The 110,920-nt window shown below is 43.9% G+C and overlaps 2 protein-coding genes across 2 annotated transcripts; both read left to right on the forward strand.

Annotated features, from left to right (window-relative positions):
* The first annotated feature begins 14,071 nt into the window (after positions 1-14,071).
* On the forward strand, positions 14,072-45,066 carry LOC143962330 (extracellular calcium-sensing receptor-like). The gene is made up of 6 exons (XM_077471630.1): positions 14,072-14,151; positions 17,588-17,879; positions 18,739-19,569; positions 21,158-21,385; positions 25,840-25,958; positions 44,145-45,066. Exons 1-6 carry the CDS (start codon positions 14,072-14,074, stop codon positions 45,064-45,066), a joined length of 2,472 nt encoding a protein of 823 aa, XP_077327756.1.
* A 31,423-nt stretch (positions 45,067-76,489) lies between these two features.
* On the forward strand, positions 76,490-108,472 carry LOC143962332 (extracellular calcium-sensing receptor-like). The gene is made up of 6 exons (XM_077471631.1): positions 76,490-76,499; positions 78,759-79,051; positions 81,649-82,473; positions 83,676-83,903; positions 85,549-85,672; positions 107,529-108,472. Exons 1-6 carry the CDS (start codon positions 76,490-76,492, stop codon positions 108,470-108,472), a joined length of 2,424 nt encoding a protein of 807 aa, XP_077327757.1.
* Positions 108,473-110,920: the final 2,448 nt, after the last annotated feature.

A 110,920-nucleotide genomic window follows, 5' to 3' on the forward strand; every position in this document is an offset into this window, starting at 1 on the left:
TTTTATCCCCCCTTCCCGCCATGCTCCGGTACCCTCCGCCACTTACCGGAGACGCCTGGTAGTGGTCAAGACAATCGGATTCTCTTCCTTGCTTGGAATGGAGATGAGTGAGGAGAAGATGGCCCCCACCCATCTCCATACCATTGCAGGGCAGGAGAGACGTCAAAATGTCACTTCTGCCCATAGCTCTTTTTTTGTATTTTTTTTTTAAATTACAAAAATATATATATATTTGTTATTGCATTTTAGTGTAAATATGAGATCCGAGGTCATTTTGACCCCCAGATCTCCTATTTAAGAGGTCCAGTCATGCTTTTTTTCTATTACAAGGAATGTTTACATTCCTTGTAATAGGAATAAAAGTGACACTTTTTTTTTTTTAACCACTTCAATACCGGGCACTTAAACACCTTCCTGCCCAGACCAATTTTGAGCCTTCAGCGCTGTCGCACTTTGAATGACAATTGCGCGGTCATGCTACACTGTACCCAAATGAAATTTTTATCATTTTTTTCCCACAAATAGAGCTTTCTTTTGGTGGTATTTGATCACCTCTACGGTTTTTATTTTTTGCGCTACAAATAAAAAAATACCGAAAATTTTGAAAAAAAAAATGTTTTTTTTTGTTTCAGTTTCAAAACTTTGTAAATAAGTACGTTTTCTCCTTCACTGATGGGCACTGATGGGGCTACACTGATGGGCACTGATAAGGTGGCACTGATGGGCACCAATGTGGCACCAATGAAGTGGCACTGATAGGCGGCACTGATGAGCGACACGGATGAGCGACACGGATGGGCGACACGGATGGGCGACACGGACGGACACTGATAGGTGGCACAAATTGGCACTGATAGCTGGCACGGATGGGCGGCACGGATGGGCATGGATAGGCGGCACAGGTGGGCATGGATAGGCGGCACAGGTGGGCATAGATAGGCGGCACAGGTGGGCATAGATAGGCGGCACAGGTGGGCATGGATAGGCGGCACAGGTGGGCACTCATAGGCGGCACAGGTGGGCACTCATAGGCGGCACAGGTGGGCACTCAGGCGGCACAGGTGGGCACTCATAGGCGGCACAGGTGGGCACTCATAGGCGGCATCGGTGTTATAGTAATGGATGCCAATCAGTGCCAAACAATAATGCATGCCAATCAGTGATGCCCATTGTGGCCACTGATTGGCATCCATTATGGGCACTGATTGGCACCCATTGTGCTGACTGGCACCCTGGTGGTCTAGGGAGGATTATGGATTTTTATTACCTTTTCCCTGGTGGTCTAGTGGTGTCCCTGGTGGTCCAGTGTGGGCATCCTCGGGGGGGGCTGTGCTGATAATCGATCAGCACAGACCCCCCCCTGTCAGAGGAGCAGCCGATCGGCTCTCCTCTACTCGCGTCTGACAGACGCGAGTGAGGGAAAGCCGATCACCGGCTCTTCCCATTTACACTGTGATCAGCCGTGATTGGACACGGCTGATCACATGGTAAAGAGTCTCCGTCGGAGACTCTTTACCGAGATCGTAGTTGCCGGGTGTCAGACTGACACCCCGCAACAACGATCGCCGCGATGCGCGCCCCCGGGGGCGCGCAGCGGCTCATTATCCTAATCACGTCATATGACGTCAGGTTAGGATAATGAAACCACTTTGCCGCCGTCAATTTGTAATAGGGCGGGCGGCAAGTGGTTAAGAACAGTGTAAAAATAAAAAATAAAAGGTAAAATAAATAAGAAAAAAAAAATATTTTTAAACGCACCCAATCCCACTGAGCTCACATGCAGAAGCGAAAGCATACGTGAGCAGCGCCTGCAAAATGAAAAAGGGTTTCAAAAGGCACGTGAGGTATCTCCGTTATCACGTGGTAGAGCACGGTCAATAATTCTAGCCCTAGAACTCCCCTGTAACTCAAAACATGCAACCTATTGAATTTTTTAAACGTCACCTATGGAGATTTTTAGGGGTAAAAGTTTGTTGCCATTCCATGAGCGGGTGCAATTTTGAAGCGTTATCAATTTACTTGGCGTAACATTATCTTTCACAAAAAAAAAAAAAATTGGGCTAATTTTACTGTTGTCTTATTTTTTTATTAAAAAAAGTGTATTTTTTCCCCAAAAAAGTGTGCTTGTATGACAACTGCGCAAATATGGTGTAACAGAGATTTTTGCAATGACTGTCATTTTATTCTCTAGGGTGTTAGAAAAAAAATTATAATGTTTGGGGGTTCTAAGTAAATTTCTAGCAAAAAAAAACTGTTTTTAACTTGTAAACAACAAATCTCAAAAAGATACTCGGTCCCTAAGTGGTTAAGTGATAGCATATAAATATACAAACGCAATCATAATAAATGTCCAAAACTCTTATAGTGATAAAGTCCACTTCAAGGACACAAAAACACACGATGCAATGAGCAGAGTGTGATATCCAATTGTGGAGAAACAACTATGTGGTAAACGGCATCACCAGACACCTTTTGAGTGCAATGCCTGCTCACCTTAGTGTTTGACCAATTACATGTCATGCTGCGCCTTTTAAGATATTCTGCTGTTGGTCTGGTGAACCTCGGATCTAATTATAGTCCTCTCATGATATGCTTTTATGACTTTGCAAGCTCCACTAGAAAACTAGTGCTCAGGGTATAAAGAAATAATATAGCATAATATTCCTCCCAAAATATTATCTTTTTTAATGAAATTAAGAACACTTACTTAAACACTACTTGGTAAAACCGTGTAAAACAATCTGCAAATGGCAAATCGCCTTCTCACGATCCTCCTCAGGGTGAGTGATAATGGGATATGGGAATGTTTGACCATTCTTCCAGAAGCGCATTTGTGAGGTCAGGCACTGATGTTGGACGAGGAGGCCTGGCTGGCAGTCTCCACTCTAATTCATCCCAAAGGTGTTCTATCCAGTTGAGGTCAGGACTCACTCATCCATATCTTTAAGGACCTTGCTTTGTGCACTGGTCCAAATCATTTGGTGGAGGGGGGGGGGGGGATTATGGTATGGGGGTTGTTATTCAATGGTTGGGCTTGGCCCCTTAGTGAAGGGAACTCTTAAGGTGTCAGCATACCAAGACATTTTGGACAATTTCATGCTTCCAAATTTGTGGGAACAGTTTGGGGATGGTCCCTTCCAGTTCCAACATGACTGCACACCAGTGCACAACGAAAGGTCCATAAAGACATAGATGAGCGAGTTTTGGGTGGAGGAACTTGACTGGCCTGCATATATTTGTATGACAATTTTAAACAGTTTATTGATATTAATCATTTTTACTCTTTAAACTTTATTTTGAACATGTGACCAGCAGCAGAGGACTAGAAACTCCTCCTGCTCATGTTTCCCTCAGACAGGCTGGGAGAGAGCTGGGCCATTTGACATTTGTATATCAGTTAGGAAAAAGATACTTAGATTTTTTTTTTTTTTTTTTTTTTGTTTACAAACTTTTTTATGCAGAGAAAAATGGTGGTGTTAAATGTTTTTTTTTTTTTTTATTCTAATTTTATTTCAAGTTATTGTAAAGCATTACACATACTTAAACAATTTCAAACATATGCATTACTTACATATATAGTGAATACAATATCTTAAATACTTTAACACAGAAAATAAAAAGAAGAAGGAAAAGAAAAAAAAAAAGAGAAGAAAAAAAAAGAGAGAAGAAGAGAGAAAAAAAAGAGGGGGGCCCCACCCCCCCTTCCCCTCCCCTCTCTTTCTCCCCTCTATCCCTTCCCCTTTTCTCTCCTCCAGCATAGTCTTTCCTACCATTAATTTCCCCCTTCTACCTTCAGCTTTTTACCAATTTCCTATACTGCCTCCATGGGTTCCAAACCAGGAGGCACCTTTCGTACAATTTTTTTATTTTTTTATTTTAATAATTACAGTGCCATTATCCCCATACAGAAATAGAAGGGACAATGTAAATTAAACAGTGTGTGTTTGGTATCACTATAATAGATGCAATTATTATTTGTAATATTTTATTCTTTAAGACCTTATAAAGGTTGCAGGTAACGCCTAGAAAGGATGAATACCAGTGTATCAAAAGGGGAATTCCAACCAAGATTATAAACATTTATTTCTAAGTAATAAAACTTTCTTTTATTGGCCTTGAAATGTAATAATAATTTATTCTACTTGCAGAAAATAATCAATCATATCTTGTACATAAGTTTATTTGTTACGGCAGTAGGAAATCCCAGAGCAGTCTAATTGACTTAATTCTCTTCCCCGGGAGAAAAGCAGCTACATCTTGTTTTCTATAGAGAATTTATTTGATCATTTAATTGCACAGAGAAAATGACTCGCAGTGACAAGAAGCAGACTCTGAGGGGTTAATAAAGTCACAGGTTACAGAGTGATTTTGATATAAAAAAGGGAAGTAAACAAATTTCCGAGGAGGTGGGGGGACAACGTGCTAAAACAGTAAGTATGATGGACCCAAGCTGTTATATACAACCCGCACTGAGAACACATCTGCAATAAAATCACTATTGTTAATATTATACTAATCATATCATAAGTCACTATTATGCTAATAGATATTTAACTGAATATCGATATTGAAAAACACAGATGAAAACAGTTCTGTAATCATCAATAAATTGTTAAATCTATTTTTTAAGCAATGTCATTATCAGAATATAACCAGATATCAGTCCTTTGCAGTCCTTGTAAAGCAGGGCTGGAGTGTCAGAAGAAGTAGGACAAGGAGCCAATTGTATGCTGGGCAAAGAGACAGAGAGATGAGCTCAATACTGTGCTTTTTATCCTTTCAAGGGCAATGCTGTTGGTTCTTTTATTTTATATTTTATTGGGCTATTCATTTTTATCTTGAGCTCTTATCTTAATTTCTGTATTTTGTGCATGCACGGAGTAGCAACTAAAAAATACAGGATTGGAGCAAGAAGGTAAAAAAAAAAAAAATGCTGGTCTGTTTATTAGAGTGGACCTTTAAAATGCTGCATGAACATATTCCTGTCATTTTTGTTTTCTTTGGCTGCCAATTCTTTTGCACCTAGGTAAGCTAGGACTCTGAGCCTCTCCACCATTCTATGGCAGTGACACTGCTCAGTTGCTCCTGATGTATTGCAGGTGGTAAACTCAACTGGGATAAATTGTCTCCAGATGGTTACACTCACATATATTCTTCATACAAGAGATGTCCAGTGCTCAAATGTCTTTTCAAAATGTTATTGTAGAACATGAGGTGTGAGAAGGTAAAAAAGTAGAGAACATGAGGTGAGAAGAAGGAACGCTCAAGGTTGAGAGTCTTTAGATAGAGCTTAGACTTTGCCATGCACAGAGCAGGCTGAATTAGCTTTCCTATAGGACAGAGGTTCTTATACATTATATTGTCAAAAGTATTTGGACACCTGCCTTTACATGAACTTTAATGGCATCCCAGTCTTAGTCCGTAGGGTTCAATATTGAGTTGGCCCTCCCTTTGCAGCTATAACAGCTTCAACTCTTCTGAGGAGACTGTTCACAAGGCGTGTGTCTATTGGTATGTTTGACCATTCTTCCAGAATCCCATTTGTGAGGTCAGGCACTGATATTGGACGAGAAGGCCTGGCTCATAGTCTACACTCTAATTCAACCCAAATGTGTTCTATCGGGTTGAGGTCAGGAACCCAAACTCTCTCATCCATGTCTTTATGGACCTTGCTTTGTGCACTGGTCCAAATCATTTGGTGGAGGGGGGTTTATGGTGTGAGGTTGTTTTTCAGGGGTTGGGCTTGGCCCCTTAGTTTCAGTGAAGAGAACTCCTAAGGCATCAGCATACCAAGATATTTTGGATAATTTCATGCTACCTATGTTGTGGGAACAGTTTGGGGATGACCCCTTTCTGTTCCATCATGACTGCACACCTGTGCACAAAGCAAGGTCCATAGAGACATGGATGAGCAAGCTTGGGGTGGAGGAACGTGACTGCATAGAGTCCTGACCTTGCAAATGTGCTTCTGGAAGAATGGTCAAACATTCACATAGACACACTCCTAAACCTTGTGGACAGCCTTCCCAGAAGAGTTGAAGCTACAAATGAAAAGCTGAAAGCTATAAAATTTTTAAAAAATGGCAACAATTTTTAATATTACATAATTTTGAAGTGCAGTTACATAGCAACTTTGGTGGAGCGTCTAGACTTCTTTTGTAGTCCTTCCTTCCAATCTTACATTCAGCTATCCCAGATCCAGTGAGATTTAGCAGATGAGATTACACATCAGCATGTCAACAATTTTTGAGCCGAAGCCGTGCATGTACTGTGTACTTCAACTTCTTTGGGGAGCTTCCAAGTATAGGCTAATAATCCAGATTAACTCATCAATGAGATGATTAGGAGTGCAAAGGGCATGTGTGGGCACAGCTAAGAAGATTCTGACATGCCTTTGTGTGGCCAAGACTGGTGAAAGGGCTTGGAGGAAGATGGATCTTTGGTCTAGTTACACTTTAAAGTTACATAGTTGGTAAGGTTGAATAAAGACACCACCCCACCCAGTTCCACCTGTGGGAATGTGTGTGTGTGTGTGTGTTTGTCAATACCATTTCCTATATCCCTGTATATTGCATTTGCTAAGATGCCCATCTAAGAGTTTTTTTTTAATTGTCAACATTACCTGCTGACAGCACCAACTGTGGAAGGGAGTTTTACATCTTTAGCGCTCTGACAGGAAAAAACCCTTACACAGCTTAAGGTTTAACTGCTTCTCGTCCAATTTCGATGAGTGGCCTTGTGTCCTCCTAAGTGACCTAAGACTGAATAGTTTCCTCCATATGCTAGAATCACCATTGAGATATTTGTAAAATGCAATCATATCCACTCTTCAGTTCTCCATGGAGAACGAGTTTAAATGGTTGTCATCATATGTCATATTTTGGATGTCATCCAAAAGCTTCTCAGAGACTTTTGTGGTTGGGACTACTTTAAAGCAGCAGGATGAGATTGTTCCACATACCAATATTAATTGAAATCTGTAAATATGCACATTGTCTTCTCAGGATATTCTATCTCAGCATGTTGGTCCAAATCTACACTGTAACATATCACGTCCTTCTCTTCCATCTCCTTCTACTCCACCACTGCTGTGGACATCAGTGCAGACTGGACATCTCAGAGCTTCAGGAGGTCAAACAGCCAGGAGATATATTGGTGGGAATTGTATTACCCCTTCACCTTGGTGCTTCTGTCTATGTCAATACCTTCACCGAGAGACCACCCGGGGTCACTTGCTCTGTGTACGTGGAACTTTATTTATAAATATTTTGTTTACTAATTTTACAATAATATTAATTAACATTTATTTTACAAATACTGTATAAATATACTGTATGTATATACTTTTTTTTACAATTCCTTTTATACATTATCCATCTATACACTTTTAATTAGACATTTTATAGCTTTTTTTTACAATTCACATCAAGTCTATATTTTGCAGATAACCAATTACAGCAGGGGAGATGTCAGACCTCTTCTCTCTAACTGAACCTCCATGCTGTTGCTTTGAGCACAGATGACAGGTGGGAGAGAATAACCAGTTCAGTTTGGAACTTGAGCTATTGAGCTCTCTAAACAACAAATGTTTTCAGAAAATACAGCTGACGCTATTCTATAAACATGTGAAAGAGCTACCACATTATGTTATTATAGTGTTTTTCTTACCTGTTTTACTCTCTTAACTTTTAAAGGCTTCTCTGGGGCCTAGAGGTACATTTTTATTGCCATTATTTTATATTATATTTTCATAAAAAATAAATACAGATACAAACTTAGGCCCCAAGGGGGAATGAATAATGTTTTATAGTACTGTGGAAATCATAGCATGTTGTAATGGACAATGAGTATCTTAAACAGTAACAATAAAACATAAGTAAAATTAAATAAAAAGTAAAAGCAGGCTGAAAAAAACATAGAAGTCACAGTCAGGTTCACTAGGAAATGTCGCCTTTAGATAATATCAGGTAATGATGTTTATAATTTGAATTATAGTCTCAGAATGCATTTAAGCCCGAAGGTTTATTATATGTTTAGGTCTTCCAAGGCCCTCAGGCTTTAGATGCCTTCTGTAATGTACCGTTTGGTGTAGCAAACATTAGCTTGTATGTATCATGGTTTTGCATTGTTTGGATGACCTCATTCATCATTGGAAGATTAGGGTCTTTCCAGTGTCTAACTATCGCTATACGTACTGCTAATAGTATATGAATTAGTAGATTTCTCAAGTGGGAGGGGAATATTTCGCTACCCAGAGAGCACAGAGCCAGGTCAGAGGAACTATGGATAGTCATCGCCAATACATGTGATAAGAGTTTAAATATATTTAACCAGTAAATGGTCAAAAAAGGAACAAGACCATAGTACATGGAATAGGGTTCCCGTTTGATCACATTTGCGCCACCACAGAGAAGACCTGGGGGATGAAAATACGTTGAGGTGTTAAATACTATTGTAATATTATTTTCTGAGTTAACTCCCATAAGTTTGCACATTTTGTTATGTGGCGAAAAGAGCTTTTTGCCAAGACTGATAGTTGTAAACCTTACCCAAATCTCGATCCCATTCTTGGAAGGGTGTTGATTTTATGAAGGTATCTTTTTTGCTTGAGTGTAATAACCAAAAAGAAAGATCCCTTTAAATCTTGCAGGGAATGTTTTATAGAATTGCGCTATATGCTAAGGTAATGTATTTGGGTTACTATGAAGAAAATGTGACACGCGTATATATTTATAGCAGTCTTTGGTTGAGACTAAATATTCTATCTGAAGCAATCAAAAGGTTTTAAGGGCTGGTCCCACTATCAAGTCATCTACTGTGAGTATACCTTTATAGATTGTTTATCCCATCCTTCTTCCACACAAAAGGGAAAGATAGGGAAAGATTATTTTTTATATTATAATGGGAAGACCCAAGTCTAGAATATAATATTTGGATTTGTTCCCCTTGTAATAAGACACTTTATTAAAGAGGTCAAGAGCTGCATGCAAAGAAGCTAGAGGGTTTTCCACGCATCAATATAATGTCATCCATGAACAAACTGATGGTATGCATTCTGTTTTGTACCCAAAAACGTGATATGTTGAGGTGCGTGCGTATATATGTCGCTAATGGTTCCATTAACAACTTAGAGATAAGAGGGGAGAGGGGGCATCCCTGTCGTGTATCATTTGTTATGGAAAATGGGGTGGACATTGCACCTGAGGTATGCAGTTGAGCTGACGGGGTGGTGTAGAGTGCCATAATGGTAGAAAAAACTAGTCCCACAAAGATAAAAGAGGATAGGGTTTGTGCCAAGTATTCACAGTGTATCCTATCAAAGCCTTCTCTGCATCCAAAGTGAGGAGCAGAGAAGGTATGTGTTTTTGATTGGCCAGATGGATAACATTTATCAGTCTACAGGTAGCATCCTTTGTTAGGTGTCTCTTTGTGAACCCTGACCAATCGGGGTGTATAAGTAGAGGCAGACTATCTACCAGTCTAAGGGCAAAAAGGTTGGCGTACATTTTCACATCATTATTGAAAAGTGATATAGGGCAAAAGTTAAAGGGGGGGCGGGATCTTTTCCTGGCATGTGTAATGTTACGATTAATTAAGCGTTTCTGAGGGGAAGGCAGAAAAGGTGGCAGCAGCAGCAGCATTGTACACTGGCTCTAAGTTAGATATCAACACATGCTTGAATGTTTTATAATATTCCCATATGAACCTGACCCAGGAGATTTATTATTAGGGACAGATTCTATTACCTAGTGATTTCAGGTATTGTGAATGAGGAATGAAGTTGATCCAGATGTTCTGTGGATAATTGGGGTAGTTTCTAATGGATGAGAAAGTTACTGATATGCTAAGAGGTGAGTTGATGCATATTAGGGTTGGATTTTAGGTTGTGGAGCGTACCCTAAAAATTACTAAAGGCATCTGCAATATCTTCAAGGTGAAATAATTTTATGCTAGTCTTCGGGTGTAGGATATATGTAATTTTATTTTTTAGCCTGACATCTTTCAGTTGTTGGGCTGCAAGTTTGCCTGCTCTATTAGCATTATAGCTCATCTTCAATCGTCTATTTGCTTTTTCAAACCTGTCCAGTAATTGGTTACGTAAATCGTAACAAAGTTGTGATAATGTCTGTGATATTGATGGTGTGGGGTTGTTTTTTTTTTTTCTGGATGTCTAGTGTTTGTATCTCTTTGGTGAGCTCAGTAAAACTTTTGTGCCGCTGCCTTTTTGCTCTTGCCCCCAATTTTATAAATATTCATCTCATGAATGCCTCGTGGGAGTTCCAAAGCACAAAGGGATCCTCTAACGGGGACACATTATCCTGAAAAAAATCAGATATGCTTTTTTCTATTCTTTTTCCTGTTCTGTAATCCTGCTGTTGGGGTAAATTAGGGTTGGTTCTCCAAACAAAAGACGGGGTGGAAGAGAGTGCGTCTTCCAATGTTAGTACAATTGAGGCATGGTCTGACCATGTGATAGTATTAATGTATAATGATAAAGCTTTCATTAGTAGCTTCTGGTCCAAAAGGAGCAAGTCAGTTCTTGTATAGGAGCAATGTGATGTGGAAATAAAATGTAGTCTCTTCCGCTGGCATTTAGTCATCTCCAAGCCTCAAAGAGATCTTATGATTGGATTAGAGGTTGGAGAGATGGGGAGTGTTTTTTTTTTTGGAGAGGTGGTGGCATCCATAATAGGATTGGGAGTTATGTTGAAATCTCTGCAAAGCAGCAAAGCTCCTTCCTGCACTCTGTACTATGCGTAGCAGTTTATTGAAAATGTGTCGTAAACAAGGAACAAAAGGAGCATGCGTGAGTGACGTCACTGAAACAGATATCTGCAATATCTCCTAAACAGCAGTTTGTGACATTTTTAAAGCCAGCTACAAGTAAGTGATCGCAAATAGCTTTACATGCAGTAAAGTTGAGCAGGGGGGTTTACAACCACTTTAAGGTATGAACTGGCGCAGCGCATTCATCTTTGTAAATTACCCCTACTAACTATCCGCAAATTGTCGCTCAACAAACACGAACATAGTGACATACTATGAGAGTATAAAGAAGAAGTTAATTTCTCAAGCGTCACCCTTTGGGCCCCTTCTGCTAATTTCGTGTTAGTAAAAGTTTGGTGAGCGTTGATTCACGATTTTCAGATCGTACATAACAAATGCATTTTAAAATACATTTGGCATAACTACATCAGTATCATCTAAAATTAACATTCATGACATGGCAATTGATGAAATGCTGAAATTCTCATCTTCTTTAATGGGATAATAATTAAGCTGCTTTGCTGGTGATACTGATGGAGTTATGGCAAACGTATGTTAAAAGGCGTTTTTTTTTTGTTTGTTTTTTGTGTAAGTTACCACAACACCATTATCCCCTTTTTAAAATCAAAGATACAACTATGTTGGTGCCCCTTGTTAATTTTACATTATATTTTTTTAAATGTAACTGCCTAATCCCAAATTGTCATTTGAAGTAAAACACATAGCCAGGTATTATTCTACACAATTTTTTTATTGTTCAGAAAAAAAAATAAAACAAATTAAATTAGACATGCTATCTGCCATCCAAATACAAATAACTTAACCAAAAAGTGCATTCTATGCATATAAAAATATAGAAACTATAACAAATATAACAAACTATAACAAATAAAATCATTATAAAAAAAAAGAAATTAAGTAAGTGGGGAAAGAGTTAAAATCTCCAGTCCAGCAGCCTTTTTTCTGAAGGCTGGTATTGCCACTGACTGCCATGCTGCTATGGTGGGTGCGGTGGCTGTGGAGGTGGGGCCACAAAATCCAAAATGTGGGTGCTTTCAGAAATTTGGCCCCTCACCCCCTTGTTGAGTAGCTTCAGGATGAGTTCCTCACACCTGCACCTTTGCTGACCAGCCATCTGTCTTAATTTATTGGCAGTCACACACCCAAATGCCTCAGCCTTATCTGGGTCTGTACGGAGTACAGTAGTGGCCTTGGCTGAGGAAGGAAGCTGTGGCCTACTCCAGATTCCTGCTCTTCCTAGCCCTTTTAGCAGCAGGACGTAGTGGAGGGATCTGCGCCTGGCTACTGGCCACTGGCTCCTCCAGACTGACACATTCCTCTGTTTAAAAATGGGACATAATTAGATTCTTTTCTAGAGTTTGGTCATCAATCATACACAATTTTGATCTCCTCACTGGTGCAAATTGAATGTGGAGAAATAGAAAAGACTATCATTCTGACCCCAGCATTTTTAATTCTTGTTCTAATCATTTTTGGTCACTACTGTCTATTGATATGGAAACCAATCTGTTAAGGCAGAAATCTTTTCACAATAATGTCTAGTTATCATCATTGTATTTTGAATACAAATATGTTCAACAATGCTATACCTGGGTCAAGCTGGGCTCCTCTGGTCGATAGAACAGCATAGAGCACAAGCAGATCATCCTTAAATAGCCCGTCTGGCGTGCGCACATCTTCATGTGCGTATGTACATTCCTTTTGGCCGTTCTGTGAACATTCATTCTGACATGCACATGTCTATTAGCCAAACGTCTTCTGACATGCACATTTCTATTTGCCAAACGTCTTCTTACATGCACATTTCTATTAGCCAAACGGCTGGTTGGTATAATCTGACGGGCATAATGTTTTTTTAACTTCATGCAGACATGTGCACACTGAAATATTTCATTTTGGAATTTTGTTTTCGTCCAAAAAATAAATTAATTTTGTTACTCCCGAAATTCGTTTTTATTTAGTTTAGTTAAAAAATGCATTTGTCCGAAAATCCTAAATAATTAAGGTCGAATCTGTCATTGAAGGCTTATGGTGTCTGTCGAATGGTCTAAGAAGATTTGACGGAGCAGCTAAACTGTACAATTTCCGGTCAATTGTTCCACCTGCAAGCTATAGTAGTATTTATTAATTATTATTACTAGTCAACCAACATTAGAATTCTTCTATAGCCTATGGGTGGAGCATTTGACCATAAATGTCCGCTCGCAGCGACTGCTTCGTCGAATCTTCATGTCAATTATTTTCTCTCTATGTCGAATAATTTTGGACTAATAGAGTTAGGTTAGGCACATTCGACCTTTTTTGCTATTGTCTCTATAATGTCAAATCTTTTCCAGGTCTATGTCGAATCTTTTCTCTCTATGTAGGATAATCTTGGATTAATAGAGTTAAGGTTAGGCACATTCGACCACAGGTTTGATGGACACAGATCGCTATTGTTAGCATCATGGCGACTATCCTATCTATATCAAATTGTTGTCCCAACGAAAACAAAAATAAAGCATTTGTTTATGTCGGATCTTTCGGTTTTTGGATCCTGTGCATTCGTTATCGTTTGTTAAAATGATAATTCAAATACCCGAAATTTGGCCAAAAATGCATTCGGACGAAAACGAATGCACAGGTCTAACATCATGCATTAGATCCATTAAGAACAAAAACATTGTGTGTGTGTGTCATACCCACAGCACAAAATAATAGTTAAGTGAAAAAGATATTGTCACCTCATGTAGCAATTAAGGTACATTTGCACTATTGGAGCAAGTGGCCAAGATAAAGCCCATTTTGGAACATATTAGACATATAAGAAATACAGACAACAGTAGTTCAAATTAAATATGAGTTTATGATCTTCTAAAAAAAATATACATTATCAGATACAATTTGCTGCCAACCACTGCCCCTCTACCCACAAAATATTCCAGGTATTTCTGCCTTAAACCACTGGCAATTTGTGAGGGCAATCCAGCACAAGCTTTTTCAATAGCCATCAGCATGCCCACAGATGGACGAGCTGCAGCCTCTTCAGCTGAGCCTGCCACTGCAGGGTCCACGTCACTTGGAATTGAGGCTAGGTAGCTGGTAGCAGTCCTCCTTAAAAAATGATGGAGAATACAGCAGAAAGGGATCACATGGTTTATCTTGTAGAGTGCCGGGTTGATTGGAGTCAAAAACAGCCTGAAATGACTCGATAGGATGCCAAAGGTGCTTTTGACCACCCTTCTGGCACGAGAGAGCCTGTAATTGAATTTTCTCTGCTCTGTTGTGAGCTTCCTCATAGGAAATGGCTTCATCAGATGTTCCCCCAGAGCAAAGGCTTCATCTGCCAAGAAAACAGGCCTTGAACATTCTCCTCAGCAAGTGGTAAGTTTAAGGTGCCATTCTGGAGCCGCTTGTAGAACTCTGTCTGCATAATCACTCCTCCATCAGAGTCGCGGCTGTTCTTCCCAACATCCAAATACAAGAACTCGTAGTCGGCAGACACTACAGCTAGCATGACTATGCTGAAAAAACCCTTATAATTAATAGGAGCCAGAGTTGGGTGGTGGTACAATGCGGACATGCTTGCCATAAATGCTTGCCATCAATAGAACCACCACAGTTGGGAAAATCCCACTAATGATGGAACTGGGCTGCAACCTGCCATTGCTCTGGGTTGGAAAGAAACTGTGGACTAAAGAAAGAAAAAAGAAATGACTACTTCTGCACATAATATTGCAAGCAGATTTGACACAATCATGCTTAGCCAACATAAAGACACACTTAAATAAGTATTTTAAGACAAAAGTGGAAGGTTTTGGCGGCACAGTGGCGTAGTGATTAGCACTCTCACCTAGCAGTAAAAAGGGTTGCTGGTTCAAATCCCAACCACGACACTCCCTGCCTGGTATTTGCATGTTCTCCCTGTGCCTGTGTGGGTTTCCTCTGGGTACTACAGTTTCCTCCCACACTCAAAAGACATGCTGGTAGGTTAATTGTCTTCTGTCAAAATGTGACCCTAGTATATGGTTGGGGACCTTGGATTGTGGGCTCCTTGAGGGTAGGGACCAATGTGAGTGTGCGATGTACAATATAAAGGGATAGGGACAATTCTAGACATTCACTCAGAATGGATTGTTAAGTTACTGGCCTAGGTGTGTATGGGCCCAGGATAGCATGCTGGGGAGGTTAGTGAAGGAAAATATGCATGTAGGCCAAAAAAGGAGCAGGAAAAGCAAAGACAAAGAGGACATTCACAGCATAGTAAAATATTGATAATTATGCAATCAACAAATTTATACAATACATTAGCAAACATAAATACATATAATGTGATCATAAAGGTAAAAACTTACCCGAATATAGTCCTTCTGCAGGACTTAAATGATGGCTGAGCAGGTCTCTGGAATAATGTCTCCCAGAGCCTGGGGGGAGATCCCAGTTGTAAACTTGAGGTCCTGGAGACTCCTCCCCGTCACCAAGTACCACAAGGTGGCTATGAGCATTTGCTCTGGAGTGATGGAAAGCCTTATACATGTGTCCTGCTTCTTAATATAGGGGGACACTAATGCCAAGAGTTGGGGAAAGCAGGGGTCTGTCATCCGGAGATAATTCAGAAAATCCCCCAGATTATTCTCCTGCTCTTCCTGTTCCTGAACTGGACTTGGGTCAAAGCAATAACTCCTAGTCCAATAATCACACATTCTCTACTCAGATTACGCAACATAGCTGGTTGACGAACGGACATTCAGAAACAAACTGAAAAACGTGAATCAACACTCACCAAACTTTTACTAACGCAAAAGAAGCCCAAAGGGTGGCGCTTGAGAAATGAACTTCCTCTTTATCGTCTCGTAGTACGTCTAGTACGTCACTACATTCGTGTTGTTGACCGAGAATTTGTGTACCGCCAGCATGCCAGACAAGATACTGGCACATGCCCTTTTGATGAAAAAAGAAACGCTCGGTTGTACGTGTGTACGAGGCTTAAGAGTTATTTCCCCACAGCCACCAATCCTATAAATGTTGGAATGTGAGATAAACTAACTTTAGTCCTTGGGTCAAGATCCCACTATGGATCTTGTCACCGGCAGCAACTTGCAATAAACAGGGTCTCTAGGAGTGCCAAAAATATATATTATTCTGTTTCTACAGTTTCACTCTTTTACTGACTGGACTAGTGAGCTTTTGATCCATCATTGCTACTGTACGGTTCTCTAATGCCACGTACACATGGTCGGAGAATCCGTCGGAATGCATCTTATCGGACCGTGTCATCAGATAATCCGACTGTGTGTGGTATGCATCGGATTGATTCCGTCCGAATCTCAGTCGGACCCAATTTTCCAACATGTTGGAAATATTTCCCGACCAACTGGGCCGGTCGGACGTAATCCGATCATGTGTAGAGAATTTTGATCGGACCAAGTGCCACGCATGCTCAGATCAAATTCCTACATCAAAGCTATTGGCTACTAGCCTGAATGTAGTCCCATCGTAACGAAATTACGTCATCATGTTTTGAAAGATCGGATTTTTCGACAACTTAGTCCGACCGTGTGTATGCAACAGTTTCGGACACAATCCGTCTGACTATATCTGACGGACAAAATCCGATGGATTTGGTTGGCAGAATCTCCGACCGCGTGTACAGGGGCTTAGACTCCATTTGAGACTAGCTGACAATATTGTGTCCAATAATCTGATCATGTGTACATGAGGCTTTAGTGGTGAGGGTGATTGGGTAACTTTTTGTCTAGCAAGGAAGCATCAATGTATGGCCAGGTGAATGTTCTTTATAGCAAACTTGTTACTAGCAAATTGCAACCAGTGATAGGATTACCATATTAATTTCTAGTCCAACATTACCCTGTATGGCTCATTTTTGAAAATGTAGATTGCCTGGTTATTTCTGGCTTCAATACTTCCATGTCACCACCCTGAAACAAGTATATTGGGAAAAGACAGGATTCCTAATCTCTGTATACTTGTGCCAAATCAGCAATTTAGAAAGTATTGAATCTAATATATTAGCAGACAGCCATTTAAAGAGACTAAAGCCCCGTACACACGAGCGGACTTTTCAACATCCAAAGTCCGACGGAATGATTCCGTCAGACTATTCGATCGTGTGTGGGCTGCAACGGACTTTTGATTCGCAAAAGTCTGACAGACTTTAGAAAATGGAACATGCTTCAAATTTTTCCGCCGGAACTCCGCCGGACCCAGTTCCTACCGAAAAATTCGCTCGTGTGTATGCTATTCCGACGGACTAAAACCGACGCTAGGGCAGCTATTGGCTACTGGCTATGAACTTCCTTATTCGAGTCCAGTCGTACGTCATCACGTTCGAATCCGTCGGAGTTTGGTGTGATTGTGTGTGGCCAAGTCCGCTCATTCGAAAAGTCAGTCAGAACTCTGTCGGAACTCCGTCGGAACTCCGGCAGAACTCCGTCGGAAGTCTGTCAGACTTAATCCCTCGAAAAGTCCGCTCGTGTGTACGCGGCATAACATTGCCTCCTATATATTTCTCACATGGATTGGTTTCTTTAATACAATGCTGCCTATTCAAAATATAGATATTTTCAACCAGTACTGGGGTCTTTCTTAAGTTGAATTCATTGGATCTTAAATCACATGAAAAAAAAGACAGTCACAATGGCACAGATAAATTAATTCTAAGATGGCTACAATGTCTTCTTAAAAGGAACCTTATTTCCTATGCATACAAATAGAGTTTTTTGGAGTTCTTAAACAAGTGACACTTCTCTGTGTAACTTTTCTATGTAAAGATTATCATCGTATTGTGTTAACACATCAGGTTCCACTTTGAGAGCTTCCAACAGTCCCAAGCCATGATGTTTGCTATGGAAGAGATCAACCAGGACCCCAATATTCTTCCCAATGTGACACTAGGCTTCCAAGCTTTAGATTCCTGTGACACTCTCCGTCTGGATCTCGGAAGCTCTTTACAAGTCCTAAGTGGGTCCAAAATGGCCACCCCCAACTACAGGTGTCTTCCCGGCATTCCTTTAGCAGCCATTATTGGACCAGCAATCTCCACGCACTCGATTTTATTAGCCCATATTCTAGGACTCTACAAATACAATCAGGTACTTTGTTTTGCAGATGTGTTTCCTTATTATAATCAGAGTTTTTATTTGATCCTTCAAAGCATGTTTGCACTTTATGACAAGTGTTCAAAGTTGCACGGGGATAGCAGTGACATCCCTTCCCAAATATGGGCAATGGCCATACAGTATTTGGGTAATGACTTTGACCAAATATGGTCATGGCCATAATTTTTCAATGATGTTACTACTATCTCTTCCCCCTCCCTTTAATAGCTCAGGGAGCTGTCATTCAGCTAGGAGTACTGTCAGGATCTGCAGTGTGTGCAGGGTCTGAATAAGTAGGGGTGCTATGTACTTCTTACTCATTCACACGGGGGAAGGTATCTGGATGCCTGCCTGTTTTTTTTTAAAGGGGGCTTCCAGATTCCTATAATATCCCATCCACGAACTCCCAAAACTACTGATCCAATCATTCCTTTGTGTTGAGGTATGTTTTAGGTGGAGGCCAAAGGGGAAATATAATTTTCTACCAATTTAAATTTTTTTTTATTTTATTATTATTATTATTTTTTTATTTAAGTGCTTCCACTGCTCATGCTTTTTTTTAATTTTGCAATTGTACATTTTTTTCTAGGGCAGTGCCCTTTTGACTACTCTTGCCTATTATCCCAGAAAATAGAATTTTTGATTTGGCAGGGCAGTTCGGCTCTAGATCTCTAGTTTTAACCATTCCTCACTCTGTACAATATGATACATGTTAAGACAGAGGTGAAGACCACACCAATAACGTTATTCATTATTTAAAATAGTCTTGACTAGGATAGATTATTTTGCCTTAGAACTCAAAACAAAGATATTGCACATCTTATATACAGCTATCATTTTTTATTCATAACAGATTAGCCATTTTTCTACAAGCTATCTACTTGGTGATCGCAGAAAATTCCCATCTTTCTTCAGGACAGTTCCAAGCGATGCCTTCCAATCTGTTGGACTAGCAAAATTGGTGTTGTATTTTGGTTGGACCTGGGTCGGTTTGCTGGCTTCAGATAGTGATTATGGTCAGCAAGGAATCCAATTGGTCAAACAAGAATTACAAAAGAGTGGAGCATGCGTGGCCTTCACTGAGAACATAATTATGAATAATCAAGAACGCAATGCGCAACATATTGTCAAGATCATGCGAGCATCAACAGTTAAGGTTGTTGTTGTGTTCTCCACTGACATTGAACTTTTTGCTATCCTAGATGAGATGCTGAGGCAGAATGTTACGGACAAGACATTTGTGGCCAGTGAAGCTTGGTCCACAACAAGTATACATTCCATTGAAAAATACTCAAAACTCTTGACCGGCACCATCGGCCTTGCATTCTACAGTGGAAGCATTCCAGGACTTAAGAAGTTTCTCAATGCTATCCATCCCTCCATGTCTTTGGGTAGTGAATGGATAAAAATGTTTTGGGAAGAAGCCTTTGACTGCAAATTCAATACAGATAGAAATGTCACAGATGTTTTGGACTCTCCATTTAGAGAGTGCACAGGAGAGGAGAGTTTAGAAAATATTCAAAACAGTTTTACTGATGTCTCCAATTTAAGGACCACATACAATGTCTACACAGCAGTATATGCAGTGGCCCAAGCGCTGGATGATCTAAAAAACTGTGTTTTGCAGGAAGGGACATTGTCATCAAGTCATTGCGCAGACATCTACCATTTCAAGCCTTGGCAGGTAATGTAATGCACAAATCTTCTTAGAAGGGAATTGAACAATATTGCCAAATGTTTGCAGACCCTAGACCATTACACCTTTGTGTACTTGTTGGGCAATATATTTCATAACTATGGCCATTTAGCTATACCAGCCTCCCCTGTTCTAAAAAGGGTTTCCACAAAATTTTGGCGTATATCTGGAAATTTGGGTCCATTTATCCAAAAGAGGATTTGTGAGCTTGGGTACTGATATAATAGATGAGAAAACCTAGTTCAAAATCAGTGTTCCAATTAATTCCAAAAGTATATAGTAGGGTTGAAGTATAGGCAACTTAAAGTGCATCTCCACCCAAAAAGGGAAGCTCCGCTTGTTCGCAATCCAACCCCTCCCCCTCCCGCTGCCACGGTTGGCTCTTTTTGGGGGGAGGGGGAAGTAGATACCTATCAAAACCTGGTCCCCGCTCCCATTTCCGGGTAAGATCATCGCACGATAATCGCATCAATCTATGAAATTTCCAGGCCCCTCCTCCTTCCCCACCTGTTGCCTTCTGGGAGACACAGAGGTCCCAGAAGACAGCTGGACCATTCAGAAAGCGCAGCGCAACTCACGCATCCACAGTAGGAAACAGGCTGTGAAGCTGGAAGGCTTCACTTCCTGTTTCCCTTAGTGAAGATGGACGAATCGGCTAGGGGTGCCGACATCATAGAATACCTGACAGGTAAGTGTGCTTATATTAAAAGTCAGCAGCTACAGTATTTGTAGCTGCTAACTTTTAATTTATTTTTATTTTTTTGCAGGCTGGGCCTCTGCTTTAAGTTCCTCCACACCAAGGCCATCAAACTATGTCTCTATGAAGCTAATTTAGTGCTACTCAGTGACTTGGAGGGTATCCACCTATTTTTGGCCATTTAATGTATGTTTCGAATCAATGTTTATTTTATGATTAATGATATATTATATAAAGCTTTATAAAAAAAAAAAACGAGTTGATTGATTTAAAAATATTGAAATTTCACCCTATAAGGGTCTGGATCAGGTCAATTAAAAAAGTCTTCAATAATTAAATAAACAAGCACATGAGTTTTTTTTATGTTATGGAAATAGCATAACAGCTACTTTAATATTAGTTTGTGCACTAACATGTGTGCAAATAGCCTCCTATCCACAAATACATACTACCCTCCTATACTCCACTTGCCAGTGCACCCCCCCCCCCCCCTCCAACTGTTTCTTCTTCTGCCTTAACCTGCAGTAAAATACTCAATGTTGGCTGGTTTTGGGCACTAGGGGGAGTGGTGACATCACTACTAAGTGGGTGTGCCGGCCAGTGCTTGGGCCAGGTGATTGGCTGGTAGACCTCGGCACTGTCATATAAGATGAGTTCACATGATCTCCCATACCTAGAAGTCCGATGGGGCATACACACGATCGGAATATCGATGAAAAGCTCCCGCCTGACTTTTTCTGTCGGACATTCCACTCGTGTGTACACGGCATTAGAGTATATTTCTTTATTAAAATACTAATGGACAGATGCCTTACTTTGTAGGGAATTAACATACTCTGATACACATTTATTCATGTAAGATACCCTTCTCTTTCCCAGCTCCTGTATTACATGAAGAAAGTTCATGTGAGCCTGAGTAATGGACATGAATTTTATTTTGATGAGAATGGAGAACCACCTGCAGTCTATGACATTGTAAACTGGCAGCTTAGCCCAGAGGGTGGCATATGTCAAATGAAGGTTGGCAGTTATGATAGTGCGGCAGCTCCTGGACAAGTACTCACCATCAACACAAGCCTATTGTTTTGGCCTTCTAAAGATAATCAAGTAAGACTATTCTAATTATATACTAAATTAACAATAAAACAAGTATAAGTTCACCAGTGGGGCTCGTCCACTTTTGCTTAAACAACAGTGCATTTTGGCAGGCAACAGGTGCTTATACACATTTGGTGCTTAATTGGTGGGATCTGATGACTAGAGCTCTTGTCTGTTCTTTCAAGGGCAGCCAACTGTGAATTTTGTGGATTTTTATTATTTCTCCAACCCCAAGGCTGTTTGTATAGCACCGTTCCTATGAATCAAACATTTATTTAACCTTAGCATATACCAGAATGCCTTGGCCTGGTTACTTTACCTTTTTTGGATAACATCTTTGTGCATATAGAGTGCTGAACATTAATGGTACCATTTTGAAAAAATATTTGCTTCCACTAGAGTCCTGTACTAGTAGCTGCTGAGACAGGGTTCAATACAGAAGACTAAATATCCCTCCCCCATCATTTAAATCCCCCAACCCTTATTTTAACTCCAATCCTAATGCCCTGTACACACGACCAGACTTTCCACCAGACTAGGTCCGATGGACTTCCCGCCAAAATTCCGGCAGAGTTCCAACGAACTTTCCGAACTAACGCACTTGCTCACACATGACCGGACTTTCCGGCAGACTAGGTCCGCTGGTCTTCCCGACGGAGTTCCGACGGAGTTCCAGCGGACTTCCAAATGAACGGATTTGCCCACACACTAATGGTACCATTTTGTAAAATATTTGCTTCAACTAGAGTCCTGTACTAGTAGCTGCTGAAACAAGGTTCAATACAGAAGATGAAATATCCCTCCCCCACCACTTAAATCCCCCAACCCATATTTTACCTCCAATCCTAATGTCCTGTACATACGACCGGACTTTCCAGCAGACTAGGTCCGACGGACTTCCCACCGGAATTCCGGCGGAGTTCCGACAGACTTTCCGAACGAACAGACTTGCCCACACATGACCGGACTTTCCGGCAGACTAGGTCTGCTGGTCTTCCCGATGAAGTTCCGATGGCGTTCCGGTGGACTTCCAAATGAATGGACTTGCCCACACATTTTGAACGTGATGAGTTACGATGGGACTAGAAAAAGAAGTCAATCTCGTCGCTTTTATCGGCAAGATTGACACCTTGCGAGCTCCGTCGCCCTGGGACTGTGACGTCATAAGGTGCGGGGTCACCGGGTGACATCACCCAGTGACCACGCCCCATGCTTTTATAAGTTTCGGACCTTGCACATGGCATTACAGCAAGAGAGAGCTTTGTGTCAACATCGGAAGAACAGAAGAGGGATCAAGACGACGGAGAAGACCGAGCCACCGCTAGCAAAAGAGTGGCAAATGAGCAGAAGATAGTGGAGGAGCCCGACAGAAGAACCGGAGACCGGGAGAAAAACCGGAGACCTGAAGAAGAGGCTGGAGAGCAGGAGAAGAACCAGAGACTGGGAGAGAAGAGGCCAGAGAGAGCGGAAGAGACCCCCGGAGCTGCCTAATAAACTGCTTTAAAAACCTGTCTAGTGTGTTTTTTTATTGACTTTCTTTCCCCCAGGTGAATGGGTAGGGGTACAATGTAACCCATACTTATTCGCATAGGGTGGGGGGCCAGGATCTGGGGGCCCTGTTCTTAAAGGGGGCTTCTGGATTCTGGGAAGGGGACACCCCCTTTCCCAAAGCACCCACTCCCCCCATGTTGAGGGCATGCGGCCTGGTACGGTTCTGGAGGGGGGCGCTCCCCACCCCCCTTCCTGACCAGCCCGGCTGCGTGCTTGGATAAGGGTCTGGTATGGATTTTGGGGAAACCCCCACGCTGTTTTATTGGCGTAGGGAGTTCCCCTTAAAATCCATACCAGACCTAAGGGCCTGGTATGCTCTTAGAGGGGAATTCCCTCTAGCACTCTCTGCAATAGGAAAATGTGTTTTTGCTATTGCAGCCAGCGCGAGATGTACAGTACCCTGTCGCCGAGAACCAGCGTGATAGGATAGTGCCGGAAACATTCTTGTGGGCAGGTACTGTAGCTGCCCTTGCGATGTATTTGGTCCAGCATACAGACAACCGGGTTTCCTGCAAGGAACTGGGTCCGGCGGAGTTCCGGCGGGAACATTTTAAACATGTTCTATTTCTAAAGTCCATTGGATTTTTGCAAGCAAATGTCCGATAGAGCCCACACACAATCAAATTGTCTGACGGATTTGTTCCGTCGGACCTTTGCTGTCAAAAACTCCTATCGTGTGTACGTGGCATAAGACAACCCTTCCTTGGGACTCAATGAACCCCTTATTGAAGATATTCACCTTCTGTGCTTTGATATTCTGTGGCAAAATCTAAAAGTTTCCAGTCTAAGGCCGCGTACACACGAGCGGACTTTTCGACATCCAAAGTCCGACGGACTGAGTCCGTCAGACTATCCGATCGTGTGTGGGCTGCAACGGACTTTAGCTTAGCTAAAGTCTGACGGACTTTAGAAATGAAGCATGCTTCAAATTTTCCCGACGGAACTCCGCCGGACCCGGTCCCCTTCGAAAAATCCGCTCGTGTGTATACTACTCCGACGGACTAAAACCGACGCTAGGGCAGCTATTGGCTACTGGCTATGAACTTCCTTATTCGAATCCAGTCGTACGTCATCACGTTCGACTCCGTCGGAGTTTGGTGTGATGGTGTGTGTCCAAGTCCGTTCGGTCGAAAAGTCCGCCAGAACTCCGTCGGAACTCCGGCGGAACTCCTTTGGAGGTCTGTCGGAATTAAGTCCTCTCGTGTGTACGGGGCATTAGAGTCTGCCGACCAGGAGCAATTGTTTGTTCCAAAAAAAAAAAATCCTATATTACCAATAAACAGGTAATTTTAGATCAGAAATTACATACTAAATACGTTCCTCTCTCAATATGCAGCAAAAGTTGTCCTCCGGGGTTCTGGAAAGCGGCTAGACGAGGAGAACCTATCTGTTGTTTTGAGTGTGTACCTTGTCCTCTCGGGGAGATCGCCAATAAAACCAGTAAGTTAACTGTCTAGATACATGCTCCTTCTAGATAGCAAAGGAGGCTAAGGCAAAGTATGGAAAAACAAATCTTCTATCTAATGCTCTAGAGCATGGGTCTCAAACTGGCGGCCCTCCAGCTGTTGCAGAACTACAAATCCCATCATTCCTCTGGCTATAGGAGTCATGCTTGTAACTGTCAGCCGTGCAATGCCTCATGGGAAATGTAGTTCTGCAACAGCTGGAGGGCCCCCTTACTTTGGAGAGACTTTCTCTATCCATTCCCTCTGCTGTCCACAAGGTTTAGGGTTGTGTCTATGAGAATGTTTGACCATTCTTCCAGAAGCTCATTTGTGAATTCAGGGACTGATGCTGGACAAGAAGGCCTGGCTTGCAGTCTCTGCTCTAATTCTATTGGGTGGAGGTCAGGACTCTGTGTAGGCCAGTCAAGTCCCTCCACCCCACACTCGCTCAATTATGTCTTTATGGACCTTGCTTTGTGCACTGGTGCACAGTCATGGTGGAACAGGAAAGGGCCATCCCCAAACTTTTCCCATAAAATTGGGAGCATGAAATTGTACAAAATGTCCTGGTATGCTGACGCCTTAAGAGTTCCCCTCACTGGAATTAAAGGACCAAGCCCAGCCCCCGAAAAAAATCCCCACACCATAATCCCCCACTCCACCAAATGATTTGGAGGGGCCAAGCAGAATACTTTTGGAAATATAGTGTGGATAAGAAAGTTTTCGGTGGAAGAACTTGATTGTCCTGATCTCAACCCAATAAAACACCTTTGGGGTGAATTAGAGGAAAAGACTGCAACCTAGGCCTTCTCGTCCAACATCAGTGCCTGACCTCACAAATGCTCTTCTGGAAGAATGGTCAAACACTCCCATAGACACACTCCTAAATCTTGGGGGCAGCCTTCCCAGAAGAGTTAAAGCTGTTATAGCTGCAAAGGGTAGGTCAACTCAATATTGAACCCTATGGACTAAGACTGGGATGGCATTAAAGTTCATTTGCATATAAAGGCATGTGTCCTAATACTTTTGACAATATAGTGTATAATGTACATTTACATCAGTCCCTGCCCTCAAGGAGCTTACAATCGAAGGTCCCCAACTCACATTCCTTGTTCAATATTTTTATTGAATTTCAAGCACTTACCAATACCAATACCAATATGACTATTTACCCTAACTCATGCTAGAACCCAGTGGCATACCTATGGGGGGGGTGGGGGGCGGGCCGCCCCGGGTGCCACACACTGGGGGGTGTCAGGCCAGCTATTAGGGACAGGGCAAGGCAGGGTGGGTGCTCTGTAGCTGCGCTGACTCTCTATATCCGTACAAGTCAGCAGCAGCTGCGCTGTGTTATTCAGCTCACAGTCGGGCTCCTAACTGCCACGTCTGGCTGCTTCCTGCATGTGCACCATTCGTGTGTACTGCCAGTATTATATTTTGGATTGCAGTTCCTCTTGTGTCTCACAGGAACATGTAGGAAAAGGACCTGGGACTAGGAAGACCACCATACAAGTGGGGGCTCTGAGTATAAGTGAAGGGAGGAGGAGGCTGTCTGTGTACATGGAGAGGCAACTGAGTGTGTACAGGTGTGTTTGTGTATGTGTGTGGGGAGGGGGGCAGCTGAGTGTGTAGGGGGGCAGCTGAGTGTGTACAGGTGTGTGTGTGGGGAGGGGGCAGCTGAGCGTGTATAGGTGAGTGGGGGGGAGGGGGCAGCTGAGTGTGTAGGGGGCAGTTGAGTGTGTACAGGTGTGTGTGGGGGGGGAGCTAAGTGTCTATAGGTGTGTGTGTGTGGGGGGCAGCAGAGTGTGTACAGGTGTGCTGAAGAAGCTGAGTGCATGCAGACATGATCACTGAAGGGGTGCAAGATATAGGATCTGTCCCGGGTGCCAAATCCTCTAGGCACGCCCCTGCTAGGACCAATTTAGAGAGGAGCCAAAAAACCTGTTATGCAAACTCCAGGTAGGTATTACCGTGGTTGGTATTTGAACAGACAATCCTGGGGCTGCCAGGTGGGAGTGCTAGAAAAAAATTGTTTTTTTGTGCATTGCGCTGCTGGATTATATATGTCCTGGATGGGGGGAGTGAGGAAGGAAAAAGAGGGGGTTTTTTATGGGGGAGGGGAAAAAGGTTTGGGGGGAAAAAAAAACGCTGAAGTTGATAAATTGGTGTGGCGGATTTAGGGATGTCAAGTCTGCTTATCACAGAGTTTTGCAATCCTTGCTGTGTATGTCAGTAAATGCAGCAGAAGTAATGGATAGCTGGCAGGATCACAAATTATAGTCCACAGTTACTGGTTGTGGAAAATAGTCATAGAAAGGGGATGATTTCTTTAGCACAGGCAGGTAGGCAGCATGTTCAAGGATAGAAGGTACCTTGTAAAAGACATATAAACAGAAGAAAAAACAGCGCCAATCTAAGTGCAATATTGTTGAATCAAAGACATTTAATTTGTGAAGTTATGCACTCACACTCTACCAGAAGGTTTCAGGCACATCATGTATCTAGAGGGCATCGCAGGGCTCTCGAGGAGAAGCGGTAACTCGTTCGGCTGTATCTCTCATCCGGTGGCGCCGGTGGTTCCCAGCGTCGCACGGCTTGGTGTAACAGCGTCAGGGAGGTCCGTTCGTCCGTTCGTTGTTATGTTGAGGGCCACACTTCGTTGTGGTTTACGTTGCACGCGTTCGGAGCATGCGTGCTCCTTCATCAGGCATCTGGGTTACTATGTTTGGAGTGGTTTAAATAGGGAAAGGGGGCAGTTCTAATTAGTCGTTTAGGTTCCACCTTATGGGGCGGAGCTGTTCCGACCAAAGCATGGTGTTGATTGCTCATGTGTTGCAGGCTGGTTGTATGTGATTATTGTGTGATTATTGTGTGTGTGTCCATCAATGTATCTGGATACAAGTTGGATAGTGTGGACAAGATGTGGGAAAAAGTGATAAGAGTTGGAACTTTTTTATTTATTTAATTGTTTTAAAAATTGTTTTAAAAAATTATGAAAATACTTGTTAAAGGTATAAAATAGAAGTGGATTTTGCAAGAATTAAAAGAAGGTTGTTAAAAATTGAAAAAATACATAGAAAATACATATAAAGAATATATATATATATATATATATATATATATATATATATATATATATATATATATATATATAAAAAATAAATTTTTTATATATAAAAAAATATATATAAAAAATATATAAAGAATCAATAAAAATAGAGGTAAAAATAAGGATAAAATTACAATAGGAATAAAAATAACAATAAAAAAACAATAAAAATAAAAATAAAAATAAAGATAAAAATAAAAATAAAAATAAAAATAAAAATAGAACTAGGAATAAAAATAAAATTAAAATGAAAAAGGGGCAAAAAATTGTTAATTAAATTGCTGAAGGTATATTTCTATGGTGGGTATTATGACATAACATGGTGAGAGACATGTATATTGATAGTATTTGATATTGTGAGAATTTGGTACTGTAAAATACAATAAAATGGTGTTAAAATGAGACGTGGATGTTAGAGCAGAACATACATATACATATATATATATATATATACATATACACATACACACACATACACACATACATATATACAGTGGTGTGAAAAAGTGTTTGTCTAATTTTTACCCATCACACTTTTTCCATGAGATTTTTTAATGAGACTTAAAATTGCTTAGCCGCCCCCGCCCCCCCCCCCTCCCCCCTCCCCTTCCCCCCCCCGCCCTCACCTCCACAAATCAGTATCCACGCGCCTTTTTCTGATCCCACTATAAGTGGGTTCACACACGTACGAGTGCGTGTGCATGCGTATGTATGTATGTATGTGTATGTATATATATATATATATATATATATATATATATATATATATATATATATATATATATATATATACAGTGGTGTGAAAAAGTGTTTGCCCCCTTCCTCATTTCCTGTTCCTTTGCATGTTTGTCACACTTAAGTGTTTCGGAACATCAAACCAATTTAAACAATAGTCAAGGACAACACAAGTAAACACAAAATGCAATTTGTAAATGAAGGTGTTTATTATTAAAGGTGAAAAAAAATCCAAACCATCATGGCCCTGTGTGAAAAAGTGATTGCCCCCCTTGTTAAAACATACTATAACTGTGGTTGTCCACACCTGAGTTCAATTTCTCTAGCCACACCCAGGCCTGATTATTGCCACACCTGTTCACAATCAAGGCATCACTTAAATAGGAGCTGCTTGACACAGTAAGGTCCAACAGAAGATACTTAAAAGCTACACATCATGCCAAGACCCAAAGAAATTCAGGAACAATTGAGAAAGAAAGTAATTGAGATCTATCAGTCTGGAAAGGGTTATAAAGCCATTTCCAAAGCTTTGGGAATCCAGCGAACCACAGTGAGAGCCATTATCCACAAATGGCGAAGACATGGAACAGTGGTGAACCTTCCCAGGAGTGGCCGGCCGCCCAAAATTACCCCAAGAGCGCAGCGACGACTCATCCAAGAGGTCACAAAAGACCCCACAACAACGTCCAAGGAACTGCAGGCCTCACTTGCCTCAGTTAAGGTCAGCGTTCATGCCTCCACCATCAGGAAAAGACTGGGCAAAAATGGCCTGCATGGCAGAGTTCCAAGGAGAAAACCACTGCTGAGCAAAAAGAACATCAAAGCTCGTCTCAATTTCTCCACAACACATCTTGATGATCCCCAAGACTTTTGGGACAACATTCTGTGGACCGATGAGACAAAAGTGGAACTCTTTGGAAGGTGTGTGTCCAAGTATATCTGGCGTAGAAGGAACACTGCATTTTATAAAAAGAACATTATACCAACAGTAAAATATGGTGGTGGTAGTGTGATGGTCTGGGGCTGTTTTGCTGCTTCAGGACCTGGAAGACTTGCCGTGATAAAAGGAACTATGAATTCTGCTGTCTACCAAGAGATCCCGAAGGAGAATGTCCGACCATCTGTTCGTGTACTCAAGCTGAAATGAACTTGGGTTCTGCAGCAGGACAATGATCCTAAACACACCAGCAAGTCCACCACCGAATGGCTGAAGAAAAACAAAATGAAGACTTTGGAGTGGCCTAGCCAAAGTCCTGACCTGAATCCTATTGAGATGTTGTGGTATGACCTTAAAAAGGCCGTTCATGCTCGAAAACCCTCTAATGTCACTGAATTAGAACAATTCTGCAAAGATGAGTGGGCCAAAATTCCTCCAGGACGCTGTAAAAGCCTCATTGCACGTTATCACAAACGCTTGGTTGCAGTTGTTGCTGCTAAGGGTGGCCCAACCAGTTATTAGGTTTAGGGGGCAATCACTTTTTCACACAGGGCCATGATGGTTTGGATTTTTTTTCACCTTTAATAATAAACACCTTCATTTACAAATTGCATTTTGTGTTTACTTGTGTTGTCCTTGACTATTGTTTAAATTGGTTTGATGTTCCGAAACACTTAAGTGTGACAAACATGCAAAGGAAGAGGAAATGAGGAAGGGGGCAAACACTTTTTCACACCACTGTATATATATATATATATATATATATATATATATATATATATATATATATATATATATATATATATATATATACATACACATACATACATACATACGCATGCACACGCACTCGTACGTGTGTGAACCCACTTATAGTGGGATCAGAAAAAGGCGCGTGGATACTGATTTGTGGAGGTGAGGGCGGGGGGGGGGGAAGGGGAGGGGGGAGGGGGGGCGGGGGCGGCTAAGCAATTTTAAGTCTCATTAAAAAATCTCATGGAAAAAGTGTGATGGGTAAAAATTAGACAACTGAGTTGATTTCTATGTCCTCGTTGAGGCCTCCAGGCGTGAGGGTGTCTAACGTATATATCCAAAAGGTGGGAGTGCTGACCTCTTAGCCACTGTGCTAGAGACTCACTTCTTGCATTATCTGGCAGAAATAAACAAAGCTGTGTGTGAATGAGGTATTGGGGCTCATTCATATGGGCGTTGTGGTCTGTACATTGTGTATCAGCATTTTTTTTTTAAAGTAAAAAACAGAGAGGAGATAAGGGCGTCTGGTGGAGGTGGATAACTGGTCGGAGGGATGATAGTGATGAGGTAGCACGTCAGGCAGCACTTTGGTTAGAGGAGAAGCAACTCAGAAGATATAAAAAGAAAAGAAAGGCGCCTCTAATTGCAAAATTTAATAAAATGCACAAAGGGTTAAAAGCACTTAAAAGATCGTTGAGTGTTAAAAGAATGGCAACGCGTTTCAGAGCATGTACAGCTCCTTCGTCAGACTAGGGAGCCGCAAGGGTCTGACGAAGAAGCCGCACATGCTCTGAAACACGTTACCGCCCCCTTCTCTCCACTGACACCATCAGCCTTGCATGTCCCGCAGTGAATACAGGCTTCCCTGCTGCTTCCTCTCTCCAACATGTATGACAACGCTTGACAACTGCTGGACGGCTCTACATTGCACTGTACCACCATGCTGAGGATGGACATACCCCACAGATGAGGACTCCTGATTTTATCATGTCTTTTAACACTCAACGATCTTATAAGTGCTTTTATCCCTTTGTACTGCACTTTCTTTTCCCTTTTTTCCATTTTTTTTTTTTAAAGTGGCTGGAGCTGTGTGCAGGCAGCCTAGGTTATACTATGGGGACCTAGTAGCTGTACAAACACAGCCGCAGGTCCTAATTTGACAGGCATCTGGGTGCAGGTGTGTGGCCCTGAACACAGACAGTTTGCATTTGGGGACCCTCACCCACACCTACATACATGTCAAATTAGGACCTGCAGCTGTGATTGTACTGCCACTGCATCCCTACACAGTAATAGGAGGTTTTAGCTGCATGAACAAACCTCTCATTCATACTGTATAGATCAGAGAACTTGTGTGAATGAGCACCTTCGTTTAGGAATTACCTGTATTTATCGGAGTATAAAAAGGCACAGGCGTATAACACGCACCTTCATTTTAAAAGGGAAGTTTCAGGAAAAAACAGACATTTTAAATAACGAACATTGAAGCAAAATTTGGGTCACAGATCATCAATGCACCCTGCTCAGTGCCCATCGGCAGCCATTACATTGCCCAACAATGCAGTAGACATGTGCAATTCGTTTAGTAGTACCAAATTAGTTTTTTAACAAATTTTGACAAATTCGTTAATTCCGAATTTCCAAATTTTTCAATTTGCGAATTTCAAAACTTCCGAATTTTCGAATTTCCGAACTTCGGATTTTCGGATTTCCGAACTTCGAGTTTTCGGATTTCAGAATTTCAGAATTCCGAATTTTCGTAAATTCAAAAATCAGTAAAAAAGAAAGAAAATCTGTTTAATTCTAAATAATAACTATTAACCACTTCAATACCGGGCACTTAAACACCTTCCTGCCCAGACCAATTTTGAGCTTTCAGCGCTGTCGCACTTTGAATGACAATTGCGCAGTCATGCTACACTGTACCCAAAATACATTTTTATAATTTTTTTCCCACAAATAGAGCTTTCTTTTGGTGGTATTTGATCACCTCTACGGTTTTTATTTTTTGCTAAACAAATAAAAAAATACAGAAAATTTTGAAAAAAAATATGTTTTTTTTGTTTCAGTTTTAAAACTTTGTAAATAAGTACGTTTTCTCCTTCACTGATGGGCACTGATGGGGCTACACTGATGGGCACTGATAAGGTGGCACTGATGGGCACCAATGAGGTGGCACCAATGAAGTGGCACTGATGAGGTGGCATTGATGGACACTGATATGTGGCACTGATAGGCGGCACTGATGGGCACTGATAGGCAGCACTGATGGGTGGCACTGATGGGCGACATGGATGGGCACTGATAGGTGGCACAAATTGGCACTGATAGCTGGCATGGATTGGCATGGATGGGGTGGTACAGATGGGCATGGATAGGTGGTACAGATGGGCATGGATAGGTGGCACAGATGGGCATTGATAGGTGGCACAGATGGGCATGGATGGGCACTGATAGGAGGCACAGATGGGCACTGATAGGCGGCACAGGTGGGCACTGATAGGCGGCATTGTATTATATTACACTGTACTAATGGATGCCAATCAGTGCCAAACAATAATGCATGCCAATCAGTGATGCCCATTGTGGGCACTCATTGGCATCCATTATGGGCACTGATTGGCATCAAATGTGGGCACTGTCTGGCATCCCTGGTGGTCTAGAGAGGATTACCTTGTGCTGGGCATCCCTGGTGGTCTGGTGGCATCCCTGGCGGTCCAGTGTGGGTATCCTCGGGGGGCTGCACTGATAATCGATCAGCACAGACCCCCCCATCAGAGGAGCAGCTGATCAGCTCTCCTCTACTCGTGTCTGACAGATGCGAGTGAGGAAAAGCCGATCACCGGCTTTTCCTATTTACACTGTTATCAGCCGTGATTGGACACAGCTGATCATGTGGTAAAGTGTCTCCGTCATAGACTCTTTACCGAGATCGTAGTTGCCGGGTGTCAGACTGACACCCCGCAACAACGATCGCCGTGATGCGTGCCCCCAGGGGCGCGCAGCGGCTCAAAATCCTGATCACGTCATATGACGTCCGGCCAGGATTTTGAAACCACTATGCCACCGTGTATCTGCTATAGGGCAGACGGCAAGTGGTTAAATTATAGGTATTGGAATTCCCTTTCAAATTTGTCTGTTAGTAAACGTAACGAATACAAATTTATCTGAAGTTACGAATTAAATTATCTGAAATAATGAATGCCACATCTAACCAAATGGAACGTAACGATCTAATAATAATAATAATAAAACCTTTTTATTATTATTAGTTATTTATTATTCATTTTTTATTATAAATTTGTTCCATTCCATTTGTTTAGATGCGGCATTTGTTATATCAAATAATTTGTAACTTCGGATAAATTTGTACTCCTTAATTTATTAGTTATTAATTAAACTGATTTTCTTTCTTTTTTTCATATTTTCTAATTTTTGGACTTTCAAATCTTTGAATTCCCAAATTCAGAAAATCCAAAAATTCGGAAATTCGGAGTTCCGAAAATCTGAAAATTTGGATTTCAGAAAATCCGAAATTCGAAAATTCGTAATTTTGGAAATCGAAAATTCGTAAATCCGAAAATTCAAAATTCAGAAATTCGCAAACTGAAAATTCGTAAATCCGAAAATTGGAAATTCGGAAAATCTGAAAATCAAAAATTCGGAAATTCAGAAAATCAGAAATTTGTAAAGCTGAAAATTCAAAATTTGGAAATTTGGAAACTCGGAAATCCAAAAATTCAGAAATTCTGAGATTCTGAAATCCGAAAATTCGGAAATTTGGAAATCCGAAAATTCAAAATGTGAAAATTCCTGAAATTTCCGAATTTTCAATTTTCCGAAATTTCCAGAAAAATCTAAATAACTATTGAAACAAATGAAAATGAACTAATTTTTTGTCAGTGCACATGTCTACAATGCAGCCTGTGCAGTGCCCATCTGCAGCCTCACCTTTCCTATCATTGCAGCCTCGCCAGTGTTGGATTATCCCTGCTGTCTCCGAGGGAAGAGAAGGATCGAGCGCCGCTGAATTACACAGAGCCACGATCTTCTGTGTTCCCGGTGCTCCATCACTCACAGCCACGTCTCCTGGCCGTGCTCATATGATAGACAGAACAGTGGCCCAATGTGTGACAGGAGGCGTGGCTGTGCGTGACGGAGCACCGGGTACACAGGAGATCGTGGCTCTGTGTAATTCAGCGGCGCTCGTTCCTTATCCCTCTGAGAAAGCAGGGATTGGTGTATAACACGCACACACGATTTCCCCCTTATTTTCAGGGGGAAAAGGAAAATACACAGATAAATACAGTATTCTTTAACCCTTTGAGGACCATACGATTACCGTCATCACTATAAAAATAATTATATATTTTTTTTCCCTTTAAGAATGTATTTGAACAATAAATAAAACCATTTCCACACGTGTGTCCTTTTTGGTGGAGGAATTATGACAACTATTTGTTGATAAGAACTAATATTTTGACTCAAACCAAAAAAGAAAGTATTTTAAATTCATAATCAGATGATACAGGCAATTAAAAACATGGGACAAATACCTTCCTTGGACCTCAAAGGTTTAACCACTTCAGCTCAGGAAGGTTTCCCTCCTTCATGAGCAGGCTATTTTCTATTGCGTCGATTTAACTGACAATTGCGCGGTCGTGCGATGCTGTACTCAATAAAAATGTATGACCTTTTTTCCCACAAATAGAGCTTTCTTTTGGTGGTATTTGATCACCTCTGCGGTTTTTATTTTTTGCGCTATAAATTTAAAAAAAGACAATATTTTTTTACTTTCTGATATAAAACATATCCATATTAAAAAAATAAAATAATTTAAATCGAATTTCTTCATCGTGAAACAAAATGTATACCAAGACTCCATCACAGGATGGTACTGCGGGGGTCTTAAAGATAAAGCAGTGCCACGTCCTATAGAACAATTTTAGATCAAAAAGCACAAAAATAACATAATCGTTTATTAAACACAAAGTAGACATGTGCGATTCGTTTCGTACGAATTTCCCTAAATTTGTACGTTCGGGAGGATCCGAAATACGAATTGCCATGCGTCCGAATTCTGTACGAAATACAAACTTTTGTTTACGAATCCGAAGGAGGAAGTCAGCACAGCACTGGGATGGTGGGAGCCCCTCATCTAACGAAAATTCGTATTTCGGATAGGAAATTCTTCAACGGAATTTCATATTTCGGATAAAAACCAAACTTCCATCAGCATCGACTGTCATATTGAGGTATATTTTTGCCGTTAAATTCACCGTAACGAACGTTCGTACAAGTTAACGAACCTGACAATTTCGTACGAATTGAAATTGAATTTTGGACACGAAATACGAAGTACGAATTAATTTTAATACGAACCGTAACGGAACAGAACGAAACAAATTTATTGACGGCGCCCATGTCTAATACAAAGGGGCATTTTCATTAAAACTTTATTTTGCAGAGTCAATACATGCAAAACTGTGTTGTTGCTTTTACTCTCTAAAACAGCAGAAAAAATTATACCAAACATCATATTAGTCCTGCAACAGTGTATGGTATGTGGTAATACGCTTGCTCTACATGTTTCGCATATCAAAGCTTCATCGGGAGCTTAATAGCTGTTCTACAAAAGAGAAGGGGAGAGACATATAAGCATATACAAATACAAAAAACAATACATAAACTAACAAAGTACATTGGTAGAGTGTTCCACATTTTTTAGCAGAATTCATCCAAAAGGTAAATATGCAGCAGATACCCATAAGTGACATGCAACCGCCGATTTGAGGTTGAACATGGGGGTTTGCCAGTTAGAAAACGGAGAAAATAGGAAAAAGTAATAAATATTTGTAAAAAACAGCAAGGGTATGTATCCCCATATCAAAGCGTCCATTATTTGAGAAAAGATAGTAAAGATAGCAGATTAAAAAAAAAAAAAAAAAAAGAATTTCTTCATCGATTTAGGCCAATATGTATCTTGCTACATGTTTTTGGTTAATAAAAAATCCCATAAGCATGTTCTGATTGGTTTGCTCCAAAGTGAGAGCTTCTACAAACTATGGGATTATTTTTTATTTTTTTTCTCTACTAGTAATGGCAGACAGTTGGGCACTAACTGACACTTTTGACATTTTTTTGGGGACCAGTGAAACTAATACAGGGATCAGTGCTAAAAATTTGCACTGTAAGGCCGCGTACACACGGGCGGACTGTTCGCCCAACTTTGTCCGCTGAACAGTGTTTCAGCGGACAGTCCGCTCGTGTGTGGGCTTCAGCGGACAGTTTCAGCGGACAGTCTGACGAACAAAGTTTTTCGGAATTTCCGTTAGACAGTCCGCTGAAACTTGGTTTGAGCGGACAGTCCGCTCGTGTGTAGGCTTGTTCGACAAACTAAGTTTCGCGCATGCTCAGAAAGGATTTACACGGCGAAGGTTGCATTGCAGTGTATTGGACGTCGAATTTCTCGTCCCGTCGTACGTGCCGTTCACGTCATCGCGCAAGTTTTCAGCGGACTGTTCGTTCGTCGCGTGTGGTCAAGTCCGTTCATGCAAATTTTGAACGGACAGTCTCTCAGACTGTCTGACGAACAAAGTTGGGCGAACAGTCCGCCCGTGTGTACGCGGCCTTACTGTACTAATGACACTGGCTGGGAAGGGATTAACATCAGGGGCAATCAAAGGGTTAATTGTGTGCCTGACCAGTGCTTTACTACTGTGGGGAAGGTACTTGCACTAGGAGAAGGCATGAATCTGTGTCTCTGCTTACCAGAGATACAGGATTCATGTCTTCTATAGTGACAAAATGGTGATCTGCACTGCCATTTTGCCTGTGCACCGAAGCATTGGCGTGTGCGGACATCGAGACCACCGTACCCGCCAATCAGCTCCTGCTATGTTTAATCACAGAAGAGGGGGCCGCCGGCAGTGCGTGTACGCCCAGACCCAAAAGTGCATGATCACGCTGTAGATACAGTATATGGTCGGCAAGGGGTTCATTATTTTTTTTTTCACAATACTGTTGAGTTGGCTTGCGTGAAATATCAGGGGTCCAAACATAAACCTGATGTCTCACTTTTGAGACAGAGAAAGGTATTGAGGACACAGATCTCCAGTAGTTTCTCTGCAGCTTCAGCTGGACTACAGAAGAATGAACAGGAAGGGTTTCTATATAGAGCATGGATCTGCAATTACCGGACCTCCAGCTGTTGCAAAACTACAAGTCCCATCATGCCTCTGCCTTTGGGTGTCATGCTTGTGGCTGTCAGAGTCTTGCTATGCCTCATGGGATTTGTAGTTTTACAACAGCTGGAGGTCCGCTAATTGCATATCCCTGATATAGAGGTTCCCTGTTCAAAGCACAGTTTACTATGCTTCAGTTATGAATGAACATGGTGAGATATCTGTACCAATCACTCACTGTGTTCATTCAGAAAAGGAAGGGACCGGTAAATATGATATACGTAAAGCTGCCCCCCCTCCGCATTCCATCTTGAAATGATCCCACTATGTGTCCACAGCAACCAGCGGGAGGGAGAGGAGACAAGCCGGGAGTGCTGCAGGGGACAGGGGCATATGGCGGGCCCAGGCAGCAGATGTAATAGAATCATGAATAGAAGGGGTGATCGGTGAGGTGGGGGCACAATAGCTGGAACCGATCCCCTGCATGGCTCTCCCTGCAGCAGCTGAAACCTGACAGGAGGGAAACCTGACAGGAGGGAAAGGAGTAGAAGCCATACTGGGTTAGTTCCAGTAATTATCCCCCCTGCACCAATCACCCCCCTCCTGTCCACAAACTGATTCCGACTATTCTCTCTTATTGGCAGCTCTGCTCTGATGCACTGAAATCCCAAGCAGTGTTGTCAGCAGTGTTGTTCTATTCTACTCTTGTACTTCAGAAGACCCCATTATGTTACGGAGATAGTGTGCGGGCAGGGTCTACTGCACCCACACACATGGGGTAACACCTCGCCCATAGGTGTGTCCACCAATGTCAGGGACCAAGCAACAGTCATGTGAAGAATTGAACATTAAGGCAGTCCTCAGAGAACTCAGAGATAAGCCATTTGTGTGCAGCAAAAATGTAAAATTGGGTGGTTGAGGTTGTTGGACTTTAATGGTACTGTAATGATTAAGATACACAATTATGTATGTAGCGCCCACCCCATTTAGGTGGGTGCTTAATAGGGTTTTTGAGAATAGTGATAGGCAAATTTAGCCAGGGCCTTGCACTTTTCTAGGCCTGGTTGTTTATTTGGGAGAGGGGAGTGCTAGAATAGAGGGAGGTGTGGCCACCTACACTCTGGCTCAAGGAAGTCCCCTCAGGCTTTCAGTGGAAATGTTCTGGAAGGGAGGGAGGATTTGGGACTGGAGTGGCAGGCACTGGCAGCTTATGTGGAAAGCTCTGGACCAATCATTAAATTGTATTGGCAGGGGCAGGATTACAGGGAGCTGTGATCAGTGTCACTAGGCAGATCCTCGTTCTTCCTCTCCGTGAGACGATCGCGGGTATCCCCGCGGACATCGAGTCCATGGGACCTGCGTTCGTGCTCACAGAGCTACCGGCGGCCGCACGTGCCCATAAGCTGCCTCTTAAAGGGCAACGTACAGGTATGTTAATCTGCCTGTATGCGCCCTTCTGCCGCAGTATATCTGCGTGAGGCAGTCGGGAAGCAGTTAAGTACTACATTTCTTAGCCTTTTAAGTGAACCTCTTATAATGGTGTAACACATACCCCATAGTGCTTTGACAGACGCAGGTTCTTTAGGAATACACCAAACCCAACATGCACCCCTTGAATAACGTCAGACCAGGCTCAAAGCAGTTGAAACAACTTTTACTGAAAATTTAGCAGAACATGTATAACATGTATAACATGATAAACGTCCTTCTCCTAACTACCCCTAACTGTGCCTGCCCTAGCGTACCTGCAAAGGTGATGTCCTTGTGGGAAAAGGTTGACTCAAACCTCTTATCTTTTTTTATTACATGGGAGGGAGGCTGGACCCCACAAAAAGCCCTTTAACACAATCAAGGGAGTCGGCAAGAAACACTAATGCCAATGTACACGATCAAACAATCGGGTGGAAAAGTCCGGCAAACTCAAGTCCGCCGGACAATCCCCCCGTGTGTAGCCTCCGGCGGACTTTTTTTACCCGAAAGTACAGCGGACTTAGAAAGTATTTTTGCACTCCAATCTTCCCACCGGACTCGCATTTCGGCGAACAATCCGGCCGTGCGTGTGCCAGTCCGCCGTACTTTTGAAATGAACGGACTTTTCCCGCCCGGAGAAAAGTCCTCTTATTTTGAGCGCATCTCCAGGTAGGCGGGCCAGCGAAGGAGGCATCGCTGGCCCCGTCACCTGGTATGGACTTAAAGGGGAACCCCAATGCCAAGAAAATCGGCGTGAGGGTCCCCCCCAGGTCCACATCAGACCCTTGTCCGAGCACACTACCCGGCAAGGGGGGGACGAGCAAGAGGGACCCCCCTCCTGAGCCATTGAGCCGTACCAGGCCGCGTGCCCTCAACATGGGGGGGTGCCTTGAGGAAGGGGGGCCGCGTGGCCCCCCACTCCTAAGCACCTTGTCCCCATGTTGACAAGGACAAGGGCCTCTTCCCGACAACCCTGGCCGTTGGTTGTCAGGGTCTGCGGGCGGGGGGCTTATCGGAATCTGGGAGCCCCCTTTAATAAGGGGGCCCCCGGATCCCGGACCCCCACCCTATGTGAATGAGTACGGGGTACAATGTACCCCTACCCATTCACCTGTAAAAAAAAGTAAAAAAAAACACAACACACAAGGGTTAAAATAGTTTATTGCACAGCTCCGGGGGTCTTCCGTCTTCGGGGGTCTTCTCGCCGGACTCCTCTGCTATCTTTTGCTAGCTCTTTTGCTAGTGGAGGAGCCCGGCTTTCTTCTTCGCCACCGCCCTCTTCTTCTGACTTCGGGGGTCTTGTCTTCGGTTCTTCTTGCAGGGCCACTGCACCTTCTTCTAGCTCTTTTACAGGCGGTGGCCCAGTCTTCTGTCGCTGATGTCACCGCCTTCTGTTCTTCTGTTCTTCTCTTCTTCTCTTCAGATGTTGCCTCGTTGCTCTCTCTGCTCACAATGACGGGGACAAGGCGTGCGGCGACTTATATAGGAACATCACCGGATGATGTCCCCGCCCAGTATGATGTCACAGTCCCAGAGGATGCTGAGACTGTGACATCATAATTGGCGGGGACATCATCCAATGATGTCCCTATATAAGTCGCCACGTGCCTTGTCCCCATTATTGTGAGCAGAGAGAGCGACGAGGCAACATCTGAAGAGAAGAAGAGAAGAAAAGAAGAACAGAAGGCGACGACAGCGGCAACGGCGGCGACAGTGGCGACAGAGGCGACAGAAGACCGGGCCACCACCTGTAAAAGGGCTAGAAGAAGGTGGCCCGGGTGCGCGGTGGCCCGGCAAGAAGAACCGAAGAGGGGGACAAGACCCCCGAAGTCGGAAGAAGAGGGCGGCGGCGAAGAAGAAAGCCGGGCTCCTCCGCTAGCAAAAGAGCTAGCAGAAGTCTGGCGAGAAGACCCCCGAAGACGAAAGACCCCCGGAGCTGTGCAATAAACTATTTTAACCCTTTTGTGTTGTGTTTTTTACAGGTGAATGGGTACGGGTACATTGTACCCCATACTCATTCACATAGGGTGGGGGGCCGGGATCCGGGGGCCCCCTTATTAATTATTCTGGATTCCGATAAGCCCCCCGCCCGCAGGCCCCGACAACCATAGGCCAGGGTTGTCGGGAAGAGGCCCTTGTCCTCATCAACATGGGGACAAGGTGCTTTGGGGTGGGGGGCCACGCGGCCCCCCTTCCTCAAGGCACCCCCCATGTTGAGGGCAGGCGGCCTGGTACGGCTCAGGAGGGGGGGCGCTCGCTCGTCCCCCCCTTTCCTGGCCGGCTGGGTAGCGTGCTTGAACAAGGGTCTGATGTGGACCAGGGGGGACCCCCACGCCGATTTTTTCGACGTTGGTGTTCCCCTTTAAGTCCATACCAGGTGGCGGGGCCAGCAACGTCTCCTTCGCAGGCCCCACCTACCTGGAGACGTGCTCAAAATGAGCGGACTTTCCTCCACGTGTGTGGGAGAGTCCGTTCATTACAAAAGTACGGCGGATAGTCCGGCGGACTTAGTACGCCGTATTAGTCTGCTGAAAAAGTGCCGTGTGTGGGCAAGTAGCCCGTTCGGAAAGTCCGGCGGACAGTCCTGCGGGAAGTCCGCCGGACTAAGGCAGCGTACACACGGGCGGACTGTTCGCCCAACTTTGTCCGCTGAACAGTGTTTCAGCGGACAGTCCGCTCGTGTGTGGGCTTCAGCGGACAGTTTCAGCGGACAGTCTGACGAACAAAGTTTTTCGGAATTCCCGTTAGACAGTCCGCTGAAACTTGGTTTGAGCGGACAGTCCGCTCGTGTGTAGGCTTGTTCGTCAAACTAAGTTTCGCGCATGCTCAGAAAGGATTTACACGGCGAAGGTTGCATTGCAGTGTATTGGACGTCGAATTTCTCGTCCCGTCGTACGTGCCGTTCACGTCATCGCGCAAGTTTTCAGCGGACTGTTCGTTCGTCGTGTGTGGTCAAACAGTCCGTTCAAAATTTGCATGAACGGACTGTTTGTCAAACAGTCTGACAAACTTAGTTGGGCGAACAGTCCGCCCGTGTGTACGCGGCCTAAGTCCGCCGGATAGTCCGTTACGTGTGTACGCGGCATAACTCCTTCACTCTGACCTGGGCAGCCAAGTAGCCATCTAAACACACAATACAGTAGACATGTGCATTCGTTTTCGTCCGAATGCATTTTCGTCCGAATTTCAGCTATTTTCGTTTTCGTTTTGACAAACGATAACGAAAGCACAAAATCCGAAAAACGAAAGATCCGACATAAATAAATGCTTTATTTTCGTTTTCATTGTTACAACAGTTCGATATAGAATAGGAGATTCGACATGACTCTGTCAACAATCTGTGTCTATAGAACCTGTGGTCGAATGTGCTTAACCTTACCTCTATTAGTCCAAGATTATATAGAGAAAATATTCGACAGAGAAAAAAGATTTGACAGAGAGAAAAGATTCTGCAAGTTACTGTCTTTACTGTTTGGGGACCCAGGTCCTGCCCCAGGGGACATGTATCAATGCAAAAAAAAGTTTTAAAAACGGCCGTTTTTTCGGGAGCAGTGATTTTAATAATGATTAAAGTGAAACAATAAAAGTGTAATATTCCTTTAAATTTCGTAGGGGGGGTTGTCTATAGTATGCCTGTGAAGGGGCGCATGTTTCCCGTGCTTAGAATTGTCCCTGCACAAAGTGTCATTTATGCAGGAAAAAAAGTCCTTTAAAATCACTCGCAGCTATTATGAATTGTCGGCTCCGTAATACAGAGAACACTCATTGAAAGTCATTGATAAAAAAATAAAAAAATAAATAAATAAAAAAGCGTGGGGGTCCCCCAAATTCAATTACCAGGCCCTTCAGGTCTGGTATGGATATTAAGGGGAACCCCGCCTCAAATTTAAGAAAAAATTTGACGTGGGGTTCCCCCTAAATATCCATAACCAGACCCTTCAGGTCTGGTATGGATATTAAGGGGAACCCCGCATCAAATTTTAAAAAAAATTGACGTGGGGTTCCCCCTAAAAATCCATACCAGACCCTTTATCCAAGCACGCAACCTGGCAGGCCGTAGGAAAAGAGGGGGGGACGAGAGAGCGGCCCCCCCTCCCACCTGAACCGTACCAGGCCACATGCCCTCAACATTGGGAGGAGGCTTTGGGGGTCTGTGACCCCTCAAAGCACCTTGTCCCCATGTTGATGAGGACAAGGGCCTCATCCCCACAACCCTGGCCGGTGGTTGTGGAGGTCTGCGGGTGGGGGGCTTATCAGAATCTGGAAGCCCCCTTTAACAAGGGGACCCCCAGATCCCGGCCCCCCCCCCTGTTTGAAATGGTAAGGGGGTACAAAAGTACCCCTACCATTTCACAAAGAAAGTGTAAAAAATGGTTAAATAAAACAAACACACTTTTGAAAAAATTTTAGGACAGTAACTTGCAAATTAGCCTTTAAAATTAGCACTTTAGATTTTGAACGTTGGAGTCCCATAGACTTTAATAGGGTTCTAAAGTATGCTATATAGTTAGCTACGTCGAATCTTCTTTATACATTCGACAGACACCATAAGCCTTCCAAGACAGATTCGACCGTAATTCATGTGGATTTTCGGACGAATGCAATTTTTGAACGAAAAACGAAATGAATAAAAACGAATTTCGGGAGTAACTAAATAAATTAAGTTTTCGGACGAAAACGAAATTCCGAAACGAAATATTTTACTCTGCACATGTCTACAATACAGTAGGCAACCTGCCTACAAGTGAATGGGGGGAGGAACTTTCTAATCCAGCAGGTGAGGACTATGTCTGGTTGGATTGGATAACTGATAAACGGCAAGTCTTACCATAAATTCTATCAATTAGAGTTAGGTCTTAGCTTCCTATGGGCCATTAGTTCCAAACCATTGCAGTGGCTGTCTGTTAGGATCATTGCCCTGCTGGAAGGTGAATGCCTTCCTCTTAGGTGTCTTGGAGACTGAAACAGGTTTTCATTCTCAATTCCCATATATTTTGTGACAGATGGTTGGTCTGTCATTGTATGAAGATGTAGATAGTGCTTGTTTTAGCAGTAAAAGGGTCTTTGGCCAGGTATGACAACTCTGCTTGGGATTTCAGTATAGCACAGATAGCTCAAACAGGAAGTTGGGTGTATTGCAGATAAACACAAGACAAAACATGTCAAATGAGGTCATATTGTGGAGATGTACTGCATACAGTATTTTTTTTTATTTTTTTATTTTTTATTTGTCCAGATATATACTTTCAAAAATGTTTGATTTCCAAAAATGGTTATAAAAAATGTTTGAAACTTTTTTTATAAAAAAAATAATAGTCTATGAGAGATAACTGTTGCTTCATCTATAGAGTAATATCCTGTTTCACTGAGCTATTGTATTTTGTTTTGTATTAAGATATAGAATGTCAGAATTCTATTTATTGCATTAGTAAGTGTATGTAAACTCCAATAATCTCTATTAATTTTCTTTCTTTCTTTCTTTCCTTCCTTCCTTCCTTCCTTCCTTCTTTCCTTCTTTCCTTTCGTCCTTCCTTCCTTTCTTCCTTCCTTCCTTCCTCTCTCTAGATTCTGTTGATTGCATCAGATGTCCATGGGACCAGTGGCCAAACAGCCAGAAATCTGAGTGTCTGCTGAAATCTTTAGAATACCTCTCATATGATGACCCACTGGGAACAAGTCTGATGGTTATCGGTGCCTTATCCTCTTTAGTCCCAAATATTATTATAAAGCTTTTCATTAAGCATAAAGCCAGCCCAGTAGTAAAAGCCAACAATTATAACCTAAGTATTCTTCTTCTGGTTTCCCTTTCCTTCTGTTTTCTCACCTCCTTGGTATTCATTGGTTATCCCCAACCTGAAAAATGTCTCCTTCGTCAGGTTACCTTTGGCCTGGTTTTTGCCCTCTGCATCTCTTGTATTTTGGCTAAAACTATGATGGTGGTCCTTCTTTTTATGGCCACCAAACCAGGCAGCAGTTTGAAGAAATGGACCACTCCACGTGTATCCTACATGATCATCTTGATAGGATTTTTGTTACAATTCATCTTGTGCACAGCCTGGTTATGCTTGGAACCTCCATTTCCACAATATAGCACACAGATTCAATCCATAGTTATCATTGTTGAGTGCAACGAAGGCTCTTCCATTGCTTTATGGATCATGTTAGGTTACCTCTTTGTCCTGGCCACCATTAGTTTTATTGCAGCCTTTTTGGCTCGGAGGCTTCCTGACAGTTTCAACGAGGCTCAGTATATTACCTTCAGCATGCTGGCCTTTCTTTGTGTCTGGACCTCTTATATCCCAGCGTCCCTCAGCGCTCAGGGCAAATATACTGTGACAATGGAGATCTTTGCTATCTTGACTTCCAGTTGGGCTGTGCTGATCTGTATGTTTTTGCCAAAATGCTTTATCATAATATTTAGACCTAATCTAAACTCTAAAGAGTATATAATGAGGAAAAACAGACTGACACGAGAACAAGAAAATGTAAACTTAAGAAAAAAATGAAATGGAATGAACCAAGAATACAGTTTATTCCATATACAGAATCAGTGATGCATCAACGGACTGTATTTTCCTGTTTCCTTTTCTCTATTCCCCAGTTTCCTTATGATGGACTCATGGTATTATTTTTTTTCACCATCAATGTCTGTATTACAATGCATGGATGTGCTTATTTACATTATGGTGATTTAGCATATTAAATAAAGTGAGAAAATTAGGTCCTACATACAGTGCCTTGAAAAAGTATTCACACCCCTTAAAATTTTCCACATTTTGTCATGTTACAACCAAAAACATAAATGTATTTTATTGGGATTGTATGTGATAAGCCAACTAAAAGCGGCACATAATTGTGAAGTGGAAGGAAAATTATTAATGGTTTTTACAATTTAAAAAAAAAAATGTGAAAAGTGTAGCATGCATTTGTATTCAGCCCCCCTGAGTCAATACTTTGTAGAACCACCTTTCACTGCAATTACAGATTCAAGTCTTTTTGAGGATGTCTCTACCAGCTTTGCACATCTAGAAAGTGAAATTTGTGCTCATTCTTCTTTGCAAAATAGCTCAAGCTCTGTCAGATGGGATGGAGAGCGTCTGTGAACGACAATTTTCAATTTTCAAGTCTTCCAACAGATTCTCAATTGGATTTAGGTCTGGACTTTGACAGGGCCATTGAATGTGATCTGATCTAAACCATTCCAATGTAGAACTGGCTGTATGTTTAGGGCCATTGTCCTGCTAGAAGGTGAACATTCGCCCCAGTCTCAAGTCTTTTGCAAACTCTAACAGGTTGTATTCTAAGATTGCCCTGTATTTGGCTCCATCCATCTTCTCATCAAACCTGACCAGTTTTCCACCACACATAGCATTTTGCTTTTAGGCCAAAAGTACAATTTTGGTCTCACCTGACCAGAGCACCTTTTTCCACATGTTTGCTGTGTCCCCTACATGGCTTCTCACAAATTGCAAATGGGACTTCTTATGGCTTTCTTTCAACAATGGATTTCTTCTTGTCACTCTTCCATAAAGGCCAGATTTGTGGAGAGCACGACTAATAGTTGTCCTGTGGACAGATTCTCCCACCTGAGCTGTGGATCTCTGCAGCTCCTCCAGAGTTACCCTGAGCCTTTTGGTTGCTTCTCTGATGAATGCTCTCCTTGCTCGGCCTGTCAGTTAAGTTGGACAGCCATGTCTTGGAAGGTTTGCGGTTGTGCCATACTCTTTCCATTTTGGATGATGGATTGAACAGTGCAAAGTGAGATGTTCAAAGCTTGGGATATTTTTTTATAACCTAACCCTGCTTTAAACTTTTCCACAACTTTATATTTGACCTGTCTGTTGTGGAGTTACCCAATTCCCAAGGCAACACTGTTATCCTTATGGTGGTTGACCGGTTCTCGAAGATGTGTCATTATATTCCACTTAAGAAGCTACCCACTTCTAAGGAACTGGCTTCCATTTTTGTTTGGGAGATCTTTCGCTTATGTGGGCTACACAAGGTGATTGTCTTGGACAGGGGTAGTCAGTTTGTCTCCGGGTTCTGGTGAGCCTTTTGTGCACAGTTGGAAATTCAGCTTGCTTTCTCCACTGTGTATCACCCGCAGTCTAAAGGGGCCGGAGAACAAGCCAATCAGTCCTTGGAGCAATTCCAACGTTGCTATATTTCTGACCATCAGAACAACTGGTCAGACCTATTACCATTTGCTCACAACAGTGCCTTGAATTCTGCTTCTCGATTGTCTCCATTTATGGTGAATTATGGTTTCCAACCTTCCATGTTGCCTGACTCGATTGTTCCGCAGAGTATTCCTGCACTAGAGGAGCATCTCCATGGTCTTCATTCCACTTGGGCACAAGTCCAGGAGGCTTTGTGTCGTGCTAATGATAGGTACAGACTCCATGCTGACCGCAGGCGCCTGCCTGCTCCTTCCTACCAGGTTGGGGACAGGGTCTGGCTGTCATCTCGCAACCTCCAACTTTATGCTCCCTCACTGAAGTTTGCACCTCGGTTTATTGGGCCTTTCTGTATCCTTTGCAGGATTAACCCAGTGATTTATGCGTTGGACCTTCCTCCTAGTATGTGCATCTCAAATGTGTTTCACATCTTCTTATTGAAACCGTTGGTCTGTAACCACTTTACCACCTCGGTGCCATGTCCTCACCCTATACAGGTTGAGAACCATGAGGAGTATGAGGTACAATCTATTGTTGACGCCCGTAAGTTCCGTGAGCGAATACAGTACCTGATGCATTGGAAGTGGTACAGTCCAGAGCGGCCTTTCTCAACCTTTTCAACACAGAGGAACCGTTGAAATAGTTCTCCGGTCTCGAGGAACCCCTGCTAAAAATTGTATTTGTATTGTATTGTATGATACAATAGTGTGATGGTCAGTGGGATGAATGGTCCTTACACTTGTGGTCATTGGGAAGAATGACCTCCTTACAGATAGCTAAAAAGATCACTTGAGTCAGTGGGAACTTATCTGAGAGGCAGAAATTGACCAACACTGAAGGAAGCCCTAGCAACCTTGGGAGGAACCCTAGGGTTCCACAGAACCCTGGTTGAGAACCACTGGTCCAGAGGAACGCTCCTTGGTTTCATCCTCGGACGTACATGCTCCTGCCCTCCTCCATGATTTCCATAGATGTTTTTCCCTCAAGCCCGGTGGTCCTCCAAGGGTGAGGGGTCATTGAGGAGGGGGGTACTGTCAGGGCTGGTCAGGGCTTTCCTTCTCTGAGCTGGGCGCTCAGCTGTCAGCTAATTGTCAGCTCTCATCTCTCTCCACTGTTTACCGGATGTTGTGGATCTGCTCGTCAGTCCCACCTACTTAAATATTTACAGCTCACTTCATTACTGCCTTTGCCTTGGTCACATCACAAGAAACCACCTCCTGTGTTCCTGTTTAAAGACTGGCTTTGCTTACATCCCTTCTGGTTCCTTATCCTGCTTGCTGTTCTTATACTCGGATTCCTGACATCTGGCCTGGCTGATTACCCTATCTGGTTACTGGACTCTGGCTTTGCTGATTACCTTATCTGGTTACTGAACTCTGGCTTGGGTGACTACCCGATCCGGTTACTGGACTCTGGCTATGCTTTGACTATGCTTACTCTATTTACCTTTTTATTTTTATTAATAAACAAGTGTGATTTTACTGTACTTCTGTCTCAGTCTGGTTCATGGTTTCTGACAGACAGGCTGTGTAAAAGTCTCACACATGTGGTATCTCCATACTCGTGAAGAGAATGTATTTTGGGGTGTAATTTTTGCTATATACATGCTATGTGTTAGAAATATCTTATAATTGATAACTTTGTGTAAAAAAAAATGTGTTTTAATTTTTTTTCCACGTTTTCCAAAAACTTCTGGAAAAAAATGAATCGTTCAAAAGACTAATTAGGCCTCATAGAGTATACGTTAGGGTGTTTACTTTCCAAAATGGGTTCATTTTGTGGGAAATTCCATTGTCCTGGTGCTCCAGGGCCTTCAAAAGTGTAATAGGTGGTTGAGAAATGAGATGCATCATTTATGCTCGTAGAACACCTGAAGGTTCCCCTTCAATGTTGGTCCTTTGTATAAATCTTAATTTTCCAAAGAATTGTGGGAACAAATTACAACTTAAAAAACTCACCATGCTTAATACCTTGGAATGTCTACTTTCTAAAAAAGGAGTCATTTTGGGGGGTATTTGTACTTTCCTGACTTGTGAGATACACCTGATGTACTGAAGGCCTGATCAGATGTAATCAATTTTCAGTGATTGGCACCATAGTTTGTAAATTCTATAACTTTCACAAAGACCAAATAATATACCGTACACTAATTTGGGTTATTTTTTATCAAAGATATGTAGCAATATAAATTTTGGCCAACATTTATGAAGAAAAAATACTAATTAGCAACATTTTATGACAGAAACAGAGAAAATGGCATTTTCACAAAATTTACAGTCTTTTTTTATTTATAGCACAAAAAATAAAAATAAATAGTGATTAACCACTTGACCACTGGGCACTTAAACACCCTTAATAACCAGACCAATTTTCAGCTTTCGGTGCTCTCGCATTTTGAATGACAATTACTCAGTCATGCAACACTGGACCTATATGAAATTTTTGTCCTTTTTTTCACACAAATAGAGCTTTCTTTTGGTGGTATTTAATCACCGCTGGGTTTTTTTTTTTTTGTGCTATAAAAGAAAAAATACCGAAAATTCTGTAAAAAAACGAATTTTTCTTTGTTTCTGTTAGAAAATTTAGCAGATTAGAAATTTTTTCTTCATAAATTTTGGCCAAAATTTATACTACTACATATCTTTGGTAAAAATAAGTACAAATTGGTGGATATTATTTGGTCTTTGTGAAAGTTATAGAGTCCACAAGCTATGGTGCCAATATCTGAAAATTGATCACACCTGAAGGACTGACGGCCTATTTCAATTCTTGAGACCCTAACATGCCAGAAAAGTACAAATACCCCCCAAATGACCCCTTTTTGGAAAGAAGACATTCCAAGGTATTTAGTAAGAGGCATGATGAGTTTTTTGAAGTTGTCATTTTTTCCCACAATTCTTTGCAAAATCAAGATTCTTTTTACTTTTTTTTTTTTTTTTCACAAAATTGTCATATTATCAGGTTATTTCTCACACACAGCATATGCATACCACAAATTACACCCCAAAACACATTCTGCTATTACTCCCGAGTATGGTGATACCACATGTGTGAGACTTTTACACAGCGTGGCCACATACAGAGGCCCAACATGCAGGGAGCGCCATCAGGCGTTCTGGAGCACCCAGGACAATTCTGACATTTCTCTCCTACATGTAAAAATCATCATTTATTTGCTAGAAAATTACATAGAACTCCAAAACATTATATATGTTTTTTTAGCAAACACCCTGGAGAATACAATGGTGGTCTTTGCAACTTTTTATCTCGCACGGTATTTGCGCAGTAATTTTTCGAATGCTTTTTTTTGGAAAAAAAACTGTTTTGTGCTTAAAAAAAAAAAAAACACAGTAAAGTTAGCCCAATTTTTGCATAATGTGAAAGATGAAGTTACGCTGAGTAAATAGATACCTAATATGTCACTCTTCAAAATTGCACACGCTCGTGGAATGGCGGCAAACGTCGCTACTTAAAAATCCCCATAGGCGACGATTTACATTTTTTTTACTGGTTATATGTTTTGAGTTACAGAGGAGGTCTAGGGCTAGAATTATTTCTCTCGCTCTAACGTTCGCAGCGATACCTCACATGTGTGGTTTGAACACCGTTTTCATATGTGGGCGGGACTTACGCATGCGTTCGCTTCTGCATGCGAGCACATGGGGACAGGGGCGCTTTAAAAAAAACATTTTTTTTTTATTGTTCATTTTACTTTATTTATTTTAGTTTGACATTTTTTTCCCCAAAAATAATTTTTTTGATCACTTTTATTCCTATTACAAGGAATGTAAACATCCCTTGTAATAGGAATATGGCATGACAGGTCCTCTTTACAGTGAGATGTGGGGTCAATAAGACCCACATCTCACCTCTAAGCTGGGAAGCCTGAAAAAAAAAAAGATTCTGGCTTTGATCGTATTAGCGATTCGGTAGAAGCACCGGAGGGCGGAGGGCGGCGGGAGGCGGGAGATGTCTATGGCTGGGTATTGCAGGGTATCACCGACTATGGCTGGGTATCTCAGAGCATGGTGTTGCAGAGTACTGCGTTGCAGAGCATTGCAGGGTATTGGCGGGTGTTGCAGAGCATTGCAGAGTGTTGCAGGGTATTGGCGGGTGTTGCAGAGCATTGCAGAGTGTTGCAGGGTATCGGCGGGGGTTGCAGAGCATTGCAGAGTGTTGCAGGGTATCGGCGGGGGTTGCAGAGCATTGCAGAGTGTTGCAGGGTATCGGCGGGGGTTGCAGAGCATTGCAGAGTGTTGCAGGGTATTGGCGGGTGTTGCAGAGTGTTGCAGGGTATTGCAGAGCGTTGCGGAGTGTTGCAGGGCATTGCGGAGTGTTGCAGGGCATTGCGGAGTGTTGCAGGGCATTGCAGAGTGTTGCAGGGCATTGCGGAGTGTTGCAGTGCATTGCGGAGTGTTGCAGGGCAATGCAGAGTGTTGCAGGGCAATGCAGAGTATTTGCAGGGAATTGCAGAGTATTTGCAGGGAATTGCAGAGTAATGCAGAGTATTTGCAGGGAATTGCAGAGTAATGCAGAGTATTTGCAGGGAATTGCAGAGTAATGCAGAGTATTTGCAGGGAATTGCAGGGAATTGCAGAGTAATGCAGAGTATTTGCAGGGAATTGCAGAGTAATGCAGAGTATTTGCAGGGAATTGCAGAGTAATGCAGAGTATTTGCAGGGAATTGCAGAGTAATGCAGAGTATTTGCAGGGAATTGCAGAGTAATGCAGAGTATTTGCAGGGATTTGAGGGGTTAATTTTCGGTGAGCAGCGATGTGGGCACTGCAGATGCAGCCCACATCGCTGCTGACACCGATCTCTTCCCCCTCCGCTGTACCGATCGGTACAGAGAGGGGGAGGGAGGAACCGGCGTCATAACATGACGCCGGCTTGTTTACAAGTGATCACTCCGTCATTTGACGGAGCGATCACGTGGTAAACGGCCGCGATGAGCGGCCGTTTACCGTGATTCGTGATGCGCCGGGTCCACTGGACCCAGCGGTCACGGATGCTCTCGTGTGCGCGCCCCAGGGGGCGCGCAAGAGCAGAATTCTAGGAGGCCGTTAATTAACGGCCTCTTAGAGTTAAACAACCGCCCTGATGCCGTTAATCGGCAATGGGCGGTTGTTAAGTGGTTAAATACCACCAAAAGAAAGCTCTATTTGTGTGAAAAAAAGGACGCAATTTCATATGGGTACAGTGTTGCATGACTGAGTAATTGTCATTCAAACTGTAAGAGCGCTGAAAGCTGAGACTTGGTCTGGGCAGGAAGGAGGTGTAAGTGCACTTTAGATTTCTCCCCTTAATGATCAGGTAATTTTTTACAATATGGCACTGCGTTGCTTTAACTGACAATTACATTTTCTGACTAAAGTTCCTCTTTAACCCCTTCCCGCCAACCACACACATATATGCGGCCTCACGGATGTGGGCTTCTAACATACACATATGTGGTATCGCTGCAATTGTCAGGAGCAGGAGAATTAATTTTGGGTTGTTCTTTGGTGGTAAATTATGATAATAGCAAGAAATATACAACTAAACAAAAAAAAATAATAATATTTTTTTTTTACTATTATGAGCCAGTTTTCCTTTGAAAAAAATAAATAAAAATCAGGAGATATCCATATTCATTTATTTTACACTACCACTGCATCCTTTGTTTTTTAAATGAACAGGGTTGTTAAAGAGGAAGTAAACCCTGATGGGTTTACTTCCTCTTTCATTCCCTGCAAAGGCAAAGCATAATGGACTACTATGCATCGCATAGTAGCCCATTATGTGTCACTTACCTGACACAGGAGCCAACGAAGTCACCGCTGTCCCCTGTAGTCCGCCGCATCCATCTTGTTGGTGGGGTCTCGCAGCTCCGCCGCTGTCATTAGGCGAAGCCGCAATGACGTCACTCCCGCGCATGCACACGGGAGCCGTCACGCGCGGCAGCTCCGTCGCTGAGAATGCCGCGCTCAGTGCGCCTGCACGCATGCGCCGTAGACAGCGGTGCCCGTTTTCAGGCAAATATCTCCTAAACCATATAGGTTTAGGAGATATTGCTTGGACCTACAGGTAAGCCTTAATCTAGGCTTACCTGTAGGTCAAAGTGGTTTGTAAGGGTTTACAACCACTTTAATGTGTACTGTATGGACTTACAGGATGTCTTTGGTGTCATATCTGTTACCCCCTCAATCCATTTTTTTCCTGTCACTCCTTTCCCTCCTGACATTTGCTCAGTTTGCATCCTTTTAGGCTGTGACATAAGTGTTTATACTTCCTACTGATTGTATTCACGGGACCATCTAACAGCAGTTATCTTCCCAATTTGCTGTTTTCATGGAGCAAATGTCTTATTCACAATGTATGGTGAACCATTTTATGTGTTTTTTTTCTTTCTCCTGTATGAGTATACAGTAGTAAGTGCCAACTGTTTTAACTTTACATTATAAAAACAATAAATGTGCCCATTAAAAGAAGGCTTTTCCATGCTTCGCACTGATTCAGTGGAAGTTTCCTGGGTTTTTATTGGCCCACCTTGCCATAATCTGTCAGTTCAAGTTTTTTCTGGTTCCTGAGCCCTACATTATAGAAGCCATTGGTTCCATGCAATGAAATGTTGGTGGCAAACAAGCCTTGACTAGGGTATAAAAGATGCTTTGTTCTGCTGACTGCTGTACCACCACTTCACCATTAAGCTTTTCTTAACCACTTAAGGACCGAGCCTCTTTTTTAGTGTTGTTTACAAGTTAAAAACATATTTTTTGCAAGAAAATTACTTAGAACCAACCCCCAAACATTATACTTTTTTTTTTCTAGAGAATAAAATGGAGGTCGTTGCAATACTTTTTGTCAAACCGGTTTTACAAGCGCACTATTTTGTGGAAAAAAATACACTTTTTTGAATAAAAAAATAGGACAACAGTAAAGTTAGGCCAATTTTTAGTGTAAATAGAGTAAATTGATACCCAACATGTCACGCTTTAAAATTGCGCCCGCTCGTGGAATGGCAATAAACTTTTACCCTTAAAAATCTCCATAGGCGACGTTTAAGAAATTCTTTAGGTTGTTTTAAGTTACAGAGGAGGTCTAGGGCTAGAATTATTGCTCTTGCTTTACCGATCATGGTGAATGGTGATAACTCACAGGTGTGGTTTGAACACTGTTTTCATATGCAGGCACTACTCATGTATGTGTTTGCTTCTACAAGCGAGCTCGGCAGGACGGGACACATTTAAAAATATTTTTTTTTCTTATTTATTTTACCTTTTGTTTTTTATTTTTACACTGTTCTTTAAAAAAAAAATTGTGTCACTTTTATTCTTTCTATTACAATGAATGTAAACATCCCTTGTAATAGAAAGAAAGCATGACAGAACCTCCCAAATATGAGATCTGGGGTCAAAAAGACCCCAGATCTCATATTTACTCTTAAATGCAATAAAAAATAAAATAAAAAAATGTTGTCATTTAAAAAAATCATTAAAAAAATGGCCCTTTAAGAGCTATGGGCAGAAGTGACGTTTTGACATTGCTTCCGCCCTGTAGTGTCATGGAGACAGGTGGGGGCCATCTTCCCCTCACTCATCTCCAGTGAGAGGACCCGATTGCCTTCGACGCTGCCGACAGATCCGGTAAGCTGCGGAGGGCACCGGAGCGCGGCGGGAGGGGGGCCCCTCTCCCGCCGCCGATAAAAGTGATCTTGCGCCGAATCTGCCGCAGAGACCACTTTTATCTTGTAGCGGACCGCGGCCCGAATATGAGGATACCTAGGTAATGGCAGCTAGCTGCTGCCATAACAACGATAGCCGTCCTTAAAAATAAGGACGTATATCGGTGTGCGGCTGTCCGGAAGTGGTTAAGAAAAGACACATGAAACCCAAGATGGTGTTTAATGGCCATAGCATCCTTTTATTAACAAACATTAAAAATAACATATCAACATACAGTATAAACATATGAACCTATAAACATATGCAACATATGAACATCCAGAACAGTCTGACAAATAGGAGTAACAAGGTCCTAATGGGCATATACTTCTAGTACCTGTGTAACTACTGTAAATGTTTTAGGCCTCCAGCTGCAACAAACACTGACTCAGAGACAAACAACTACTTGCAGATACCACCAACCATAATAATGGGAGCCGGACCTACTACTTTCAGATACCACCAACCATAATAATGGGAGCCGTACCAAAAAAAGGTCCCAACCATTATAATAGGTGCCATACTGAAGACAGGTTCCAACCACAATAATGGGAGCCGTACTGAGGACGGGTCCCAATCATACTAATGGGGGCCGCACCGATGATGGTCCCAACCATAATAATGGGAGCCATACCAAGCTCTATCGGTAATTAATCCATCAGTTCTGGATGTACAGTTTGTCAAAAAAGCATAAAAGACATTCCTTTTATTTTTGTGTAGCACCTACCCCCAGAGGGGTGGCTGAGAATGACACAGGTTCTCCCACTGTAGTACAGAGGCTGCAATCCACAAGCACAGCTCCATATCAATAATACATTCAAGGGGATGTCTTTTTTGAACTTATTGTTGAATAACTTCAAACAGGTGAGGGGTTCAGGATACTCCAAACTGATCAATAGGAGATCAGACTTCTAGCACAAATCCTTATAGTAACAGGCACACATTAAAATCCTAACCACTCACAATGTCCCAAGAGCTGTCTGCCACCCAGCCTCCACAGGTAGATCCTCAGTGAGTGGATACATGATCCTTATCCAGACCAGGATTTTAGAACAGAGCCCAGCCCAACACCTGATAAGGGCCAGTCTGTAATACTTGTCTTATGCCGCGTACACACGACCGGACTTTTCGAGGGACTAGGTCCGATGGTCTTTCCGACTGACTTTCGGGCGGAGTTCCGACTGACTTTCTGAATGAACGGACTTGGCCACACACAATCACACCAAAGTCCAACGGATTCGAATGTGATGACGTACAACCGGACTAGAATAAGGAAGTTCATAGCCAGTAGCCAATAGCTGCCCTAGTGTTGGTTTTTGTCCGTCGGACTAGCATACACAAGAACGGATTTCTCGGTCCGGCGGAGTTCCGGTGGAAAAATTTAAAACATGTTCTATTTCTAAAGTCCGTCGGATTTTTGGCAAGCAAAGGTCCGATGGAGCCCACACATGATCGAATTGTCTGACAGACTCGTTCCGTCGGACCTTTGCTGGCAAAAAGTCCGGTCGCGTGTATGCAGCATTAGTCTAGCTGCCTCACAGGGGCAGAAGCCCCAGGTGATTGAACCCTCCTAGCAGAGCAAGAACCCTCTCCAAAGGCCTCCCAAACATTTATCACTTCCCCAGTCATCTTCTTGATGCCTTCTTCCAAAGATTGGCTGGGTAATGATAAATATTCATAACTAGCAGATTGACCCTCCTGCTCTATCATCTGGAAGCATCTTCCAGAAACAGGCAAGGTAATCAATTTCCCAGCTTAGGAAAGCTTTAATCAGAAAAAAAAAAAAACAGTAAATCACTGCTTCACTGACTACAGTGAAACCAAAAAATAAATTAAGCTTAGCAGCCTAAATAGAGGATGGCACTACATTTGAAATTTGTGAAGAATAAAACATGTAAAAATCCTCTTTTTCAGGGCTCATGCACATGGATGTTGTTTTTTCCTTAGTTTGAAATAGGTATGAGCCGAACACCCCCTGAATGAATGAATGAAATACTTGTATAGCGCACAATGCGAACTGAATCGCCTCTAGGCGCTGTGGCGAGCTTTGATCATCTGCTAAAAGAGGAAGGTCTTGAGTTTTTTCCTAAAAGCCAGGTGATTTTCTTCCAGGCGGATGTTGATTGGTAGAGCATTCCATAGCCGAGGCCCTTGGACAGCGAATCTCCTATCCCCCTTGGATTTATACCGGGCTTTGGGCATGAGGAGGAGGTTTTCGTTGGCTGATCGAAGACTGCTGTTTGGTGTGTAATGATTTATTTTCTCCATTAGGTATTGCGGAGCTTCTCTATGCACGCATTTGTGGGTGAGGCAAAGGGCCTTGAACGTGATCCGATTTTTTACGGTTAGCCAATGTAAGCTCCTCAGTGAAGGAGAAATGGATTCCCAGGGTTTTTTTCCTGTTATCAGCCTTGCCGCCGTGTTTTGGATCAGTTGTAATCGCGCAAGTTGATATTGTGGTAATCCTATGTAAAGCGAGTTTGCGTAGTCCAGTCCTGGTTCAGTTCGCACCAGAACATACCGAGCAAGCAAAAAAATTTGGCAGAACACACGAACGCCGTTAAAGTCTATGGGACACGAACATGAATAATCAAAAGTGCTCATTTTAAGTGCTCATTTTAAAGGCTTGTATGCAAGTTACCCGGGACCCGGGTTCTGCCCCACAAAATTGTCATATTAGCAGGTTATTTCTCACACACAGCATATGCATACCACAAATTACACCCCAAAACACATTCTGCTATTACTCCCGAGTATGGCAATACCACATGTGTGAGGCTTTTACACAGCGTGGCCACATACAGAGGCCCAACATGCAGGGAGCACCTGCAGGTGTTCTGGAGCACCCAGGCCAATTCTGACATTGCTTTCTTTTATAGCAAAGACCCTAGAGAATACAATGGTGGTCATTACAACTTTTTATCTCGCACGGTATTTGCGCAGCAATTTTGGAAAGCGTTTAAAAAAAAAAACAGTTTAATGCTTTAAAAAAACAAAACAGTAAAGTTAGCCCAAGTTACGCCAAGTAAATAGATACCTAACATGTCACCCTTCAAAATTGCACACGCTTGTGGAATGGCGCCAAACTTCGTACTTAAAAATCCCTATAGGTGACGCTTTAAATTTTTTTACTAGTTACATGTTTTGAGTTACAGAGGAGGTCTAGGGCCAAAATGATTGCTCTCGCTCTAACATTCGCAGTGATACCTCACATGTGTGGTCTGAACACCGTTTTCATATGTGGGCGCGACTTATGTATGCGTTCGCTTCTGCATACGAGCACACGGGGACAGGGGCGATTTAAACATTTTTTTTTATTGTTCATTAGTTTGACACTTTTTTCCCAAAAATACATTTTTTGATCACTTTTAAAAATACATTTTTTGATCACTTTTATCAAAGCATCCCTTGTAATAGCAATATGGCATGACAGGTCCTCTTTATAGTGAGATATGGGGTCAATAAGACCCCGCATCTCACCTCTAGGCTGGGAAGCCTGAAATAAAATAAAAAAATTATCCTGGCTTTGATTGTAGCGGTGAGTCAGTAGAAGCACCGGAGGGCGGTGGGAAGGGGGGTGTCCCCTCTCACCTCCCATAAGAACGATCAAGCAGTGGAACAGCCACTATGATCATTCTTATGGTGTAGGAAATTGCCAGCTGAAAAAGCTGATATCTGAATGATGCCTGTAGCTGCAGGCATCATTCAGATATCCCCGCACAAAATCAAGAACATCATATGACGGCCGGCGGGCGGGAATTGTCCATTTATACAATATTTCTAACACAAAGCATGTGCATACCAAAAATGACACCCCAAAATAGATTCTCCTATTCCTCCTGAGTATGGCGCTACCACATGTATGAGACTTCCACAACCTGGCCACATACAGAGGCCAAGTACAGCCGAGCATGGCTGAGCATGGACGAGCATGGCTGAGTATGGCTGGGTACGGCTGGGTACGACTGGGTATCGTAGAGTATGACTGGGTATGGCTGGGTATGGCAGAGTATGGCTGGGTATCACTGAGTTTTGCAGAGTATGGCTGGGTATCACTGAGTATTGCAGAGTATGGCTAGGTATTGTAGAGTAGGGCAGGGTATTGCAGAGTATGGCCAGAGTATGGCAGGGTATTTCAGAGTATGGTAAGGTATTTCAGAGTATGGCAGTATTTCAGAGTATGGCAGGGTATTGCAGAGTATGACAGTATTGTAGAGTATGGCAGGATATTGCAGGATATTGCAGACTATGGAAGGGTATGGCAGGATATTGCAGAGTATGGCAGTGCATTGCAGAGTATGGTAGGGTATTGCAGGGTATGGCAGTGTATGTCAGGGTATTGCAGGATATGGCAGGGTATTGAAACCAATGACGGGACACTATTCCTCCCACTGACATCAATTATGGGACACTATTCCACCAACTGACACCAATTATGGGGTGCTATTCCTCCCACTGACACCAATGATGGGACACTATTCCTCCCACTGACACCAATGATGGGACACTATTCCTCCCACTGCCACCAATGATGGGACACTATTCCTTCACTGACACCAATGATGGGGTATTATTCCTCACACCAACACCAATGATGGCGCATTGTTACTGACGCCAGGACATTTTCTACACCCACTGGCCACACCCCTCTAAAGTCTGAAGTTTAGTAAACCGACCTTTTTCTTAGAAAGTTTGGAGACCCCTAGTGTAGTGTAGTACAATTCAGGGACTGAGGTTGACCTGCTTCATGCTGCATTTGTTTGGATGCAGCAGATCCTATTGAAATTGGTTTGAACTGCAGACCAAACAGCTCAAATGCAGGCTTTTGCTGTCAAACTCTTCCAATTTAATTTCTGCAGCTTTTTTTTTTATAGTGAGAAAGATTTTCTCACTATAGCTGTTAAATTGGAAACTGAAGGGTAACCTAGGTTGTAAGTTCCTACAATGTTGTTTATATGTGTTTCCATTCTCATGTAACACAAAGTCTAATTCCTGTCTGATCAACTCATCGGGATAACCCCGTTCCGAAAACTTCCGATACATCTCCTGCAATCTTTGTCTCCTCACTCTTGCATTACTAACAATATAACCCTAAATAATTGGCTTCTCACAACAGATTTGAAAACATGTGGTGGGTGATAACTGTTGAATATCAAAAACTGGTTTCTATCTGTTGGTTTCACATATATATATGTATCAGAAATGTTTTTTGGTCATTTTGGGTATACAAACTATTACTGAAAAGTGTATTTAAACCCCAGAACAGAAAATTTGAAGGTGACAATTCTTACTTACTGTATCTATAGAACTGAAGTGTTGTCACCCTAAGCCAGGAGGTTTGTTAGTAGTGATGGACGAACTTCCGACGGGACGTTTCGCGAACGCGAAACGCGAACGGACACAAACGTTCGCGAAAACGACCGTTCGCCGCGGGCTCCATTGACTTCAATGGGAGGCGAATTTCGCAAACCTTTAGGTCGAATTTGCGGCCACGGGGTAATTATTAGGGGGTAGCACGTAGTCCCACCACCTGGACAATAGCATAATACATGTATGAGGTGAATTTGGGATCGATAACTACAAGCATTTTTTTTTTATTTGGGAAATTGTTCTGACAATTCAGGACTATGGAGCTAATGAAGGCAATGGAGGAGAGGGAAGGTCAGGGACCAGGGTAGGCAAACAAGAGGGTGCAGGAGATACAGAGCACTGACAGCAGCACCGTAATACAGAGCACTGACATCAGCACCGTGACATACAGCGCTGACAGCAGCTCCGTGACATACAGCGCTGACAGCAGCTCCGTGACATACAGCGCTGACAGCAGCTCCGTGACATACAGCGCTGACAGCAGCTCCGTGACATACAGCGCTGACAGCAGCTCCGTGACATACAGCGCTGACAGCAGCACCGTGACATACAGCGCTGACAGCAGCTCCGTGACATACAGCGCTGACAGCAGCTCCGTGACATACAGCGCTGACAGCAGCTCCGTGACATACAGCACTGACAGCAGCTCCGTGACATACAGCGCTGACAGCAGCTCCGTGACATACAGCGCTGACAGCAGCACCGTGACATACAGCGCTGACAGCAGCTCCGTGACATACAGCGCTGACAGCAGCTCCGTGACATACAGCGCTGACAGCAGCTCCGTGACATACAGCGCTGACAGCAGCTCCGTGACATACAGCGCTGACAGCAGCTCCGTGACATACAGCGCTGACAGCAGCTCCGTGACATACAGCGCTGACAGCAGCTCCGTGACATACAGCGCTGACAGCAGCTCCGTGACATACAGCGCTGACAGCAGCTCCGTGACATACAGCGCTGACAGCAGCACCGTAAGCAGCCCCAGGAGGAAGTCAGCACAGCACAGGGATGGTGTGATCCCCTCATAATAAGAACCCCCAGGAGGAAGTCAGCACAGCACAGGGATGGTGGGAGCCCCTCATAATAAGAACACCCAGGAGGAAGTCAGCACAGCACAGGGATGGTGGGAACCCCTCATAATAAGCAGCCCCAGTAGAAATATGACACCGCTCAACCTCTTCAAAGAGGAGGGTAGGGGCATATAGTACGGTGTGCTTTTTTGGGTCAGGGAAGTGAGCCAAATGAATTAAGAAGGTCTGTGTGCTTGATTCCAAAAATTGTTTATAGACATATACATGGTCTACTGATCACATGTGTTGAATTCCTCCGAGATCCATGCCTCATTCATTTTTAGAAATGTGAGGTAGTTAACACTGTGGTGAGCTAGGCGAGTACGCTTATCGGTCACAATCCCCCCTGCTGCGCTGAACGTCCTTTCGGACAGGACACTGGATGAGGGGCAAGCCAACAGTTCGATTGCAAATTGGGCAAGCTCTGGCCAGAGGTCAAGCCTGCCCACCCAGTAGTCTAGGGGTTCATCACTCCTCAGAGCGTCCACATCGGCCGTTAACCCAATGTAGTCGGACACCTGACGGTCTAGGCGTTCCCTGATGCTGGATCCGGATGACACCTGTCGATGGGTCGGCTGAAAGAATGACCTCATATCCGAAGTCACCAACACATCTTCAAACCGGCCTCTTCTTGCAGGCGCTGTTGGATTGGTACCCGCAAATCCTTCTCTGGGAGTGGGAATTGCTCCTCTGCCAGCGCACGCAAAAGCAGAATGCAGCATTTCTCGAAGCAAGGCCTGGAAGTGCTGCATTCTGACAGCCCTCTGCGACGGCGGTAACATTTCCGCCATTTTGTGTTTGTACCGGGGGTCTAAGTACGTTGCCACCCAGTACTGGTCCTTGACCCTCATGCTTTTTATACGGGGGTCCCTATTAAAACACTGGAGCATGAAGGCCCCCATTTGCACTAAAGTGGAAGCGGTGTGGTGGCCTGGCTCCTGCTCATCATCCAGGATAATGTCGTCCTCTTCATTCTCCTCTCCCCATCCTCGCACAACAGGGATCCCAGAAAGGTTTAAAGCATGCTCTTCTTGCTCCTGCTCATCCGCCCCGGCACCATCCTCCTCTGACTCCTCATCAGACTCCTGTTGTTGACTTGTCTCAGATAGAGTAGCCCCCCCTGGGAATTCATCCAGCATTGCGACTTCCTCATCTTCCCGCTCCTGCTCCTCCACAGCCTGATCAATGACACGACGCAATGCACGCTCCAGAAAGAAGGCATAAGGTACCATGTCACTGATGGCGCCATGGCTGCGACTGACCAGTTTGGTGATCTCCTCAAATGGCCGCAGAAGTCTGCATGTGTCGCGCATGAGCAGCCACTGGCGCGGTGAAAAAAAACCCAGCTCCCCAGAACCGTTTCTTTCGCAGAGTTCATACAGGTAGACGTTAACTGCACGTTTCTGCTGGAGCAGCCTATCAAGCATATAGAAGGTTGAGTTCCATCGCGTCGGGCAATCGCAAATAAGACGTCTGACCGGCAGATGGTGTCGCCGCTGAATGTCAGCAAGGCGAGCCATGGCCGTGTAAGATCTTCTGAAATGGGCCGAGATTTTCCTTGCCTGCCGCAAGATGTCCTGGACCCCAGGGTATTTGACAAGGAATCGCTGCACGACCAAGTTTAAGACGTGTGCCATGCACGGCACGTGCGTGATTTTGCCCTGTTTCAATGCGCTAAGCAGATTGGCACCGTTGTCACACACCACTTTACCAACTGTCAAATTGAGCGGTGTTAGCCACTCATCTGCCTGTGAACGCAAAGCTGAAAGGAGTGCCGGGCCAGTGTGGCTCTTTGCTTCCAGGCACAACAGACGCAGCACGGCATGGCAACGTCTCACCTGGCATGTGGAATAGGTTCTGGGGAGCTTGGGCGGTGCAGTGGAAGAGACGCTAGCAGCGGAAAAGGAGGAGGCAGCTGAGGAGGAGAGGGAGGAGGATGGAGTAGGAGGAGGAGAAGAAGAGTCAGGCCTGCATGCAATCCGTGGCGGTAAAACCAAATCTACACGGGTGCCACGGGTTACATGCTTGACGGCCGTCAGAAGGTTCACCCAGTGGGCAGTAAAACTGATATACCTTCCCTGCCCGTGTTTGCTAGACCACGTGTCTGTGGTCAGATGTATCTTGGCACCGACACTGTGTGCCAGAGATACATTCACTTGCCGCTGAACATGGCCATATAGCTCTGGGATGCCCTTCTCTGAGAAATACTTCCTTCCTGGGACCTTCCATTGTGGTGTTCCAATGGCCACAAATTTGCGAAAGGCCTCCGAGTCCACCAGTTTATATGGCAGTAGTTGGCGGGCTATGAGTTCTGACAAGCCAGCCGCCAACCGTTGGGCAAGAGGGTTATCCGGCGTCATCATTTTTTTACGCTCAAACATTAGGCCCACGGAAGCCTGCCTTTTTGCAGAAAAATGTGAGCTTGGCGTGATGGAAGGTGGAGTGGAGGACAATTGTGAGGAGAGAGGAGAAGGAGAAGTAGAAGACGAGGCTGGACGGTGAGAGCCTGCAGTGTGGCTTTGTGTGTTCCGTTGCTCCCACTGGGCTCGGTGATGGCTGCTCATGTGCCTTCTTAAGGCGGTCGTCCCTAGGTGAGTATTGGGCTTACCGCGACTAACGCGTTGACTGCAAAGATTGCAGATGGCAACGCTATTGTCAGCAGCGGACACGTTAAAAAAAGCCCACACTGCGGAGCCATGTGCCGGTGTCCTGGGAGCGCCAGATGTGACCGTACATGGTCGATGACTCGCTCCTGATACATTTGCAGTCTGCTTTGTCCCTGCTGTGCAATGTAAGTCATTGCTGCTTCTCCTCCCTATCTGCTGGTCCATATCTCCCTCTGAACTCCCCTCCTCTTCCTCTCTTGTGGGCACCCACGTGACATCACTAGACACGTCATCATCAACGTCACCTTCCCCACCGCTATAAGTAGAGTAGGCAGCAACACCGGGGACCAACCTCCTCCTTGGGCTGATCTGGGTACTGGCGTCAGACTGCTGAGTAGCGCTTGTTGCTACCTCCTCTTCCTGATCCAATACCAAGAGTGGCTGCGCATCAGAAATGTCCTCTTGATATGGATCGGAAAATAATTCCAGTGACTCAAGCGGAAGGTATGTGGTGGTGGTGGTGGTGGTCGTGTTGTTGGTGGTAGTGTCTTTGGGGGTGCACATAGCAGAGAGTGAAGAAGAGGGTGCAGATCGAGAGGATGAGGAGGGTGCAGAAGAGTAAGGCTGAGCGAGCCACTCAACCAAGTCTGGTGCATCCTTTAAAGTAATTGAACGCACCTTCTGCAACTTCCCACTTTGGCTCAAGCCTGTTGCTCCTGCCCTACCCCTACCACCCCTGCGGAAGGGCCTGCCTCTTCCTCTGCATGTCATTTTTTAAATGACCCTGTGACAAAACTCTTAGTCCCTATACCGCTGAAGGACTGCTGCAGTATAGGTGAGCGGTCAGCAGTGGTGCACGTCAACCCTATCTATTGTGGACCTATAGCGGTCCTTACAGAACAGCAGACTGTACCGCACTCAAGCCTATGTACCGTAGCACCCTATACCAAGTTACCAGTCCTTATAAGAACTTTTGTGGACCAAGCAGGTTGTGTATTAGTGTTTAGCAGACTGTACGTCAGTCCCTATACCGCTGAAGGACTGCTGCAGTATAGGGCAGCGGTCAGCAGTGGTGCACGTCAACCCTATCTATTGTGGACCGATAGCGGTCCTTACAGAACAGCAGACTGTACCGCACTCAAGCCTATGTACCGTAGCACCCTATACCAAGTTACCAGTCCTTATAAGAACTTTTGTGGACCAAGCAGGTTGTGTATTAGTGTTTAGCAGACTGTACGTCAGTCCCTATACCGCTGAAGGACTGCTGCAGTATAGGGCAGCGGTCAGCAGTGGTGCACGTCAACCCTATCTATTGTGGACCGATAGCGGTCCTTACAGAACAGCAGACTGTACCGCACTCAAGCCTATGTACCGTAGCACCCTATACCAAGTTACCAGTCCTTATAAGAACTTTTGTGGAACAAGCAGGTTGTGTGTTAGTGATTAGCAGACTGTACGTCAGTCCCTATACCGCTGAAGGACTGCTGCAGTATAGGTGAGCGGTCAGCAGTGGTGCACGTCAACCCTATCTATTGTGGACCGATAGCGGTCCTTACAGAACAGCAGACTGTACCGCACTCAAGCCTATGTACCGTAGCACCCTATACCAAGTTACCAGTCCTTATAAGAACTTTTGTGGACCAAGCAGGTTGTGTATTAGTGTTTAGCAGACTGTACGTCAGTCCCTATACCGCTGAAGGACTGCTGCAGTATAGGGCAGCGGTCAGCAGTGGTGCACGTCAACCCTATCTATTGTGGACCGATAGCGGTCCTTACAGAACAGCAGACTGTACCGCACTCAAGCCTATGTACCGTAGCACCCTATACCAAGTTACCAGTCCTTATAAGAACTTTTGTGGAACAAGCAGGTTGTGTGTTAGTGATTAGCAGACTGTACGTCAGTCCCTATACCGCTGAAGGACTGCTGCAGTATAGGTGAGCGGTCAGCAGTGGTGCACGTCAACCCTATCTATTGTGGACCGATAGCGGTCCTTACAGAACAGCAGACTGTACCGCACTCAAGCCTATGTACCGTAGCACCCTATACCAAGTTACCAGTCCTTATAAGAACTTTTGTGGACCAAGCAGGTTGTGTATTAGTGTTTAGCAGACTGTACGTCAGTCCCTATACCGCTGAAGGACTGCTGCAGTATAGGGCAGCGGTCAGCAGTGGTGCACGTCAACCCTATCTATTGTGGACCGATAGCGGTCCTTACAGAACAGCAGACTGTACCGCACTCAAGCCTATGTACCGTAGCACCCTATACCAAGTTACCAGTCCTTATAAGAACTTTTGTGGACCAAGCAGGTTGTGTATTAGTGTTTAGCAGACTGTACGTCAGTCCCTATACCGCTGAAGGACTGCTGCAGTATAGGGCAGCGGTCAGCAGTGGTGCACGTCAACCCTATCTATTGTGGACCGATAGCGGTCCTTACAGAACAGCAGACTGTACCGCACTCAAGCCTATGTACCGTAGCACCCTATACCAAGTTACCAGTCCTTATAAGAACTTTTGTGGAACAAGCAGGTTGTGTGTTAGTGATTAGCAGACTGTACGTCAGTCCCTATACCAATGAAGGACTGCTGCAGTATAGGGCAGCGGTCAGCAGTAGTGCACGGCAACCCTATGTATTGTGGACCGATAGCGGTCCTTACAGAACAGCAGACTGTAACGCACTCAGGCCTATGTACCGTAGCACCCTATACCAAGTTACCAGTCCTTATAAGAACTTTTGTGGACCAAGCAGGTTGTGTGTTAGTGATTAGCAGACTGTACGTCAGTCCCTATACCAATGAAGGACTGCTGCAGTATAGGGCAGCGGTCAGCAGTAGTGCACGGCAACCCTATGTATTGTGGACCGATAGCGGTCCTTACAGAACAGCAGACTGTAACGCACTCAGGCCTATGTACCGTAGCACCCTATACCAAGTTACCAGTCCTTATAAGAACTTTTGTGGACCAAGCAGGTTGTGTGTTAGTGATTAGCAGACTGTACGTCAGTCCCTATACCAATGAAGGACTGCTGCAGTATAGGGCAGCGGTCAGCAGTAGTGCACGGCAACCCTATGTATTGTGGACCGATAGCGGTCCTTACAGAACAGCAGACTGTACTGCACTCAGGCCTATGTACCGTAGCACCCTATACCAAGTTACCAGTCCTTATAAAAACTTTTGTGGACCAAGCAGGTTGTGTGTTAGTGTTTAGCAGACTGTGCGTCAGTCCCTATACCGCTAAAGGACTGCTGCAGTATAGGGCAGCGGTCAGCAGTAGTGCACGGCAACCCTATGTATTGTGGACCGATAGCGGTCCTTACAGAACAGCAGACTGTAACGCACTCAGGCCTATGTACCGTAGCACCCTATACCAAGTTACCAGTCCTTATAAGAACTTTTGTGGACCAAGCAGGTTGTGTGTTAGTGATTAGCAGACTGTACGTCAGTCCCTATACCAATGAAGGACTGCTGCAGTATAGGGCAGCGGTCAGCAGTAGTGCACGGCAACCCTATGTATTGTGGACCGATAGCGGTCCTTACAGAACAGCAGACTGTAACGCACTCAGGCCTATGTACCGTAGCACCCTATACCAAGTTACCAGTCCTTATAAAAACTTTTGTGGACCAAGCAGGTTGTGTGTTAGTGTTTAGCAGACTGTGCGTCAGTCCCTATACCGCTGAAGGACTGCTGCAGTATAGGGCAGCGGTCAGCAGTAGTGCACGGCAACCCTATGTATTGTGGACCGATAGCGGTCCTTACAGAACAGCAGACTGTAACGCACTCAGGCCTATGTACCGTAGCACCCTATACCAAGTTACCAGTCCTTATAAGAACTTTTGTGGACCAAGCAGGTTGTGTGTTAGTGATTAGCAGACTGTACGTCAGTCCCTATACCAATGAAGGACTGCTGCAGTATAGGGCAGCGGTCAGCAGTAGTGCACGGCAACCCTATGTATTGTGGACCGATAGCGGTCCTTACAGAACAGCAGACTGTAACGCACTCAGGCCTATGTACCGTAGCACCCTATACCAAGTTACCAGTCCTTATAAGAACTTTTGTGGACCAAGCAGGTTGTGTGTTAGTGATTAGCAGACTGTACGTCAGTCCCTATACCAATGAAGGACTGCTGCAGTATAGGGCAGCGGTCAGCAGTAGTGCACGGCAACCCTATGTATTGTGGACCGATAGCGGTCCTTACAGAACAGCAGACTGTAACGCACTCAGGCCTATGTACCGTAGCACCCTATACCAAGTTACCAGTCCTTATAAGAACTTTTGTGGACCAAGCAGGTTGTGTGTTAGTGATTAGCAGACTGTACGTCAGTCCCTATACCAATGAAGGACTGCTGCAGTATAGGGCAGCGGTCAGCAGTAGTGCACGGCAACCCTATGTATTGTGGACCGATAGCGGTCCTTACAGAACAGCAGACTGTACTGCACTCAGGCCTATGTACCGTAGCACCCTATACCAAGTTACCAGTCCTTATAAAAACTTTTGTGGACCAAGCAGGTTGTGTGTTAGTGTTTAGCAGACTGTGCGTCAGTCCCTATACCGCTGAAGGACTGCTGCAGTATAGGGCAGCGGTCAGCAGTAGTGCACGGCAACCCTATGTATTGTGGACCGATAGCGGTCCTTACAGAACAGCAGACTGTAACGCACTCAGGCCTATGTACCGTAGCACCCTATACCAAGTTACCAGTCCTTATAAGAACTTTTGTGGACCAAGCAGGTTGTGTGTTAGTGATTAGCAGACTGTACGTCAGTCCCTATACCAATGAAGGACTGCTGCAGTATAGGGCAGCGGTCAGCAGTAGTGCACGGCAACCCTATGTATTGTGGACCGATAGCGGTCCTTACAGAACAGCAGACTGTACTGCACTCAGGCCTATGTACCGTAGCACCCTATACCAAGTTACCAGTCCTTATAAGAACTTTTGTGGACCAAGCAGGTTGTGTGTTAGTGATTAGCAGACTGTACGTCAGTCCCTATACCAATGAAGGACTGCTGCAGTATAGGGCAGCGGTCAGCAGTAGTGCACGGCAACCCTATGTATTGTGGACCGATAGCGGTCCTTACAGAACAGCAGACTGTACTGCACTCAGGCCTATGTACCGTAGCACCCTATACCAAGTTACCAGTCCTTATAAGAACTTTTGTGGACCAAGCAGGTTGTGTATTAGTGTTTAGCAGACTGTGCGTCAGTCCCTATACCGCTGAAGGACTGCTGCAGTATAGGGCAGCGGTCAGCAGTAGTGCACGGCAACCCTATGTATTGTGGACCGATAGCGGTCCTTACAGAACAGCAGACTGTACCGCACCCAAGCCTATGTACCGTAGCACCCTAGACAGACCAAGTTACCAGTCCTGATAAAGAGCTTTGTGGAACAAGTGAGTTGTGAATGATTAGCAGACTGCAGCAGAAGGGCAGCAGTCAAGTATAATATTCTTTCTATATTTGGAAGAAAGAATATTATACGTGTACAAGCCTATTACCGTACCACTGATACCAGTCCTGAAAAGAACCTTTGTGGAACTAATAGTAACAGCAAGTCTTTAAAATTATCCTCACTGCCTGACACACTGCTTCCTGCCTGTCCCTATACAAATTGGCAAAAAAGAGTAGGCTGGAACGATTAGCTGGAACAGCTCTTTTGTGGACCTGATAGTAACAGCTAATGATGATGATGATGATGATGATGAAGAAAGACTAATCTGGCTGAGCTGTCCCTAAAATAGCAGCATACAGCGCTCTGTCCCTTTATCTAAACTGACAAAAGAAACTCAGGCTGCTGACCTAACACCTATACCAGTCCTGAAAAGAACTTTTGTGTACCAAATAGCTAGCGTTTTCTCTGTCCCTACTCCACACAGGATCCTTTCCCTACAGTGACAGAAGAAAGAATGTAAAATGGCCACCGGATCGGGTGTATTTATAGGTTAGGGGGAATGTCCAAGTGTCCATGAGCTGTCATGTCTCAATTGGTTGTCCTGTAACACATGATAAACGTGTCACGAAAGGTTAAAGTTCTTGTATACATTAAACACGTAAGTCCGCCGGGGCGAACGACGGAAAAAGGCGTTCGAACCCGCGGACGGCGAAAGTCGGAAATTCGCCGCGAAACGACCGCCGGGCGAACCGTTCGGCCATCACTATTTGTTAGGACTACAGAACACATTCTCGCTCCTCTTATCCATAACATAGGAGGCTCACATAAATAGCTGGGAACAATGTAATTAATAGTAATCAGCAGAAGCGAGGAACATGGGAAGGTATCAGCTCCAAAGAGTTTCTTGCTGGATCAAAGGGAATTTTTTGCACTTATCAAATAGATATAATAAATAAGGGTATGGCAGAGTATTGGCAGGGTATTGGGTATTGCAGAGTATTGTCAGGGTATTGCAGAGTATTGGCAGGGTATTGGAAGGGTATGGCAGAGTATTGGCAGGGTATTGGGTATTGCAGAGTATTGGTGGGGTATTGCAGAGTATTGGCGGGTATTGCAGAGTATTGGCGGGTATTGCAGAGTATTGGCAGGGTATTGCAGAGTATTGGCAGGGTATTGGCATGTATTGCAGAGTATTGGCGTGTATTGCAGAGCATTGCAGAGTATTGGCAGGGTATTGCAGAGTATTGGCAGGGTATTGGCAGGGTATTGCAGAGTATTGGCAGGGTATTGGGTATTGCAGAGTATTGGTGGGGTATTGCAGAGTATTGGCGTGTATTGCAGAGTATTGGCATGTATTGCAGAGTATTGGCATGTATTGCAGAGTATTGAAGAGTATTGGCAGGATATTGCAGAGTATTGGCAGGGTATTAGCAGGGTATTGCAGAGTATTGGCAGGATATTGGGTATTGCAGAGTATTTGCAAGGTATTGCAGAGTATTGGCAGGGAATTGAGGGGTTAAATTTTCGGTGAGCAGCAATGTGGGCACTGCAGATGCAGCCCACAGCGCTGCTGACACCGATCTCTATCCCCTCCGCTGTACCGATCAGTTTAACATGACGCTGGTTTGTTTACAAGTGATCACTCCGTAATTTGAGAGCAAATGAGCGTCCGTTTACCATGATCATGGATGCTCTCAAGTGCGTGCCCCAAGGGGGCGCACGAGAGTGGCATTCTGGGAGGCCATTAATTAACGGTCTCTCAGAGTTAAACAACCGCCCTGTAGCCGTTGGTCGGCTATGGGTCAGTTGTTAAGTGGTTAATGGGTGTTTGGCCAACAAATCTCCAGCAGTGTAAAGTCAAACACTTAGCAGTAGTATTATTACCACTGCTAAATGTGACAGCTTCCTCCTGGATGTTAGGGAGCTGGGACCCACTGGTGTCCTGACAACCAATGCCTTATCCCTGCCCAGTACATTTAGCTGTCAGCTGGGGATTTCTATCGAACTGGTAAGATAGAGAGTGGAGAAAGTGTTAAAAAAATGTGGTTCCATTCTCCCCCCCCCAAAAAAAAAAAGTATAGTAGGCCCTTTAAAGCAGAACTAAACCCACTGGAGGACCGTCGGACCTAGTCTGCCAGAAAGTCCGGTTGTGTGTACGTGGCATAACTGTTACACTTGTTGTGTTTTCAACAAAACTGTCAAACTATCAAATGATTGGTGTCCTAACTGATCACACATTCAGCTTCATGGCAGTTGCACATCAAATGGAGGACAAGATGGCAGCTTCCTTGGCTGAAAAGTATTGGAGGGTTTAGTTCAGCTTTAGGTGTGGCATGGATTTTAGGGGAATCCCCCATAAAAAAATAGCTTGATCCCCCCCCCCCCCCCCTCCCATACCAGACTCTTAGTGTCTGGTATTGATTTTAAGGGGAAACCTCCATGTAAAAAACAAGAAAACAAAAAGTCCCCCCCCCCCCCAATCCATACCAGACCCTTATTTTAGCATATAGCTTGTGTGGTCAGGAAAAAGGGGGCTAACAAGGAGCTCCAGCCTCCCCTAAAAACATGAAATATAATATAAGGACACTTACCTGTCCAGGGATCCCGCGATGTCGGCACATGAGGCGTTCCTTTAATCGGCTTTGGGTGCAGGTGCCGGCATCTTCACTAAAGGAAGCCAGCAGGGAAGCCTTCCGACTTCACAGCCGGTTTCCTACTGCACATGCAGGAGTTGTGCTGCTCTTTGAGAATGCTTCAGCAGTCTTGTTGTACCTGTGTGTGTCCCAAAAGGCTCCAGGGAGAAGCAGGAGGGGCTGGACATGTTTCAGTGAACTTACCTCAAAGTGGAAGCATGTACCTGTCAAAACCAGGTACCCCCTCCCTCCAAATAGTGCCAAATAGTGCCAAATCTGGCAAATGAAAAGAGGAGGGTGCAAACAAGTGGAGCTTCTCCTTTTGGGAGGAACTCCGCTTTAAGCGTGAACCATACCAGGTCACATACCCTTTACGTGGGAGGGGGAGGAGAGCACCTTGCCAGGACTGACCCTTTCGCAGAGCACCATGTGCCTTTGTTGATGAGGACAAGTGCCTCTTCCCCACAACCCTGGTCATGTAGTTGATAGGATCTGCAAGTGGGGGGCTTATTGAAATCTGAAATCAATTTATATAAATTAATGGAATTTATAATATTACATTCGCTAATACCCCTGAAGGTTTATATTATATGTATATATATACAGTGCCTTGCGAAAGTATTCGGCCCCCTTGAAGTTTTCAACCTTTTGCCACATTTCAGACTTCAAACATAAAGATATAAAATTTAAATTTTTTGTGAAGAATCACCAACAAGTGGGACACAATTGTGAAGTGGAACAAAATCCATTGGATATTTTAAACTTTTTTAGCAAATAAAAAACTGAAAAGTGGTGCGTGCAAAATTTTTCGGCCCCTTTACTTTCAGTGCAGCAGACTCACTCCAGAAGTTCAGCGAGGATCTCTGAATGATCCAATGTTGTCCTAAATGACTGATGGTGATAAATAGAATCCACCTGTGTGTAATCAAGTCGTCATGAAGACCAAGGAACACACCAGACAGGTCTGTAATACTGTTGTGGAGAAGTTTAAAGCCGGATTTGGATACAAAAAGATTTCCCAAGCTTTAAACATCCAAGGAGCACTGTGCAAGCGATCATTTTGAAATGGAAGGAGTATCAGACCACTGCAAATCTACCAAGACCTGGCCGTCCCTCTAAACTTTCAGCTCAGACAAGGAGAAGACTGATCAGAGATGCAGCCAAGAGGCCCATGATCACTCTGGATGAACTGCAGAGAACTACAGCTGAGGTGGGAGAGTCTGTCCATAGGATAACAATCACTCGTACACTGCACAAATCTGGCCTTTATGGAAGAGTGGCAAGAAGAAAGCCATTTCTCAAAGATATCCATAAAAAGTCTCGTCTAAAGTTTGCCACAAGCCACCTGGGAGACACACCAAACATGTGGAAGAAGGTGCTCTGGTCAGATGAAACCAAAATCAAACTTTTTGCCCACAATGCAAAACAATATGTTTGACGTAAAAGCAACACAGCTCATCACCCTCAACACACCATCCCCACTGTCAAACATGGTGGTGGCAGCATCATGGTTTGGGCCTGCTTTTCTTCAGCAGGGACAGGGAAGATGGTTAAAATTGAGGGGAAGATGGATGCAGCCAAATACAGGACCATTCTGGATGAAAACCTGTTGGAGTCTGCAAAAGACCTGAAACTGGAACGGAGATTTATCTTCCAACAAGACAATGATCCCAAACATACAGCAAAATCTACAAAGGAATGGTTCACAAATAAACGTATCCAGGTGTTAGAATGGCCAATCAAAGTCCAGACCTGAATCCAATCGAGAATCTGTGGAAAGAGCTGAAAAATGCTGTTCACAAACGCTCTCCATCCAACCTCACTGAGCTTGAGCTGTTTTGCAAGGAAGAATGGGCAAGCGACTTGCAGCTGTAATCGCAGCAAAAGGTGGCTCTACAAAGTATTAACGCAAGGGGGCCGAATAATTTTGCACGCCCCACTCTTCATTTTTTTATTAGTTAAAAAAGTTTCAAAAATCCAATAGATTTCGTTCCACTTCACAATTGTGTCCCACTTGTTGGTGATTCTTCACAAAAAATAAAATTTTTATATCTTTATGTTTGAAGCCTGAAATGTGGCAAAAGGTTGAAAAGTTCAAGGGGGCCGAATACTTTCGCAAGGCACTGTATATACATATATATATATATATATATATATATATATATATATATATATATATATATATATATATTTATTTATTTATATATTTATATATATATATATATATATATATATATATATATATAGTATTATATAAATATATATGCACATTTAGTTTTTTGTTTTTTGCTGCACATATGGGAAGCTGTACTTGTACTGTAATTGATTTAATTTGATTTAATTAAATCAAATTAATCCTCCAAGGAAACCCTGTGCCCTGATTTTAGTGATTCTCTTAAGCAATCTCCCTTCGTATATTCTTATATAAGTGAGAAATCACAAGCAACTCGTTCCGCTGTATTGGACTAAGAACAATAATTGATAACAAGAGAAGCAGAACTATGACACACATCAGTATTATTGCCGCTAACTTCTCTGGTGTTATAATTTTTGTGTGTTCTCCATAGTCCTGTCTTGAAGAGCATTACTGCAATCTGTCCATGACAATCCAGATCCTCTTAGTACTGATATAAAATTTCTGAGAATTGAGTATCCTTTTATAAAAAATATGTAGAACTTTTTTTGCAAATGTTCTCTTTTTAGTTATAGACTGAGGATTCATGTGATGCTTAAAGTGGCATTAAACCTAAATGAAAATTGTAATATATTGCAGTTTACTAATCCTTAAATGTAATCCATTCATTTTTTTCATTAGAGTTTTTTCTTCCTTTATTTTCACCTGATGATCTATCCATTACCACGCTACATGTCTTATGGTGTCTTCACTTTGGATGGAGGAGCGACTGAGACAGTAGTAGTCTTAAACTAGCAGATTTAGATTGGATTGACTAATGCTGTGTACACACGATCGGAATTTCGCTCAAGCTGTCTTGCATACACACGGTCACACCAAATTCCGACCGTCAAGAATGTGGTGACGTACAACACGTACGACGGGACTATAAAAAGGAAGTTCAATAGCCAGTAGCCAATAGCTTCCATCTCGTAGTTGAATATGAGCAAGCGTGAGTTTTTGCACGTCGGAATTGCAAACACACAATCGGAATTTCCCATAGAAACTTTTTCTGTCTGAAAAATTGAGAACCTGCTCTCAATCTTTTGCTGGCAGAAATTCGGGCAATAAAAGTCCGATGAAGCATACACACGGACAAATTTTCCAACTAAAAGCTCTCATTGCTCCTTTGCTGGCCGAAATTCCAACTGTGTGTACGCAGCATTACACATTGAAGATGAACTCAAGGTGAATGGTTTGTTTGGACCCTCTGAGTGCCACTTTATCTGGACAGCTTATGGCCCATACACACGGTCGGATTTTCCAATGGAAAATGTTCGATGGGAGCTTTTTGTCAAAATTTCCGGCCGTGTGTAGGCTCCATCGGACATTTTCCATCGGGATTTCCGATACACAAAATTTGAGATCTGGATCTCTAATTTTCCTACAACAAAATCCCGATCATGTGTACACAATTCCGACGCACAAGTTCCACGCATGCTCGGAATCAAGCAGAAGAGCCTCACTGGCTATTGATCTTAATTCTTCTCGGCTTGTCGTACGTGTTGTATGTCACTGCATTCTTGACATTCGCAATTTCCGACCAACTTTGTGTGACCGTGTGTATGCAAGACAAGTTTAAGCCAACATCCATTGGAAAAAATCCATGGTTTTTGTTGTCGGAATGTCCGATCAATGTCCGATCCTGTGAACGAGGCATAAATCTGTTGAAAAATAGCAGACCTACTGGCTGGATCACCAGGTGAATATAAAGGAGAAAAAAACTAGAAAAGGAAAACTAATAAAGACACCACATCTGAGAATTGGTGAGTTGCAATATACCATTTTTTTGTTATTGGATGTAATTTTACTAACTGGCATATCAATGTGGATATCAAACTACTTCCTCACACTCAATCTATCGAAAACCAAGCTCGTAATATTTCCTCCTCCATGTGCCCCTTCCCCTTACTTCTCTGTCAAGGCAGATGCCATAACTGTCAGTCCGCCTCCAAAACTTTGTAAATAAGTACGTTTTCTCCTTCACTGATAGGCACTAATGGGGCTACACTGACGGGCACTGATAAGGTGGCACTGATGAGGTGGCATTGATGGGCACTGGTGATGGGCACTAATATGTGGCACTAATGGGCACTGATAGGTGGCACTGATATTCAGCACTGATGGGTACACATAGGTGGCACGGATGAGCACTGATAGGCGGTACAGATGGACACTGAAAGGCGACACGGATGGGCACTGATGGGTAACATGGATGGGCATTGATAGGCAGCATGGATGGGCACTGATGGGCATGGATGGGCACTAAGTGGCACTGATGTACTGTAATGTATGGTACTGATGGATGCCAATCAGTACCAAACAATAATGCCTGCCAATCAGTGATGCCCATTGTGTGCACTGATTGGCATCCATTGTGGGCACTGATTGGCATCCCTGGTGGTCTACGGTGGCATACATGGTGCTAACATCCCTGGTTGTCCTTGTGGCATCCTTGGTGGTCCAGTGTGGGCATCCTCTGGGATGCTGCACTGATAATCGATCAGTACAGACCCCCCATTAGAGGAGCAGCCGATCCGCTCTCCACTATTCACACCTGACAGATGTGAGTGAGGAAAAGCCGATCAATGGCTCTTCCTGTTTACATGTGATTGGACACGGCTGATCACGTGTCAAAGAGCCTCCATCAGAGACTCTTTACCAAGATCGGAGTTGTGGTGTGTCATGCTGACACACCGCAACAAAGATCGCCGCGATGCGTGCCCCGGTGGGCGCACAGTGGCTTAATATCCTGGTGACGTCCAGTCAGGATATTGAAACCACTTTGCTACTGTCATTTTGCTATATGGCGGGAAGTAAGTGGTTATTAATTTAAAAACCAGCAGAGCAGGAGATGTCTGACCAACTACACCAAGTTTTTGTCAATTTATTGGAAGTCCCTTTAAGTGAGCTAGTCAAGTCTTCAATTCTCAATGCAACAGAACCCCTCTTGACCACCATTGGGTCTCTTCCATAGTAGGTTTTGTGAATGTACAGTGAAAATGTCATACTGCTTCTACTTATTGTATTGAAAACCCATTCTTTACAAGTTCCTGTTGTGTACATGGTATATTCTATGTATTTGCCTGAACATGATGTACTCAATGTTTTTTTTATGTATACTTCTTTTACCTTCCACATTCTATGCAAAAACTGATATTTATAATAAATTCATTGGAAGTGCCTTTAAGAGAGCTAGTCACTTCTTCAATCCGCCTAATGTCCTCAATGCAACAGAATCACTGTCGAATCGGGGGGCAGTGAATGGAATTTCCAAAGGGCCGGGATAGGGTCTTAGGACCACTTTTCACCAAGAAATCCCTAATGCCTGACACAGTTCCCTGTTCCCTAGTCCCCCCATTATGATTAAAGCTGTGTAAGCTGAAATGCATCAACTGACTATACCTTTGATCCTGTGATTTTGTACACAGTGGTTTCTTCAATAAAGCAAGATTTTTAGAGCAGCAACGGTTGTGTGGATCACTTCTATGGACAATTATTCACAGCTGAGCAACTGTAGATCGAGCACCCATGAGCTCTAATAATGTTGGATTGAATATATAGTAGCTCTAAAACTTTTATCACCCCTATCCCCCCTTCTCTTTCTCCCTCCTATTTTACTTTGCTGTTTTTCTTTTTTTATTATTTATATTTGTCACTTTTGTATGGTCTTTATCCTCAAATATTGTTTCCAGTTCAGATGACCTGATCTTGATGTTGGTCCAAATATGTGTCCCACCTTGGTTGTTCTAATTAATTCAAGGCATACCTATTTTATGGTTTCACGCACTGCAGGTTGACCTGGCATATGGAACGACATTCCCCACTGGCTCTTTTCCATAGTAGGTTTTGTAAATGTACAGTGATTATTTCATTTAAATGTATAAAAAAATTAAATAATTAAAACCAGGCTTATCATCTGCAACTGGGCTTTACCTATGCACAAAGAAAACACAACATTGCTGGTTGACAATGTATTATGGGCAGATAGTTATTGCGTTATCTTGTCTTTCCAGATATTGGAGGAAAATGAGAGACTTATTTGCAGCAGTTTGGCCTCTAGCTTTACTGAACCTCATTACAGATGCATCTCCTATAAATAAGAGATGCATATTAACTACTTCATCAAACCTGGAAGGAACGACACAACCTGGAGATGTCATGTTTGGATTTGTTGTCCCACTCCATTTGGAATGGGTTTATCAAAAAGTTTCCTTCACTACGAAACCTCCAAAGGTGCCCTGTACAACGTAGGTGTGCTTTTATGAAATATTTAAGAAATATGAAATGTATTACTAGTTTTTACTGAAGTTGAATTTGACTTGGTCATATCTTAACTCCAAGTAAAGCTTTTTTTTATTATTTTGAATCTGATAGGGAAGAGTTAGAACCTTGTGCAAGGTTTCTATTGATGTCTATGTCCCAAGTCTTTCCTAAAATTCAGTTGCCTATCACTGTAGCAGGAGCTGAGGGAAAGCTCTCTAATGGATACTTAACTAATAAGATTTTTTTTTTGTTTTTTGTTTTTCTGTAAATAGGGAAAGGGTTAGAATCTACACCTCTCAATTGGGGAGAATTTCCTTAATGTCTTGTCCCCATGAAAACCAGTGTTTACAGATTTAGTCTATTGTAGTAGGCTTCTGTACATCAATGTCAGGACTCAGGAGCCTAGGATGAGAATACTATTTTTCTAAAGATAGAAAATGCCTGGATGTTTTTTGAAAAATTGATTTAGGAACCTCCTGTCGCTGCTAGCATCTGTTTCTGAGACATTCAGCAAGATGTATTATTAATTATTATTATTATTTTTCTTCTTTTTTTGTGCACCAAAAGTTGTGATGCTGTAAGTTGTTTAAATGAAATAAATGTTCACTATCCAATGTGTCCGATTTACTGGATTAAAATAATTTGAAATACATTTTATATTATTAATTGTTTTATTATATAATAATAATAATAATAATAATAATAATAATAATAATAATAAACAGCAACAACAAATGACAAAATTTGTTTAAAAATTTATAAATCCCTTTTGAAAAGTTTCTCTCTTTTTGTATTTGTTGCTTCTGAAGATTTTTTTGTGGACAGCTATCAACAGATCCAAGCACTGATATTTGCAGTGGAAGAGATCAACAATAACCCCAATCTTCTACCCAACACAACTTTGGGCTTCCAGGTATATGACTCATGTGATGTTATTCAGTATGACTTGGATGGTGCTTTGCAGATACTGACTGGATCAAACACAGCCATTGCCAACTACAGATGTCTTGAAAATATTCCTGGTAGTGCTATTATTGGAGCAGCACTCTCCTCCAATTCTGTTCTCCTAGCACATGTTCTGGGACTGTTCCGGTACCCTCAGGTAAGGCAAATCATGAATGGAGGCATTTACTCTACGTATCATTTTGGTCATTTTGAAAATGATAGTTTAGCAAGGCCTTCTGACACTGATATCATTTTATGAACATATTTGCCATGGTCAATAAAATAATTAATAGTAACTGCCTCTTGAGTACATTAAGTATATGTAAAGTCAAAACTATTTTTTTTGTTTTGAGTAGTGAACGATTCAAATTTATGCCAGTATTTTACCTTATGTGTTTTATTAGAAAGCTTTCTCTTTAATACCTGTCCTGCAGACTCAACATTAAGTGGGAGAATATGGTATGTTTTCAATGTGATGGAAATCCCCTCTTATGCCCTGTACACACAAGCTGATCTTCCTTCGGAAAAAAAACTTGGATGGTTTTTCCGACGGAATTTGGCTCAAGTTTGGCTTCCTTATACACACGGTCACACAAAAGTTCTCTGAACTTTTGAGCGTCAAGAATGCGGTGACGTACAACACTGCAATGAGCCGAGAAAATTAAGTTCAATGCTTCAGAGCATGCGTCAAATTGTTTCCGAGCATGCATAGGAATTTTGCGCGTCGGAATTTGTACAGACGATCAGAATTTCCGATCGGAACTTTTTCCGACCAAAAAATAGAGAACCTGCTCTCAATCTTTTACTGGCTGGAATTCTGCCAGCAAAAGTCTGATGGAGCATACACAAGGTCGGAATTTTTGACCGAAAGCTCACATCCGACTTGTGTAGGGGGCTTTAGCTATCACAGAAAGTTCCCATTGAAAGATGTCCCCTCTATTCTTGTACTAATGGCAACTCAATATTTTAGATTTACCCCTCTCTCTTTATCTAATCACATTGGTGATCAGGACAATTAGAAAGAGTAAATTTCCCTGATGGGGACACAGAAGCAAAAAAAAAAATAATCTGACCATAGTTCTAAGCCTTCACCACTCTAAACTAAACAAGTTTTGCCATTAGTTATGCTTTTAGTACTTATAAACAAAGCATTTGAGTAAGTGCAACAGTTTAGTAGTACCATAGTGTATGAGGTCTTGTGACTGGAGGAAATGTTGCCCTAATCTGGAGAAAGGACACTGGTTTCTGGTATCTACTGAGACTGTCAAAGAGAGAATATCCATTCTTCAGGGCTGTAAGACAACTAGGCCTTGCAATGCGATGAAGAAGTGAGTGCACTTCATGGGGGAACACAGACCAGGTATGTGTTCTACTTGGAGTATCTGAGAGATATGAGAAGGAGCTGATGAGAGATTGTGTTAAGATCAGGGGCGGACTGACCATTCGGGAACTTGGGCAATGCCCGAGGGCCCCATGCCACTCAGGGGCCCAATCACAGTTGCCAGCCTCAATAAAACCAGGGACAGTATGTAAAAATCTGTGTTTTTTTTTTAATCCCAAGATTATAGCTGCCCCACCTCTCCAGTACCTTTTCAGTGTGTGTATGTGTATTCTGTGTGTGTATACTGTGTGTGTATATTGTGTGTCTGTGTGTGTATACTGTATGTGTGTGTGTGTATACTGTGTGGCCCCATAATTGCCCGGGGCCCTATAATATCCTATTGCCTGGGGGCCCCATAATCTCCTATCACCCAGAGGCCCCATAATCTTCTCCTATTGCCCGGGAGCCCCATAATCTCCTATTGCCCGGGGGCCCCATAATCTCCTATTGCCCGGGGGCCCCATGAGTTGTCAGTCCGCCCCTGGTTAGGATGTTATATGGCAAAGCATAAACCTTTTAGAGATCCATTGATAGAATACTATTGGAGCTTGTTTACTCCATTACCTTTTTTTCAAATCACTGTACAATTTGTAAACAGATGTCATGGTTCCTTGTCTCCAACACCAGGTGCAGGGTGATAAAGTGAGTATGGTTCACAGTATAGGAAATAGGCAGGACAGTCACCTGATGTGGCATGGTTACTACCTAAGGGGGTATAAACGAAAAGTATAGAGTTCAGGTTTACATCAGTAGCTGATGGTTTGAATGATGTGATGAATCTTTCGATAGAACATTCAATTTACATTTAAAACACGTTTGTGGATCCATGAACACTCTGAACATTTATGAAGGGTTAGATGAGCTGAAGAGTTTTGGGGCCCTTGTTTTAGAACATCTCAGTAAAAGGAGGGAAGGAAAATGTTAAGTGTGTGTGTGTAGGTGTGTATGTGTGTCTTGCACACAAGAGGCATATGTCAGTTCTTGCACTAATAAAGAGAGAAACATCGCCCTCTCTATGACAGAGAGTAGTTATGATATCACACAGTTATAATTTCCTGTATTTATATAGGGCAGATATTACATAACACAAAGTACATGCCACCATTTACATTTGTCTCTGTCATAATGTCTGTACTTTGCAAAAAAGGGGCAATATGGTGAGTTTTTAATTAACCAACTACCATATTTTTTTTTGTAAAGTAGAACACCAAAAAAAACAATGGTAATAATGTATAATATCCATGTAGACTGTGTCCTTGGAGGGTTTTAAACCTGGAATGCGGACTTGCAAAGCTAGAGTAATAATCGATTGACCATGAAGCTAATACATTTTTGTGTCTGGTAAATAAATAACGAATCTGTCTTTCATTTAGATCAGCCATTTAGCAACAAGTCGCCTATTAAGTGACAGAAACAAGTTTCCATCTTTCTTCAGAACTGTTCCTAGTGATGTGTTTCAGTCTCAAGGACTGGCCAAGCTTGTGTTATATTTCGGTTGGACATGGGTAGGTCTGGTGGCTGTGGACAATGATTATGGCCAACAGGGTATTAATGTGGTCAAGCAAGAGATCACCAAGGCTGGGGCTTGCATTGCCTTCACTGTAAGCATTCTTGTAAGTCAACCTGATCGCAACGCTCTCCACGTAGTTAGGGTCATTCAACAGTCTTCAGCCAGAGTTGTCATTGTCTTCTCCACAATACTTGACTTGATTCCAGTTGTGCAAGAGATGTTGAATCAGAAGATTTATGGGAAAACATTCATTGCCAGTCAAGGATGGTCAACATCACCATTATATGCCACAGAAGATGTTTATAAAATGTTCTCTGGCACAGTTGGATTTGCTCTCTACAGTGGAGTGATTCCAGGATTTCAAGATTTCCTGAGCCAATTTCACCTTTTCAGTGGTATAGGAAGCAATTGGTTGAAGCTACGTTGGAAGGAAATGTTTAATTGTGAATTTAGGACTACTGATGGAAACTACTCCACAGTACAAGGGAATGTGTGCACAGGGAGAGAGTCTCTCAAAGGAACGCAGAATGGCTACCATGACGTATCCAGTTTGAGAAATCCATACAATGTCTACAAAGCAGTGCATATCTTAGCTCAAGCATTAGTAGATCTTGAAAGCTGTAAACCAGGTGCAGGACCATTTCCTAATGCAAGTTGTGCACATATTAGGAACGTCAAGCCATGGCAGGTAATATTACGGTAAAAAAGGCACCTTTCTTTAAAAATACTTCGCTGTTCCTAGATTACTGTGATTCAGTGCTTCATGATGATATATGGTAAATTAAAGTGTATGCAAACCCTGAAATTTAACTCTTATTTGCCCCTTTTGGTCTGTTAAATATGCAATTGGATGTACAATTGGATTTGCACCAGATGTACAATTTAATATGTATGATGTGTCTTCCAGTTTCCTATAAAGAGTCATGTATAGGATTGTATTTCTAATTTGTACTTCGTATTTCGTGTCCGAAATTCAATTTCAATTCGTACGAAATACAAATTGTCGTTAGGTTCCTTAACTTGTACGAACGTTCTTTACGATGAATTTAAAGGCAAAAATATACCTCAATATGACAGTCGATGCTGATGGAAGTTTGGTTTTTATCCGAAATATGAAATTCCGTTGAAGAATTTCCTATCTGAAATACGAATTTTCCTTAGATGAGGGGCTCCCACCATCCCTGTGCTGTGCTGACTTCGTCCTGGGGATTTGTAAACAAAAGTTCCTATTTCAAACAAAATACCATGGCAATTCGTATTTTGGATCCTCCCAAACTTACGAATTTAGGGAAATCCGTACGAATTTGAGATTCGTACGAAACTAATCGCACATGTCTAATACAAATTGAATTTAAAGACCCATTTATCACAGATGGATGGAGTATACAACTCACAAGGCTTACATATGCTTTACTCCATCCTATGTAATTAAATCTCATAACATACAATTATAACTCTAATTTACACTATTTTTGTTTCGTTTTTTTAAGTTAAAGATAAAGTGAGAAAATATAAGAAGTTCTGTTTTAATATGTCCTCAATAGGAATCTTTCTCCTTTATTTGTGTCATGGGTATCAGAAAGAACAGGAAGTGGGAGGAGATTGCCCTAAATGAGACACGAGTTGGAAGAGTTAGATGGTGTCCCTATTTGAAGAATTTCTTCTAATTCCTGTCTTGGTGCTGAGTGCTAGAACCACAAGTATACTGTAGACAAATCCACAATATGGACATAGAGAGCATTTACAACTCAGTAGAGGTTCGGTGCCTTACCGGTTTTATGCCCAACTTAAAAAAAGGTTAAAACTGGTGACCTTGTGACCATAAAATTCCTTTATTTAATTTGGGAAAACATTTCAGGAAGTAAATTGTAAAACTTTTCTACTTTACAGCTCTTGTACTACATGAAGAAGGCCAGCCTCACTCTAAACAATGGCAAAGAGCTTTACTTTGATGAAAATGGAGACCCACCAGCATTATATGACATTGTAAACTGGCAGCTGAACTCAGATGGCATGATATCCCACCTTAAGATTGGCAGCTATGACACTGTGGCACCTCCTAGTCAAATGTTCACTATTAACAAAAGTGCAATTTTTTGGGTGGATGGACAGAACCAGGTGTGACCATTATAATTCCTTTATGACCAACTACTAAGTTTTAAAATATGAGTAATTTAATGTATTGGCGATTTCTGTGCTTACTTGTGCACAGTTCCCTTACTTGCCAAATATTCTTGATTTCAAGGCAAATGCAACGTTTTAAAATATATTTCTTGGAAATGTTTCTGATTTTATAAATTGCTATTAAAATACATTTTTGCATATGTGCGATGAGCCCCTGAATTACCTGAACTCAAAGTTGTAGTTGTAATAAGGACAATGCAGATCAAATGTTCCTCACCAACAGTGGAGGCTGGTGCTCAATATTCTGGGGGGGGGAGGCAGCAAACAAGCCTGCCCCCCTCACTCGTACAACCGCCAACCCCAAACCCCCCCATGGAAGACGGAGAGGAAGGCGGCGATCGGACGGTGGGTCGTGATCAGAGGAAGTGCGGGCTACTGGAAGCTCCCCTGGCCCCCTTACTAGCACCCCTCTGCCGGAACGGGTCAGACCGGAAGGCAGTCACCCATGTCCTTACCTTAGGAGGTGATGCTGGATACGGGTTAGGGCTCCTGCAAGCTGCCCCTCCGCCTCTCCACCTGCTGTAGCTTGCCGAGGGAAGAGTCGGGCCAGTGCTTCTCTTCTTCTAATGCCTACACACGATCAAACAATCCAGGGGAAAAGTCCGCCGGATAATCCGCCCGTGTGTAGGCTCTGGCGGACATTTTTTTACCCAAAAGTCCGGTGGACTAAGAAAGTATTTTTGCACTCCAACCTGTCCACCGGACTCGCATTTCGGCGTACAATACGGCCGTGTGCGTGCCAGTCCGCCGTACTTTTGAAATGAACGGACTTTTCCCACCCGGAGAAAAGTCCACTCATTTTGAGCGCGTCTCCAGGTAGCCCAGGGCCAGCGAAGGAGGCGTCGCTGGCCCCGTCGCCTGGTATGGACTTAAAGGGGAACCCCTACAGCGAAAAATCGGCGTGGGGGTCCCCCCCAGGTCCATATCAGACCCTTATACGAACACGCTCCCCGGCCGGTCAGGAAAAGGGGTGGGGACGAGCGAGCACCCCCCCTTCCTGAGCCGTACCAGGCTGCGTGCCCTCAATATGGGGGGGTGCCTTGGGGAAAGGGGGCCACGCGGCTCCACCACGCCAAAGCACCTTGTCCCCATGTTGATGAGGACAAGGGCCTCTTCCCGACAACCCTGGTCATTGGTTGTCGGGGTCTGCGGGCGGGGGCTTAACGGAATCCGTGAGCCCCCTTTAATAAGGGGGCCCCCGGATCCCGGCCTCCCACCCTATGTGAATGAGTATGGGGTACAATGTACCCCTACCCATTCACCTGTAATAAAAAGTAAAAAAAAACACAACACACAAGGGTTAAAATAGTTTATTGCACAGCTCCGGGGGTCTTCTCCCCGGACTCCTCCGCTATCTTCTGCTAGCTCTTTTACTAGCGGAGGAGCCCGGCTTTCTTCTTCGCCGCCCTCTTCTTCCGATTTCGGGGGTCTTGTCCCCCTCTTCGGGGTCTTGTCCCCCTCTTCGGTTCTTCTTGCCGGGCCACTGCGCCTTCTTCTTGCTCTTTTACAAGCGGTCTTCTGTCACCGCCGCTCTCAAATTTAGCTGAATCTCAACTTTAAATGCTCACTTTAATTGCAGGTCCCCATCTCTGTCTGCAGTCAAAGTTGTTCTCCAGGATTTCGGAAGGCTGCCAAACCTAGAGGACCACCCTGCTGCCTTCAATGTGTCCCTTGTGCACAAGGAGAGATTTCCAACCAGTCAGGTAAGTTTCACCTTTGTTATTGTATAGCTGTCCCTACCTATTTCTGTCAAAATTAATTTAAAAAAAAGTCTCCTGGTTAACATTATCCAACACAGGTTTAATGTTGCCAGTCACAAAAAAAATTATAGGGAAAATTCAGAAAAGACGCCCATGATGAATCAGCTGCTTGTACTGTATAATACTTTTGATTCCTTGTTACTAAGTAGGGCTTTCATGGGGTTTGCTTGACCAACTGTATTATCAGGGATGACCAACTCATGTTGGCTGAGCTGGGGGTGATCTTGGTGCTGTGGTTGCACTAAAAAGTGTCTGGCAATGGCGTCAATCAAAATTGACATGTGCCAGCCCACTGAACGCTGACATGTAAGCTTTTACTGTTTGTGCTAGGGTGACAACACTAATGCCCTGTACACACAATAGGATTTTTGGACAATAAATGTTGGATGTGAGCTTGTTGTCGGAAAGTCTGACAACAAGCTACATAGAACATGTATGCTTTATAGAACATTTGTTGGTGGAATTTCCGCCAAAAAATGTTTGAGAGCAGGTTCTCAAATTTTGCGACAACAAAACTTGTTGTAGGAAATTTAGAGCGTGTGTACATAAGCCCGACGCACAAAAGTACACGCATGCTCAGAAACAAGCAGAAGAGCCGCACTGGCTATTGAACTCAATTTTTCTCGGGGGCGCATGCGCGAGGCTCACCGTGATGGACATACCTCACTAGAGCTCCGCACTCTCCGCCGTGTTCTCGGGACCCGTTCCGCTCCCTGAAGCGAGATCTCAGCCCTGCACCTACCGGGATCGCAGCGGGCACCTCTCACGCTAACTCAGCGATGGTCCTTACCGGCCATCGAGGCAAAACGAAGCCCAAACCAATCAAGGAGGCGCTCGCCCAGGCCTCCTCCAAGATGGCGGCGAAAGCACAGGCTCAGGCTCAAGCACAGCAGCGAACGCAGCAGCGTGACAGCCCCTCACATTCGGAAGATCAGCACAGCGATGAGGATGAGGACAATATCCCAGCACGAGCTGACTCTCCTAACCTCTCCCCAGCAGGTATGTCACAAGCTGACTTTCTACTGCATATGGACACTATGCTTAAAAAAGCCCTTAAAACGACCTCTGACCAAATTACTAATAAGTTAACAAGAGAGATTAGGGAACTCGGCCAGAGGACTGCAGATCTTGAGACCCGTGCTGACGATATGGAGCTAACTCTCCGTGAACATGCACAAGAGCTGTTATCGCTCCGTGAAGAGAACGCCATGTTGCTTTCCCGTTTTGAGGACTCAGAGAATCGTTCCCGCAGGTCGAATCTGCGCCTCCGGGGTATTCCAGAATCAGTTGATGACTTGCAAGCGTTTACATTAGCTCTGTTCCAGGAACTTTGGCCCTCAATTCCAGTGGAACGATTAGAATTCGACAGAATTCACAGGGCCCTCACCCGTCGCCAAACGGACGGACCCCCGCGTGATATAATCATCAAATTCCACTTTTTCAAGACAAAGGAACAACTCCTTGCTTCTGCTCGCAATAAGGATAACCTCACCTTCCAGGGACACTCTTACCAATTATTCACTGACTTGGCCCCCCTTACCATTGCGAAATGTTGCGCCATGAAACCGCAATTGCAAATTCTCACCCAGCAACAAATCAAATATACCTGGCGTTTTCCTTTCGCTTTACAATTTTTTTACAAAGGACAGCAACATGTCGCTACCACACCGGAGGCCCTTCAGAATTAGCTGGAATCGCTTCATCTGTCTCCTCCGGTCCAACTCTCGGACACAGCCCTTCCACACACTCCGGCCCGTCCAGGTCCTTACCCTTATGTGGCTACCCCCAAACGAGGGGCCCCCGTGACTGCCCGACTCCATCTGCAGTCCGTAAGGGTACCCCCTTGCGCACAGCGACAACAAGCTATGTCAGCCCTAAAGTGTTTGTGCCCCGCTGATTTGTTTATGCCTGGCCAAGTCACCTCACCTGCCCCTTGGTGAGCTCCTGTATCTTGCTTTCTCCTAGTGTTAGGAGATAATATGACACATGTCCCCGCTGTTGTCAAGTGAATTATATTTTGTTTATGGTCCTCTATTTCTAAGACAGTAACCATGTTAACCTCTTTCCTTCCCCCCCCCCCTTATCCTTTCCCCCTTTCCTCCCCCTTTCCCCCTCTTTCCCCCTCTCCCCCTCTCCCCCTCTCCCCCTTCTTCCTTTAGGGAGGATTCCTTTTTGGTTATCTACGATATGTTATTTTTTGCAAATGTCTAATTGACGCACATTTTTATATGTTATGGTTATTTAATGGCTTGATACAATGATCTCAACTATGTTCTTATTTGTATCCCGATACACGGTGGAGAGCTGTCACTGCTCCCCCCTATAATTTAGTACATCCTCTGCCTGACCTGATTTTGTGGCCGGGAAGACGACGTACTCTTTTGTCGGGCGTTTTTAGTCTGACGAATTTCAGTAAGATGGTTCATATATACGCCTTACGTGAATTTCTCTTCTTATTCTACTCCTTTCCTTTTCCTTTCCTCCCCTCTGCTTCTTCTCTCTCTTTCTCCCCCCGCTACCCCCTTCTCCGGGCGTCCCGTGCGACCCCATGGGTTTATCAGCCTTCCTCCCTCTCGGAACGAACATGGCCCCCCTGAATATTTTGTCGCTAAATGTTAAAGGGCTTAATTCCCCTAATAAGAGAGTCAAAGCATTTTGCTCCTTCCCGTCTTTGAGGGCGAGCATAGTCGCGCTCCAAGAGACCCATTTTTCCTCTCATAATACCCCTAGATCATTTAGCTATAAGTACCCACAAGTCTACACCGCCTCAGCGGCAACTAAGCAAAGGGGTGTTCTGTTAGCCTTACACCGCTCGCTGCCCTTTACCCTTACCTCTGAAAATTAAAGACCCTGAAGGCCGCTATATTATTCTAGTTGGCCTCCTACAAGACACGGAAGTCACTCTCGTTTCATACTACGCCCCAAATAGAAACCCTGTTCCTTTCTTCTCACACCTTTTTCAAACGATTAAGGCTCACTCTAAGGGTACCCTGCTGGTATGTGGTGACTCCAATTTGACAATTCACCCCCATTTGGATAAGTCTCCTTACACCCCGGAGCATTCTTTAGCTTCATCCCATTTTCGTAGTTTACTACAACAGGCCGCCCTCCTTGATTCCTGGAGAGAATGCAATCCGGTTAAGAAAAATTTTACATTTTATTCTAATCCCCAAAACTCATTTTCCAGGATTGATCATATTTTTATACCTGTTACCTCGTCCCCCATATTACTTCAATCTCACATACACCCGATCTCCTGGTCAGATCATTGCGCTGTCATTACCACAATCACTTCTCTGATCCCTCAATCTACTGATAGGACTTGGTGTATTAGTGATAAACATCTGGCTAATCAGTCATTTTGCCTGGATATTCAAGTAGCTTTAGCGGAATACATTCAATATAACGCCACCCCGGGGATTTCTCCCATCCTCCTTTGGGAGGCACATAAGCCTGTGATTCGAGGCAAATGTATTTCTATAGCCACACATCTTAAGAGGGATAAGCTCCTGCAAACACAACAATTAGAGGCCAACTATAATAAGAATCTCTTTCAGTTTCAAGCTTCCCCGACAGTCGACAATAAGTTGGCCATGGAGAAAGAGAAATTAGAACTGGATCTGCTTCTGGCGGAAGCTGCCGACAAAGCTATTCGCAGCTCTAAACATAATATTTACATTAAGGCCAATAAACCTGACACTTTTTTAGCTTTATGTCTTAGGAATCCGGAGCGTTCGTTTAAACATGTCCGGTTGAGTGTTGGTAAAAATTCCCTCACCAGTAATCCAGTTAAAATAGTATCTGAATTTAGTAAAAAATTAGCTAAATTATATGAAGCTAATGCCCCCTGCCCCAGGGAAGCTACTGATTCCCTTTTCCAGGATCTTCAGATTCCCTATTTGTCTAATTCTAACCGGGAAGCAATGGAGGCCCCCCATTACCTCACGGGAAATATTGTCTGCTATCCGAACTTTGAAACCACATAAACGACCGGGCCCGGATGGCCTTTCTAACTCCTATTATAGAAAATTTGTGGACACTCTGGCCCCACTATTAGCTAACGCCTTTAACGCCCTCCTTAGGGATAGATTCTTTGGTAGAGACACGTTGACTGCAATCATATCAATGATTCCCAAGCCTAATAGTGATAATACGCTTTGGTCCAAATACAGGCCCATATCTCTCTTAAACACTGATATTAAGCTATTGGCTAAAGTACTAGCCCTGCGCCTAAATCAATTTATTGGAAACCTGGTTCACAAAGACCAAGTGGGATTCATCCCTAGACGGCAATCTAGTGATAATATACGCCGAGTGGTCCTGCTGCAGCATATCGCCAGAACTCGTAAAATTCCAATGCATCTGCTTTCACTTGATATTCGAAAAGCCTTCGATACACTATCCTGGCTATATTTGCAGTATGTACTACAGTATTGGGGCTTTGGCCCGCATTTTTTACAATGGGTTCAAGCCCTTTATACCCATCCACAGGCATATGTTAAATATTCGGGCTTCATCTCCGATAGATTCCCTATCCAGCGGGGAACTAGGCAAGGATGCCCCCTTTCCCCGCTGATTTTTGCCCTTGCCATAGAGCCCTTAGCGGCTATGATTAGAGCAGATCCCAATATCAGAGGCCTGGAGATTGCCTCTGTGCCGCACAAGCTTTGCTTATTCGCTGATGATGCTCTCTTGTTTATTACTTCACCTCACACCTCGCTCCCAAACCTTTGTCACCTTTTAGATAAATTCGCTTTGGTCTCTGGATTGGAGGTAAACCAAACTAAGTCACGGGCCCTCAACGAGTCTCTGCCATCGGAAACCTTTCATAATTTAAAAGAAACGTACCCCTTTCAATGGTCAACTTCTTCTATTCCGTATCTGGGCGTTAAACTCACCAGCGACCCATCTCAACTGTTTCAGTCCAACTATCTCCCCGCATTACGTAACCTTACATCCCTTATGACCTCTTGGCAACCACTCTGTGTTTCATGGTTGGGGAGGATCGCGGCCGTGAAAATAACGTTGCTGCCCAAACTGCTATATCTTTTTAGGGTACTGCCGGTCGCGATACCCCCGTATTTCCACCATGTCATGCAGAGTCGTATTTTCCAGTACATCTGGGGGTCAACAAGGCCCAGAGTTTCCAGGCAGACCCTGTTTCGCCATAAGACGCAGGGAGGATTGGGTGTCCCCAATCTTAGGTTTTACTTTTATGCAGCTCAATTGGCCCTTTATCATGCGACCGTTGAGACGCCCCTGTGGGTCAGCCTTAAAGCTGTGGATGCCCATCCCCTGATCATATCCAACTTGCTGTGGCTACCACCCCCATCAAGGAAGTCGATTTGTAACCCTTTCACCCGCTTCTCATTGGGGTTGTGGGACAAGTTGAAGTCTACTTATAAATTACAGTCTCCTCATTCCCCCTTACTCTCATTTTTTGGCCATCCAAATTTCACACCCGCTTACTTGGATCCCGCCTTGTCCGTTGCCTGGTCTCAAAGGGGTCTGACTAGAGTATGTGACCTGGTATCGAGTAACGCAATCCTAAAGTTCCCGGTCTTGCAAGCCAAAACTAAGCTTCCCCATAGAGAGTGTTTCTGATATCTCCAAATAACCCATTTTGTCCAAATGAACACTAAGTCATGTACTGACCTAGGCCGACTGTCCCCCTTTGAGACAATTTGTAAAACGGACCTGCACTCTCCTGGAATCATATCCTGCCTCTATTCTTACCTTTCCTCTAGTCTGAGTTCTCCCCTACTATATACTAGTGCCTGGTCTCATGATCTTTCTCTTAGTCTCGATCCTGAAGATTGGGGTAGAGTTTGGCTCAACACTAAAATCGCTACCTAGAATATAATTGCGGCTGAGGCCAATTATAAAGTCTTAATGCGCTGGTACCTGGTCCCAGCCAGGATTTCTAGATTTGTGCCAAACTACTCTCCAAATTGCTTCCGGGGATGTAACGAGGTTGGCACACACCTCCATATTTGGTGGGCCTGCCCAGTGGCGACAGAATTTTGGAAACAAATTTTTATTATCTTATCCAGACTCTTATCATGTACTCTACCGCCAGATCCAGCGATTGCCCTATTAAACCTAATACCTCACAGGTTCTCCCGATCCCGGACACGGCTCCTTCTGCAGATAGTCACAGCAGCAAAACAGACCATTGCAAAGGCCTGGAAATCTGCGACCCTTAGCATTCCTGAAGTTAAGAACCGGGTTACCCAGGCCATGATTCACAGCAAAATTGAAGCAATTATTTTAGACAGACTCCCCCTTTATAGTAAGATTTGGCAACCTTGGGTGGACCACTTCCTGCCCCCAAATTTTGATCCCCACCTTTTAGTACTATAACTTAAAGGTTAGTTTTTTACCCATAGGCTCCTCTACTTCCCACTGAGACCCTTGGGGACGCCGGGACGCCCGCTGTCCTTTCTCTATCCCGTTTCTTCCTTGTGCTTCCTTGCACTTTTTCTATACTTCACCTTTCCTTATCTCTATTCCCCTTTCTGTTTTGCTTTTTCTTTGTGGCTGGTTGACTTTATTAGCCTTTTTGTGTTTTCCTTTATGCTTAAACTACAGTAGGGTATATCTTCTTTGAATGTTTCTGCTCCCCAGTTCTGGGGATGATTAACCCTACTAGGGGACCTCCTCTTAGTGGGACTCCCCTCACGGTTTACCCTTGATCCAAAGTAACTATTTTCTACTGAAACAATTTGTTGTGTTTTAATGGATCCTGGATGTTTTCATTTGCCTTATTATGACTTATTCGTTGGCCTTGTACTGCAAGTGTTGCCCGTATTTCTATGTTTTAGTGACTCTATGCTATGCGACCTTCTGTACTTGTGTATTGTTATCCCTCTTTTTTTATATCTTTTAATAAAAATATTTGAAAAGAACTTAATTTTTCTCGGCTCGCCGTACGTGTTGTACATCACCGCGTTCTTGATGTTCGTAATTTCCGACAATATCTGTGTGACCGTGTGTAGACAAGTTTGAGCCAACATCCTTCGGAAAAAAATCCACAGTGTTGTTGTCAGAAAATCCTATTGTGTGTACAGGGCATAAGCCTGTATAGACATAGTAAGGCAGCACTTTCACCCATAGATTGGAAGTTCCCACCTCAACAGGGTGGGATCAACAGGTCCAAAAATAAAAAAACACATGCAGAGAAAAAGAAGGTGACCCACCAAACATAAAAAGGGTAAGCTGGAATGTGCATGCATACAGGATCCAAGATGGCCACTTAAGGCTTGGCAACATGGAAAAAAGGGGGTAATATGGCGCACTCTAGGATTTAGCTAAAAAAAAAAAAAAAAATGATATATCTATCTATCTATATATCTACAAGTAACAGTATTTATGGTCCATAAAAATAGTCCATAAAAATTGTCTTTAGTAGAAGCTGTGCGCTAGTGGGCTGCCAGTCTTTAAACCAAGCAAGGGTAATACACTGATCGGCCGTGCTCCGACCATCCTGAATCGCGTTGGAACACACCACTAGTGATGGACGAACGTTTCGCCCGGCGGTCGTTTCGCGGCGAATTTCCGACATTCGCGGTCCGCACGTTCGAACGCCTTTTTCCGTCGTTCGCCGCGGCGGACTTACGTGTTTAATGTATACAAGAACTTTAACCTTTGGTGACACGTTTATCATGTGATACAGGACAGCCAATTGAGACATGACAGCACATGGACACTTGTACATTCCCCCTAACCTATAAATACACCCGATCCGGTGGCCATTTTACATTCTTTCTTCTGTTACGATAGGGACAGGTTCCTGTGTGGAGTAGGGAGAGATAAACCACTAGCTATTTGGTACACAAAAGTTCTTTTCAGGACTGGTATAGGTGTTAGGTGTTGATAGGTTTGCTGTGCTGCTGATTCTTGCAGCAGCCTGAGTGTCTTTTGTTAGTTTAGAGAAAGGGAAAGGACGGTGTATGCTACAGGGACAGCCAGATTAGTCTTTCATCATCATCATCATCATCATCATCATTAGCTGTTACTATCAAGGTCCACAAAAGAGCTGTTCCAGTAACCACTAATCGTTCTCTTTTTTTGCCAATTTGTATAGGGACAGGAAGGAAGCAGTGTTGTCAGGCAGTGAGGGTAATTTTAAAGACTTGCTGTTATTATTAGTTCCACAAAGGTTCTTTTCAGGACTGGTATCAGTGGTACAGTAATAGGCTTGTACATGTATAATATTCTTTCTTCCAAATATAGAAAGGATATTATACTTGACTGCTGCCCTTCTGCTGCAGTCTGCTAAACATTCACAACTCACTTGTTCCACAAAAGTTCTTATAAGGACTGGTAACTTGGTATAGGGTGCTACGGTACATAGGCTTGAGTGCGGTACAGTCTGCTGTTCTGTAAGGACCGCTATCGGTCCACAATAGATAGGGTTGACGTGCACCACTGCTGACCGCTGCCCTATACTGCAGCAGTCCTTCAGCGGTATAGGGACTGACGTACAGTCTGCTAATCACTAACACACAACCTGCTTGTTCCACAAAAGTTCTTATAAGGACTGGTAACTTGGTATAGGGTGCTACGGTACATAGGCTTGAGTGCGGTACAGTCTGCTGTTCTGTAAGGACCGCTATCGGTCCACAATAGATAGGGTTGACGTGCACCACTGCTGACCGCTGCCCTATACTGCAGCAGTCCTTCAGCGGTATAGGGACTGACGTACAGTCTGCTAAACACTAATACACAACCTGCTTGGTCCACAAAAGTTCTTATAAGGACTGGTAACTTGGTATAGGGTGCTACGGTACATAGGCTTGAGTGCGGTACAGTCTGCTGTTCTGTAAGGACCGCTATCGGTCCACAATAGATAGGGTTGACGTGCACCACTGCTGACCGCTGCCCTATACTGCAGCAGTCCTTCAGCGGTATAGGGACTGACGTACAGTCTGCTAAACACTAATACACAACCTGCTTGGTCCACAAAAGTTCTTATAAGGACTGGTAACTTGGTATAGGGTGCTACGGTACATAGGCTTGAGTGCGGTACAGTCTGCTGTTCTGTAAGGACCGCTATCGGTCCACAATAGATAGGGTTGACGTGCACCACTGCTGACCGCTGCCCTATACTGCAGCAGTCCTTCAGCGGTATAGGGACTGACGTACAGTCTGCTAAACACTAATACACAACCTGCTTGGTCCACAAAAGTTCTTATAAGGACTGGTAACTTGGTATAGGGTGCTACGGTACATAGGCTTGAGTGCGGTACAGTCTGCTGTTCTGTAAGGACCGCTATCGGTCCACAATAGATAGGGTTGACGTGCACCACTGCTGACCGCTGCCCTATACTGCAGCAGTCCTTCAGCGGTATAGGGACTGACGTACAGTCTGCTAATCACTAACACACAACCTGCTTGTTCCACAAAAGTTCTTATAAGGACTGGTAACTTGGTATAGGGTGCTACGGTACATAGGCTTGAGTGCGGTACAGTCTGCTGTTCTGTAAGGACCGCTATCGGTCCACAATAGATAGGGTTGACGTGCACCACTGCTGACCGCTGCCCTATACTGCAGCAGTCCTTCAGCGGTATAGGGACTGACGTACAGTCTGCTAAACACTAATACACAACCTGCTTGGTCCACAAAAGTTCTTATAAGGACTGGTAACTTGGTATAGGGTGCTACGGTACATAGGCTTGAGTGCGGTACAGTCTGCTGTTCTGTAAGGACCGCTATAGGTCCACAATAGATAGGGTTGACGTGCACCACTGCTGACCGCTGCCCTATACTGCAGCAGTCCTTCAGCGGTATAGGGACTGACGTACAGTCTGCTAAACACTAATACACAACCTGCTTGGTCCACAAAAGTTCTTATAAGGACTGGTAACTTGGTATAGGGTGCTACGGTACATAGGCTTGAGTGCGGTACAGTCTGCTGTTCTGTAAGGACCGCTATCGGTCCACAATAGATAGGGTTGACGTGCACCACTGCTGACCGCTGCCCTATACTGCAGCAGTCCTTCAGCGGTATAGGGACTGACGTACAGTCTGCTAAACACTAATACACAACCTGCTTGGTCCACAAAAGTTCTTATAAGGACTGGTAACTTGGTATAGGGTGCTACGGTACATAGGCTTGAGTGCGGTACAGTCTGCTGTTCTGTAAGGACCGCTATCGGTCCACAATAGATAGGGTTGACGTGCACCACTGCTGACCGCTGCCCTATACTGCAGCAGTCCTTCAGCGGTATAGGGACTGACGTACAGTCTGCTAATCACTAACACACAACCTGCTTGTTCCACAAAAGTTCTTATAAGGACTGGTAACTTGGTATAGGGTGCTACGGTACATAGGCTTGAGTGCGGTACAGTCTGCTGTTCTGTAAGGACCGCTATCGGTCCACAATAGATAGGGTTGACGTGCACCACTGCTGACCGCTGCCCTATACTGCAGCAGTCCTTCAGCGGTATAGGGACTGACGTACAGTCTGCTAAACACTAATACACAACCTGCTTGGTCCACAAAAGTTCTTATAAGGACTGGTAACTTGGTATAGGGTGCTACGGTACATAGGCTTGAGTGCGGTACAGTCTGCTGTTCTGTAAGGACCGCTATAGGTCCACAATAGATAGGGTTGACGTGCACCACTGCTGACCGCTCACCTATACTGCAGCAGTCCTTCAGCGGTATAGGGACTGACGTACAGTCTGCTAATCACTAACACACAACCTGCTTGTTCCACAAAAGTTCTTATAAGGACTGGTAACTTGGTATAGGGTGCTACGGTACATAGGCTTGAGTGCGGTACAGTCTGCTGTTCTGTAAGGACCGCTATCGGTCCACAATAGATAGGGTTGACGTGCACCACTGCTGACCGCTGCCCTATACTGCAGCAGTCCTTCAGCGGTATAGGGACTGACGTACAGTCTGCTAAACACTAATACACAACCTGCTTGGTCCACAAAAGTTCTTATAAGGACTGGTAACTTGGTATAGGGTGCTACGGTACATAGGCTTGAGTGCGGTACAGTCTGCTGTTCTGTAAGGACCGCTATCGGTCCACAATAGATAGGGTTGACGTGCACCACTGCTGACCGCTGCCCTATACTGCAGCAGTCCTTCATCGGTATAGGGACTAAGAGTTTTGTCACAGGGTCATTTAAAAAATGACAGGCAGAGGAAGAGGCAGGCCCTTCCGCAGGGGTGGTAGGGGTAGGGCAGGAGCAACAGGCTTGAGCCAAAGTGGGAAGTTGCAGAAGGTGCGTTCAATTACTTTAAAGGATGCACCAGACTTGGTTGAGTGGCTCGCTCAGCCTTACTCTTCTGCACCCTCCTCATCCTCTCGATCTGCACCCTCTTCTTCACTCTCTGCTATGTGCACCCCCAAAGACACTACCACCAACAACACGACCACCACCACCACCACCACATACCTTCCGCTTGAGTCACTGGAATTATTTTCCGATCCATATCAAGAGGACATTTCTGATGCGCAGCCACTCTTGGTATTGGATCAGGAAGAGGAGGTAGCAACAAGCGCTACTCAGCAGTCTGACGCCAGTACCCAGATCAGCCCAAGGAGGAGGTTGGTCCCCGGTGTTGCTGCCTACTCCGAGATCTCTACTTATAGCGGTGGGGAAGGTGACGTTGATGATGACGTGTCTAGTGATGTCACGTGGGTGCCCACAAGAGAGGAAGAGGAGGGGAGTTCAGAGGGAGATATGGACCAGCAGATAGGGAGGAGAAGCAGCAATGACTTACATTGCACAGCAGGGACAAAGCAGACTGCAAATGTATCAGGAGCGAGTCATCGACCATGTACGGTCACATCTGGCGCTCCCAGGACACCGGCACATGGCTCCGCAGTGTGGGCTTTTTTTAACGTGTCCGCTGCTGACAATAGCGTTGCCATCTGCAATCTTTGCAGTCAACGCGTTAGTCGCGGTAAGCCCAATACTCACCTAGGGACGACCGCCTTAAGAAGGCACATGAGCAGCCATCACCGAGCCCAGTGGGAGCAACGGAACACACAAAGCCACACTGCAGGCTCTCACCGTCCAGCCTCGTCTTCTACTTCTCCTTCTCCTCTCTCCTCACAATTGTCCTCCACTCCACCTTCCATCACGCCAAGCTCACATTTTTCTGCAAAAAGGCAGGCTTCCGTGGGCCTAATGTTTGAGCGTAAAAAAATGATGACGCCGGATAACCCTCTTGCCCAACGGTTGGCGGCTGGCTTGTCAGAACTCATAGCCCGCCAACTACTGCCATATAAACTGGTGGACTCGGAGGCCTTTCGCAAATTTGTGGCCATTGGAACACCACAATGGAAGGTCCCAGGAAGGAAGTATTTCTCAGAGAAGGGCATCCCAGAGCTATATGGCCATGTTCAGCGGCAAGTGAATGTATCTCTGGCACACAGTGTCGGTGCCAAGATACATCTGACCACAGACACGTGGTCTAGCAAACACGGGCAGGGAAGGTATATCAGTTTTACTGCCCACTGGGTGAACCTTCTGACGGCCGTCAAGCATGTAACCCGTGGCACCCGTGTAGATTTGGTTTTACCGCCACGGATTGCATGCAGGCCTGACTCTTCTTCTCCTCCTCCTACTCCATCCTCCTCCCTCTCCTCCTCAGCTGCCTCCTCCTTTTCCGCTGCTAGCGTCTCTTCCACTGCACCGCCCAAGCTCCCCAGAACCTATTCCACATGCCAGGTGAGACGTTGCCATGCCGTGCTGCGTCTGTTGTGCCTGGAAGCAAAGAGCCACACTGGCCCGGCACTCCTTTCAGCTTTGCGTTCACAGGCAGATGAGTGGCTAACACCGCTCAATTTGACAGTTGGTAAAGTGGTGTGTGACAACGGTGCCAATCTGCTTAGCGCATTGAAACAGGGCAAAATCACGCACGTGCCGTGCATGGCACACGTCTTAAACTTGGTCGTGCAGCGATTCCTTGTCAAATACCCTGGGGTCCAGGACATCTTGCGGCAGGCAAGGAAAATCTCGGCCCATTTCAGAAGATCTTACACGGCCATGGCTCGCCTTGCTGACATTCAGCGGCGACACCATCTGCCGGTCAGACGTCTTATTTGCGATTGCCCGACGCGATGGAACTCAACCTTCTATATGCTTGATAGGCTGCTCCAGCAGAAACGTGCAGTTAACGTCTACCTGTATGAACTCTGCGAAAGAAACGGTTCTGGGGAGCTGGGTTTTTTTTCACCGCGCCAGTGGCTGCTCATGCGCGACACATGCAGACTTCTGCGGCCATTTGAGGAGATCACCAAACTGGTCAGTCGCAGCCATGGCGCCATCAGTGACATGGTACCTTATGCCTTCTTTCTGGAGCGTGCATTGCGTCGTGTCATTGATCAGGCTGTGGAGGAGCAGGAGCGGGAAGATGAGGAAGTCGCAATGCTGGATGAATTCCCAGGGGGGGCTACTCTATCTGAGACAAGTCAACAACAGGAGTCTGATGAGGAGTCAGAGGAGGATGGTGCCGGGGCGGATGAGCAGGAGCAAGAAGAGCATGCTTTAAACCTTTCTGGGATCCCTGTTGTGCGAGGATGGGGAGAGGAGAATGAAGAGGACGACATTATCCTGGATGATGAGCAGGAGCCAGGCCACCACACCGCTTCCACTTTAGTGCAAATGGGGGCCTTCATGCTCCAGTGTTTTAATAGGGACCCCCGTATAAAAAGCATGAGGGTCAAGGACCAGTACTGGGTGGCAACGTACTTAGACCCCCGGTACAAACACAAAATGGCGGAAATGTTACCGCCGTCGCAGAGGGCTGTCAGAATGCAGCACTTCCAGGCCTTGCTTCGAGAAATGCTGCATTCTGCTTTTGCGTGCGCTGGCAGAGGAGCAATTCCCACTCCCAGAGAAGGATTTGCGGGTACCAATCCAACAGCGCCTGCAAGAAGAGGCCGGTTTGAAGATGTGTTGGTGACTTCGGATATGAGGTCATTCTTTCAGCCGACCCATCGACAGGTGTCATCCGGATCCAGCATCAGGGAACGCCTAGACCGTCAGGTGTCCGACTACATTGGGTTAACGGCCGATGTGGACGCTCTGAGGAGTGATGAACCCCTAGACTACTGGGTGGGCAGGCTTGACCTCTGGCCAGAGCTTGCCCAATTTGCAATCGAACTGTTGGCTTGCCCCTCATCCAGTGTCCTGTCCGAAAGGACGTTCAGCGCAGCAGGGGGGATTGTGACCGATAAGCGTACTCGCCTAGCTCACCACAGTGTTAACTACCTCACATTTCTAAAAATGAATGAGGCATGGATCTCGGAGGAATTCAACACATGTGACCAGTAGACCATGTATATGTCTATAAACTATTTTTTTAATCAAGCACACAGACCTTCTTAATTCATTTGGCTCACTTCCTTGACCCAAAAAAGCACACCGTACTATATGCCCCTACCCTCCTCTTTGAAGAGGTTGAGCGGTGTCATATTTCTACTGGGGCTGCTTATGATATCCCTGTGCTGTGCTGACTTCCTCCTGGGGGTTCTTATTATGAAGGGATCACACTATCCCTGTGCTGTGCTGACTTCCTCCTGGGGGTTCTTATTATGAGGGGATCACACCATCCCTGTGCTGTGCTGACTTCCTCCTGGGGCTGCTTACGGTGCTGCTGTCAGTGCTGTATGTCACGGTGCTGCTGTCAGCGCTGTATGTCACGGTGCTGCTGTCAGCGCTGTATGTCACGGTGCTGCTGTCAGCGCTGTATGTCACGGTGCTGCTGTCAGCGCTGTATGTCACGGTGCTGCTGTCAGCGCTGTATGTCACGGTGCTGCTGTCAGCGCTGTATGTCACGGTGCTGCTGTCAGCGCTGTATGTCACGGTGCTGCTGTCAGCGCTGTATGTCACGGTGCTGCTGTCAGCGCTGTATGTCACGGTGCTGCTGTCAGCGCTGTATGTCACGGTGCTGCTGTCAGTGCTCTGTATTACGGTGCTGCTGTCAGATGCCTCTATCACGGTGCATGTGTCATTCCGGTATGTCACGCTGCTGGTGATCATCTCCTGCACCCTCTTCTTTGCCTACCCTGGTCCCTGACCTTCCCTCTCCTCCATTGCCTTCATTAGCTCCATAGTCCTGAATTGTTAGAACAATTTCCCAAATAAAATAAAAATGCTTGTAGTTATCGATCCCAAATTCACCTCATACATGTATTATGTCATTGTCCAGATGGTGGGACTACGTTTTACCCCCTAATAATTACCACGTGGCCGCAAATTCGACATGAAGGTTTGCAAAGTTCGCCTCCCATTGAAGTCAATGGGGCCCGCGGCGAACGTTCGGTTTCGCGAACGTTTGGGTCCGTTCGCATTTCGCTTTCGCGAAACGTCCCGTCGGAAGTTCGTCCATCACTACACACCACGTTACCGATTACTGGCTAGAGGACAGATGCTGAGACCTTTGTATCACAGACCCCATGATCTGTGTCCCACGGGGATATACAGAAGAACCCTTTAGTTTTGATGTGCCTGTACAACACTGTTTACATGTGAGTGTTTTTAATCTATTTAATAAATTTATGTTAACCCATCGCTGCACTTAGAGGGCGCCGTCTCTCTTTCTTGTTTGTTGCCACTTAAGGCTTGAGCTACACACCCGGCCAGTCGTGGAACACTCTGTAAGGGGCCCTAGAGGCACACATCCTGGGCACATTAGGCTGCCACAGCTCCCGGAAGTTTCCCCGCTCATCGTATGGCTGGAAGCAGTGGCCGTCGGGCCCATTCTCGCCTGCCAATGACCACGAGAGCTATGACTGCGACAGCTAAGATGACGGCCGCACCAGCACAGACACAGCCTGCTGATCCTGATGAACCTGTTGAGACGCAGGGGACTCCCCGGGACCCTCTATACCCAGGATGCTTGCCAGCTCTATTTAGTACTTCCCCTGCATTAACAGAGTCTCCCATAGAGCAGACTCTGGATAAACTGCTGAATGCATTGCTTTTGCAACCATCAGACAACCTGGCTGCACCAGGCCTTATGCATGACTCTCCTCTGGGAGAGGGAGGGGAACACCAGTTTCTGTTTGCCAGGTTTTCAGCCCTGTTGGATCAAGGCCTAGCTAAAACAGTACAGCAGGTCACCTCAACCATGAAAGCAGATCTGCAAGCGCTAGGGGCACTTTTTGAGACTATTTAAACTAAGCTGGACAGCACTATATCCCATACTAACCAAAATACCACTTGCATTAACAGTCTGCAGCAACAACAGAACCTGGCCCTAGATCAGATTGATGATTTGGAAAACAAAATATAATTTCCATATACAGGGTTTGCCAGAGTCTGAGAAAGATGTGGAAGCTGCTATTCATACAGTACATTCCTGAGGGATCTCCTCCCCAATCTGCCTTCTCATCATCTAAATCTTGACAGAGCCAACCAGGCCTTACAGCCTTAGCGCCAGGAAGACCCACCACGTGATATCATCATTAAACTGCACTATTATAAAGCCAAGGAGTTGGCGATGCAAAAAGCTAGAGAGGCCCCTACCGTCTCTCCTGGGACATGATATTCAAGTGTTTGAGGATATCTCTCCGTTTACAGCTCAAAAATGCAGCACTTTCAAACTGTTGCTGGCAGTATTCCAACGTAAAGCCATTAAATACAGATGGGCGTTCTCCTTTAGTTTATCCTTCACTTACACCAACAAACCTTACTCCTTCTCTTCATTTGCAGATGGTGAAGCACTTTTTCTACGGCTCGGTCTTATTCCCCAGAAAGGATCTACTTTGGAATCTTCTGCACCTGCTGGTGCAAACCGCCATTTGTTCTCTCTCACCATTGTGACATCAAGCATCCTCTGGTCGTAAGGGATCATCCAGACCCCCTTGAAGCTTATGACTCTGATGATTAGAGTTTTTATTTCTGATGACACCTTCTAAGATGCTGGGAACTTTGTCGTCCTTTAGGGTTACCCCTTTGAAGTTATATAGGACTTTCTACATTTTTGTTTTTGTTGTTTTTAGTTAGATACTTTGTTTTACATGATCTATCTTTATGCCTGTCACCTTTTGTGTGGTCTCCAAATGGGTAACCAGGTTCCCTTACCTCGATTCCGAATATACTCCAAATACTATGTGATTTTGGTAGGTTATCTGGGTTCAGGGTAAATGAGACAAAGTCCTCTGCTACGAACGTTAATATTCCTTTACGCGGATGCCCTCCCATATCTACGAGTTTTATCTTTCTCTCTCTTATGCATTGTTATATGTGGCTAATTATCCTTTGTGCTATAAACGTTTGGAGTGCTTGCTTTCTAGTTGGGCCCTTTATGATCTCTCATGGAGTAGGATCCATGCGGTCAAAATTAACTTTTTACCTTAACACCTTTATTTGTTTTGGTCCCTGCCGGTTGCGGTTTCTAGGACGGATGTCCTACACTCTCAAACCAAAGTGTTGAAATTTATCTGGGGCCCCAAGGGTCATAGATTGGCTTGCGCAACTTTGTATACACCTGGATCCAAAGGGGGTTTAGATGTTCCTGATTTCTATGCCTATTACAAGGCAGCACAATTGATGCAATTATCCATTGTTTATTCCTGACACAAGACTGGGTACAGTTGGAGCGGCAGGCCGTTTAATCCTATACAATTGATTCCCTTAAAGATAGACCCTTATTTCAGTCATCTCCTTTATCACATTCTTTGGATCTCTGGAACCGATTGAAGCCCAATCCTCTGTTGATTTCCAAATATTCCCCATTGGCACACATATTTCATAATCCCGATTTTTTTCTTGCAGGTATAGATATTAAGGCATTTAAATGGTGGACAGACTAAGGTCTGTACCGCATCTGTCACTTTTTCACTCATCGTGGGCCATTCACCTTATCTCACTGCCATTCGGTCTTATGCCCTGTACACGCGATCAGACTTTCCACCAACAAAACCGTTGATTTTTGTTCGAAGGTTGTTGTCTCAAACTTATATGTGGGGGTTACCAATAGGTTGGTATATAAAATATGTGAACAAAAGTGTGCTAAATGTGTTAGTCAATTTTCACATGTGTGAGAGTAATTCCTAACGTGCTGGTTAGTTTTGGGCAGAGATAATATATATTTACCAGCGTGCTGGTTCAAAAACCAAAATTATGGAAAACCAAAAAAACAAAAATACAAAAAATATCCAAAAAATAATATCCAAAAAATAATAAACACAAAATGCACAACAGTTGCAATAGATCACGGTATGGCAAATCCTGTGACTTTCTTATGCTATACTTATCTCTATAGCAATATGCAATGCTAAAGTGCAGGTGCGAATAAATTCATATGAAACAGAAAGTTGGGACTAGGTGTGGTACCTGGTAAAATGACCGTGAGAAAAATATAATAAAGTGCCAAAAAATAATAAAATATCACAGTGGTAGTATAAACTGGTATTAAGTCTGCTAGTGATGCTATATAAAAATTAATAAAATTAATATGAAACCTAAATACCATACACATAAAGCATAAATGTAATAAAATAATAAAATAATATAATGCAAAGGATTAGAAAAATAAAGATAGAAATATGCAAAAAACGTGCAAAAAATAGTGCAAAAGATGTGCAAAAAATGCAGGCAAATTGTAAACATTAGACGTGATGAAGCAAGTCTCTATTAGGTGGCGGAAAAATCCGCAGGTGCAAAAAGGAGGGGAGTGATGTTTTCCAATCGTGTTCTTCACATTCGGTGGCTTAAAAGGGTATTAAATTATTATGCTCTCACCGGAAGGAGGACCCCATCCGGGGTGGATCAACTTTCACAATATTAGCTATTGTGCGGCTCTCTGGCTTCCTTCAGCTGTAAAGGTTAGGGATCCCTCGTTCCTCCGTGAGTGCAATATGCCACGTTTATATAGAGTAGAGAAGAGGCACATCCATAGTGTGATACCGTTTTAAAAATTTGTTTATTGCAGCAAATAGGTAAAAAATACTCACAAACAAGTAGTTTAAAAGTGCGGTAGTGTGTACAGCTTTAAAATTCCCGCTCTGCAATCTCCGTCTGAGCTCGAGGTGTACGCTGCCTGGCCACTCCCTACGCGTTTCGTCACACGGACGTCATCTGGAGCCGTCGGCTCCAGATGACGTCCGTGTGACGAAACGCGTAGGGCGTGGCCAGGCAGCGTACACCTCGAGCTCAGACGGAGATTGCAGAGCGGGAATTTTAAAGCTGTACACACTACCGCACTTTTAAACTACTTGTTTGTGAGTATTTTTTACCTATTTGCTGCAATAAACAAATTTTTAAAACGGTATCACACTATGGATGTGCCTCTTCTCTACTCTATATAAACGTGGCATATTGCACTCACGGAGGAACGAGGGATCCCTAACCTTTACAGCTGAAGGAAGCCAGAGAGCCGCACAATAGCTAATATTGTGAAAGTTGATCCACCCCGGATGGGGTCCTCCTTCCGGTGAGAGCATAATAATTTAATACCCTTTTAAGCCACCGAATGTGAAGAACACGATTGGAAAACATCACTCCCCTCCTTTTTGCACCTGCGGATTTTTCCGCCACCTAATAGAGACTTGCTTCATCACGTCTAATGTTTACAATTTGCCTGCATTTTTTGCACATCTTTTGCACTATTTTTTGCACGTTTTTTGCATATTTCTATCTTTATTTTTCTAATCCTTTGCATTATATTATTTTATTATTTTATTACATTTATGCTTTATGTGTATGGTATTTAGGTTTCATATTAATTTTATTAATTTTTATATAGCATCACTAGCAGACTTAATACCAGTTTATACTACCACTGTGATATTTTATTATTTTTTGGCACTTTATTATATTTTTCTCACGGTCATTTTACCAGGCACCACACCTAGTCCCAACTTTCTGTTTCATATGAATTTATTCGCACCTGCACTTTAGCATTGCATATTGCTATAGAGATAAGTATAGCATAAGAAAGTCACAGGATTTGCCATACCGTGATCTATTGCAACTGTTGTGCATTTTGTGTTTATTATTTTTTGGATATTATTTTTTGGATATTTTTTGTATTTTTGTTTTTTTGGTTTTCCATAATTTTGGTTTTTGAACCAGCACGCTGGTAAATATATATTATCTCTGCCCAAAACTAACCAGCACGTTAGGAATTACTCTCACACATGTGAAAATTGACTAACACATTTAGCACACTTTTGTTCACATATTTTATATACCAACCTATTGGTAACCCCCACATATAGGTATAGCGCCACATCTATTATTTCCCTTTGTTTCTGCACCTTTCCACCCCCGGGTGGAAATCAATAGAGGCTGCTCTTACCTTTACACTTTTATTCACTCTTAAGGTTCCATAGCGCAACCCACCCCCCATTTATTTATTTGTTGTCTCAAACTTGTCTTGCATACACACGGTCACACAAATGTTGGCCAACAATTACGAACATGGAAACGCGGTGACGTACAAGACGTATGACAAGCCGAGAAAAAGGAAAGTCAATAGCCAGTGCTGCTCCTTCTGCTTTTTTCCGAGCATGCGTGAACTTTTGTGCGACGGACTTGTGTACACACGCTTGGACTTTCCGACAACAAAGTTTTATTGGCGGAAAATTTGAGAACCTGCTCTCAAACATTTGTGGGTGGAAATTCTGTCAGCAAATGTTCGATGGAGCATACACACAGTTGGACTTTCCAACAACAAGCTCACATCCAACATTTCCCTTCGGAAAGTCCGATCGTGTGTACGTGGCATAAGAGATGCCCTCTTCTGAGACATTCTGTTTTTTAAAAATATCCCATGTTTTATGATCTATCGGGCCCTCTGGAGAACCCCCCTCAGTGACAGATTATGAACAATGGTGTACTAATGACCAGGGTACAAGAGGTGGTATAGCTAGGGTGTATAGGTCACTGCTCACCCCGGTTCAGAAACAGCCATACTTGCTGGGAAAGGGACCTCAATGTCGTGGTTGATCTGGACTCCAGATCTCCTACAAGGGGGCCATGAATGTTTCACTAAAATAAGCTAGTCCTAAAGTTCTGACCAGATGGTATTTGGTCCCTGCTCGCCTAGCCAGGTTGTATGCTACAACTCCCAAAGAATGTTTGCAAACTAAGAGGTTCTTTTTTGCGTATGTGGTGAGAGTGTCCTCGGCTTAGGGATTTTTGAAAAAGGGTGTTTTCGATGCTCCGGAAGTTGACTAGGTTGTCTATTCACCAACAGCCCAGTTCGCCACTGCTCAATGATTTCCCACCTGGGCTGCCTCATCCACTAAATCGCCTGGTGTACTTTGTTTCTTTAGCTGCTAAGACTGTTATAACTGGAGCATGGAAGACACCCTCTGTGTCCTTTAGAGCATTGATCATCAACCTTGTCCCCAGGGCCCACTAACAGGCCAAGTTTGCAAGATAACATAAATATATCACAGGTGATATCAGTGATTGCAGTATTCTAGTCTGCATCTCCCCAAGGTAATACATAAAACCTGGCCTGTCAGTTGGCACTGTGGACAGGGTTGATGACCAATGCTTTAGAAGGTTGAAGCATAAAGTATTGTGGATTATGATTCATGAAAGAGCTGCAAGTATTATTATTGACCATCAGTCTCTCTTTGAAAGTACTTGGGGACCTTGGGCAACATATATCCATAGTCCTCTATCTGAGACTACTAATGTATTAGGGTACCTGATCTCCTCTTCCTTGGCAACACAGTGCTGTTCTTGTGAAAAGTTCAATTCATTTTTTACAAGGCTTTAATCTATCACAATATATAAAGACCAGTAACAAACACTAAAGTACACTGTCAGCCCAAATGACACATGCTCTTTTGTTTCATGTTGCAGATTCTTTTGAGTGCTACAAGTGTCCTTGGGATAAGTGGCCAGACCATCAGAAAACAAAATGTCTTCAAAAGAGTACAGATTACCTTTCTTATAATGATCTTCTTGGACTTTCTTTGGCGATCATCAGCATTGGGTCCTCTTTTGTTCCAACTGTGATTCTGAAAATTTTCACAAAGAACAAGCATAGTGCCATAGTGAAAGCCAGCAATTATTCTCTAAGTTGCCTGCTTCTTGGATCTTTAACACTGTGCTTTCTCAGCGCCTTGATTTTCATTGGGTCCCCTAACAGGGAAAGCTGTCTTTTACGTCAGACTACATTTGGCTTGACTTTTGTTCTTTGCATATCGTGTATCTTGGCCAAGACAATCATGGTGTTGCTTGCATTCTTGGCTGTCAAACCATTAAGTAGGCTGAAAAAATGGACTACTATCCGGGTGGCCTATGCAATTACAACACTTTGTTTCTTAGTACAGGTCATCTTGTGCATTACTTGGCTGTCTCTATCTCCTCCATATCCACAGTACAACACTGATGTTTACCCAGAACTCATTATTACTGAGTGCAATGAGGGCTCTACTTTTGCCTTTTGGACCATGTTGGGTTACCTATTTCTTCTGGTCACTATAAGTTTTATGGTTGCTTTCCTGGCTCGGAGACTTCCTGACAGGTTTAACGAGGCCCAGTTTATCACATTTAGTATGCTGGCCTTCCTGAGTGTCTGGATATCTTATATCCCAGCAACCCTCAGTGCTCAGGGCAAATACACAGTGGCAATGGAGATCTTTGCCATATTGGCTTCCAGCTGGGCTCTAGTCTCCTGCATGTTCCTTCCCAAATGTTACATCATATTGTTTAGACCACACACGAACTCCAGGGAAATACTAATGAGGAAATATAGGGCTAACACACCAACATCTTCCAAAATATGTACATTACATCAGTGACTAAAAAGTAAAGTTTTTGTTTGCTTTTCCAAACACAAAATGCTGCTCTAATCAAGTGCAATGTACACACTATACAGTGTGTATATATATATATATATACATATACATACACACACACACCATATAAATATAATATAAATAATTATATATAAATATGTATAAATATACACTGGTTATTTTCTGAATATAGTTCAATTAGTGCCAAAGCCCTTAAAGCCCCATACACACTATCAGATTGTCTGCTGATTTTTTCCATCAGATTTACCAAAACCATATAATATGAGGTCAAACCTAAAGCCGCGTACACACGGGCGGACTGTCTGGCCAACTTAGTCTGACGAAACACATTTCAGCGGACAGTCCACTCATGTGTGGGCTTCAGCTGACTTTTTCAGCGTGCAGTCTGGCGGACTAAGTCTTTCGGAATTTCCGTAATATTGTCCGTCCAACTTTGGTTTCAGCGGACAGTCCGCTCGTGAGTAGTCTAGTTCGACGGACTAAGTATGGCGCATGCTCAGAAAGGATTTACACGCGAAAGGTTGCATTGCTGTGTATTGGACTTCCTATTTCTAGTCCCGTCGTACGTGCTGTACACGTCATCGCGCAAGCTTTCGACGGACTGTTGTTCATCCGTGTGTGGTCAAGTCCGTTCATTCGAAAGTAGGATGGACTGTCCGTCGGATTGTATGACGGACTAAGTAGGCCATACAATCCGCCCGTGTGTACGCGGCTTTAGGAGTTTCAATGTGTATGCAATCAGGCAGGCCCTTCTACTACATGGTTTTGGTAAATCTGAAGGAAAAAATCAGCAGACAATCTGATATGAGTGTGTATGGGGCTTAAGAATCAGAATTCCCAGTGCTCATTATTAAGGATGGACTCATTATTAAGGATGGTTGTAATGGAAATTATATTTAAATAGTTTGTAGTATTATGTATAACGAGTAAGGATGGACTCAGGGGTGTTCGCAACCGCATGTGCGTAGCCCACCAGGAAGTTAGAACTGCACAGCGTTTATCACAGGCAGTGAGACGTTTCCTGATCCCTGCAGCCGCGGATCAGGAAAATATCTCACTGCCTGTGATAAGCGATGTGCAGTGCTGACTTCCTGGGGGGCTGCGCACATGCGGTTGCGAACACGCCTGAGTCCATCCTTACCCGTTATATATAATACTACAAACTATTTAAATATAATTTCCATTACAACCATTCATCATATATCAATGTATCACAATATGTATGTACAATTTGTCGATGGACAATCTCAACTGTAAGGCCCCTTTCACACGGGGCGGATCAGTAATGATCCACCCCGTGATGATCCGCTTGCTCAGCGAGGATCGCTCCGTTGTCCCCGCTGAGCTGGCGGTGGACAGGGTGGTCAACACACTGTGCAGGGACTGCCCTGTCAGCTCTCCGCTCTCCTCTATGGGGATCGGATGAGCACGGACCGTCTGTCCGTGTTCATCCGATCTGCTCTGCAGACAGATAGAAAAATAGGATTTTCCTCCGTCTGCAGAATCGGACAATTGTGGAGGCGGACAATAGCAGGTGTCTGCGGATGTTCATCCGCAGACACCCTCTATCCCATAGGAATGCATGTATGTCCGTATTTCATCCGCAAACGGATGGATGAAATACGGACATACTGTCCGCATATGTGAAAGGGGCCTTAATTATAATATTAAATACTCTGCAACTATAAACATTTTCAATCATGAAGGTCTTTCAATAAAGGACCGTAAAGAAATGTTGTTTCAGTCTTTCCTTTGTCGTCCCAAAAAGAATCATCACTATTGTGAATCTGTTCCAAATCATTTGTGTTTCCTACACCAGTGCTCTTCTAAGACTGGGTTCACACATGCCCAGGGGTTTCCATTCTGGAATCCAATGTGGTTTTGTTCACCGCTTCAGGTGCTATTCAGGTGCAAATTTTTACTTGAATTTGCATCTAAATCGGACCCAAAATCACACAGGACCCTTTTTAGAACCATACCGCGACTGCCCCAGACATGTTTGAACCGGCTTTCAAGCCGGTCCGATTCACATGTAATGGGATTTAGAAGCCATTAAAATGCATTCAATTTGCATATATGTGAACCGAGCCTAAATCACCCACTGAAGTTGGTTGACCTTCCTCTCTTGTTTGTCAGTCTTCATAGAAAAAGCATAAAGATAAAAGCACTTAAATCCATTTATTAAAATAAGATATATTAATTCCACTTATACTATTAGGTGCTGTACCAGTACTCAATACACTGCTCAATGATCTCCACATCACACATATGCTGCCCAATCATGTGTAGTGTAACCCCTGTAGGAGACATTGGATAGGATGGGTCCTCTGTTCTTTGCCTCAATCTTCTCAAGAACTTCAGCCCCTCTAACACAACAGGTTGAGCAAACAAACATACAATCACAGGAAATCACTGAAAGTAATACTTAGT

Source organism: Lithobates pipiens, unplaced genomic scaffold (assembly GCF_037356315.1).
Source record: "Lithobates pipiens isolate NorthernLeopardFrog02 unplaced genomic scaffold, aLitPip1_a1.2 Scaffold_8, whole genome shotgun sequence".
NCBI lineage: Eukaryota > Metazoa > Chordata > Amphibia > Anura > Ranidae > Lithobates > Lithobates pipiens.

Excerpts from the sequence above, each read along its gene's own strand:
- LOC143962330 (XM_077471630.1), top strand. The coding sequence starts at position 14,072 with ATGGCTTCATCAGATGTTCCCCCAGAGCAAAGGCTTCATCTGCCAAGA. Across the intron at positions 14,152-17,587 it reads AACATTCTCCTCAGCAAGTG|GTTCCACTTTGAGAGCTTCC; the intron begins GTAAGTTTAAGG and ends TTAACACATCAG. Across the intron at positions 17,880-18,738 it reads GACTCTACAAATACAATCAG|ATTAGCCATTTTTCTACAAG; the intron begins GTACTTTGTTTT and ends TATTCATAACAG.
- LOC143962332 (XM_077471631.1), top strand. Across the intron at positions 79,052-81,648 it reads GACTGTTCCGGTACCCTCAG|ATCAGCCATTTAGCAACAAG; the intron begins GTAAGGCAAATC and ends TCTTTCATTTAG. Across the intron at positions 82,474-83,675 it reads GGAACGTCAAGCCATGGCAG|CTCTTGTACTACATGAAGAA; the intron begins GTAATATTACGG and ends TCTACTTTACAG.